Consider the following 128,059-nt stretch of genomic DNA (forward strand, 5'->3'; position numbering starts at 1 on the left):
GCTGCCTCTGAATAAACTTTTATACTTTACAGTAGTGTGAAAAACACTAGGCCACAAGATTGGAGCGTTCCATTTATCCTCAGAAGTGGGAAATTCCTCGTTCCCAGTAAGAACTTTGAACTGGAACTCCCCCTCAAGTTGAAAACTCGGGAGAAAAGCAACAACCCCAACTTCAGAATCCAATATGGCTGCTCAGAGCATCAACCATAGTGAAACAGTATATTTATTAGCACTTCTGTTTGTCTCAAAAACTCAGTGGTGCACACATATATCCAACATCTACTTGTGGACATGAATGATGCTTTTCTATACAGCATTTATGTGCAAAAAAAATGATGTGTTTGCATTCCAAAAGAGCAAGAACGACAAAGGTTTGCCTGGATGCATCCATCTTAGCTTTCTGACCTGTTTACTGGAAGGAAGTCAACTCAAGTGTGACATCATATCCAGCTCCAACATCCCTCTTCCGAGGTAAATGGAATGCAGCATATGTCCAAATTCATAGCATTCAAAAGCGAAAAGTACCCTGATGACGGCTCAAACAAGTCACTTTCATACCAAGCACCTTTCTTTTTGTCATTGCTTTGTGGCCAACTTGAACCCAGAGCAAAATCTTTCCTGAAAAATTCCTGATTGTGTGGATTCCTACTGAAATTACTGGATTTCATCCATGAAAATTCACCAAACAATAGCAAATGGTCCCAACCTTAACAATGTAGCCGCAAAGGGCCACTGAACAAATCAATAACTAATTTTAGTGAACTCTTTAATTATTTAAATCACTAGGATGAATCAAAATCCGCAATATAATTTTAGTTAATTAATAAAAAGTATCTCCTTTTTATTAAGTGTTACTTCAACAGTTCTAACACTGAAGAATTCAAAAATTTGCTTTAAAATGAACGAACGTGAACAACCTCTGCTGACAACCACCTGACTGGTGCTGACTCAGGATTATTCTCCTTGTAGACTATGAGTGTCTCCAGTTACAACACTGAAGGTTTGCAGTTCCAAACAACTATAACTTATATACTTTGTATATTTTAACTTAGTATAGTAAGCACTGGAGGCTTACCTTGACTGTAGGCCAAACGCTCCATACTTTCGCTATGGGTGATGCCCCATCGGTGAAGGCTCTGGGGGGAATACATGACTGGATCCACTGAACACAGACAACATACTTGGTTCTCATTGGGTGGTTAACATTTAAGCATCGCTTGTACATGTTTAACAGAACTAATAGCATTCCTTTTGTCATTTATCCATAACTGATTGAAATGTTGCAGAAAATAAAAGCTGATTGTCATACTGCTGTATACATTTGATGACCTACATCACAAACTCAACATGTTTCTGTTGTTTACTGCTGATCTGCTCTCAGGGTCTGGCTATCATATGACTCTGATTTCCTGCACCACTGTCCCGCCTCACATGGAAGGAAATGTATGCACATTCAGTCTAAACAGACAAAACACCTTAAGATTTCAGTGCACATAACATTTAGAGCGAATCACAACATGAAATCAAACACCTTATGCTTTGTCATCTTGGCATCTCTGACTACTGCTTTAAAATGTTACTGAATCACACATAGGTGCTGAGCAAAATAGTATACACTTACCCCTGTTAAACCTACACCCTTTGCTGGTGTTCTGCTGGTACTATTGGGTCGAGAGAGCTGACCTATGCCTGTTAGGTGAGGTGCAACCATTTGCTGCATTAGCAGGCAGTGGGGAGGAGATGTCTCTCGCTGGAACAGCACAGTGCAGGGGCAGAGGCGGTCAAACAAAGGGGGCGGGACATGTGAACACGCTGGTCAGCCAATAAGTGAGGAGCTGCAGGCTACTCAGGAAGTGGGATTCTGAATGATACTAACTACACTGCCAGGATATGAATGAGCACATGAATGTGACAGGCATGCCACAGGCTATTATGCATAATCCTTTTTAGCATATTGCAACTGCATTTTGTGTGATGATTTTATGTAAATGGATGCACAATTCACAGAAAGTAATGAATATATTCTACTATTCAAAGGTTTGGGAAAGAAATAATGCTTCTATTCAGCAAGGACGCATTAAACTGTGAAGCTTATTAGTAAAAGATGTTATTTTGAACATTATATTAATCAAATAATCCTGAGAAAAAGCATCATGGTTTTCAAAACGTTAGCAGCATTGATATTAATAGGAAATGCTTATTGAGCATCAAAATCAGCATATTAGTATGATTTCTGAAGGATCATATGACACTGAAGACTGGAGTAATGATGCTGAAAATTCAGCTTTGCCATCACAGGAATAAATTACATTTTCAAATATATTGAAACAGAATTTTAAATTGTAATAATATTTCACAATATTACTATTTTTACTTTTTGATTAAATAAATGTCTTGTCTTTGTGAGTATAAGAGACTTTTAATATAATATAAAGGCAGTATAGGCAGTGGAGGGTATTTCCAGGAGGGTAATGCCATCTGTGATCAGCATTTTCCCCCTCCCCCTTTCTGCTTTTGGCTGTTTAGATTTGTCAAGATAAAACTGCAAAATGGGGAAATTCTCAGGTTGGCCTTAAATGAACTAATCTGATCTTGAACCTATACAATCTTACTCTGTCTTTATTAAATAAATGCCATGACTTTATTAAAAGACTTCCATGAAATTCAGCACTAAAATCACTCTCCATCTATGCCTAATCTTTAACCAGAAGATGGCAGTGTCCTCCAAAAAGAGTAGAAATCTAACTTCTAGCAAATTAGATATCGCAATAATCCTTTACTATTTTTATTAAAGTGAAGTGGTATTTTCACACATTTTCACACTGAGTGTGTTTCTAAGACACATCTTACAATTTGTTATTCCTACCTTAAAGCGTGAAAGGTCACAGGCAGGCAGTATGAATTACTGGGTGAACCTTATATCTCAGTCTACAAAATTATTATTAATTAATCTAAATCACATCCTTACTTCTTCAATTTCTTCAATAACTTCTTCAAACTTTAAAATAAAGTTCCACTTCAGACTTGAGGGGTGTATTTAACACTTGCGATCCTCTTGACAGCATGAAGTAAAAGAAATATGTTGTGATGAGAGGGTAAGTGGTGGTAAAGAGCTTTCATCTGATCACTGTCTTGAAGTGCTTCACATTAAACTAGGACTCTGTGGGATTGAATGGATTCGTTCATACCTTTCACGCAAACAAACAAATCTTAAGCCTCCTAAGAGACTTATAAAGATGCTCACTATCCAAAAGATAGAAACAACCCCAAAATAATAGCCATTGTTCCAGGGCACTCACTCACTTTGTGATCTAAAATGGGTTTTAATCTTGGATGGTTTCCACCAATTCCAAAGACGTCAGCATCTCTAAACAATAAACTTAATCAAAGAATGACACAAAATGATGCATTCTTCACAATTCTACATATTTTTAATAAACAATGGGTATGTTCAGTTACCTGAATAACATTTTTATATTGTACAGTATACCAAGGTACACAATCACTCTTAAAAATTAAGGTTCTTTAATGGGATCTAGGTTCCATGAAGAACCTCCATGGAACCATTCCACTGGACAAAAGGTTCTTTATAGTATAAAAAGTTTCTTTAGATTATTAAAGTGTTCTTCACACTGAGAAAAAAAATGTTTCTTTTAAGAACTGTTCACTGAAATGGTTCTGCTATGGCATTGCTGTGGAAACCCCCTTTTGAAACCTTTATTTTTAGGAGTATATGAGCTTCAGCACAATTCATGGGACGTTTCAAGCATTAAAGCATAACAGAAATACAAAATGTACATTATGTAAAAATAGTCCTCACGGCCATAATTATGAAGGGTGAGGAGGGTTCTCATTATCACACAAGCCTGCAGCATTGGTGCCTTTCTGTAAAAATCACAAGAACCATCGAACTGTATTGTTCTGCTTTTGAACAGAAACTAGCCAATGGTCTTTTGATTCGGTTGCATCCTTCACGACACTCGACATTGGTTTAAAGCCGCCCAGTAACTCAACAGATGCCACAGGCACGGGAGCAAGAATCATCGGCAGCCCCATGAATAAGAAATCACATCTGATTGAGTTTGAAGGGTTCTTCAGATATTAAACCAGGCAACAACATTTGATTAACTGCTGGCTCCTCTACGCTCTCTTCAGACGATTCTCGCTAAAGGATTTTGTTTGGTTATAAATAGCATTGATCTTTCACAAAAAGGAACCATTAGTATAATGAGTGCATATTTTGTCCCTCCGTTTCTTTACCCTAGGGATTTGCCACACTTGACCAACACGGTGAAGCTTGAGAAATGGTGAAAATTTAAAGATGGTCTTGTTGTTTAATATTCGTAGCTGTGCACACACTACATGATGATAGACTGGTGTAACTTTGAAGTAAGAACTTATAGACATTTCATTGTGTGCGTTCAAAACCCCAGTGTTGACTTTTGAACTTAGACATCAGCCAAAATGACAATGAATGACTTGAAATTATTTCTCAAAAGGATTTGTGTGACTGCAGATGCTGATACTGAGAAATACTTTCATTCATCTGTCATGCTAATTGAGTCCAAGAAATCCTCTTTTAAATCTGCGAAGGGTGAAGATAACAAGACCTACAGTCCTCTTCTACTTCATTATTAACTGAGCCCAAGGAGGTAATTATGATCTTGTCTATTTTAAGAATCAAATGAGGAATGACCTCAGCTTATTAAATAAATAAAGACCTCCTGCAGGAGAACGCGGGCTGGCCTGCAATGCATATTGTCTTTTGGTCTTCAGACACTCTAGTTCAAAATTTGATCATAAATACTGTTAAGATCCATCTTAAAGATCTTGTATTTCATACATTCAGGAATAAAATAAGGAAATGAGATGAAACAAGATTCTGCTCTGTGGTGCTTTTTAAGGCAGAAACAAAATTGTGATGGATCCTATATTTTCAAAATCCCTGATCCTATAAGTGTACATTTTGTCGCGTAATGTATTCAGCACTGTTTGTGTTCTAATAATGTGCCTTATTAATTAATAAAGACAGTTAGGCTATTAATTAAAGACAGTTGTGCTACTATTCATTTGTAAGCCATGCAACTTTTAAAGTCGTGATGAAACGGAAGTAACAACAGATCTTTTCTTTTGTATTATGATTGTGTATTATTGAGTGTAAAGGATTACTGAAAAAGAAAATGTGTAGGGCGGGGACTTGGTTTTATGAATCTGCTGCAGATTTTGAGATGTGGGCGTAGCACACTGAAAAGTGGTGGCAGATGAAAGTGAGCTTGCATGGGCAGGGTTTAAGCGGACTAAATGATTGGAGAAATCCTGTATACATCAGCAAAGAGAAGAGAAGTATTGCATTAATTGTATTAATTACAGTAGTCTCAAGATGACAACATATATTTGGAGATGTTCACGTCCTCGGACTGGGAATTAGGTTATGCATTTCTATAGCACCACTATCAATGCCTATTTATGAGCTCTAGGAAGACATTGAAATCACATAATTGTGACATGACATGAATGCACCTTATGTCATTTTCACTGGAAGGTCCAGTTATGACTTGATTTAAAGGGTTAGTTCACCCAAAAATGAAAATTCTGTCATTTATTACTTACCCTCATGCCGTTCCACACCCGTAAGGCCTTTGTTAATCTTCAGAACACAAATTAAGATATATTTTAGTTCAAATCCGATGGCTCCATGAGGCCTTCATAGGGAGCAATGACATTTCCTCTTTCAAGATCCATAAAGGTACTAAAAACATATTTAAATCAGTTCATGTGAGTACAGTGGTTCAATATTAATATTACAAAGCGACGGGAATACTTTTGGAGCGCCAAAAAAACAAAATAACGACTTATTTAGTGATGGCCGATTTCAAAACACTGCTTCAGGAAGATTCGGAGCACAAATTAATCAGTATATCGAATCAAGATTCAGATCGCGTGTCAAACTGCCAACGGCTGAAATCACGTGATTTTGGCGCTCCGAACAGCAGATTCGACACACTGATCTTCATCTGTGCTCCGAATCTTCCTGAAGCAGTGTTTTGAAATCGGCCATCACTAAATAAGTCGTTATTTTGTTTTTGTTTTTTGGCACACCAAAAATATTGAACCACTCTACTCACATGAACCGACTTAAATATGTTTTTTAGTACCTTTATGGATCTTGAGAGTAGGCCTCACGGAGCCATCGGATTTCAACTAAACTATCTTAATTTGTGTTCCGAAGATTAACGAAGGTCTACGGGTGTGGAACGGCATGAGGGTAAGTAATAAATGACAGAATTTTCATTTTTGGGTGAACTAACGTTAACCCTTTAACAATACGAGATCACATGTTATTGCTATGTTTCAGATTGTACTTGCAAAATGTGAAAATTGTGAAATGTCTCAAGAACATGCTGTATTTTGTAATTTTTAAAATGTCAATAATAAAAAAGTGAGATAAATGGTGTCTGAGTGAGAGAAAAGGAGGGGGAGGCTAACTAGTCAAAAACTCTTGCAAAAAAAAAAAAAAAAAAAAACCCTTGGTGGAAAAGAAGAAGAAAAAAACCTAGCCAATGACCTCGATTTGAACAGAAGAAGCTAGCCTCCCTTTGTAAATGAATCGTTGAGACGCACATAAGTTTGAACTGCTCCCGCTAATTATCTAGCAACTAACATTACATTAATTATGGAGGGTAGAGTTAATTATGGAGGGGAGAGATATTGAATATTTAATCACCATTAAATATACCAAGCTATCATTCAAGCAGCAGCTACAAATTTAAAATCAAGGAACACACCACGCCTAAGCTAGCTAGGCTACATCAATCAACTTCACAAAACTGCAAACATGCACTTTTAAATATTCAAATGTTGTTGTTGTTGTTTTTTTTTTTTTCTTCAAATGATTTATATCGTCTTGCTTTATATGCGTAATGTCATTTTCTTAATGTTTTAATAGTGACAAAAAGTTTTAAAGCAAAAACAAACAGTCAAATAGGCTATCTTTGGGAGACTTTATAGCCAGACCTCTACAATTTAGTGTGCCTCCTCTATTTTAAAACCCACCAGACACCACTGCCTTAATGAAGTCACAAATGTTTCTTTAGCTTTTCTTAACTTTTTGAGCCACTGAACTGTATGTCGATAAACGTGTGGTTGATCATAGATAAAGATGCACGATATAGCTGTCCACTGACTAAGATCAATGGTTCGATGCCACTGTTTGTCTGTCATGACCTTAAGACACAGGAGGTGTGCTTTTTTCCTTCACTATATGTCACCCAGCAAGAATAATTAGGTCATGTACTTACATCCATTTTCCTGGCAGACATGTTCTCATCAAAGTGACTTACAACAGAGTGCAAACATTGTGTTTGTGATGATTGCATCAGCAAGTAGACAAGAAGAGCAGCTATCACACCCTTAATCAGTCATTTGTATTGTTTACTTCACTCATATCTTGAATATTTTATCAGCCTGAAGGGGTTTACTTTGCAATAACGACTGGCTAACTGTACATTATTCTGCCTATTAAATGGCTACTCATTAAATAAACAAATATATCTATCAGGATCAAGTATTCCAGAGAGTCATGTATAATTACCATAATCACGCGACTTTGGCAGTTTGTCAAAATGATTCGGAGCAAATGATTAAAGTTGATTAACAAATCATTAAGGTTGAACCACTAGTCACATGAACTGTTTTAAATACGTCTAAATTAATATGTTTAAATTGTTTTGCTGGCAATTCAGGCCTCTCTGAGCCATCGGATTTCATCAAAAATATCTTAATTTGTGTTCCGAAGATGAACGAAGGTCTTACGGGTGTGGAACGGCATGAGGGTGAGTAATTAATGACAGAAATTTCATTTTTGGGTGAACTAACCCTTTAAATACACAGTCTTATACCTTTGTCTCTTTTGTTTAAAGGTGCCCTCGAATGAAAAATTCAATTAGACAAGGGCAGAACGTCTGGATCTGCACAGGTGAATCAACAGACTAGGTAAGCAAGCAAGAACAATAGCGAAAAATGGCAGATGGAGCAATAATAACTGACATGATCCATGATATCATGATATTTTAAGTGATATTTGTAAATTGTCTTTCTAAATGTTTCATTAGCATGTTGCTAATGTACTGTTAAATGTGGTTAAAGTTACCATTGTTTCTTACTGTATTCACGGAGACAAGAGCCGTCGCTATTTTAATTTTTAAACACTTGCAGTCTGTATAATTCATAAACATAAACTTCATTCTTTATAAATCTTTCCAACAGTGTAGCATTAGCCACATAGCACAGTCTCATACTCATTCAGAATCAAATGTAAACAATAATAACAGTATACAATACTCACATAATCCGACGCATGCATGCCACATGCATGCCGAACATTTTGTAAAGATTCATTTGAGGGTAATATTAGCTGCGTAAACTTTGTTTATGCACTGTTTAAGGCAAACGCGATCTCCGTGGGTGGAGAGCACGAGATTTAAAGGGGCCGCACAGCATAAATCGGCTCATATTTAATGATGCCCCAAAATAGGCAGTTAAAAAAATTAATTAAAAAAAGATCTATGGGGTATTTTGAGCTGAAACTTCACAGACACATTCAGGGGACACCTTAGACTTATATTACATCTTATAAAAAACATTCGATGGCACCTTTAATTTTCAAATATGTTTTTGCTTCAAATCAACATAAGGGTCTCTCCCATTGCAATGTCATTCACAATTGCACTATAATGTCTGTGGTTGGTTTATTTAACAAATGTCAGCACAATAGTTCATTTGAACTTTTGCACTCTATTAATGTTCCTGAAACAAAAACAAGTGTATGGCTTTCTTTTGGTCTTCCTGGGGCACAGCATTATAGAGGGCACCTAATGAAAATGACAAATTGCTGAGGACCACAGACACCTAACAGAAGTAAATCGTGACATCTGCGAGGCATGATCATGTTTAGAAAGTCCCAGGGTGTTTCCACTAAAGATTGGCTATCATATACATACAGCACCTCTTAGGCTTTGCGGACAAACAACTGCTTGATATGTAGAGGTAGTCTCTCCATTAAACTCAGGGGGTTGATTCATATTTCCTCCATCATGGAGAGGCAGCTTAAAATTTATACTAATAAACAGTGGGGAGAGCTCAGAATGGACGAGCTCCTTGTCAATATGAAGCTGTCTTCAATTTAAAAAGGATGATGTGAAATTAGATGGCAGGTTGACAGTCCTAAATATGAGTCAACAGAGAGCTGAGAAGATGTTTTTTATTTAATAAGCATGAACTGCAAGCACACCAAGTGAAAAACAAACACACACACACACACACAAAACTGTCATAAATAAAGTGAGGTTCTTGTTAAAAAAGGGCACCTGGTGAAATTTTCTACTGGAAAGGTTACTGGACCATACATGGCCTGGTCATGTTTCTGCCATTGTGTCAAATGACTTTCATTGCCTCCTAATTATATTTGGAAGGGGAGGGAAAATAATAATAATAATATATATTGTATATGAAATACAATATATATAATATAAAGTATAATGATAAAAATTAGGTCACAGTGGTTCATATTCTGCATTCAAGTGTATAAAGATTGCACTACGAATTCTGGGAAATTACACATGAAATGACAAAAAAAAAAAAAAAAAAAATCATGCTTTCTCTGTATGAAGGTCACTTGACACCTGGAGGAGACTGGACCTCATAAAAGTCTTAATGGGAAAAAAAGGGGGGGTTTTGTATTTATTTTTAAAGAAATTCTCTTTCAGCCCCTACTATAAAAGAAATATGAAACTAACTTTTGAGTTCCAGGCTGTGGTCAAGAGTTTTCCTCTACTTTTTCCAAAGGCTTTTCCACTACAGAAGAACTTAAACACAAAATCAAAACAGACTCTATTTACTTTATAGTGCATGTTCCTGATCTTATTGTGAATGAGTTACGGTTCATGTTCCACTGAAGAAGAAAAAATGTTATCTTTACTCATATTTAATAAAAATTGTTTTAGACCACATTTGGTTGCATCCCCTTTTGACCATCCAGTCAATTCCCAATAGGTAGAATCAAGTCTTGGGCTACATTTTGTCTTGTTGAATACCCAATTAAACAGAAATATCACAGTATGTAAATAAAATGTGGAACTTTTTCATTGACTTTAAATAACTCTCTGTATCTCTGAAGTAGTGCAAAAGATTGTGAATTTGTCTCATTTGCTTCATTTGCATGCAGTAGAAGAAGCCGGCACTTGTTCGATGAAACGTAGGCAAGTCTGACTGATTTTAATGTACCTCCTCTCATTGATCAGAACTTCTACAATGGCTTGTGATTACAGCAATGGTTGAGGTCATGGCTCTTTTTTTTTTAATAACCCACAATCATACCATCATTTATGGTAAAAACGCTAGAGAACTCTACTTTTCTAACCTAAGCAAATTATATAGGGAGAACATGACTGAGAAAGCTGTAATCTAAGTTACATTATGAATGAGAGCTATAAAACATATTGTCTTCTACAAAATATAAAAACTCTAAATCATATGTATGAGTACTGAACTGCCTTTTCACCCTATAAAGCCTACTGTATCTACTTAATACACAAATTTTGAAGGCCTCTAAATTATCAACATGATCCAAACTTTGCTGAAAAACCTGTTGTACACAATCTTACATGCCTTCTGTTATCTGGTTTATAGTTTATATTTTTTTAGAAAGTAAAAGGCCTTTTAGTGCAGTTGTAAAAATGTAAAAGATATTTTTTTTTAGCATGTTAAAATGTGAGTATTAAATGATACATCAGGATTTAAGGAAAGTTTATTTCTGTTGTTTAGTCATTACAAAACTATGTGACAGTACTTTTATCTAATCTTAATCTCCTAATCTAAAGGAGTTAAAAGTAAAATTTAAATAAAAATGACATGGCACAAATAAGTTGGAGAAACAGACCATCATTATCCATGTCTAAAGTGCAATATTCAGAGTCATGCAGTCCCTTTGTAAAGTCAAACCAGCATGACAGAGAACAGATAAGAACATCCACTGAAGCAGCAGAACACAGCTCTGTAAACATCATTTATTCATTCATTCAGCAGGACACTCACTGTTCAGGGCAATACTCGAGCTTTAACAGTCAAGTCAATACATAGAGAAATCACACAAAAGACATCAGGTCAAGAAACAAAAAAAAAAGAATAGATGTTAAGGCTAGAGTAATGTTAAGGCTTAATGTTATTCACATCAACCTGTTTGTTTGCAATTATTTTTCATTGAATGACACTGAAACAAATGGAATATATGGTGCAAATTTACATAAAAACTGTAGAAACTTTAAATACGCCATCTGATGATTCCCCTGTCATTTAATGACAAGAAACAACCATCTTATGTATTTATCATAAAAACAGGACAAAATATAGAGTTTACTTGGATTTTATGTTTATACAAAAAAAAGAGACAGAATAGAGGATATAAAAGCTACTTTGGCACAGTAAAAAAAAAAAAAAATATACCCAAAGAAGTACACGTGATGCTCTGCCAGAACTATGTTGAACTTGAAAAAGAAAAAATATTATAAGCAGCACAACATATAAAAGATGGTAATGAAAACTCCCAGATTCGTAGATTACAAAATAATCAGATCATAATAAGTATCTTTATGAAACAAATGCTGTTTCAGGTAAACGCTCAATGTGAAGTAATATTTCATAATAATAGTAATACAAAAAATGTTATGGTCAAAATTTATACCGTTTCATTTTAAGACACAGTGTACAAAAAAAGATGCAGCATTTTTATTATGACGAATGTAGCTGTAGATTTATAGAAGTTCTCTTAAGGGAAGCACACTGTTGCACTGGAAAAAAGAAACCTTGCACTTTATCACCTGAGACTGACAGGCTGCCAATTGTCTAATCGGCTTCCCTGTTAAACAAAGCTAAACTGCATTAAAGTTGAAGGTATTCTGACTCAGTCAACCTGATGTAAATATAAGGCATCTTCTGTCTACGATTACGGTGTGATTTAGTAGAAAAAAAACTCTGACATGGAAGGTCAGTCCAAGCATTAGTTCATTTTGACACATAAACTACCCATTTTCAGCTGGCAGATAAAATAATGAATCCTGAGTGTAACTGTGAAAACAATATTGTGTACAAAAATGACTTGCATCAGTATCTGTGGCTGATATTACAACAGTAACAGCACAGTTGTGTTTTGCAGAGAGAAAGAGCTACAAATAGTTATTTTCATCCACAGCAGGTGACAGTACCTGCAGAAATCCTTTTATCTATGTAGTATCCAATATAAGACTTTCTTTTAGGAGTTTTCACTCAGTCAATCAAAGGCATGCATCTGCAGCATTTGGCCAGCTTGCTTTGGCGTTTCTTCTCCTGGGGTCCGTCGTCCAGCAGACCATCCATATAGTGACCATACTCCTCAATGGCATCTTCCACACGGGTGATATAAAGCCAGGTAAAGATCACTCCAAAAAACTACCAAAAAACAGAAATACTTTTGTTCAACACAAATGAAAAAAACAAATAATCTTTTACTATGTGATCTTTGAAGGGTTTATTGCATGTATTGCCCACTTCAAGTTCCCCACATCATTTCAACTGGACTGAGATCTGGACTTTGATTAGCCCTTTCAAAATCTCAACGGATGACCATTTAGCAAAATTTGTGCAGTCTGTTTCTAATGGTTGCCTGATGCACATTCTCATTAACTGTCACCAGAGACACTTGATGGGGCCCTGAACCATCTGCTTTTGGGGTGAATTTGGTTGGACGGCCTGGCCTGGACATATTGCCAGTGGTTGTACATTATTGTGTGTACAGAAATGGCTTTCCCTTTCAAACGGTATACTTTTGTACCTTATTTACTCCTAAAAGGTGATTAATAGTACCTTAAAGGTACATATTATTACCTTTTGAAAGGATAATACTCCTTTTTTTTTTATACCATTTTTTTTTCAAGCAGATGCAATTTTTTTCCACACACAAAATGGGCATTTCTGTTTATTGAAGCTGTACAAAAAGTGCAATTTGATTAGTTATATCACCTTTTATTCATTGACATTGGTGAAACGCCAACGCAATCTCTTTACTTGGGGTGTACTAACTTTTTCACAGCACTGTGCTAATCTGCACAATTCATTCTGCAGCTATAGCCCACTATTTGTGCAGTAATATAAATCATGTAATAAACATCTGGAATGGTTCACAGTGTGGGGAGACTGACTAATTACTTTGAATCAACTGTGGATCACCATTTACGGGAAAAAAAGTATGTAAATAATTATAGCTTCTCGGTTTCAAGACATTTCTTGTAAAAAAGAAAAAAGTCCCACAAAGTCACTGCTAGAAATTCTACAGTATATCCATGTCTTTCTCAACAATACCTGTGCTCATCACAGATAACACTATCTTCTGACATCATATCCTGTGAAACAGCCTACAGACTGGGACTTTCTGACCTAAAATAAACTTAGCCCTGTACCACTTCCAATGTCCTGGAGCCTTTGTAAGAGAAAAGAATAAATGTATACTTTTTGAGTGCATGATTTTTTTTTTCTGTACTGTTGGGTTATCAAAGTTGCAGCATTATTGAAATGACTACAAAATGGATTAAAAAATGTATGATAATCCACATCTGTGACTGTGGTGTTTTTCGATGCATCAAGGCACCTCTTTAAAACTGGTTAAAATGGGGGGACGCACAACAACAGCTGCACATTAGAGGCTGCTTTTGAAAGTGAGATGGATTTCCAGACTGCTAATTTGTTGAAAACCTGTCTACTCATGGTACTCTTTTGAGAAAAGTTTAAATTCATTCAAACCATGTCTCTAACCAACCTTCATCAGTGCGGAAAACACTTAACGAGGGGATATTATGTAAAGAGGGAATTTAATTACACTGAACTTATGAGTTGGCACAGATAATGATGAATGAAGATGAAATATCTCCAAGAAGCCAAATTCATGCTGTAATTGATAAACATGAATCGGTTTTATTTGAACATAAAAACAACAGGATGGGCCATTATTACACTGTTGATGTAAAATGCGAAAATGAAGAATGGTTTACCAGAAGTGCTAGCTTACACTATAGTAGTTTGACAATAAGCACTGTAGTTTTTGAAAATTAAATCGACAAAACAGAAATAACATTCTTATGGATGGATAGAGAAGAGTTTGTTTTTTTGTTGTAGGCTGTCCAATTAGTTTTTCTTTTCATTCAACAAAGAAAGAGAACAGGATCTCCAGAAAGATTTGATGGGTTTAAAAGTTGTTTTTTCCCCACACAACCCCAACACCCTTGTGAAAACCATTTAAAACTGCAATAATTACTGTCATAACTTCTTCTTCAAACACTTTGAAAGGTTCTTTCAATGAAAGAAAGATGTCATTTTTGTTCTTGACAAGCTTGCAAGGGATAAGAGCATGTATGTTTTAAGAAATTGCATCATTTGAAATATTACAATGAATTATGCAAGCAATCTAAACCTTCTTTTCTGATAAGCACGAGTCTTACCTGAGGTAATAGGATGCCAAGAAGAAGTCCAGCCATGATTGTATAGTTGTCCATGAACCAAATAAAGACTGCATCAGTGCAACCGCGGATGTAGATGGCATCTATATTTTCTAGCCTCTGTGGGCAAAGGTCAGGTCAGAGAAAGAGAGGTCATATTCAAAGGTCATCTTTTCATTATTCAATTCTAAGAGTCAAAAAACTGCCTTCTTTGCATCTCTTATAAACAAAACAATGTTGTGAAGTAATGGATGTGTTCAGAGATGCAAATGTATTGAGATAATTGGATGCTATTATAAGGCAGATTATCATTCATCTGTGCATGCTGCGTAACCTCACAGCCTGTTAAAATTCAGAAGGGGTTCTCATTGCTCTTCCCAGATGATATGATTACTGATCAGACCTTTGACCCCTCCAAATGACTGTATTTATACCAGGTCAATCGACACAGGACACAGAGCACTTTTCAAATATCAGAATGTACTTAAAAGCTTCTCTAACTTCTTTCGTTCACAAAAGCAGATCTAACCAAAACATCGTCAGACATAGAAATAGAGGTGATCAGGGAACATACCTCTTTACCCAGGGTCTGGTATCCACACATCGTATTAACAACTTCAGAAGGCTGTAATACACAAGCAAATGCAGTCTTACCATTTTCATAGAAGTAGCAAAATATTTCCTGCATGTCCCTTAAAAAGTAAGATTGCAAACAGATCTGGCAAACCTATGGTGGAAAAAAAACTTGATATTCTCAAGTCGGATCATAGATATGAAATTAGCCTACTCTCATCATAACAGTTTTCCATTTTACTAGTTTTGATCCCTGTTTTGTCATTGTAATTTACAGAGGTTTTAGTCAAACTAATGTAGTGCTAAGAATACTAAGCTTTATAAATGAAGCTGAAATCATTCTGCGAGTAACTGTACACATGCTGATTATTTAAATGGATAGTTCACCCAAGAATGAATATTCAGACATTAACTATTCATCCTAAGGTCATGCTTAATCCGACTTTTGGTTATTCTTTGGTTGAATCACCAATGAATTTAATTTTAATGATATCTGAGAGATTTCTGTTCCTCCATTGAAAGTTAAAGTAACTTTCAATCAATGTTCATCATATAAAAGAGATCAAGTCTCTTCAGAAGATGTGGATTAAACCACTTGATTAATATCCGTTTCTTTTACGAACTCCTTATGAACTTTGTAAAGAGTCAAAGTTTTGGTTGCATAGACTTTTAATGGAGAGACATAAATATCTCAGATTTCATTAAAAAGATTTTTATTTGTGCTTTAAAGATGAACCAAAGTCTTATGGGTTTGGAGCGAAATAAGGTTGAGTAAATGATAACAGAATTTTCATTTTTGGGTGAACTATCTCTTTAAAATCAGTGTGACATGAACTTATTAAAATGGAAAAGGTTCCCAATATAGATTTTCCAGACTACATGAAAATGTAGTTTGTTTGCCTGAAAGCCAGAAAGAGCTGATGACAGGACCAATTTACATTTAAAATGACAAGCACATCAGGAGACAACCCAAAAAGACAAACTGATAAGTGGATTGAGAATGTGACAATTTCATGCATCCTTGGAGCAACAAATTCAGCTCAAGGGAATGTAAAAAAACAGGAATATAAGGTTAGGTTAAGCTAAAAATTCCTTTAAATAATATGTGAGTTTTATTAACATGAGGTTCACAAACAAAGAGGCAGATAATTTAACAAGATTTTGTATCTTAGAAGATAAGCACACACTTGTAACCAAGACACCTTGAAGAAATGCAGCCAAAATGGCCTGACTGTGATATCAAGGCACCATGCCTTAAGATAATAAACTTAATAACTTAGGAAAAACATAGCAAATTAGATATTATTGCTTTCTTTATTCAGTTTGTTAGATGGTTAACAGTACATAAATATATTAAGAGAATCAGAGGTGAGAATCAAATGTTGTTGACTCTTTGATATCAATACATAAAAGCCTGCATTGTTTGATCAATATATATGCATTGGTATTTTTATATTTGGAAAATACATCTGCCATAATATTAATATATGTTCCTACTATACTTTGAGCTGCGGTATAAGGTTTTCTTATATTATAATCTGGTTAGAAGCAAAGAACCAACAATGAACAAACTGATCTCCATCAGTCTTAATTAAGTGGGATTAAAGATCATTTCTTTGGTAATGTCATCAAATTAGATTCTGATATTCCATTTCAGACAAAACATTCTGATGTAATCTTCACATATAGAAAGCATTTTGGTGCACTGCTTTGTCTTAGACTGAAGTAATGATGAGATAATGCTTGTCCACAGGTAATCTGCACACAGCTGGATGTTGGCAAACAAACTCTGTGCTAGTTTCAAAACTAATGAAAAATGAATGTCCTTTTGACTGCAAGACCTACTTTAGTATTGTATTTCAAAGGAGCTATTTTTCAACTGTCCTATGCAACTCCAAAAAATGAACTCTTTTAATATTCAGGTGAATCTAATATCAAACTGCTGGGTCATGTTACTAACGTTCTGGCCTAAGTTGGGAATGTTTGACAAGAAAATAAATATGCAAGATACAAACTAACAAAAATAGCAATCATCTTTATCGTCACATGGTGTAACAATGTCTGACTAAAAATCGTGCAAATAGGTCTTTACTGTTATGATTTTTCTTAATTTGTGGAATACAAAAAAAGATTTCTTGAAAAATTGCCTTTTTTTTCTATACAATGAAAGCGAATGGAATCTAATGGTGTTTGAAAACCAAAAATCATCAAATTATCTTCTTTTATGTTCCACAGAAGAAAGAAAAACATACAGGTTTGAAACGACATGAGGAAGAGTAAATTATGACAGAATAATCAACATTATTAGAACTATGTGAACTATCTCTTTAACTAACAAAAGTCAGGTCCCTTCCACCGGTAAGTGACATCATTTTTGGCACAACAATAGCAGCACAAACATTCCACCCTAAATTGACACTCATGTAAGCGAACTCTCAATCCCTCATTGAACTATGGTTAACTCAAGCCCTATATTTCCATTCTGTTAGACAGTTTGTTCATGTTATTGCCATTGTGGAAATAACCAAGCTATCAATCAGTGCTTCATCAGAGCATATTTTCGAAAGACGGGTACCCTTTTATAGAAATACTTCTTAAAATGCAACACAAGAATATTCACTTTTAGCAGTTACAGATTTCAAAAGATATACAAAACAGGAATGACCCAGATAACGCAGGATCATTATGAGCTCAACGTTTCCATAAATGAACAAAATGTAAAGCAAAGCAACTGGCTGTTATGGAAACTGGAAAACCTGAGAAGAAAGAAGAATTCTCAAATTTCTAAAATATGTCATGGACAAAGTTCCTTCCTAATTCACTGGATGTAGTGGCATTATTTTTGTACGTGTAAAACTCAGCATGTGACAGTTAATTGTGTAACTGAAAAAATGAGCAGAGCTTAAATGGGACAACAAAACTAGCTGAGGAATGCTGAAACACAAAGTGATCACTTCTTCCTTTTATGCGTTTCATCTTTGCCCTTTATGTCTCCTTTCAGGTAAGCAAACAGTAACCTCATGAAAGACTCAATTATAAAAGCAATAAATGCTTTTGGTTACCAAGTGAACCAGGGCTGGTCTAAATTTAAAATTTAATTTAATTACCCTAGGATTATATTTAGTTAACAGAAGAATGATTTATTTACGTTGTTCGACAAAGTGGTGCAGTTGGCATGTCCAGATTTTGCAGAGTTAGTTGCATTTCTGGGTCAACATATTTTGTTGATCCTGAAACTACATTCCTGTCTGAAAATGTAATCCTAACCATATCCCTACTCCTAACTAACACTACCAATAACTTATCCCTATAATCAGAGGGAAATGATAGGTGAATAACACTGATGTAGAAGCACCTAACCCTGGTTGTAACCCTAAACTTGACAAAAACTGTAAAATTGTCCCTCAAGTCTGATTAGAATGTTGATGCTGATCCAGGAACATGTTGCACTTGGTGAAAACAGGTTCTGTGTGCAGTTGACAGCAGCAGCTGTATTAAAGCATTAGTTCACCCCAAAGGCAGTCAATGGAGGGACAGATATCTCTCAGATTTCATCAAAAAGATACAAATTTGTGTTCTGAAGATGAACAAAAGTCTTAAATGTTTAGAACGATATGAGGGTGAGTAATTAAAGACAGAATTTTAATTTTAGGGTGAACTAACCACTTAAAGTTTACAGATATACCAACGCTATCTCATGACCAATTCGTACGTAATTTACGAGGTGGCTAATACACGAATTCGTACAACCTCACTCGTACGAATTCATACAATCTGTCTAAACCCCAGTGACGGGTAGGTTTAGGGGTGGGGTTTGGGGTAGGTCATTTGTACGAATTCATACGAATTTGGCAACTCGTACAATATGTACGAATTAGCAAAAAACGTATGAATTTGTACGAATTCGTATGATTTAGCCACCCCATAAAATATGTCATGAGATCGGGTTGGATATACAGCAGTATATGTGTATGAAACATCTGTAAAAAGATTCTGGAGATAATGGCATTGTGGGAAACATGCTTTAGCAATATTCTAACCTAATCATCTGTGAAATATTAATAGGATACCAAATGAATTCATGATTTTTTAACTAGCTTTAGACATACAGCTTGCCTACTTGATTAAATGTGTACACTATCATTCAAAAGTTTGGGAATTAGTTAAGATTTGTTTGAAAGCAGACTTCTCTTAAATGTTTTTGAAAGAAGTCTCTTATGCTCACTGAGTCTGCACAGTAAAACAATATTATTGAAATATTTTTACAAATTTAAAACAACTGTTTCCTATTTTAATATATTTTAAAATGTAATATATTCCTGTGATGACAAAGCTGCCATTACTCCAGTCTTCAATGTCACATGATCCTTCAGAATTCATTCTAATATGATGATTTGGTGCTAAAGAAACATTTATTATTATTATTATCAATGTTGAAAAAAATTCAATTTTCAAATTTTTGAATAAAAAATTCAAAAGAACAGTATTTATTTGAAATAGAAATCTTTACTAACAATTTTAAATACCAAACATTTGAAAGGTAAAGTGGAATGTGCTTTATGGACTCTTCTTGCAAGAGTTGTGTTAAACAGCAAACAAAACGTGTGTTATGTGTGTATAGGTTTACACTGCAAGAGGAATGAAAAAATATTCATTAGACAAACCTTGACAATACAGCAGGTGTATGGCACTCCACACGCTAGTGGACCAGGAGCAGAGCAATTATGATACATGTTCACCTGCCAGTCCGAGTACCCCTTTCCCCCACAACACTTGAACTGGAAAAACAAGAATCGAAGCAGTAAAACCACTTATCAATGGAAATGCCAGCATAGCTTCGGAGGAAGACCATTATTTTTGGTAAAGCTGGTTGTTTTCTCATCTAGCACTGCTAAAGATCTGTTGAGACTATGCTGTGGTAGAACACAGTGATACATAAGACCATTGGAAGAATATTTGTACATTGCATTTGTGCAAATGGTTGGATACTGGTTGAATTTTTTAGCATTTCATCTGCTAAATTGCACCTAGGTTGACAGGGCATGAAACATGAGAGGTTAATGAATATTCTGAGCTGCTCTGTATTCATTTATTGAGCCAACAGCTTTCAGAGAACAAGCATGAATAAATATAAGGCTCCTGTCTTCCCTCACTGAATGGCACAATTCATATTCTAGCCCCTTAGCTCATTTAAATGGCAGTGAATAACATTTGAGGAAATTACTGAAGCAATTGGTTGATTCCCTCAAAAGAAGCACATCTTTACTGATGTACAAGAATTATATGACAATCAGCAAAGAGCATAATTGTGTGATATCCAATAGCAGAAGGCAAACAGAAATTAATGCAGCGTGGGATGTCAGCCATAAAACAAATAAATGAGGAATGACCAGGACCCCTCTGGGAATGAAGCCACTCTCCACATCAGCCTGACAGAAAACACTGACTGTGTTCCGATTCACAGGCTCCTGTGCAGTGTTCACTGCTCAATACTGAGAATGGGAGATCTGCAGAAATTCACTTCACTTGACAAACTGAGCGGTCTTTAATTGATCAAAAATATATAAAATACAGCCAAGTGAATTTATATAAAATATGCATTATTTTAAAATCATTGTTCTTATATTTTATATTACTGTTGAAATGAAAATGTGATTCAGTAAATGTAATTAATGTTTCTTACATAATTTTTTTTATGTGACCTTATTTAATGTTACTGTAATAGTTTTTTTCAGGCAGTTTATAACCTTTGAACAACGTAGAAACTATCCCAAAGACAACTTAAACAAATGCTCTGGGTGTGGTTGTGTATTTGAAGATCTGGCAGACATTCTCATGCACTTGAATGCACTCAGAGCCACTGGGCTCTTAGAAACTGTTGCCATTAAAATGCCTATGCATTGAAAGTTTTGTAGATGTGTCTGCTAGGTGTCTAAAATTCCAAGTAGAGCTCTTTAAATGGACTGTTTCTACAAAGTCTAAATTCTCATAATTGATAGGGCTTTCAAAGGATCACAGTTTGTCTGTATATGGTGGAACGGCTTATTTACTCTAGGTCTTTATATAAATTTCCTTTTTTATCATTGTCCAGGTCTTTTTTTTATTTTCCACACATAAAAGTAAATACAAAGACATTTCTAAAGCAAATGGTTAATCTCATCAGGAATTGTTGTTACCTAATTTATGGTCATTAAAACCCACCCAACTACAGTATAAAAGGGACATCTGAATTATCACTACATTTGAGTTGGATTACAGGGCCCTATGATTTTCATGATAAAGCTGAATGTCAGGGAATTTAGACATTTTTGGATTAATAAGTCAAAAGTAATACTGTACACTTAATAAAATTCATAATCAACCAACATTTTTTTTAAAACAAAAGGTATTCACTACAAACCACCAAAATAATTTCACATTTATTTGAAAAATGCAATATTTGTTGCAAAAAGAAATGGTTGTATTTTCATTTTATTACATTTTTAAAAGATTTACTGAATTGTTAGGTTTTATGATTAATTTGAATTAAATCTTAAATTTGTATTAAATCATAAAATCCAGGAAAATTAAAAAACAATACAATGGAATTCAGGCAAAAACACCACCACCACAGATTTCATATGGCCATAGTATTGTTACAATTTTAATAATTATTAAATTCAATTGATTAGCTATGCCTTATGATGAAGAATCATCTTTTATTAAAAAGATTTATTAATTAAAAAATATTAATTAAAACCATTAAAATGGAATCCAGAAAAAAAATGGATTTAGTTTACCAGCTTCTTTTTAAAAATGAGTATAATAAATTAACTTATTAATGAATGCAGAGAGGTCTGGATCGTGCTCCATGATATAAATCTCTTACCGTACTCTGAACAAAGTCCATGATGTTTTTGAAATCAAGGTCATCATAGTAATTCACCATGCCTTTACGAATGTTTTTGTTGAGCAGGTCCACTGTCTATTGGACAAAGGAAGGTCGGTGTTATAACAGGAAGATGTTGCTTTTGCAACAAAATTTCATATGTACAATTTCTTATAAACATGGGAGGCCTTTGTTGTTCCTCTGATCTGTTTTTGAAGCACTTAGAAATAACAGTAGAATCTGAGGACTGGTACAATTAGGTTCTTAAGAAATAAGACTGAAATTAAGTTCACAATGATGGTAATGCTCTGGCAACAAAATTATTTTGTTAATGATTGCTGAAGTGTCAAGAAGCAAAACAAATTTCACTCCCAGCTGACGATGAAATACAACCTAATCGAATCTGAAAACAGTCATGACCCAGCGACCATGTAACAGTACTCACAATGATCTTTTTCACATTAGCATGGATATAGCATGAATAACAAAGAAACTGCCAACAATTACTGTCACACTGCATGGCTAAATAGTACTATTAGAACTGTATATATCTGTATAATCTGTATATACTAAAATTACTTTTTACAAGTACATAGAAAAACGTTTTTCTATAATTAACGAGTCTAATTATAAAGGCAGGAATCTCACACATTTGTCAAGAACATCATACAACAAACAAATAAGAAAAGAAAAAAATCAGTGATAAAAATGATTGTACCTGAGTCCTAAAGATCAGAGCAACAATCCCACCGACAAGCTCCAAAATGAGACAAAGAGCCAGCATGTAAAGAAACTGCAAGGCAAGAGTAAACAGTGGATCTCAAGTGAAACAGAGACAAGGGCAAATTACTCAGAATCAAATTAAACAACTGTCGCACACCTCAATTTCTGCCCTACTTGGGCAGTGTGTCCATCTGTGCGTGTACAGACATTTTCACAAGGCAGATGAAGCAGTGTATACAAATAGCTCATAACATGATTCAATTCCCATCATCTTGTTTCTTTGCTATTGTGTCCATCCTTACAACATTTCTTTCTTCTGTGGGATGCAAAAGATATTTTGAAAATGTTTTTGTCCATATAATGATGACAACACTGGACATTGACTTTCAATATATGGACAAAAACAAGACACGTTCTTTTGTGTCATAGAGATTTGGAATGTCATGAGGGTGAGTAAGTAATGACTGGATTTACATTCTTGGGTAAACTACCCCTTTAAGCTTATAATATTTTTCTGTTTGCCCCCTTCAAAAAGCATCATTATAAAGAATAAAATATGAAGTGTTTTGTGCAGCAAATCAATATGATTTACATAAGCGATATGCTGAAGTACAGCATTTGTGATGTAGAGGACACTACTATATGTCTAATGGAAAAAAGAAAACTTACCACTTTGAGAAGGCACAAGTTGTCTCTGAGAGACGCCAGAACCCCGATGAAGGAGACAATGAACATGATCACACCGAGCACAATGAGGATAATGGCGGGAGCCAGGAACACTCCTTCCAGCGTTTTGTACCGTTGCCTCTCCACCTCTGCATAGATGCCGATGGCCAAAATAAAGCCCCCTATCAACTGAAATGATGCATAATAATGGAATTAATGCAAAATTAGATTACAGATGGAATGATCAACACTATTTCAGTGACATTAGTACCTTTAAAAAGGCACATGTGTCAAAAACAATACAAAAGATTTAGTCAGGGCCTCAAGAAGTCTAAAAAGGATGGTCATTATTGAACCTAGGAGTATTTTAGTTTTTCATATTTAATGTATTATGATTAAAACAAGAGCAAAGTATAGCTATTTGAAACTGTGACTTCCTTGAATCTTAATGGCTCCCTGATGCACAGAGTGTGATTTCCATTTAAAGATATTCTAAATGATTATCATACTCTGTACTGATCCGAGCTGTAGTTGACTAATTAAAGAATTAAAGCATGTAGTTTTAACCCCAAAGCATTTCTGTGTCAGGATGAAGAGAAGTAGAAATTAGATGTAGGAGAAGCAGTGTTGAGGGTAACACATTACAAGTAATGCAAGTAATCAGATTACTTTTCTCAAGTAACTAGTAAAGTAACACATTACTTTTAAATTTAAGAGAGACAATATTGTATAGTATATATAGTCGTATAGTAAATATAGTTACTTTTTCAAATAAGTAATGCAAGTTACTTTTTCCCATTTATTGACTGACACCTCTCCTGTCCCCATCTTGAGAGAAATCAGGAGTAAGTGCAGAGGCATTGTGTGTGCTGTGCGAACATGATGGTTATTCCAGACTAGCTCTAATGTGAGAATGCATTGAACTCGTTTCGCTTGCACAAAAAAATATTCATTTTTCCTCAAAATCAATAAAAACAGTGAAATGCAACTCTGAATATTACACAAACCCACAATAATTAAATGTTAAATATACTTTATGTATTTAATCTCACTTTGTTAAATCAATGTCTTTGCTGCTTATCTTCTATGATCCAATTCAACCATACTAATAAGCGAAAATGACTAAAGATAAAAATCACATTTATGTTTCATTCTTTTGTGTTTATTATTAAGTAAGAGTTTTGAACTTTCTTCTCCTGCATCCTATTCTTCTGCAATCCAGAATGTCGGCACAGATGAAAGGTTTGTTTGAGCTGTGCCCTCTACTGTACAGGTGTGATTTTGCACTTCCTTCAGCCTGAGGCTTATTTATTTCACTTTTGGTGTGAAAGGGCCTTTACATCTGCCAAAAACAATATATATTTAAAAAACAAACAAACAGCCCAGAGTAAAAGTAACATAAAAGTAATGTAACACATTACTTTACATAAAAAATAACTAATTAGTTACCTTTTTAGGAAGTAATGTAATATTGTAAGGCATTAATTTGAAAAGTAACTTTCCCCAACACTGAGGAGAAACAGATAAGTTGTGCAAAAGTGACAAAGAACAGCAAATGCACTTTTGCAACCCAGAGAAATAAACACTGAGATCCAGTGACATGGCTTAATGGCATAATTAAATAATAACCATTATAATGCTAGCCTGGAAATTGCAGCAAAACCACTTCATGCCTGTTAACTCATTGTGTGTGTGAACATGTCTGCGTGCATATGGCCTTTACAACAAATTTGTTGTGCCAATGCATTCCTTCTGTTTCTGGACTTCCTTTTACACCAGGATATAGCCTTTATGGATAAGTAGTAGTAATCTTCTTCCTTAAATAGAGAGGCATAATCGGTATATACTAGGGACTAAAATCATTGCCAGTGCATCAATAATAATATATTAAAAATGGTGTATAAATCACTAATTGTTCTGAAATGATACTGTACTGTTCAACAGTACAGCGGATCAAATTTCAGTCGGAGGCTGCAGCTAAATTGTATGAATGTGAGGGGGTGTAAACAGGTCAAACTGGACTAATTACAAAGTAAACGACTCACCCACTCAGACCACTTTAATCGCATCCAAATTGAAATGAAATTGAAACACAAAATGGTCTGTGAGTAATCCAGTTTTTAGTAACAGTCCACTCAGGTTGGTTAAATTAAAGCTTTACCTCCACGTCTGACAACATCATTAGTTTAGGACTAATGGGTGCTAAAATAAGAAGGTGGCCATTGTTGAAGCAATATAAAAACATTATCTTAGTCTCTTATATGTGCTCAAAAGTTGCATTTTGATTGTTTATATTGCACTAATATTGGCTCTCATTCATGAAACATTCGTAAATATACGAGTAAACATGTGAGTGATTTGCGCGTAAAGAGACCTTCCCGAAAACTCTTCTCCTGATTCACAAATGCTTCGTAAACGTCAGATGTGATAGTGAAATGTGTGTGTGTGTGTGTGTGTGTGTTAATGAATTACAATCAGTCGTAAATGGGACGCGCGTGCACGCTCATTCTCAATTACCTTAAATCCCGCCCATTAAATCCGACTCTCAACTATATATGGGCATCATATTATGACACCAAATGAAGGATTTTGGCTATTTTATAGGAAACAATTTCCATAACAATTAATAGGACATTAGTTTGCCCACCCTATTGAAATCAATTAATTATTTGATTAAAGTGCTCCGTTTGCAGATGCTATTACTGGCTCTCACAATAAAAGTAAAAGGAAAAAACGTATGTAATTACTATATATAATATTTTTTCAAATTGCTGTGTAAATATGTACCTTATTAAGGTGAATTAAATGCAGCCTTATTAATGAGCAAAACGATGTTAAACGCACTATTTACCCGTGGCTGGGAGCAGGTGTAGATTTCTTTCGTACCAACTAACAATACAAACATTTTAATGAATCCGAAAATTTACGCCAGAACCACTTTACACACGATTTACACAAAAAATCATTCTGCTCGTGTTTCATGAATGAGACCCATTGTGAAATATTACTATAATTATGAGAATTACAAAATAACTCTTCAGTGTCACATGATCCTTCATAAATCATTTATAGTGCTGAACATTTCTTATTATCAACGTCGAAAACAGTTGTGCTGCGTAATATTTTTGTGGAAACCATGATACCTTTTTTGTCAGGATTCTTAGAAAGATCAAAAGAACAGCATCTATTTGAAACAGAAATCTTTTGAAATCTTGATACTGATAGACTGAAAGAGAAACAAAAAAATGCCTTTATGTTAAGGTCACTCAGTAAGGTTTCAAATGCCTCTTGGGAAATTCCAAGAACAGTTCGAGACCACCACCACCTCATTTCAACAGAAGCTTGTTCTATCTGGGTGGTCAGAGTTACTTATAATTAATTTATTTTCATGTACCTTTATTCCAAACTGCATTGCTTAAACATTTTTATTACTTAAAAAGGTATAAGAAAACAAAGATCATCTTTATAGCAATTTACAAAATATCTAGCACAGAGGTCTTCAACCCTGCTTGGTCCTCCAAAATTTATTCCCAACCTACTTCAGCACACCTGCCTGTGTGTTTTCAAGCGATCCTGAACAGCTCAATTCGCCGCTTCAGGTGTGTTTGATTAGGGTTGGATTAGGGTTGCTCATTTACATGACAATGGCGTTTTGGGGCCCTGAAATCATAAACTTTTGAAAAAGGGTTGTAAAGTGCAAGTTTTTGAAAACAATACTGTTATCATCTGTGTAAACTGTAAAAATGTGAATTTGTGAAAACAGTGACGTCATGCTCATGTGTATTACATGTTCAGTCTATAGGCACGTAGTGTTTCTTTACAAAGGGACATTACGAACTACTGGCTTGCTTTAATACAGATTTTTTAGGCATTTTCGCGGACATGTGTGAACGGGAATCATTTTGACAAAGTACGTGAAAAATGCAAAAGGAAAGCTTTTCCGTTTTTAGTACATCATTGTTGTGTAAACATACACTAAACTCTGCAGGGCAGTGAGTCACCAGGAGCAGTGTTGAAGACCTCTGGTCTACCACTTACATCTGCATTTCAGAACTGTTTCAGTAAAGTAAGCACCTTCAACCTCTTCAAGTCAAGCAAGTTGTATGCACAAAAAATAAAAGACCAATCAACATGAGTGCACAATATTCAACAGAGATGGTAAGAACAGATGTACGCCCTTGCCTTTGTGAGCAGAATAGCCATCCACACATAATAATTCACCCTTGCAGCCTTGTGTGAAGCACGTGCACCAGGTTTTTTGTGAAAGCCCTGATGAGAGCAGCACAAAGTGTGCGCAGGTCAGCCAGCACTGTAATACTGCTGCCAATGGGCCACCAAGAGGCTCGCCTGGTGGCATAATGGTCTGAAATAGCATCCTGTGGGGCCCATTGTTTATGCTGTCAGTGTGATGGATTCAACATGTGCAGTCCTGCTCTTGACAGAAAGCTATGAGAGAAGCACAATGGTGCAGCCCATAGCATTTCAAACCTCTGCTGCCACGAAGAGTGCCTTTGACACTAGCCCTTTTCTCACAATAATCTATTTTAAATACCAATAATGGATGAGAGTAAAGATAACAGAATGTTATGCCATGACAGTGGCTCAAACTTGAATAATACTACAATGAATAGGGTTAGGCATATGAAATAGCATATGAAACGGTATTATCAAAGCATTTGCATATCAAGCGGAATTAAAGCATAAATAACACATTATATATCAAATTAATGCCACGAATGTGAAATGCATAGAAAAGATTATTATAAACATGACACAAATGGATGACACCAAATAATATGATGCAAAAAAATAAAAATAAAGAACACCAAATGTGGAGAAGAGAAACAAAATTAAGCTGAACAATAGGAACAAACATAGTGACTGTAATTTGTAACTTAATTTATGCTAAGAATTTTAATCAGATCTGAGTCTGAACGGTTTTAAAATTTAAAACTGCAAATATAAGGGCTTATGTAACCCCAAATGACTCTCTAGTTTATTTTTAGTAAGTCACAGTTTGACAACAGTAAATAAGAGTATTACATAACTTGAGAACCAAAATACAACAAGCTTGATAAAGTTTTGCATTAAAAGCACTAGAATAGAATATTCACTAATGGCTTGTACACGTATCTGTATGGTTATATGTATCTAGACAATATATTAAAGGATCAACCATTCAGGACACATACAAACTATTTTTAAAACTTTCAACCGATTTAAAGTACAAGGCAATCCAGGACAAACCTTCACCACCCCTGCACTACTGGATAAGTAAAGGTATCACAACAGACTGTTATCTATAATCATTTTATATTGTTTATAATATAATAAGAGCTATAAGTTAGATTTTATAATCCTATAAAGCATACCCAGAGGATTTATCCTACTATTCAGTCTTATGGTGAACAAAACTGCTCTCTGACCATAAAAATAAAGGTCTTACATATCAAGCAAACACCATACTAAAGACATCAAAAAGGATACTGCTCATATAGGTGGGAAAGAGTCCTCAAGTGGTAAATTCTTAAAGAACTTACATTCAACAATGTATGTTGCTCAACTTGAGCTGAGTGACTATGTGCTATAATATGAAATATTAATGATGGCTTTCACAGTATGACTGCACAGTGCACAGTATTTTGGTCATGTGATTGCCATAATGCAATCAATAACAGAAGCAAGGGCACCACAAGCCACTAACATTACCCTGTTTCGGTTTCTATCTACTTCTCTCAAATGGAAATGTTATTTACTTGTTGTTTTGTGCCCAAAAGTACAAGAAAAGTGTTTAACTATTTAAATTATTTATCTACTTTAATTAGTCATTACTTATTATTTCCGCTTAGTGTTTTCTACAGCGGAAATATTTATTAATAAATGAATTAATAAACACATGCAACGTCGTAAAAACATTTGATGTTTTCAACAGCAAGTTACTCTACTAAAGAGATTATTCAGTAACAAACTCTTAATCCCACAGTACAGTAGGAGGGTGGGGTCAAGAGCACTGTAACAGGTTAATAGGTGTGATCTTAACATAATTAAAATATATAAACATGCTCAAATGTTACTTCTAGCAGACTTCTTATATCCAACTATAATGTTTGCCTTCTCTCTGTTCTTTCCGACTTTTTAAACCGCTCATTTGCTGACGTAGCCTAATGGATTTATCACACCGATCTATTTCATGAGAGAGAAAAACAATCAAACTCACCCAGAAAATTGTTGCATATACGATTAACGAGAACTTGAGAAAGATGTACGAGCACCTATCGCAATATCGGACTTCATTTGACATGTTAAAACCGTATTTAAAAAACGTATAAAACGTTCCCGTATACACTTCCTGATTTGTTTGTATCGTCTACCTGAGTGAGCAGAGCACGCGCTCCATTATCACTCACGCCGACTAGAATTACAATATTTTGATTGATGGGTGCTTTGTCCAATGGGAGAGCGGGATTTCACATAGCATAGAGTTTATTGTTTTGTAGTTCTCAATGACATGCTTACTTTTTTAACACTAGTTACAGTTAACATGAAAAAAAAGAAGAAAAAAAAAGTAACCCATTAAAGCAAATCACATTTAATTTATATATATATATATATATATATATATATATATATATATATATATATATATATATATATATATATATATATATATAGCTATACACACACTGCCAGGGGTGGTTTTGGACGATATCAGCATAAATCCTTATAATTTTTTTGGTGCAAATACATTTAAGTAACTTTACATTATATTTGAAGACTTTTCATTTTGATTACATAATAATGGCAATATATACATGCCTCTTTGCCAGCTGTGATGCCTGGTTACTGGTCAGGTTTGTAAAAGATTTTTGGGTCAGCACACCTTAATAGCTTCAACAATTGATTGCCAAATAAGTTTAGAATACAATGAACCAATCAGAACCCAGTTTTTGGTCAGACAGCTGCTAATGGTGGATATTTTGATGAATCGAAAATGTAAGTTTTTTCTATGTATAAACTGTTTATGTAATAAAATATGTTGTTTTCGTAGTTTGTGTTGTCCCTTATCAGTGCAAAATTATCACAAATTAAAAAGGATTCATGCCAATATTATCCAAACCTTTTTCTAAGGCATTTCCAAACTTTTGGAGGACAGTGTGTGTGTGTGTATATATATATATATATATATATATATATATATATATATATATATATATATATATATATATATATATATATTTTTTTTTTTTTTTTTTTTTTCCCACGAGAAAAACCTCAATAGACTGCGCTCGTAAAATAACTGGCAGAAATTCCTATTAAAAGTCTTTTTATAATTTGCACACTGAACGAAAAAGTCAGATCTGCTAAAAAACATACTGAAATAGCCTTTGGTGATTCGAAGTGTCCCAATAAGAGTAATGAGCACTATTCACTATCCACATCCTCCACCTGCTGCCCAGACATCTGTCCCACTCAGGCAAAATGAACAAATATCACCTCACACAATTGGAGAATATAATCAACGTCTCAGAAGAACAAGTAGTGCAGACTTCACACATGCTCTTAAACTGTGACACATTTCCATTAGTTTTCCCTGCAGGGGGTTTGCAATTATTAATGACAGCAAGCTGTCCACTGTTAACGCGTCAATTACATACCAATTACGTCTGTTTGGTATTGCCAGATTTTAGGAGAAGGAGCTCAGGATGCTGTGCGTCACAATGCGCGTTGGCAAAAATGTATTTAAATCAACGTCACTGCATCGGGACCGACACACCTCCACTTTGCACACATTCCTTCAGTTTCCCAGTGCTACGATCACTGCAGGCACAATAACGCTCTCCAGCAGGCAGTTTGGACATGAGGCGGCACGAGGCGCACTGACCGCTCACTGTTTAGAAAATGAACTGCCGCAAATGTCCAAAATACACAGGTTTACCATGTCGTAACGCGACAGAAGAGTAAGTCACTCACTGGAATAAGCATACAGACTGATTTATGCCCTGTGACTACGGACAACTACAATGGATATCACTTTGGACCCCCTTTCAACATCTGTTCTTTACGACGATGAAGACGGAAACGAAACCTCCACCAATCTGTTCGAGCAGCCGGACTGGCAGGTGGCATTATGGGCGATTGCATACTCTTTGATCGTAATTGTGTCCATCATTGGCAATGTCACTGTTATTTGGATAATTCTGGCACATAAACGCATGAGGACAGTGACCAACTACTTCATTGTAAACCTCGCCTTTTCTGATGCTTCTATGGCAACTTTTAACACTGTCTTCAATTTCGTGTATGCTTTGCACAATGACTGGTATTTTGGTTTAGGATACTGCAAATTTCAAAACTTCTTCCCAATAACAGCAATGTTCTCAAGCATTTATTCAATGGCGGCTATTGCTGTTGACAGGTAAGCAGACAACAAAGCATATATATATATATATATATATATATATATATATATATATATATATATATATATATATAGGTGCTCTCAGTAAATGTCAGTAAACGTTAACATTCTCTCATGATTTATGATAATTAATCACCATAATAGATAGCATAAACCATGCCATAAAACAGTTACAACCTGCAAGTTCATGAAAGCCTAATTGTAGCTGTAATATAACACATACATGAAGGTATATATGAAGAATTTCGTTGCAAAACGAGATAAATCCGTTTTTAACATTTTGTCAAAACATGTTTATTATTATGTTATCATGTTATTATTTTGTTTTATGGTGCTACTTAGCTGTATTTTTAAGTTATGAAGGTTTAAATCAAAACAAACCAACTGCAGTTGAATTGATATTAATTGGAATGCACAACCAAAAAACAAGATTTTTGAAAAATTAAAAAAATGGATTTATCTCGTTTTGCAACGAAACTCTTCATATGACCCTGGACCACAAAACCAGTCATACGAGTAGTTTTTTTGACATTGAAATGTATACATCATCTGAACACTGAATAAATAAGCTTTCCATTGATGTATGGTTTGTTATGATAAGACAATATTTGGCCGAGATACAACTATTTGAAAATCTGAATTCTGAGGGTGTGAAATCAAAATATTCAGAAAATCGCCTTTAAAGTTGTCCAAATGTAGTCCTTAGTAATGCATATCTACTCATAAAAATACATTTTTGATATATTTACGGTAGGAAATTTACAAAATATCTTCATGGAACATGATCTTTATTTAATATCCTAATTATTTTTGGCATAAAATGATCATTTTGACCCATATAATGTATTATTGGCTATTGCTACAAATATACCCGTCCGACTTATGACTGATTTTGTGGTCCAGGGTCACATATATGATGTGTTACTTTTCAGGTGGCAGCTGGTTTTATGTTTTTTGTTTTTTTTTGCTCGTATATGGTTAATAGCTGGTCCAAGCTGATCTAGATCAGAGCTTCTCAAACCTCCCCATTGTACATTTTAGACATCTCCTTTATCAGACATACCGAAATTCAAGTCTTGCAGTCTGTACTAGAGCAGATTAGTTGAATTAGGTGAGGGAGACATACAAAATTTGCAGTGGTGGGGGATCCCCAGGATAGGTTTGAAAAGCACTGATCTAGATGATTGGTCGGATGGACTGACATCCACCTTGTCGACCTTGATGAAGCAGGTTAGAGCTGTTTTTTTTTTACCAAATTTGCCACTGTACATAAAAATAGCTCTAAATGCATCAATTCAAAGGCTGAGAGGATAAAGCTTTTATCTGTGCTCCATCACTAATCTATGGTCAGAAGTAGTTAATGATGTAGGCTACTATTAAAAGATATCCCAGATGACTATTCATTTAGTTTATGCTAATGAAATAACACTTTTTATGTCATATACTAACTGTCTTTATTGTCATGGTTAGTTAAAGGCATAAAGCAAGCTCAGTCAAAATGGTGAGGTGATTAGGACTGACACTTCAGGCTTCGATAATTGGTCTAAAAGAGAACCTGTGCGCACATAGGCTACATCGCGGGCGCAATGTCAAATATGTAATTTGCCTGCTAGCCTACCTACTCAATCTCCCAGCGGCTTAAGAAATCAAAGTGCATTTTACAGTGTGCAAATTATGAATTTGTTATAGGCTATTCCTGGATAATCGTTTCTAGTTGACCTGGTTACTCATGTGCAATAAGCAAGGCTTCAATCTGTGTGGTCACTTTCCACATTGTGTTCTGATGACATGAATAAGAGTCTGATTTAGTGGCTAACAAGTAGATGATGACAATAATTAAGTGCGGAAAATAACGCAAGCAACCAATCAATTTACTGCATGCAGTAAATTCTGTCCAAAAAGCCCTGTAAAACACTGAATGCCCATAGAAAGGTGAGTCAAAAAAGTGGTTTTAGCAGCCTTTTCAATTTTGTTATATTTCAAATCTATAAAGGTAGTATATGCTGTTCACTTTCATTAAGATGTTGTTGGCTGAAATCCACAGATATATGGCTATAATCCATCCCCTGAAGCCCAGGCTCTCCTCCACTACTACTAAAGTTCTGATCGGGGTCATCTGGACCGTGGCTTTTTCACTGGCCTTCCCTCAGTGTTATTACGCCAGCACCAAGTTCTACTTCCCTCGGACTGTTTGTATGGTGGAATGGCCTGATGATTATGGAGGGAAACATCAGCTCTCGTAAGAAAAAAATAACTAGCTTTGTTCAGTTCTTACTGACAAGAAAAAATATACATATTGGTAAGGATATTTCAAACAGATTTGATTTATGAAGTGATGCTTGATCTCACTAGGTATCAGATTGCTGTGATTATCCTGATCTACTTGCTCCCTCTGCTGGTGATGTTGGTGACGTACAGCCTGGTGGGACAGAGGCTGTGGGGAGGTGAGATCCCTGGAGAAGCATCAGACCACTACCAGAACCAGATGCAGGCGAAACGGAAGGTCAGCGATGCTAGTATTTACTCATATACCTTTGTTAATGATATTAAGGCCTATTCCAGTTACTCTGTACATTTAGCTAACTAACGTACGTTACTCATATACGTTTTGTGACAATATGTGGCAAAATAAATGTAACGACTCGACGACAAATGCTAGTTTAGGACACTCTTCTCCGCTCCTCACATGCATAAAACATTAGCCTTATTATATAGTGTTTTTGAGTAAAGAAAACTCTGTACTTATTCAAAGAACCATCTTTATTTACCTTTGCAAACAAGCAGAGACGGTCCAAACTGCGTGCGGCACTTCATTCACGCTCGAGGTGGGTGGAGTTATGATGTTTGACCGACAGTTTGAGGATCCAATAGAGTTACAAGGTTTAGTCACAAGCTCTTTTCAATACTTTTCATTGGTTAAATATTTGCAAAACCCACAGACAGACATAAATATAGACCAATAGTAATTATTTATGACAAACAGAGCTAAAAATTATGAAATATGGCATACAAGCTTCTGCTCTACAGCAACAATATTATACATTTATTATATTATACATTTATTTTAATTTATTAAATAATTGAGCAATCAGATGATGTTTCTAAACCCCACACAGATGCATATATTTTATTTTATTTTATTTTATTTTAAGTAAAAATGCATTTTATTTTCACGTGTTTTTTATGTTTTTAATTTTAGTTAACTGTAATAACCCTAGCTACATCTGAAAAAAAGTGTATTATCGTGATAAAATGTAGTTAAGTTCCATAAGGTCTCAATGTTAAAACCTTCCCTGGGGACAGAACTCTTTTCTTCTGGCAGAAAAGGAAATGTGCTTTTTCATTTCTTTCACATTTTTCTTTCTTTTGTCAATAATAATAATAAGCCTCTTCAGTTGGACTTTTCATTGATGGCAGCAGCTCTTTATGGTTTTGGATTATAGTTCTTTGTGTAGAAGGCAAAAAAGTTTCAGGCCATTTTTGCAATTTAATAAAGGTTGTGAAGATGATGATAGTGGTGGTGACAACCTTTGCAATATGTTGGCTGCCCTACCACATCTACTTCATTCTGGGGAGCTTCAACAGGGACATATACAAGCAGCACTACATCCAGCAGGTCTATTTGGCCATCTTCTGGTTAGCCATGAGTTCCACTATGTACAACCCTATTATCTACTGCTGTCTAAACCAAAGGTAAATGCACATTACATCTACTGTAGAACAAGGAATTTTGATGTAAACACATTAACATAGATATTTAGTGCAGCGTTTGCAATTAAACTTTTACTGCAATACTATCAGCAGTATTTGCTCTTTATGATGTAAATTTTTAAAGCACAAGAAGTTTGCATATAGCATCTTCTGTCTTTCTGTAGATTCCGTTCAGGTTTTCGCAAAGCGTTCCAGTGGTGTCCCTTCGTCAAGATTTCTGAGGAGGACAACATGGAACTGCAGCACATGAGGACCTTTCACATGAGACGTAGTTATCGCACCGAGACCACCAGTGTGGTGGTCCGAAATCATGCCAGTGAACCAGAAGACACCACATTCAAACTAATCAAAGCCTGAGTCTACAATATTTCAGTGATGGGTAAACGGAGAGAGGTTGAAAAACACTCTTTTGTTTCCTATTCTTAAAATCAAGCACACCCACACGTTGCATTTAATACCTCACATTGTGCTCTATGGTGAATTCAGTGGGCTTTACAGGCAGGGTATTTTATCTACTCTTATGGCATAAGCACCAAGCCTTATTTGTTTCTGTGATGCTGCTTAAAGTACTAGTCAAATGCCTATATGTAGATCATTTTGTTCTGTATACTGTATACACTACTATTCAAATGTTTGGGGTTAGTAAGATTTAAAAAAAAAATAATAATAATACTTTTATTCAGAAAGGATTCAGTAGAACTAAAAGTAACAATACAGATATAAAATGTTACAAAAGAATCCTTACAAATATATCCTGATTTCCACAAAAATATTAAGCAGCACAACATTGAAATGTTTCTTGAGCAGCAAATCATCATGTTAGAATGATTTCTGAAGGGTCATGTGACCGACTGGGGTAATTATGTTGAAAGTTAAGCTTTAGCATAAATTTTAAAATTTATCAAAAACTGTTATTTTAAATTTGTATAATATTTTACTTTCTTCAAATTACTATTTTACTGTATTTTGATCAAATAAATGCAGTCTTGATTTTTATCAAAAACTTGGTTTCTCTAAAAATATTACCGAACCAAAACTTTTGAATGGTAATGTACCTTGTTTCATACACCACTCTATAGAAAAATGAATGTGTCAGACTGTAAATATTGTTAAGTGTCAAGTGGTGGCTGTAAATGTAAAAAAAAAAAAATTATATTCAGAGCTAAAAAAAAAAAAAAAAAAAAAAAAAAAAACCTTAAATTGGTCAAATTGGGCATCTGTACCTTAGGTCAAGAGTATGGATTGCTTGAGATATATACAGTCAAGTCTAAACAGGATGATGACTGTTGTTGAAATATTGACAGCAGTGGAAAAAGAGAGACAAAATGAGGAGGAAAAGATATGTATAGTGTTTGAAGACATTATGAATGATCACTATAAATTAAACCCAACAGACATTTCCATGTTGTAATTGTACTGTACAGCAAGCTCACATTTCAGTGGTACTCAATGTTTCAGCATGTATTATATTCAATATACATCTGCATGTACACCCATAGACTGATTAAATACAATTTGCCTTGGCTTTAGCCCTGAGCTAAAGAGATATTTCATTTTATTTCAATGCCAATAATATGTATTTGTTTTCTTTCTGGTACATCATTCAACAAATTTCAAATCTATAGATTCTGAAATATAGTTGATCATTAATAATTAAGCTGTATGTTTTCTATATAAAAAATATTTTGTGTTTGTAATGTGTCACATACAGTATAATAGCAGTGGTAATACACAATATATATTTTTGTTGGTAAAATCTTTGTTTTTCTTTTGTATCATTGTCTAAGATGTTTAATTGTATGATTGTTCTGTGTTAAAAATGAAGTAAAGGAAATAGTAAAGTAATCCGACTTTAAGTTCTTTACTATACCTTGCAGCTTCTAGTTGAAGGCTAGTTGAAGGCTTGGCTCCTTAAAAGTAAATTATTATTATTATTATTATCTGTGATTGGTTATCAGCAGCCTGTAAGAATACAGTAAGAAATGGAATATTTATCTTGTGTGATTGGAGAATATCTTCAACATTTAACATTTTTGTTCATGTGTACTTTTTAAACATCACCTGGCAAAGGAATTTCTTTTATTGCACATACAGTTATCACACAGGATGTAAATACTGGACAAAACAATGCTACATTGTCTGGGCAACAGCCGAAGGAAACCACAGAACACAAATTCAGTTGATCAAAATATTTTTATGGTTTTCTTCTATAGGTTTGTCCAGGAACATCTATTTATATAGTGCAACTATGAAATAGTACAAAATCAGTTGATGCTAGACCTCAGTTACCACATAAGGCATGCATTCATCAGGAGATCTCTGAGCCACTACACAGATTCACTCACATGAACTACACAGGATCACCCACAAATAACCAGCCAGGGCACACAGAAGGACATTTACTGGGAATCAGTACTGATAACCCGCATATTTGCACACACACACACATACACACACACACATCAAAAGCAATACTCGTGATACAATCCGCTAAAGTCTTTGAGTATGAGAAGATAAGACTATTTCAGAAGGGGTGGATATGCAAAGGCAATAGGCTTCTTGTCGTTCATTTGTATAGCGACAAGTATGAGGGGCTTGAATGATGCAGGAAGGCAGCTGTGACTGCAAGACTGAACTTGTGTGTCTTATTCATGACGATACCAACATGGAGGCTGTTATAGTAATGGTTAGCGAACGTTTCTCAGATGTTTCGCAATATTTACAACACAAACTGCCACACAGGCATATGACAATACATAAAGGTTTGGAATTAGCTTGGCATATTCGCAACAAAATACCTTCTTTCCCTCAGGTATCCATTCCTGTTGCGTCTTCCAGCAAATATAAAAATAAAATAAATAATATCTTCATATACTTGGTCAAATATCTTAACTTTAATGTTTGTAATGAGTTTACATTTCTTCCCTTTTTCCAATATACATCCATAAATACTTTAACAACAGTTTAACATCTTAAAGAACATCTTTATATAGTTTGGGTGCAGGACACAGATAGACCAACCCATAATAACACACTTAGACATACACAGAGAAAGGTTGACAGGGACATGTAGGAGTGAAATACAAAGAAACACAGCTCTGGGAATGAGTAAAAGGATGTGCCAGATCGTGGTGAATGAGAACTGAGTCACAGCTGCGAGTGGAAATGTATATGCTCCGAGAGAGCTACAGAATGGATTGAGGGCTTGTTCGATGAAGGGTTCAGCTTTTTTGTTCTTGCTGGCGGAGGCGGCACCCAACGGCGGTGATCAAGGCGGCGCCTTTCCCGCTTCCGTCTTCTGAGAGAAGGAAGGTGACGTTGCAGTTGGGGGCGAGCTCCTTCACAGTCTGATGCATTATCCGTGAGAAACTGAAGAAACGGAGAGGACAGGTCAGATTTCTGTACCGAAATCACAAAAGCAATCATAAATACAGCCTTTCTGCATGTACTTACTGTGGATGGAGCTTATACAGGGTGCCATCAACCCCAACTGTGATGTCCAGATGGTCCAGGCCACGGTTCTCCCGGATTTTGTCTACAACAGCAGCCATTCCTGCTCCACAGAGCTGGGCAGCCCGGCGGGAAACCGCTCCACACACTTCCTTGACGATAATACTGTCATCGCATGTGCTGTCCAAGCCCAGATGCTGCAGAATGGATCTGACCTGCAGTAGCGCCAAACGGTCACTAGAGGGAAGAAACAGCATTTTAGGCCATTAAGCAATTTGAAGTGAACAGTATGAAAATGTATCTAAACAGGATGTATTTTAGCATTCCAGTCTGTCTGTTTTTTTGTGATGAAACGTGGCAAAATAATCTAAGAAGCTGCTGCAATACCTCTCAATTTGGGAAAGGAACTTGGTTTCAAAGATACCCCTGGTTTTCAGGGTCTCAGAGATCTGTCCTCTGAAGAGGAAGCCACGCTTTGTCAAGTCAATCAAGATGTTCCGTACAATCTCACCCAGGTACATGCCACTGCACATCTTCTCATATCTAAAAGTGAGAAAACAAACATTTAATATTTAGATCTCAAATATGCCAAAACATTACAAAAATAAATATTGTAGACACTATACAGGTTTTTTTATGCTTACCAAGGCTGCATTTATTTGATAAAAATACAGAAATATTATAAACAAACATTAATATTGTGAAAGATTATTACAATTAAAAAGAAGGGTTTACAATTTTATTATATTTTAAGTTAAGTATTTTATATAAGTTATATTAATTCTTGTGATGGCAAAGCTGCTTTATAGCAGCCATTACTCTAGTCTTCAGTGTCACATGATCCTTCAGAAATCATTCTAATATGCTGCTATTTGGAAACATTTATTATTATCATAACAGTTGAAAACAGCTGTTTTTTTGTGGAAATCGTGATACGTTTTTTTCCCTCCCATGATTCTTTGATGAAGAGAAAGTTCAAAAGAATATCTATTTTCAGAATTTTATGGATTTATGATGAATCACAAATTTCAGCTATCTTATGTGTGCTGACACTATGAGTATTTATAGTATCTGCATTTACATTCTTAAATTACAGTAGCAATACAAACAGTAAGCACCTCATCTCATCAATTCTTAAAGACTAGCTTTCTTATGTTCAAATATTGCTCACTTTTGTTTGCCGGCATTGAGGGAGAGATCATCCACAGCATTATCATACTGAGTCCTGATGTCATCCAGGCAGCCATTATCTCCAAACGCTCCCCACTCCATGTTCACACACATCCTGCCATCCACTCCATCAACTGTTTCAATGTTTCGCATTTCCTCCATGTAGCAAGCATTGCTGCCCGTTCCTATAATCACAAATGCAAATATCTTAGAGCATGCTCTTCTGAGTCAAACCTGTTTATAACACTCTTTAAAATTAATTCATTTTATTAATTGTTGTAATACATAGTATAATACTAAATTTACCTGCGATTAGCCCAACCTCACATGTGGGTTCCTCATATGCACAGGTCATCATTGTACCCACTGTGTCATTCACTATGGCTACAACATCCAAATCGAACTCCTGTGCACAATATAGCATACAAAAAACATTAATCACATACAGACAATCTGTAATACACAGCAACAAGTATCAAAACTAGATTTAAAAATGAACTAATCCATCAAATCATGCATTGTTTTTTCACTTTTGTAACCGTATGTCATATCTAACCTCTCTCCTCTTGATCCCCTCTCTGAGAAGGCTGACAACATCTTCACCTTCACAGTCTGTGGCTTTAAAGCCCTTTGTCCAATTTACCAGGATTCCCTGTATCCGTCAAAGCATGAAAAAATCATCAGGATTTCATACAGAAGATGACAAAATAAAGTTAAAAGAAAAGGCAAACAGGCAGCTTACCGCATCCAGGCTAGTTTGCCTGCAGGGGAAAGAAAAGGTAAAGCCCAGTGGCAGACGGGCGTTCTTCATCCCCATATAGTCCAGGAAGTCAGATATGCAGTGCACAATGTGATCAAAGAGCTGCAGGTGGCAATTGAAATCATTTAGTGTTGCAATATTGTCTTTATTTAAAGATACAAATTATAGTCATCAACAATTAAAAAAAACTTTTCCCCAGTTTTTTAATACATTTTTTTAATATATCTGCGTATTTAATATATATATATATATATATGCTACCATGCAAAAGTTTTGGGTCGATAAGATTTAAAAAAAAAAAAAAAAAAAAAAAAAAAAACTTTTGAAATAAGTCTTTCATGCTCACCAAGCTGCATTTATTTTAACAAAAATACAGAAAAAACTGCAGTTAATATTATAAAATCTCATTACCATTTAAAATAGCCATTTTCTATTTTCTATTTCTATTTTATATAGCATTATTACACCCGTTTTCAGTTCAGTTTTAATTTTTGGGTGAACTATCCCTTCAATATTTTTGTGGAAAATATCAAAAAAGAGAGTTCAAAAGAATTTAATGCACTCTAGCTAAATAAAAGTATTAATCTTTCAAAATAAAAACATCTCACTGACCCCAAACTTTTGAATGAACTTTAAAACTATTAAAGAGTTTTGTTTGTTATTGTTGTTTAAGTCTAGTCTTTTAACTAGGTGTAAATATGCCAGTGACTACACACCTCCTCTCCAGTTCCTTGCATTACTTCTATGGGAATGGCATATATTTTATTATGCATCTCCACAGTTCGTCTCTTGCCACTGCGAATCTTTACCAAAAGCACCCTGAAGTTTGTACCTCCCAGATCCAGAGCCAAAAAGTCACCATTTTCTGTATAAAAGAAAACATACAGAAATAAAAAGAAGTCATGAATCCTGCTGCATATAGAAATGTATTAAAATAATGATGGAAGCTGAAAGATAGATACAAATGAGAGGAATAAAGGCAGTTCCTGTGCCATTCTTTCATTTTATTGTTATAATTGTGAATACAGAAGGGTGTGAATTTCCTGCACATTTGCTCGGTGTTGATATCTGAACACATCTGCATGCACTATTCTTAACTGGGCTGCATTTTAAAACACTTCAGCTTAAATCACCATAATACAATGTCATGTGCCTGTATTGAGTAAGCTAGGGATTATACTATGATGCTATTCAACAGGGATAAAGAGAATTTAATTTGGTCATAGCAGGAGAGCAGGTGGTTTTCAAAGATGAAGCATGAATGCATTTTGCTGAATGTGATTATGACATTACATTTTTTCAGTGAGGAAAAGACAGATTATATCTGGGGATCACTGCATATGTTGGATTCCAGTTGTCTGTTGTCTGTCCTATTTTTAGGAAAATACACCATATATCTGTAGATTTCTTACCTGATCCATCTGGGGTACTCCGCACATAAGTGGGCAGCATCTTGACAGTGGCTGTGTTTTGAGTGTTCTTGCTCAGTCCATTCTGGATCTCAATTCTCATCCTCTTTTTCACCTCCAGCAGTTGGTCTTTGGTCAAGCGGAACTCTGCCAGCGTCTCTGCAATTTGACGTGTCTGATCGGCCAACCTGTAAGCCCAGGCTGTCACCAGTGCAGCTCCTTTGCCACTTCCACTTTCAGAGAGCAAGAAGCGAACATCAGTCTCTGGAATCAGACGACGCACAGTTTTGTGCAACCGCCGGGAATACCTGGAATAAACAGAGGGACGTGGGTTCAAATGATGAGATATCACTGCACATTCTAGACATGATAGGGGCTTTCAGTCTCAGTGGTGAGGATTTTTTACCAACTCATACTGTAGGTTACATTACACCAGTGGATGGCATGTGAATGTCATGTGAGTGAGTCACTGAACTATAAATTCAACTGATTCATTCATTTTTTCTAATTCATTCAGGAAAGCAACAAGTTTTTTATCTGAGTTTTTTATGTGAGGGTCAATCAGTCAGTTACTCAACAGATTCAAAACACTGATTCGTTTACTAACGAAACAAGTTTCTGTCTGAGGAGCTGTTTACATGACACTGTTTTCAACTAAAAACGGTTTATAAGTTTTGGCTGTTCATATATACAATAATGCTGTTTTGGGGGGCTGAAAACACAAGCTTTTGAAAACAGGTTTCATAGTGCAAGTTTTTGAAAACTTAACTGTTATTGTCTCTGTGTAAACTACAAAAATGTGAATCCAGAGGCTATGATTGAGTATATTTAGAATATTAAATATATTTGTGATATTCACTTTTCAGATGTACACTGAGGGATGTTAATTTTACAATCTTACCAAGAACAAAAAAAAAGAAAAAGAAAAAAAAGACTCAAATAGGCATTACAACTCTACAGTTTATAGGGCAATGTCAGATAAAACAGGAACTAGAAAGAGAGATTTGGATTTTTTTTGGTCACCAAAGCTACAGGTCATCATAGTTCCAACAGTGACATATATGTGTGTGTGTGTGTGTGTGATATATATATATATATATATATATATATATATAAAATATTATATACACACACACAACTTTCAAAAGTTTGAGGTCAATTTTTAAAACATTTTTTTAATGAAGCCACCTACTGACCTGGCATGCATAATACAGTGTTTTAGTAATTTTCGTGGATCCGTGTGAACAGAATTGTTTTGACAATGTTGTCGTCTATACGCAAAAAACATAAAACTTTTCCATTTTTAGTACACTGCTTTTCTATTTTTTTATGTACATGTGTCAAACTCTGCTGCTGGAGGGCCACTATCCTGCAGAGTGTAGCTCCAACCAGCTACAAAACACCTGCCTAGAAGTTTCTAGTCATCCTAAAGACCTTAATTAGTTGGTTCAGGTCTGTTTAAAGGGTAGTTAACACGCACAGTTTCTACCAACCTCATGTTAACCTTGAGTACCTGTAGAGTACTTCTGCATCCTTCATATCTCTATAAAGTCTTTAGTTTTATCATATTTATAAAAGATAGATACGCTTTGTATCATAAACTTTGGCCATGTTTAGCATGAGAATCCAGCTCTTTAAAGGGTTAGTTCACCCAAAAATGAAAATTCTGTCATTTATTACTTACCCTCATGCCGTTCCACACCCGTAAGACCTTCATTAATCTTCGGAACACAAATTAAGATATTTTAGTTGAAATCCGATGGCTCCGTGAGGCCTTTATAGGGATAGGGAGTAATGTCACTTCCTCTGTCAAGATCCATAAAGTTACTAAAAACACATCTAAATCAGTTTATGTGAGTACAGTTGTTCAATATTAATATTATAAACCAACGAGAATATTTTTGGTGCGCCCAAAAAACAAAAAAACGACTTATTTAGTGATGACCGATTTCAAAACACTGCTTCAGGAAGCATCGAAGCGTTATGAATCAGTGTATCGAATCATGAATCGGATCGCGGTTCTAACCCGCCAAACGGCTGAAATCATGGCTGCGTCCGAAAACCTAGGTAGCTGTATTGCTGCCTCGCTATCTTATAAGAGAATGACTTGTACGGCAGCGTTTGTGCATGAAGGCACCTCACGAAACTGATTTCGGACAGACTTCTGAGGCAGCGTAACAGTTTAATGATCTACAGCAATATAGCGCGAGCTTTGGTGAGAACTAAACAAATATTTAATTACTACAGTAGTAAATTCTCGATGGAAATTATATAAAAACTGAAATATGTTGATCAAAATTTATACATTTATACACAAACTGAGCAGCAAACGCAACCTTCGGACGCCATCTTTATTTTTCTAGCTCAACTGTCACAGAATGGAAAGCACAGGATTGTGGGATATCAAAGGCAGCTAAGGATACATCTACGCTTCCTTCAAAAATCGATCTGAGGAAGGTATCTCATGAGAGAGGAAGTGAAGCTAACATTGGATTCGGACGTGCCTTGATGCCTTCTTACCTTGAAATGTGTCCTCAGAAGGCAGCATTTTTCAGTTTTTGGACGCAGCCCATGTGACTTTGGCGCTCCGAACTGCAGATTCGATACACAGATTCACTGTGCTCCGATGCTTCATGAAGAATATTGTTTTGAAATCGGCCATCACTAAATAAGTCGTTATTTTTTTTTTTTTTTGGCGCACCAAAAATATTCTCGTCGCTTTATAATATTAATATTAAACGACTGTACGCAGATGAACCGATTTAAATGTGTTTTTTGTACCTTTATGGATCTTGACAGAGGAAGTGACGTTACTCCCTATGAAGGCCTCACGGAGCCATTGGATTTCAACTAAAATATCTTAATTTGTGTTCCGAAGATTAATGAAGGTCTTACGGGTGTGGAACGTCATGAGGGTGAGTAATAAATGACAGAATTTTCATTTTTGGGTGAACTAACCCTTTAACAGAGTAAATAAGTCAGAATGCAGAATGCCCTGCAATAGACAGACATGTGTGACTGCTTTTTGGAGCATGACATGGGTCACGCAGCATTCTAAAGACGCTGTGCTAACTAAGAGAAACAAAGCTTTTCAAAACTCAAAAAAAAGAAAAAAAGAAATCTGTTTCACTGATCCACTGTTTTAAGCACTTGAAACATCACACGCTGGTGACACCTGCTGGTCAAAACTATGTAAATGCAAGGAAAATTCAGCCCAAACATGTATTAAAAATACCTTTTCCAAACCAATTGCAAATGTTTTCTTGAAAGTGTCTGTATAATCTGTGTTCTTTTATTAATTTGTTTGTTTTATGTGTTTTATGGAGGATGTGGCTAGTCAGGCCAATAAGAGACAATTAACTATAAGCTACTCTTCTTTATTATTATACAAATGTGTCATCTACAACTTTATAAAGTTGATCCGAGATCAGGTAAACACCATATAGACACAGGGTCATGGGTTCACTGAGATCACCCCTAAGGTGAACCACTGACATTTTAAAACTTTTCGAAAAAGTTATGATGTAACAAAGGCTCATTTACTGAAATCACGTGGCTTTTGGCAGTTTGATACGTGCTCTGAACCACTGATTCAAAACCGCCCATTACTAGTGCCAAGTTCAGCTTTTAAAAGTGCATGTTTACATAGAAAAACAATGGAAAAGCAGTGCAGTATAATGCTAAAATGAAAAATGTCAAGCAAAGAAATATTTAACAGTTAAATGTTTTAAGGCCTTTGTATCCAAGATAATTTCACTAATGTCCATTTTATGACCATTATTGTTAAAGGCAGTTGAAGGACAGTGTTCTTGTGCAACACAATGTCCTGTAGCCATATCTCATTTGCTCTCTTATTTAAGTTTCACTAAGTATAGAACACTGCTATGTCTTTCAGGTTTTCTATTTAAAGACTATTCTGACATTTTAAAAGGCTGTGAATTGTTGTGAATAGGTGCCATAGAAATTCATATGGTGTCAGCCTTAATTTAACCATCCACTTCTCTAATCTTTCAACTAATCTCTCTGTGACCTTTTAACATCCAGTTTAGTGTCCAGATAAGGTCAATGAGTATGTCCAGAGAGTCACAACAAATAAAGGCACAGCTGCTCCTATGGAAACCTACTCAATGTATATTAATAGAACTCGTCTTTGTCTCTGGAGCCCTCAGGAGGGTTCAGTGCTTGCTCAGAGTGTCACATGCACCTGCAGATTTTTTCCCAAGACTCTCTATAATGACTTACTAAGCATGCTGGGTACATATTATTACTACTAATAAGTCATGTTTTAGTCTGATTTTAACCTGATGATCTGAATGTAATACTCACTGTGGGTGCATCTTGTATAGGGATCCATCGATGCCCACTGTGGTGCGGAGGCGCGGGGCGCCCTTATTGTCCTTGAGACGTGTGAGGATTGCCCCCAGAGTGGCAGCAATTAGATTAGCAGAGCGAAAAGAGACAATAGCGCAGACATGCTGTACGGCAATGCAGTCGTCTTCAGATGGCTCCACACCCAAGCGTGTCAAAATTTCCTTGGCTTTGTTAAGTCCCTCTTTGCTCCTAGAGAAAAAGTGGTATTGTTGTAAGGTCACTAATATCATGATGTTCAAAGTCCACTTGAATTAACTTTAATTTTAGTCCACTAGTGAATGATCTTTCATTTTAAAAATTAAGTAATTTTTTAAGTAAAATTGTAAAAATGTACATGAATTTTATTTTAATATATCTTAAAACATTTTATAAACCTTTTATAATTGATAATGCCACTAATGACCATTTAAAAAATAAAAATGAATCGTATTTATGGTCATTATTGAACAAATTAAAAAAAGACTGGTAATGAAACGAATGACGACTCACTTCTCAATGGCAGAAACATGCTTTGTTTCAATTTTTCCTTTTGTAAGCAGCTCCGGAGTGATGCGGCCCTCAAACAGCAGGCCTTCTTTAGCCATCTTGACCAGGATCAGCCTCACCAGCTCACCCATGTACATCCCACTGACCATCTTCTCAAACCTGAGAACAGCCAACACTCACCTTTACCTCCTCAAAAGTTATGAAAAACTGAGCTTTCATGAGAGCTTTTGAAGTTTTGTGGCTTACAATTGCTTGCCAGGGTTGAGGGACCCACGGTCGATCTCCCTGTCAAACTCAGTTCGGATATCCTCCAATGTGCCGTCGTCTCCAAATGCCCCCCATTCGGTATTAATACACATCCTGCCTTCATCTCCCTCCACCAGGTCAATGTGTCTGAGCTCCTCCATGTAACATGCATTAGTGCCGGTACCTGAAGGGATCACAGCAGATTATGCCATTCGCAGATGTTAATGAATCCAGAAGCTTTGAATGAGCATATTTAAAATATATTTGTGGAATTCACTTTCCAGCTGTACACTGAGGGATGTTAATTTTACAGTCTTCAAATAGGCATTACAACTCTACAGTCCTGCATTTGAAACTCATCTAACTTCTATTTAAGAGTCTATATGTCAGATAAAATTTTACCAATAATAATGCCGACTTCACAGCGTTGGTCATCAAAGCCACAGGTCATCATAGTTCCAACAGTGTCATTGACAACAGCCATGATATCTGCCTCATAGTCCTGTAATTGAATCATTACACCATTGAATCCCTTATAAAAAGCCTAAAATTAATATCCACATGTATACCATTCCACATGGTAAAAAATAAAAATAAAGGTTGATAAGAACTCACTCCACGTTTTTTGATTGCTTTATTTAGAAGCTTTACAACATCCATTCCCTCCACCCCACTGGCCTTGAAGCGTTTCGTCCATGTCAGCAAAACAGCCTGTATAAATACAATAGTACAAAATAAGTTGTCATAATTTTGTAGGTGGGATTAAAAAAACTAAATCTCAGTTGTGTAAATTGGATCTGTGACACACACAGTAGAACTATATAAAATGGAAATAACTCCTTGGTAAACCGAGTTTAATTCTGCATTACCTCATCCAGCTTGCTTTGGGCACAAGGGAATGAGAACGTGAAACCCACAGGAAGCTTCTTGTCCTTAATTTTTTGTTTCTCCATGAAGTCTCCAAGACATTCTGCAACATGGTCAAACATCTGCAAGAAATAATAAGTGGAGAAAAGTAAGATCATAGACAAAAAAAGCATTTAAGCTGTCTAATTTAGACCATATGACATTACACTCAAAAGGGCTTTTCACACTTGAAATAGTTAGCCCTAGGTCATTCTAAACCCCGGGCAACGTTTCACATTGCTCATAAATTAACCGGGGTTAACGATTAATCCTGGCTGGGTGTTCATAAACTGGCGTTTCACACTGGACATTCCTAAACCATGGGTTCTTATTTGCATATTTAATGTGTCAGTGTTATTTCATTGGATGAACACAGCACGCGCAGCTCTCTAGCATTACCGACTAGCAAGAACTGACATTTCGGACTATAAAGGTAAGAATGAAACGGCCTGTTCTTCATTCAAATTATCGCGGTTTCTGTCAGCATTTGACCTTTTTCCCTCTCAAACGCTGAATTTACTGTTTATGTACAGTACCAAGTGTTTCCGTGACTTTCCAAAGCGTGCAAATATGAGTATGCGATCGGTTCTCTAGCTACCTGTAACATGCTAACTCCGAAATAAGGGCTGCGTCCGAAAACCTAGGTAAAGTTAGCGGTCTTGCTGCCTCGCTGTCTTGTAAGAGAATGACTTGTATGGCAGCGTTTGTGCATGAAGGCACCTCACGAAACTGATTTCGGACCGACTTCTGAGGCAGCGTAACAGTTTAATGATCTACAGCAATATAGCGCGAGCTTTGGTGAGAACTAAACAAATATTTAATTACTACAGTAGTAATTTCTCGATAGAAATGATATCAAAATTGAAATATGTTTATCAAAATCGTACATTTATACACAAACTGAGCAGCAAACGCAACCTTCGGACGCCATCTTTATTTTTCTAGCTCAACTGTCACAGAATGGAAAGCACAGGATTGTGGGATATCAAAAGCAGCTAAGGATACATCTATGCTTCCTTCAAAAAACGATCTGAGGAAGGTATCTCATGAGAGAGGAAGTGAAGCTAACATTGGATTCGGACGTGCCTTGATGCCTTCTTACCTTGAAATGTGTCCTCAGAAGGCAGCATTTTTCAGTTTTCGGACGCAGCCATGGTTTCATAACCCCGGGTAAAAGCGGTGCTAATCCCACCTCTAAATTACAAGTGTGAAACGTTCCTTTACCCAGGGTTAAAAGCGGTATTAGAACAACGATAACCCGGGGTTTAGCACCGTGTGAAAAACCCTAAAATGTTTGTAAATTCTTCATCTCCCAGACCACAAATATATTGGCTGTTAAAGAAGACTAATGTAGTTCAGTTTTCATGTATATACTTAATTCCACACATATTTTCAACATTTGCTAATTGCTATAGTCACAAAAATGGGTTGTTTATTGTTTCGGGTGGATGAAGAACTGGTCATGTACCCGTGTTCCACTGCCATGGATGATGTCCTCTGGAGTCTCATATATCTGACTTTCCATCTGCACAGTTTGTTTCTTCTCATGAGACACTTTCACCCGCAGAATACGGAAATTAGAGCCGCCCAGATCCAAGGCAATGAAATCTCCTTTTTCTGTAAGTGAATTAAAGAAATCATCAAAATTGCTTTTATTATCAAGAGTTCACAAATTAAAGGATTAGTCCACTTATAAATAAAATTTTGAAGCAAATGGTTGAAGGTCAAAATGACAGTTTCAGTGCAGCTTCAAAGGGCTTTAAACGATACCAGATGAGGAATAAGGGTCTTATCTAGTGAAACGATCGGTCATTTTCTAAAAAAATACAACTGTAAATGCTTTATAAACACAAATGATCATTTCGCTAGATAAGACCCTTATTCCTCGTCTGGTATCCTTTAAAACCCTTTGAAGCTGCACTAAAACTAATTTTGACCTTCAACTGTCTGTAGGCCATTGAAGTCCACTATAAGGATAATAATCCTGGAATGTTTTCATCAAAAACCTTAATTTCTTTTCAATTGAAGAAAGAAAGACATGAACATCTTGGATGACATGGGGGTGAGTAAATTATCAGGAAAATTTTATTCAGAAGTGAACTAATCCTTTAACTTAAAGGGATAGTTAAGCCAAAACGACACAAGGGTGAGTAAATTATGACAAAATTTTCATTTTAAAATGTTCCCCTTCTGGAAATTGCTTTATTAAGCTACCTTAAATGACACTGCCGCTGTTATCCATATGACACCATGGCAGAAACTTGACTGGGTATAGTGTACCAGTCTTGTGATGGTGAGACTGCGCATCAGCATTTATTTTAGTCGTGACCAAGGGGGCTTAATCAGGAATGCTTTACTAAGCTAGCCAAAGACATAGACAAATCAACTCAGGCAGCACTCTCACAGCGAGAAAACCCACTTATCCTTGGATTCTTAGTAACATATTCTTCACTAAATATTTGTAAGATTAAGTTTGTTTATGCCTTAGATTAAACAAAGAAAGAGTAATGGCAAGAGATGTTTGCATTAGGTTAAAAATGCTCTCTATAACGTCTTTCTTGGTTTCTCGAGGCTCCTCGACGTGTCCAGATTGTCGATATTATGTGCAGCGCTTGTTGCCAAGCAACACTGAAAATCAATTGACTTCCTTTTCTTTTTTTTCTGGCTGTCTTCTGTTTCTAGGTTGGATAAGGTGTCTGAGAGTGTGAAGATTTGTAATACTGTAAATTCAGCATCAAAAAAGGTCAGTTAACTGGTGTACTACAGTAAAATGTTAATCGTATGAAAGGGATACATAAAACGGTTTCAGCAACCTAAATATATTCTTTTTGACTTAGTAAAAAAAAAAAAGAAAAAAAAAAGAATGTCGTTTAACAACATATTAACCATTCCTAGAAAACTTTATAGATTAAATGACACTTGAGTACAAATATAAAAGGTTACATACAGTAAAGTGAGACTGAAACTATTTTATACTCTGATAATTTTCACTAGAATCATATTAAATCTCAGATATTATATATTTCATAACATGTAAAAATAGCAGCAAACCACAAGAAATTAAATCACAATCACAAAAATTCTTTCAAATGCAGGTGAGTGTTTGGTGGGCTTTTTTCAACATAGTACAGACATGCTGTAAACACTTAGGCATTTTATCATTGAGATGTTAATATGTCAGAATCTATATTTAGAATTTTTTATACTGTACTGTCCAGTACTTTATGACTAGGGAGCTGCTCGTGACAAGATATTCTGGACTTGATATATGTATGCTATATACAACTCTATGCTACATATTGCAGTGATGGATTATTGATGTGGGCACAAAATCGATCGATCAGAGGTCCATGTTGTAATAATTGACCTTTCGCCGGGAGTTAGATTGACAAGCGATCTAACCAATCAGAACGCCGCATCCGCCATTTTGTCCGTCAAAGCAGACAGTAGTTAAAAGATTAACCTCGGTGGAGTAAAACTTGAAAAATGGTGTATATTGACGTCTTTCCGTGTTTGAAACAACATTCATTCTCATGTTCATGGACTATTAGGAAGAGATGATCGGTTTTTACGAGCGGTTGACCTGAGGATCTACAGCAATCTGTCACGACCATGGTCACGACACATTAAAGAGCAACAAAACGGTTTTTATTGTTTGAATTTCTTTAATAACTACACGGTTTGAAAGCTGGGACTTTGTTTAATATCATAAGTAACCTACTCTGTCTTGTCTGTCGATGTGTGTTCAGTATCCTCTTTGTTCCGCGATGTATTATTCCCTGCGTGTGGAGTGACAGCGCCACGGCTTGTCGGACAAAGCAACAGTAACTAAGGGGGGCGGGGCTCGGCGAAAGGCTAATTGCATTGAATTACTTTGTTGGTACAGGGGAAATGAATCTGCCATCCTTAACTAGAATAAAACTGCCTTGCAAAACATATCGTAGTATGCTAACAAATTGCACTGAAGTCAACTTTCACATTCCAATCTGACTGGGATTACAGCTCATATAATCTGTGATGTAACCCAATTCAGTTGATTGGATGCTGCAGGTCATGAAAAGCATGAGCACATGTCGATGCAGCTCTGAATGTGTTGTGGCACAGGGAATTTTGGTTCAATATGTGACCACTCAGTAGTAGATTCACCCCATTCTGTGCTATAGTAAAGTTGACATAATAAATGCATTTGGTGCTGAGCAAATGTTATTCATTCAAAGGCTATTTAAAAGAATGTAACCAGATTGTGACTTTAAAATGTAACCATTACTTAGCCTTTATGCAAATTATTGGGGGAATGAGAAAAAATATGCAGTACTGAATATGCATGTTAAAAAAGGGTCAAATGGTCACTAGCTTTTTGTGATGAATGAAATTTGCACTTGCAGCAATACTTAAACAAGTTTTCTGGACAACTTACAAACAGCATGTAATGAATATCCTCTGAGGTTGAAAGTACTTTTCAAGTAAGATTCAAAAACCAATATTTTGGTCAAATTAATTGTTCTTTCTCTTGTCAAAGCATTTAAAAGAAGTTTAAAGAAGGAAGCTGAAGCTTCTTTTTGAGACTGATTTGCCCTGACGGACAGAACTGCAGATTTAGCCAAGCCAAGGTAGATTCTTATTTCATGCTATATTTTCACTGTTCCTTTTATATTAAATTCCAACGCAAGCATTTGGACTTATTTAAAGACTCTGTGATCAGATAAAAGTGTGCTTTCAGTGTGCATTTATATGGAAAAAAAAAGATTTGCGACCATAAAAATGATAAGCTCACCTGAACCATCAGGAATGGACCTTACAAAGGTGGGCAGCATCTTGACAGTAGCTGTCGGGTTGGTGTCTCGTCCCAGTCCATTTTCCATTTCCCTTCGGAAGCGGGCCATGATGTCACGCAGCGTCTCATCCGAGAACCGCATGGCATATAAGTATTTGTCAATCTACACAAATGAACACACAATTAAAAAAATTATATTAAATTGATAAAGACTTTATATATATATATATATATATTTAAAATAAAGGCTTTTCTTTTGAACTTTCTATTTAGCAAAGAATCCTAAAAATGTATCGCGGTCTCCACAAAAATATTAAGCAGTACGACTCTTTTCAAAATTGATATGTTGAAATGATTTGTGAAATGATTACAATGATTTCTGAAGGATCATGTGACACTGAAGACTGGAGTAATGACTGCTTAAAATTCAGCTTTGCCATCACAGGAATAAATTACATTTTAAAATAAAAAGTAGGTACATTTTAAATTTTGTAATATTATTTTACAATATTACTGTTAGTCTGTATTTTAGATCAAATAAATACAGCATTAGTGAGCATGAGAGACTTTTAAAGACATTAAAAATCTTACTGACCCTCAATTTTTGAATGGTAATTATTCAAAAGACCCTAAACAATGACCTTTGGGTGTTTGTTAGTAATCAGCACGATCAATGTGGTCAAGTCATTGCCTGTCACTTGTTAGGTCAGTGTGTCCTTGAAATATATAATATGCCCTATGTCCTAGACTATGCAGACATACCAGAAATCTATGGGAAGGACAGTTTATAAACACAGATGATATTTATCATGAAAACGGCTAGTGGAAGATGTTTCACTGAAGTCTAATGGAACGAGTGAAATAAAACTGTAAACATGAGCACCTGCTCTAATGCTGCTTCATGATTAAGTCTTTAACTCTAGTGTGAGCACAGGCTTTGAGAGATTTAGGCTGGTCTCCGTGTGTGATGCCATTGCTGGAAAAATTATTTACATTAGCATACAAAGTGCTGTTCTTTACGTGCTGTAGTTGGGGGAAACACCTGTTGCTTTTAAAGGTTTAGTTCACCCAAAAATGAAAATTCTGTCATGAATTATTCACCCTCATGTCATCCCAAACCCATAAGACCTTTGTTCATCTTCAGAACACGAATGAAGATATTTCTGATGAAATCCAAGAGCTCTCTGACTGCTCCATGAACAGCAATTTAACCACCACTGTCAAGTCCCAGAAAGATACTAAAAACATTGTTGAAATGTCATCAAAATATCTTAATTTGTGCTCCGTATGATGAAAATGTACAATATACAGATTAATAATAAGTTTGGAAGAGAATGTACTTGAATAGGAATATCACAGGGTACTTTAGGTCTTATGTGGCCCATATAATTAAGGGTTTAGTAATAGTAGTTTTGATGCTGCTGCTTCTGATGGTATATATGTTTTTTTGAGATCATGTCATCTACCATGACTTTTATGTAATTAAATAAATGAATGAATCCATTACAAATATCACATATTTAAGGAACATCCCTATGACATTTCTGCATAACAATTACCACAATCTCTTTCAAGTTCTTGAATTTGGTTTGTTAAAACACTCTTAAGAGAGTGTGCAAAATGGGTCATTGCGTAACTGCACGAATAACATCCAACTTCCTCGTAAAAACGTCAGAGCAGCGGCAAAGCTGCCAAAACATGTGGGTGAGGTGAATGGTGGCTTTATATATGCTAAGAGCACGGACACTGTCTGCATATTCACAAACTTCTGTTATAGTCAAATTACAGTACGTGTATGACATCCATGGTCATAAAACTCTTATCAAGAGAGAGCAGCGCCCAGGTGCACAACTGAGTCACAATAGGATGGATTTCATTTCAGCTTGTCATACCTTATATGTTGATGTAGTAACCATACACAATACAACTGTTGCCTCTTATTCTGAACTCTAAATGTGCTTCTGTGGAATAGTGTTATTGTTAACTAAAACTATTAAAATCATTTTCATTAATTGAAAAAAAGCTAAAATAAAATAAAAAAATAAAATAGAAATATTAAAAAACTAATAAAAATGACAAAAGCACATAAATATTATTATAGGTCTATAAAATATGTTACTTGTATCCAAACTTTGAAGCACACTGGCAGAGAAAGTGTCATATAGGAAACTGTAAATTTAAAAGATTTAAATTTAAAATAAAAAAAGACAAAAGTAAATATCTGGTTAATTAATTTTGTGCAGAGATTTTCAAAATCATACCAAATAAAGAATGCAGCACAATATAAAGTAATAAAGACAGCAGAATGTAGACTATGTATTATTTATTGATTGTAGGTTATTTGTTTATTAAAAGCTGGGAATTTATTCTTTCTTTAAAAATATTAGTATCTGATCATATTAATACATAATCATAATCATTTTTAGAAAAATATTAATACTGAATATACTGTATTAACTAATTACGTATAAATATCTGACTCCATGAGTATTTCTCAAATATTTCTCAGTCTTTCAGTTAAGTTAAAACTATCTAACCATATTTAAAATGGTATTTTAAAAAGCATCACGGTTTTCTTTGTGCGTGTGTTTTTGTTTTTTTACCAACCGAGTTCAAATATAAAGACTGCATATCCTCAAAGTGAGACACAGACATGTGCTTACACGCAGTCCCGTTCTGTTTACACATCTTTCCCTCCCTCCACAATTGCATTCAAACTGTCAGAACTCTGGTAAAGGCATGCTGTCAGTCAGCTGTTGTAACCCGACACTCTCCTTCGGGGGAGGGGGGCTTTAGATGCTCACCACCACCTTCCCCCACACAGAGACGTACTCTACAATGAGCACGTTCACATAGAGACACAAAAAAATTGTTCCCCTCCTCATGGCAGCTCTCTGTCACCCCACATCCTGCTTTCAAGGACACTGCAGCATAGACCCGACGGCCTGTGTGGCGTCACTCGCAAGGGTATACCTCGTCCTCTCATCCTCGCCGTCGCACGACGAGTGACGTAGAAGCTGCAGCCGGAGAGACGTGAGACGAGGCGCATCTCACGACTCTCTGATCTAAACTGCAGGCCTGTGTCACCTGTTGTCATACGCCTTGAAGAGCTCACAAACGCTCGCAAGGGCAAATGAGGACGCACATGAGCAGCACTGGTTAAAACAAATGATGAAACTCACCTTTTTGACCTGATCATCCTTCAGTTCAGTGAAGTAGTAGGCCAGAAGCTGTGCCGCTATCATTCTGCTTCACCTCTTTGGTGAAAAAGCAACCGAAGAAAGAAGAAAAAATCTTACGATCCTTTCCAGTGAGGCAGGAAAAGCAATTTGAGCACAGAAGCAACGTGGGTTAACTGTAAAACGAGAAGCCGGCACGTAGGGGTGTTCCCTCCCAGCGCTTCGGCAATGTCTGACTCTCCTCGGCCTAGGAAGTCAAGCTGCATATAATGAGCTTGCATGTGATGCAGCAGAGGCTAGGATGGGGAACGGCTAAAGCCCCACCTACTCACTCTGCTCCTATTGGCTGAGCTTTATGGGAAGGCTTGTGAGGCAGAGCACAGCTGACGACTGGCCCCCTCCTCTGGCTCTTCTTCTTGCTTCTGTTCCTCAGATTTCACCTCTAGCTTCCATTCTATCCGTTCAGTCCTTTTCAGTCTTCCTTATTCCTTGTTCTCAGCCTCTTTGAATGAAAGAGAAAGGGGATTCACCTAAGAGGCTTGTAGAGCACGTCCCCAATGCGTCACATACTCGGGGCCTCACAGCCCTTCAAAATAATTAGATTTGGGTGGAAAAGCAAAAATGCTGAGTAATGCTACAGCCCAAGTTATATCAGCATAGACATGCATGTTTCCTGCTTCTACAGTTCAGTGGCAGAACCGTTTAACGGTTACCGTTATGAAGACTGGATGTGTGAAGCTTGAGGAAATAAGGAGACGCGTGATTTGTAATTTCGGGGGAAGTCGGCAGGAGGAACAATTAAATGGATGACAACAAAAAACATCAGGGGGTCAAACATGAAATGCCTGCCCAGAAACGTGTGAACAGCTGGGGATGATTACATATTTACAATAGAAAACAAGAGAGGATATGCATAGCATGTTGATCTTAAAATACACATAATGGCACAATGCAAAGTAAATGAACTACTTGTCTTACAATTTCCATGTCATTATGTGATTTAATTGTCATTTAAAATTGTAAAACGAGGATCTAAATTGTCATTTTGTGCTACATTGTTTTGAATATTCTTCACAAAATCTTGTGGTCACGTGCATTTGTTGATTTTTTTTTTTTTTTTTTTTTTTTTTTCTGAAAAGGACACAAACACTTAAATCTTTAAGCTTTAGGCATAAATGGTAGTAGGCTATGTCAAAATAACTTAATAATAAATTCATTGTAATAAATAAACTTAATACAAATAAAATAAAACAGTTGGTACCCTTTTATATGTGCTGGATATTAAAAATGGTATTAAAAAATAAAACAACTGGTACCGTATATACTAGGCATAGCGAATGCGGATGTAATAATAAAATAAATTGGTACCCTATGATATACACTGGACATTTTAAATGATGATGTGATAAAATAAATAAAAATGATACCCTTTGATATATGTTGTATATATTAAATGCATTTGTAATAATAATAGAAAAGATACCCTTTGATATATGGCGGATATTAAATACTTGTGTATTAATAAAATAAAATATGTGGTGCCCTGTAATATAAACTGGACATTAAATGCTGATGTAATAATAAAATACATTTCAAAACTTGAAAAACAATCAATACTCTTTGATATATGCTTAACATTAAATGCTGATGTAAGAAAGTAGTGTGATTTGTGTTTTAAATGTGATTTTAGCCATTGTGGAGCTGTTGCATTTACATTATTTTACGCTTATTTTACGGTATCTCAGGGGAATGTCACAGTGGGAATTCATGGTAACTGGAAAATCCATGGAAGCGGCTGAGGTGATGGTAACACAGGCCATATGAGCTTATTGTGGGTCGTGCTCCAAGGCACGCGGCCATCCTCCCCCCTCTCAGAAGCACGTGATTGTGAGAGCTCAACATCCTCTTTTTGAGCAGAGCCAATCAGATCAGAGTTTCACTGATATACGTCAGAGGAGCAATGCAAATTACAGATTTTGCCACCTTCACATATTTTAGCACATATTTGTCCATTAGTGTACCGAAATGTTGTGTTACATTGTACACCAAACAGTTAAATAAAAATTATGACTTTTTAGCTAATTTTGATATCACACATTGACTATATTCAATCATAAGTATTCTAGGAGACATTTCAATTAACTTGCTACTCCAATATTATGATTTCTTAATGATCTTGATTTCTTTTATGATTTTTTTTTTTAGTGATAGAAATAGTGGTCCCCAGTGGCAGTAAAGAAACATTTACAGCAGATAAAAGACATCAAAGTCCTTCATGACAATAAGTTTTCCTGGAACAGAGCTGTTCATATTTTACAGGATATGCATCATACTGGCAAAAAATGTCACTGAATGGCACCCATTCCCATTCATTATAATTAATTTACAAGGGAACAATGTCCAGCCAGTAAAGTACTTTGCATACTGGAGCAATGACATCACTTCCTGGCAGATTTACTCATTGTGCTGGGAGTGTTTGTGTTTACTTAGTGTCTGTTTCAGCGGAAATATAATAAATAATGTCTGATATACAGAAATGACCTACCCCTTGGGAACAACACCCTTTGATGGCTGAATATTCATGCATGAATGAGCAAAGTCATAAAGGCACCACCACCAGAGCTCAGATTTGTTTAAAGTGAGAGATCTTAACCAATATAACAGAACTTTAGAGCCATTTTAATATATGTTCTTTAATATTTGTAGACAATTCCTCATAATGAGGAATGGTTGATCTAGATCAGTAAAAGAAGTGTTTCGTATAAGTCAGTTCATCTCATTTTCAAAATTATTTTCTTTGTTTTAAGGCATGGACAAACCAGTATCTAAAATATAAGATATACATTATTTTCATAGTATTTTTATTTTGAGTTATGACTATCCTTTCAGAATGCATTATACTTTTGTTTATAATAAGATGATGATTTGTCCTAAAATATGACATGAAGTACTATGATAGGAGGTACTCATAAATGTATATTGACTGCTGAGATTTGCTAAAAATGATTAAAGAATCAGCACAAAGTGTGATTAGCTTTTTTTTTAGACAGTCCTGTGGAGCTATAATGGTGAAGTAAGATGCATCATAGTGACATTTTAGTGAAAAAACATTAATTAACAGCTTCTTTCTAAAATGCTTTTAGAAGTGGGATAATTATACCATGTCATCAACAGAAAATGCAGTTGAACAGGAATAAACTGATTGTTTGTCTTGTTCTACCTGCACTTTTTTTCTTTTTTTTTTACTGAAGAGAAGCAAAACACATCCTCTGGGGTCCAAGGGTCAAAGAAATGATCATGGTTTACACTAACATAAAAAGCATTAGGCTTAGAAATAATTGTCATTAATCTGTCTGGAATTTGCTCTGTGGACCTGGATAAATGATTTGTTATTTTACTGTATATACATATATATGTCAGGAATGACAAATAAACAATTTATATAATGTACAACTCAATATATTAACATAGGGCTTTTGCTTAAATTTACAGGGCCTGGGAGAACATTGTTAAGAAAACAAACAGAACAAAATGTTCTCTAAATACAGTTATTTTACCTTCATAGATGCAGGACGTAGAACGTTTCAGTCACCTTATCACTTTCCATATCTGAAGGCAGGTAGGTTACTCTATAAAGTGTGAGAGAGAATCTCTGTCAGCTGAACTAGTTGGCTTCTTGAGATCAAATTGGATTAAATATATGCTCTTACATAACCCAACAATGCCACCGCACTGAGAAGGGTCCAGTTGTAAGGACTGTTTCTCAACTTGTCCTTTTGATATTTTACTTACTAATATGGAATATATATATATATTTATTTTTTCTTACATCAAGTTAATGTACAGAGGTCAACTATGCATATTTCTTGAGAGAGAATATGCCACAGCATGTAATTATTTTATCAAGAGTGTAATTAATGTTATCAGAGAATTGTCTCTTTCATTATTATTATGCTAAATTTACCATTTTACCCTTAGGTGACTTAAATTGTGCTTAGACAACTTAGCTAATCTAAGAAGTGTATACACTTACAACATGTAAAGCTTGCATGTGAACGTGTGCACGCATGCTAGTTTGTGCAGGTATATGGTGACGTGCTGGTGTGCATGGCTACTAGCGCCAGCATACTGTTGTTCAGCAGAGAAGCTAATTAGCATTAGCGGGAAGGATTACGATGAGTAAACTTTTCCCTTCCTGCTCCATGAGGATTTGTGATGAGGAGCTGGCCTGATTTAACTGCTTTGTTAAATCCCTTGAAGCTTAAATTAGTGAACACAAAAGAGAAATGTGCTAATGTTACCCCACATGGATCTATTAAATCACTTTTTGAAAATGTCAAAAAATATTTTAATCTTACATAGTGATATATATAGACATGTAGCATTTTTACAACTTTGCTGTTGTCAACATAGATAGAATTTGTTAAAATAACATATACTTAAAGGGATAGTTCACCCCAAAATTTAAATTCTGTCATTTACTCAACCTCATGTTCCAAAACTATATGAATTTATTTCTTTTTGCAACACAAAAGAAATTTTGAAGAACTAACTTTCAAAAGTTTGGGGTCAGTAGGATTTTGTTTAAAAATGTGTTTGAAAAAAATCTTTTTTGATCATTACATTTATTTGATCAAAAATCCAAAACCATAATATTATGAATTACTACTACAATTTAAAATTCTCTTAATTTATGTCGATATATTTTTAAAATTGTGATGGCAATCACAAGATCCTTCAGAAATCATTGTGATATGCTGATTTGCTGCTCAAGAAACATTTCTTCTTATTATTAATGTTGATAAAAGTTGTGCTGCTTAATATTTTTGTGGAACCTGTGCTACATTTTTTTTTTCAGGATTATTTGATGAATAGAAAGTTCGAAAAGAACAGACTTTATTTGAAACAGAAATCTTTTGCAACATCACAAATGTCACTTTTGATCAATTTAATGCATCGTTTTGGAATAAAAGTATTAATTTCTAAAATCTAATTCACAATCTAAAAAAAAAATCTTTACTCTAATTTGGCTCTACTAGTCAAATAAAAACATTGCTTTTCAAAGTACAGTATCAGCTCCTGATTTAATATAGGTGTTTGGTCTCCAAGCTTCTCAAACAGCATCACAGAGCACTAGAGCAACATTCTGTCGTGACATTCCATTGCACACAGCCACCGCCCCCTTTAGTTTGGCCTCTGTGAGTCTTTCACTCTGACTGCCCATGCAAACCGCTCACTGAGTCTGAACAAAAGGACAACAAGAAAAAAGGCCTTCAAAGAGCCAATGTACAGTGAGAGTGAAACGATGCTGAACACAGTGATCGTAAAAGCAATATTTATTGCACTAATCAATACATTAAAAACAATAATAATAAAAAAGTAATAAATGAACATCTCTGTCGATGTCCCTGAATGCACTTATTTTATATGCAAAAAAAAAAAAAAAAAAAAGCAAATATAATTTTATATGCAATCTGCAAACAAGTGAGATTTCATTAAAGCCATAATTTGATAAATCTATATAATTACTTATAGAAACCCTGTACTCTTAAAACACCAAAAGCAGCACTCAGAGAAACCCAGTCTGAGCATCTATTGAGGTTCTTGTTTCTCTATATGATGCTGTCGTGCTACAGCTGTGATCAGGGCCGCCCCTTTCCCACTGCCGTCCTCTGATAGGATGAAATCCACCTTACAATTGGGAGCAAGTTCTCTGACAGTGTCCTTTAAGATCGTGGAGAAGCTGTCACGAAAAGCAACATGTCAAGTTTAGGATATGAATCCAACACTGATCCAATATAAGTAAATGTTCCGCTAATCTTTACTTACTGTGGATGTAACTTGTAAAGGGTGCCGTCCACTCCCACAGTAATCTCCAAATGCTCTAGTCCACGGTTCTCTCGGATTTTGTCTACAACAGCAGCCATTCCTGCACCACAGAGCTGAGCTGCTCGGCGGGAAATGACTCCACACACTTCCTTCACAATAATACTGTCATCACATGTGCCATCCAAGCCTAGACTCTGCAGAATGCACCTCACTTGCAATAGTGCCAAACGGTCACTAAGTAAATGGATGAAGACAAAGCAATGGTCAAATTAAGTACATTATGTTACATTATTATATTTTTATATATATGTACAGTATATGTATATGTATACATGTATGAATAAGCTCATGAATAAGTTACTTTAATATGAGATAATAAGTACGCCTCTAATATAAGATTTTTGTAAAGGTAAAAATGACAGTAGATGCCAAAATATTTGGGAAGCTGAGCTCAGTCATGTGACCAATATATTCTATGTCAGAGACGGTTAATATACCTCTCAATCTGTGAGAGAAACTTGGTCTCAAAGATGCCTTTGGTCTTCAGTCTCTCTGTAATGCGACCACGAAACAGAAGACCGCGTTTTGTGAGATCAATGAGAATCTGCCTTACAATCTCTCCCAAATACATCCCACTGGTCATCTTTTCAAACCTGTAAATGAGAGGATAACATTAGATTATATTTGGAAAACCTGACACATTCTCAAGGCCTAATATATATTATATATTACTCTTTTTCTTCTTAATAATAATAATTTATTATTAAATTAATGTTAAATTAATTTAAAATAAATAAAATATAGTCACAAAAAAATTTAATTTTTAATTATTTAAATGCCATTACAACAGTTTGCTAAAACTTCCTCTGCTTTAAGGAAATCTTGATAGTATACTGCCTCCATGTGGACAAATGGAGAAAATCTGCATTGCATTTGTCTAGCACAACTGTTCAGACAACAATCGTAAAATAATATCACTGTCTAAATTGTCTAAAAATGGTAATCTTTACCTTTGTTTTCCTGCATTAAGTGAGCCTCCGTCCACCTCTCGGTCATATCTGGTCCGGATGTCCTCAATATTATCATTTTCTCCAAATCCTCCCCACTCAGTGTTTATACACATCTGCCCTTCATCACCCTCCACAAACTCGATGTTCTTCATCTCCTCCATGTAACACACATTACTGCCCGTTCCTGCAGAGTTGAGAAGCATACGTGTTGACATGTTGCATACTGTAATGTTTTTTTTTTTCTGTGTGTTGGTTTATAATCAGCAGTGAGGTTGTTACCTCACAGCTTACCATACCTCACGGCTTTCAGTTACCATACAGCTTCTCTGAAATACCACAGAAATACCTTGGAAATACATTAATACTTACCAGCAATAAGACCAATCTGACATTTAGGGTCCTCATATGCACATGTCATCATTGTGCCAACTGTGTCATTCACTATAGCAACGATATCAAGGTCAAATTCCTGAAACAAACAAATTAAAACCATAACAAATTAAATCATAACCACACCAATTACAAACATCAGTAGCACAAAATACCTGTAGTTTCATTCAAATAAGATAATTATAAGCTACAATATAATTATTTATGAAAAAATATAAGCATTGTCTTATTATATGACAATGGAACATTAACATGATGGTGCTTCTCTATAAGTGAATGAGTATGTCATGTGCAAAAGTGATTTAATGTTTGCTTTCCCCTTACATTTCTTCTTTTGATGGCCTCTCTCAGCATATCCACAACATCATAGCCCTCACAATCTGTCGCTTTGAAGCCTTTCGTCCAGCAGACCAGATCTCCCTAAACAAATAGATGATACAAATGGCAAGGATGATCAGTTGAGATTTGTCTATGTGCTGTAACAGATTGTTTTAAGGTGTTTAAACCTTTTTATGATAATTATATTGAAAATTGAAGTGACCTCTGATAACCCAAGGAGGATGTTTTTTTTTTTTTTTTACCTTATCAATACCTGTCTGACTGCATGGGAAAGAGAAGGTGAAGCCAAGAGGCAAACGAGTGTTCTTCATCCCCATATAGTCCAAGAAATCCGAGATACACTGAGCTATGTGGTCAAACAACTAGAAAAAAAAAAAATGAAAAAATTAAGTCAGCTTAAAATAGTATTATTATACTTGTGAATGTTGTACTGATACATTTCTGGACCCTATATAGTACAATGATGTTAAATATGCGTTACTAATGTATTAATTTGTCACCAAAATGATTGTTTTTTTGTTCATAGTGTTTCACCTCCTCTCCTGTGCCCTGCATGATCTCCAGTGGGATGGCATAAATCTTGTTGTACATCCGGACTGAATTCCGCATACCGGTACGAATCTTAACCACCAACACACGGAAATTGGTTCCACCAAGATCCAAGGCAAGGTACTTTCCTCTTTCTGTGAAAGTAACAACAATCAGTGGCATAAAAAAAATGTCTTAATGTGTCAATTATAATCATGTTCAGACTTAAGATTTATCTTTCCTACTGAATATACAAAAAAAAATCTAAATAATTATAATAATAAAAAAAATGTATGGTCTCCAGCATTCCATCAACCCTACATAGGACAAGCAGTTTGAAGAATGAATTATATTATATTATATTATATTATATTATATTATATTATATTATATTATATTATATTATATTATATTATATTATATTATATTATATTATATAACAGTGCTAAAAATAACAATAGTGCTAACAATAAATAATAACTCCCCAAAGATGTATGGTTTACACCATGATTGCTGTAAGTAGGCAGTTTCCCTTTACCTGTCCCATCTGGAGTCCTGTAAACATATGTGGGCAGCATTTTGACTGATGCAGTGGGATGGGAGTCTTTCTTCAAGCCTCGTTCCATCTCCATGCGCATCTTCTCCTTCACTTTCTGGAGCTGTGTGGAGTTCAATGCGAAGGTCGCAAGGGTATCATCAATCTCCTTACGTTGTGAAGCTAACCGCTGAGCCACTGCAGTCACCATGGCGGCACCTTTTGCACTGCCACTTTCAGACAGCACAAAACGAACATGACAGTCGGGCACCAGATGGCGGACCACCTTGTGGAGCCTCTTGGGGTACCTTAAAAATACAGATACAAGTTTTAATTATGCATTTTAAACATATTTCTTTAATCCAATTTCATACTAAAAACCTCCTTGGGTTTTACGTGTGAAGGTGAATTGACGTACTGTGGATGTGTTCGGTAGACCGTCCCATCCACTCCTACAGTGGTCCGAAGAGTCTTCAGCTTCTTGTTTTCTCTGATCCGTGTCAAGATGGCAGCTAAAGCGGCAGCAACCAGATTAGCTGACCTGAAGGACACAATGGTGCAGACATGCTGGACAGCGATGCAGTCATCTTCATTGGGATTAAGTCCCAGGTCTTCCAGGATCTCCTTGGTGTTCTCCAAACCACCTTTATACCTGGAAACATTCTCAGTTAGAATATGTACATTTAAACCCCATCTAGACCTGCACCAGATTATCACAAAACACCAAAATCCAGATTAAGCCAGCATGGAAATTCATGCTGAATTGTAATCTTTTTAGCAGGGAAAATTCCTAATATTCTCAAATAATCACTAAAACATGAAGATTCAGAACTTACAGAAATTCCTCGTAGCTAGAAAAATATATTGCTTATTTTAACCCATCTAATATCAGTTTATATGTGTATATGTAATCTTACTGTTCAATCAAGCAGATATGGTTGGTCTGGAATGTTCCCTTTGTCCTGAGAGCATCGCTGACTTGGCCACGAAACAGTAGACCCTTTTTGGCCATCTTCAGCAGGATGAGTCTCACAAGCTCTCCCATGTACATCCCACTCACCATCTTTTCAAAACTGGTTACATATTTACAGAGTTACAAAGTTAATACTTAGACTACAAAACTTGGAAGAAAAAAAAAAAAAGATATGTGCAAACATCATTTCGAATAACTTTCAGTAAGTGTGGAGGTGCCCAAACTTTATACTACAAAGGGTCAAAAACAAAACTTGATAGAGGGCTGAAAGTAAATGTTGCCGTAATACAAATACATTATATTAAAATGTATTTTCAATCAAATTCATTTAAATTCTCTACAACAAAAATGTTAAAGCAAAAATTATAAATGAAGATATGCTTCAATGGCATGTTTCCCATATTTCCCCCCTCCTCTTGTGATATGGCATGATGGGCCAAATCAAACTTTGGTTCATAGGCCCTGATTTGGATATCCCTGTGTTAAAGCAATCTAATCCTATCAATAAGGACTTACAGCTGTTTTCCTGGATTAATTGAGGCGGCATCAATTTCACGGTCAAAACTTGTGATGTAATCATCAAGCACACCATCATCTCCGAATGCCCCCCATTCAGTGTTAATACACATCCTGCCTTCATCTCCTTCTACGAGATCAATGTGTCGCATTTCCTCCATGTAACACGCATTAGTGCCAGTACCTGAGGAAACAGATTGCGGCAATAAATCAAGCCTTCTCACTTTTGCAGGAGTTTTAGAGGTCTTCTACCTTTTGAAGCAACACATTTTTTTTGTGTTTATAATTCATTTTAAGTCTACTGAGGGAAAATTGTCCAGTCCAAAAGTATCCAGGGAGGTCTTACCTATAATAACCCCCACCTCACAGTTCTGGTCATCATATCCACAGGTCATCATGGCCCCCACCGTGTCATTGACCATAGCCAGGACATCCACATCAAGATCCTTCACACACACACAACAGAAAATGGAGACTGTGGATTCTTAAGAGGCAGTCACACTACACTTTTAATTCCATTGACTTCCATTTTTACGCAAAGCTCAAATAAAGAAATTTGGTGCAGGATTCCTACGCAGTTTGAAAAAGTAAAGTTACAGAAGTTACAGAATCCATCTGATTTGTCAGAGGTCAATGTATGCAGGTTATAAAGTGTTTTAGGTTCTTCTCATCGTGTAAGTACATGTTATCACTTTGATAAAACCAAATATTATATATATATATATATATATATATATATATATCACTATTTATAATTTATAATAGACAATGGGAGTTTTTTGCCTGTGAAATTTTGCAAACGTGACCGTATCATTTAGAAGTCATGAACATTAATCACCAATACCAGCTGACCACTGTGTTATGACTTCTATTTGGAGTAGCACCAGTTGGTTTCTACTTTATTTTGTTCATTGGAAATGATGAGCAAAGAAAATGGTATTCATACCCCAACTTTTCGAATGGCTTTCCGTAATGACTGCACAACATTGGTCCCTTGGACACCTCTAACCTTGAAATTCTTTGACCATGACAGTAAGACACCCTGTGTCAACACAAACAAAATGTGTCAGTGAGATCAGCTGATATGAATGTCTTATTCTTCCATTTCACTGGTTTATTAACAAGAACATCCACTCAATTTCTCAATGACTTGAGAACCAATTAAAACTTTATTTTATATAAATTTTATATAAACATGTCCGAGTTCAGTTGTACCTCATCTATTTTGGACTGCGCACATGGGAAAGAGAAGGTGAAGCCGAGAGGTTTTCTTTTGTGATTAATGTGGCGTTTCTGTAGAAAAGACTTCAAAGATTCTGCCACATGCTCAAAAAGCTGCAAGAAAAGAGAGACATTAAAAACATTTAATAAAGCGGTTTTAAAAATGACAATAGAATAATCTGCCCCTTATTCATGTTATTATCTATGGTGACTTAGATCAAGATTAGCTGACATTGTATAATGCACATGAACAATGCGTGAATAAATATGTAATTACAATATTTGCATTTGTAGTAATTCCATAAACAGTTACCTAAGAGAACTGACAACAAAGTTTATTCAGTGTTTAATACTCTGGAAACAACTTATCTGCAATGGATTCCTTATTGTTATAACTCATATTTGTGAAACATTAATCACCTCTGTTCCTCTGCCATTAAGGATCTCTTCAGGGATGGGAAAAGTTTCACTTTCCATCTGGACTTTCCCCTTTCCATCTTCTGAAACCTTCACCTGTAATACTTTAAATTTTGAACCCCCCAGATCCAGTGCCAGAAACTCACCCTTCTCTGCAGGGGAGCCATATGAAACAGAACAGATGTAAATCTATCTTAAACATTAGCAGATTTTAATTTATTTACTATTTGTTACAAAATGGTTATAGTAGTAACCATGAAATAGCCAATAGTCACGTGTCATGTCAATGTACCTGAGCCATCGGGTGTTGAATAAACGTGCGTTGGGAGCATCTTCACTGCAGCCGCAGCATTGCTCTCATTTGACAGTCCTTTCTCCATCTCCAGCCGAAACCGAGATGATATGTCCGCCAGCTGATCATCTGACAGGCGCATGGCATACAGAAATCGGTCTACCTGTTGAGACACACAATTATTTCAAACACTGCAAGCTTTGAGCTCTCTTCTGTTGCCTAACGTAAGGTTTACTTTACCCTTTCTTATTACATACATTCAATGAAACAAAATACTGGGGAATAAGTTCTGGGAATAAGTAATGTAGACATGCGTTTTCTATAAAGCTGCTTTGAAATTATATGTATTATGAAAAGTGCTATACAAATAAATTTGAATTGAATTGAATAAGTGACTGAATAAATGGGTAAACAAAAGATAAATAGTCAAAATACTGAGAAATCAAAAATATGATATTTACTTCAACACATTCTGAAGGAATGACAACATAAAATGACCAAGCAAAAAATAATACTAATACTATCAGTGATAAGTGCAATTATATGACATAGTGAAAGATAATTTAGGCGTGTTTCTGGAGATAAAACTTATACTGCTATAAAATGAGTCTCAAGTACTAGTCATTTTGAACATTTAGAAAACAATTAGAAATAACAATTTCATTATTTAATGGGAATGTTAACAAAATGTTCTTTGAACACGTTTTTGTTAGCTGGAAAGGAACTCTTTTACTCCATCCTTTACTGCTTAAAAAGCATCCCAGGATGTACCTTTGCTCCCTATAATTCCTATCCTTCCATTTGTTATTTTATCGCTTTGATGACTTAGTAAAGAGTAATAATAAAGAGCAGGTTTAAGAGCAGTAAAGAGTAGGTGTGTCCAACCCTTAACTGGCAATGTATAATAGATAGTTCATACATAAACTATTGAAAGAATGGGGGATTACATACAAAACAAAACGTAAAAAAAATATTTGTAAAAAAAAAAAAAAAAGTCCAATCACCAATAAGCTACAACAAAATAGTCATTATTTAAATTACGGCTCACAAGGTGTGAAATTTAATGGAGATGAAAATCAGTTCAATAAATGCAGATGAGGAGGTCAAGGTCCTTTCTCCTCATGCGGTCTGCTATCTGCCCACAAAAGGCATGTGTGAGAGGAGTTAATGATTCCACAGGCCACGGTGAAATCACATTCATCATCAACACCAGGCTACATCTGACAATACACTGACAGAGTTAGACTCATACCGTCAGTTCAGAAAATCACAAAACAGAAAACATCACAGACACATTAACAAAGAGAAGTGAATAAAAACAGATACTTTATCAAGACATACAGGGAATTATTTTGTAGAAACTATCATTATAATAATCTTCTGAGGGGAAGTTTGTCTAAAGACACATTTTAACAAGTATAGAGGTTTATGAACAATTACCTTCTTGATCTGATCCTCCTGGAGCTTTGAGAAGTAAAAGGACAACAAATGGACTGCAAACATCTTGACTTCCTGAAGCAGGTGTTGACTTCAGATAAAATGTGATTTGCTTAATGAAAAGAGTTATTTGATGTTCTCAGGAGTGACTCTAGTATGACTGAGAGAAACTTTTCTTCTGAGCTTGTATTTCACTAATCCAGAGTTGTGCACTTGCTTTTCCCTCCCCTTTCACGGCTAAATAATTAATGGATAAGCCTCGTCCAGCCCCTCTGCTCTCCAGTCTCTCCAAGCAATATGTTTGGATTCACTCCAAACAGCAGGAGCACCTTAAAACAATCATGAGCGAAACAATAGATCAAAAAGATCCTTTCTATTCAGTTCGAGTTCAGTATGTAAACATCCTTCATAAGAAAGTGAAAGATAGAGTGAGAATAAACATGTTAAATGCCTTATCTGCAGTCACCAGGACAGCGCTGACAAGATCAATGAGAGGGTATTTCTGCCCAGATGATATCAGGACTTCTGGGTTTGTAACTGTAAGGTATTAAACATAACCTAAATGTGCTGATGATTATAGCAACACATTCACAAACAATATTACAGGCTCTAAAACCAAAGGAAAATGTTCAAAGATTAAGATGTTGCCGAGGCGTTCAGCTAATGCGGTTACCATAGTAACAGACTGAGATTAACTGGGGCCTTTAGCAAACACTGAGCAAGTTGATCTACCAAACATTTTTAACACTTCACTTCTTCGCTGAATCATTCATCCCGAAAAAAAAATTACCCAGCATTACCTGGAAAATCATGGTATCAGCTGTTCCATTTTAGTGGTTACAATTGTGTAAAATAATTGATCAATTTTGTAGACAAAACTGTCCTAATTGCCATAAGGTAATTTTCACAAATAGGGCACCAACGATAGTCCCATACTTGAAATAATAAAAATAATATTAAAATTGCATGTTCTTTAGGAAGAGAACAATTAGATATTGTTTTGTTCACAATTACATTGCATGAAAGCTAGTTTTAAACAAACCAAAATTTGGAGGCAAATCAGCTCCTACTGATTTATTTGGATAAAATCCACAGCCAAAAAATTTTACAACCTTGAATTTCATCAATATGTTATTATTAGTGGAAGTTTAATTTTTATTAAATGTTTATTGCTATAAAAAAAAAACACAGGAGTTTTAACCCTTAAATGCATGACTGTTTCCCCAATCATTCTTACATATTCGGGTCTTTATCGACCCGGATCTATATCTAACACAATAACACAATCTACCGGTCACAATAATATAAAACTCCTCTGATATTAGATTAACAATTACAGAAGAATAAAATAAATCGTATTTTGTTACCTTTTGGAGCTTGAAAGGGCTCCGTTTGAGCAGATGTTTTATGCCATCATCACTGTCCTCATCAGAGCTCATTTCCCAGTAAATTCAGCAAATAATGGGTTAGTTTTATGTTTGAGGTCACGAATATGAGCCCATTCGCGATCTCAAACATATTCTCAAAACTATATAATTTTCAACATCTTCAAAATCAATATTTCGATCGCTAACAGCTTCCCCAGATCCATCCAGTCATATTTGATTGCGTTCAGTACTTGCTCTGCAGTAAATCGCTGAGCCATTTCATGTTTTCCTTATTATTTTGTTTTCTGTCTAAATGAGTTGTCAATTCAGCATTGTGTATAAGACATTGCCATCCTTGTGGAATAAAGGTGAATTGCACTTATTCTGTCATCTAAGATTCAATTATTGTTGTGCAGAAAAAATATACGTACACTCATACACACCTCGGGTCGTTTGCAACCCTATACAATTTTTACAAAAAATGAATACAAAAATAGGCATTCTTTTATGATTTTTTTCTTGTTATATTCTTTATAATGAATTGACTAAGGAATACCAAGAAGGTTTATGACTAACTTTAAAAAATGAACGAGGAGACCCGAGGTATGAATTTAAGGGTTAAACCATATTCAGACATGTCCCAAAATACGGTAAAGGTGTTGCCAAAAAAAAAAAAAAAAAACTTATAAAAAGGTAATAAAAACATCATGCATGATCCTTAGCTTGACCTGAGTAATTTTCTGAGAATATAGATACATTTTTGTTCTTTTTCAAAAGATTGAGGTCAGTTTAACTTTTCCCTATCGGTAGAAGGAAATTACTATTAAACCTTTTAACATATACCTGTAACATATGACAATTTTATTTGCTCTGATTTTTTTTTTAAGCTGACCCTTACACTACCCTCAACTGTACAAGGCTGTTGCAGTAAGGTGTATAATGATGAAATCACTCCATGTTTCAACTTTAGTATTTCATTGGTTGTGTAGTTTTCCTAAAATAACATCAGACTACTTAACCGTGCTAAAAATAGAAGAGGGTAAATACAAATTATTGGTTTTTCAACTACAGGTTCAATGGACTGAGGTCTCTAGGTCATATGCAACTTTACTTTTTTTTTGGGTCATGGGAACCTGAAATTATCTATTTTTCTGCATTTTTAAAATAACATTCTGCAGGCGAAGTAACATTTTTCTGTGGTTAAGCAACAGAAAGCCATTAAAAATATCAGTATAATTTTATTGTAACATCTAAAAGTGGGTGGTACACTCTTCTTTTTGACACTCGATTTTACATTACTATGAAAATTGCAAAGTTTTATAGTAAGACAGATGTCATGCACTCCATAAATGGAAACCATTACATCCAGTTCAGAGCATCAGCAATATTGTTCTCGATCTTCTAAAAGTCCAGAAAAGTCCGTTTTACACCGTGTAGGCGTTCACTTTTTCTTTCTTTTCCCTTTATTTGTTGAAACGGAGTCATCTCCGTTTTGGCTCTGCTCTCGGACCCATTCTCTCTGCAGCTGCTCTAACAGCTCTTTTGTCAGTAGTCCATCCCGCAACAACCTTGAGCTCAGTGAAGAATCCGTCGGCCTGAGCTCTTTTCTTTGATTATGAGCCTTTAGCGCCCGTCCCCTCCTCAGTGGCAGTGTGTTTGAATCAGAAAGTCTTACGGAAGCTGTGGTTTCTGCAGCGGCGGACTGATTCTCTGTGGCACGGATAAGCCGCGTGATGTTACGCACACCAACCTGGATGATTCCGTCCAGTTCCTTTTGAATCTCACGGATGAGGTTAGCATCTGGGAACATGTCCATGAAGCGATAGCTGCAAGAGGAAAGCAGTCCAAGAGGATTCAAATTATAGAACTTTTATTTATTGATCTCTGATTTAATACTAGAATTTGAATATATACAGATGGTTTGTGTTCATCTTTAGGCGAAAAAAAATACCTGAGCCAAAGGTAAAGATCTAGTACATCATGGACAGCTTCCAGGTGAACCAGGTCCTTGATGTTTTTGGGAGGGGCCAGGGGCCAATTCATATGTCGACACACCCAGTCGAATGTCAGAGGCTCGTCTCTGCTGAACTGTCTGGCAAACTACAGAGATCAGATTTTACAGCGTTTATTAGACTATGGTAATGTTCACTTATAAATATACTTTTATACCATTAATATTATACAGTGTTGCTATAGTTAACTAAAACTACAACTATTAAATATAATTTACAGAAATTGAAATAAAGCTCAAATAAAATATAAATATTAGATTAAAAACTTGAGAAATATTGCTGTGGCAACTAACTGAAATAAGTTTAAGTTTAAGTAAAACTGAAAAATGAAGGCTATATAGAAATAAAAAGGGGGAACATTTTGCAATAAGGTTCCATTTGTTAACATTACTTAACTATTTATTTATTAGTTATTTGAAGTTAACTTCAACATTTACTAATACATTATTAAAATCAAAAGTTGTATCAGTTAATATTTAATGGATCTGAGCTAACATGAAAGTTTTTTTATTAACTAATGTAAACAAAGATTAATAAATACTGTAAAAAATGTATTTTTTTTAACCTTATTGTAAAGTGTTACAAAAAGAACTGACATAAAAAATAAATACCACAATAGAACATAAATAATACCTAAATAATGCTGCTACTATATTACTATACTACTGCTATTACTATTGTTAATTTCTGAAACTTTAACACATTTTATTAGTATTTGCACTTGAAAATGTTAGAAATAAACTGCTATACAAATATTGTGCATTGTTATTTTCATATTAGCTACTGCTATAATATAGAACTAATAACTTGTAGAATCTTACTGTAAAGTGTTACCACCTTATTAGATCATCTACATTTTTTATACACTTCAACCAAATATGATATTTACACTGTATTATAAAGTAATTTCAAATTAAAATAAATCAAATGACTAAATATTCAAGGACAAATGGCTACATTTTATATTTATCCTCAGTAATCCATTTTCCACTGTCAATTATTGAGGTTTCAAGTTCTGTAAGGTGGTTCGCTCAGATTATTACGCTCACCTTGAGAAAGGATGTACAAACGAAGGGCTGCTTCTTATTGATGGGGGCCGTGCAGAACACGTAACGGGAACGCAGATTCAGCGGGATATGCTGAATCATATCCGCCAAGAATTTGAAGTCATCGATGTTGCAGACAAAGTAAAGTCCATCCACTTGTGCGAGACTCACAAATATATCCTGTCCAGAGGAGCAGAATGGAAACGGAGTGTTTTAAATGATGATCATTACTAGTCAGTAAAATTATTATGTAAAAATGTTGAATATTTAGACCTACAATGAGGTTTGAGAGAGTCGCATGAGGAAGATGGTAGGCAAACATCTCTATCTGCTCCGCTGTGGGGTGTAATCCTGCCATCTAAGATGACAAATTAACAAATGATAAAACCTTTTTCCAAACAAACATATTGTTTACTTTTATAATAGACAAAACTAGCCGTACCGCAATGGGGTCAACAGGCTTCCCCAAGATCTCCTTTAAAACAGTCAAGTCGTCCCTTAACATAGTCGTGACCTCGCCCTCTTTATACACAGAGCTGAAGCGTCCCGCTCGACCAGCGATCTGCAACGCCTGTGACGTGGAAATAGTGTCCAGCTCCTTCTCCCCCTTCTCATTCACACTGGGTTTTACCAGAGAATTAAAGATGATTCTCCTAATACTCCTAAAAGGAAGTACAAAACCATTATTTTCTTTTAGTCAAAAAGTTTGAGAAAAAAAAAGATAAGGTTACTGGTATGACGTTACTCACAAGTTCAAACCCATTCCGATTGCATCCGTGGCAACAAGGATTTTGCAAGGGTCATCTGGATCATTAAACTTTTTTGCTTGAGCCAACTTGGTGCCTGTTGACCAATAAAAATTTTAGCTTAGTTTCCAGATAAAATGAAACACCAATTATTGTGAAATTATTGTTATGTAATGACAGGACGGCAATATGATATTAACTCTTTCATTGACGGAAATGTATGTAATTTATGAGACAACGCTTCCCAGCCACTGACAAAATTTTCTGGCTTTCCATGTTTTCAGCATTATACTGTAAGGGGCGCTATTACACAACTTCTGAAAGAGTAGAGAATCTCTGGATCAAAACACAGGCAAAAAGGAGCAGAAACAAGCGATAAAAGCATTGCTGATGCACATTGTAGTCTTAAAAAAACAACAACTGAAAAACACGCTTTTTGTTCAAAATGTTGCTTTTTTTAATTAAACTTACCCACATTCAAGTAAGAAAGCATGAAGCTAGAATAAAACCTTTTTTTGTTTAAAAGTAGAGGCTCTGTTTTTTCTGGTGGAGAAAGTTAATACTGACAGTTCAATAAACTAAAACCAGATTGTAAATGTATCATATGGACCTTACCAGGGGGCAAGCTGCCATAAATGACGGCACATTCCAGGCCACGGATTTCTATCTGTCGGCTGATTGAGTAGATGTCATTTTTGCTGAAGCACACGATGCAGTCGCCAGGCTTCAGGTTATCTAATGATTCCACTGCATGATTTGAGATTGAAAAGGGGGTCAGCCTCTTATAATTATGAACCTTAAAGACAACAACAACAAAAAAAGAGCATTTATGTCAAATCACACTAATGGGCTCAATATCTCACACCATTAGGCAAACATTTTTAACTTCAAGACAAATAGACAAAATTAAGCATTAACTGAATTTTACACAGGCAAAATAAATAGTAACTTGCATTTACTTAGCATTAACCAAGCAGTCAGTAGTCTTTCCAACAATACTGTATCTCCCAGACTCACCTCAACCTCTTCACCAGTGGTGAACATGAGTTCAGTGACAAATTCAACTGCTGCAGCTTCTCCACACACATGGATCTCCTCAGCACACAAACCTATTCAGAAAGAGAAACTTCAGATTTAACATACCTCATTCAAAACATTTATATGGAACTATTTGACCACCCAGGTGAAAATTAGCATAGTCTGTGAGTTTAATATTTGTAAAGTACCAGGCATTTAAAGTTGAAACTAAAGATTAATGAGTAGACACAATCCAACTGAGAAAATAAAGAGATAAATAGGCTACAATGGGGTTCAAAAGTCTAAAACAAGACCACGAATGAAAATGCTTCCAATTCTCATTGTTTACTCATTTAATACATTCATTTTCATTACAAATTATATTATCAATATATAGTGATTTGGGTGAAAAGAACCAATTTTTTTTTTTTTTTTTTTTTTTTTTGATGAATTTCAGTATTTCTTGGTCAAGGTCATGAATTTGCATAAATATAATTAGTGACTTAGAATATAATACATTTATTTATTTTTTCATAACCAAGTAAAAAAAACAAAACAAAAAAAAAAAACTTAAACTTTTTTTCCATGCTTACAAACATCCCACATGATTAATATGCTCCCAGACTTTTGAGACCCCACTGTATGTGTAAATAAATAGTGTTTCTGCTGATTTGCCAAAGTCAACTCACCAAGAAGAGCTCTGGTCCAAGCCCACCCTCTGGAGGGATCTTTAATCATTTGAATCTCATCAATGACAGCCACTTCATCTAAACAAAACATTCAAACAATAATATGTTTTATTTATACAGTAATTTTCAAAAGCTTAAGTTAGCTTTACAGTCAATGTATGATTAATGAACAGTCAAGTTAAACAAAAAAATATTTTTTTTTCATATTTATTTATATTTAATATTTATTTGACATTTTGATATTTGTATATTTGATTGCTTAAAGAGGCTACATGTAATAACTTTCATGTATTAATCGCTTTTTTTATTGTCAATGTGTGAACAGGTTGTATCGAAACTTAAAAAAACGAGACCTTCCCTGATTTTTATGTGAAGGACTCGGGACGTATTCGTCGGGAAAATCAAAAGATGTGACGTTTACATGCATTCCCAAGAGCCTCTCTTCCTATGACACATGAAACAACTACTTACAATGTTCAGGATATAATGTCAAAAGAGCCATTCTGTACTGTAATGTATATGTGTCATGTAAAAAAAGGGATTAGTTCAAACTAAAGTCTTACATAGCCAGATCCATATAGTCTATAGTCTATCATAACTGTGTAATTTTAATTACCTTATCTATCAACATGATGCCGGTGAAATGCAGAGCTGGTGCAAACACATCCACATTGCTATGATCAGATGCTTTCTTAACTGCTGCTTTCTCACTGTGGTCATTTTTGTGGTGTGTTTATTTTGTTATTGAGAGGAAAGCACAGCACATATTAACATTATTTTAAACGTAGCTCTCAGCAGCATGGGTGGTGTCTGGATTTTCGTTTACAGTATATCGCTGCAAAGGTATTTCACACTTCTTTTAACTTCTAAGCAAAGAATGAAAAAGAACCTTGTTGTGAGTGTATCAGGGCCTTAAATCACATTCAGTCTCTTGTATGTTATGTCCGCACGAGTGCAAGCACAAGCAAGTTGCTGGCTGTAGTTCACTTAATGGCCATCATTGTTACTAATAACAAGGGTTTTTGAATTCTACATATAGCCCTTTAAAGGGTTAGTTCAACCAAAAATGAAAATTCTGTCATTAATTACTCACTCTCATGTCGTTACACACACGTAAGACCTTCGTAAGATCTTCGGAACACAAATGAAGATATTTTTGATAGCTTTACAAATCATTTGTTTCGAATCAGTGGTTCAGAGCGCCAAAAATCACATGACTCGTAAGTCACCTGGGACCCCTAAGTCACTGATCATGTGTAAATCGTCTTTACAATCCATCATGGGAAAAATCTGTTTGGCATGTCTCATAAAGTAAGGGAAAATGTCATCTATGTGTCCTGAAATGAAGGAAAGGAAGATTATGTAGGCGAGTTTTCAATGAGAAACTTGAATAAATCTAAAAGGACATTTCGTGTAATGTTACAGTAAAATATGGTTAATTTTCTTAGGTACATTAGGGTTTTGTGTGACATCTTATGTTGTTAAAATTAATGTTTATTGTGTTATTTTAGTGTTGTGTGTTACTATGAAGGTGTTTTGTATTTGTAAGACACTGTGTGCACCTCCATTTTATATAACTTGGGTAAAGTTGGTTTTATATTCGCACATTCAGACATCCGTATTCAATAGCCTTGTTAATCACACTACACTGGACATTCACAAGTAAATATGCCATTAAAACAATACTTGCCTATTTTGATCGACTGTGAAAAATGTTGTAAGTTGACAATCGTTGGTTGTCAATATCATGTCGCTGCTTAAAATTCGCAAACATTAATTTATTGCACATTTATTGGAAAGTCTGAATTTATCAGAAGTCCGAATGTGCGAATATAAAACCAACTTTTTATACAGTATATACCTCAGCTTGTAGAAAAGCTACATTTGATGAACTTAAGAATCATCATGTAGCTTTTTCAGTGTTTTTGGTAGTTGTTAATGTACAAAACAGATTTTAGTACTTCAGTAGGTTGGTATATTTACATTATCATTTTTTTTTTTTACTGTAAATGTAAGTTCAATACATAAAACCTAAATTGATGCTACCATATTTTTTAAGGTAAAGTACTGGCAAACCACAGCTGCTGTTTTTTTTGTTGTTGTTTTTTTTTACTATAAATTTCACAGATTTATTTGTTTTGTTTTACAGTATATGAACATTGTCAATTCAATGTCCGAAGTAAATACTCACCAGCTACACAGCAGAAAATGAGGCTTTCAGTAAATGAGGCTTTGTTACGTCATAAGTATTTTGAAACTTCAATAGTTCACGTGACTTTGGCAGTTTGATACATTCTCCAAACCACTGATTCGAAACAAATGATTCGTAAGGCTTTGAAGCTTCATGAAGCAGTGTTTTGAAATAACCCATTACTAGATATTGTTGAATAAAGTCGCTATTTTGTCATTTTTGCCGCACAAAAAGTATTCTCGTCACTTTATAATATTAAAGTTGAACCACTGTAGTCACATGGAACTGTTTTAAATACGTCTTCAGTAGCTTTCTGGGCATTGAAAAGGGGAGTGTTATTGCTGGCGATGCAAGCCTTACTGAGCCATCTGATTATATCAAAAATATCTTAATTTGTGTTCCGAAGATGAACGAAGGTCTTATGGGCGTGGAACGACATGAAGGTGAGTAATTAAAGACAATTTGCATTTTTGGGTGAACTAACCCTTTAAGAATACTATTAACACTCAACAAGTGTTCTTAAATTCAAATGATCATGTTCTCCATACTCACATGGAGTTGTGACGCTGCACATCTCTATTGTAGAGGCGATGTGGCCAGACGGTCTTCCTTCTGGATCAACAAATATTCTCTCTTCTCCTGTCACCAGATCACATGGCACTCCCTAATGGGAAACCATACATAGTGGCTCTAACATCCACAACTAATGTGTAATTGCATTAAAAAGTCGAAAGAATGAAACTCACTGCATCATTACTCTTCTCATAGATTTCATGGGCCAGTAGCTTTAGTGGTCCACAGTAAACTCCAGACTTGGCTGCAAGGTATCTCTGGATAGCATGATATGTCTTACCACTGTTGGTGGGTCCTGCATGAAAAACAATCTTTCTTTGAATAGCTCTGGCCTCGGGATACCTGTAACGCACATTGAGAATGCTCAAAAGACTGCATTGGTAAAAATACTATTGCACTATGAATGTTTCACAGTAGTGCGTCAGAAAGCTTAAGTAAGTGCAGATGAGAAAAATCAGTGGATGAAACTCATTACCAGTTTGCTGGGACCCGTAAGTCACTGATCTTGCGTAAATCGTCTATACAATCCAACATGGGAAAAATCTGTTTGGCATGTCTCATAAAGTAAGGGAAAATGTCATCTATGTGTCCTGAAATGAAGGAAAGGAAGATTATGTAGGTGAGTTTTCAATGAGAAACTTGAATAAATCTAACAGGACATTTCGTGTAATGTTACAGTAAAATATGGTTAATTTTCTTAGGTACATTAGGGTTTTGTGTGACATCTTATGTTGTTAAAATTAATGTTTATTGTGTTATTTTAGTGTTGTGTGTTACTATGAAGGTGTTTTGTATTTGTATGACACTGTGTGCACCTCCATTTTATATAACTTGGGTAAAGTTGGTTTTATATTCGCACATTCAGACATCCGTATTCAATAGCCTTGTTAATCACACTACACTGGACATTCACAAGTAAATATGCCATTAAAACAATACTTGCCTATTTTGATCGACTGTGAAAAATGTTGTAAGTTGACAATCGTTGGTTGTCAATATCATGTCGCTGCTTAAAATTCGCAAATATTAATTTATTGCACATTTATTGGAAAGTCTGAATTTATCAGAAGTCCGAATGTGCGAATATAAAACCAACTTTTTATATATACCTCAGCTTATAGAAAAGCTACTTTTGATGAACTTAAGAATCATCATGTAGCTTTTTCAGTGTTTTTGGTAGTTGTTAATGTACAAAACAGATTTTAGTACTTCAGTAGGTTGGTATATTAACATTATCAATTTTTTTTTTTTTTTACTGTAAATGTAAGTTCAATACATAAAACCTAAATTGATGCTACCATATTTTTTAAGGTAAAGTTCTGGCAAACCGCTGTTTTTTTTGTTTTTTTACTATGAATTTCACAGATTTATTTGTTTTGTTTTACAGTGTATGAATATTGTCAGCTCAATGTCCGAAGTAAATACTCACCAGCTCCACAGCAGATGTCATTAAGAATGATGTGCAAGTCAGCATTTATTGAGTTCATTTCCAGCACATATTTCCTAAAACTGACAAACGCTTGATGAAAGAGACGAGCTGTTGAAGAAGAAATAGACCGTGATGCTTTGATGATGCAACAAACAAAAATGCTTTGTAACAAACAAAACACAATAGTATCCCTTACAAACTGCTATGTATATAGTTTTTAGATGGGCACAGCGTGTTTGACCAATGTTAATTAAGTAAGATCATGTAATAATCATGATGGGTCCATGATTCTTACCATCAAGTCCTTGGTCAGCAGCCAGTTTTTGCATCTCTTTCCTTTTGTAGAATCTATTCAGTACTTTGAGAATTTCACCTGTTAAAAAAGGTAGATAAACAAAGATCAAATTGTATTTCTGTTGCAATAGTTCACCAAAAATGTCTAGCAGTACTTTAAGTGAGTCATCTATAAAAACACCAATACAAAACATAGTGGCTTCTCACTAGATATGTAACCCGTTAATGCAATTATAAAATATACTAATAACATACCTTTGTCCAGCGGTTGCGTGAGCTCAGCGCCGATTGCCCCGTCCCAGGCTTCATCACTTTTGACAGTGAGCGGTACAAACAGTGATGTGTCCAGGGGTTTGGATGAGCTGTCTGAAGATGAATGTCTCCTGGAGAATTTTTCAGACGTCCTTCTTGTTGGAAGCGTTGTTGAAGTGTTGTTTGCTGCTGCAGCAGTAGTTGAGAAGCTTGTGCTAGCACATACCCGGTATCGGATATGGCAACGCGACAACAAGTAAACACAGCGATTTACTGACATTTTTAGCTTCCGTTAATCAAGTGCAGCTGGCTGAACAGAATAACAAAAACTGACAGTAGCACAATTCATATTATAAACTTAGTGTTGATAACTTCATTTTATCTACAGCAACAATCCCAGAAACTATGATGACAAGGAGGTCAAGTTTCTCTGTGACAACGTGCAGAAGGACCCAAGAATTTGTGGTGCCCGAAGTAATGCCTGTTTTTTCTCAACATTTATTTAAGTGAAAAAAATAAACATTAGACACATTTAAAAGGAAATGGATCAACATGTATGTTATAGACTACAATATCATGAGAATATGTTCGCTATGATGGACAATCTTGAAGGATAATCATTTTTGTAATGTGGCACAATTCACGGGGAATTACAGTAGGCGTACTACAAATAAGGACTGTGACTTCCGCAGTGCAACCGAAACGGAGTCGTTGTAATGTTTATTTCTTACAGCTCACAACAGCAATAAAATAACTGATGACAACATGGTAGCAAAAACTGAGCACTTGCAGTCCTTTAGTATGTTATGTGATGATGACGTGATCCTTTTCTCAAGGGGGAAAAGGTCCCAAATATGGTGTTCAAAGTTATTGTGACCAAATTCATTCATAAATCATTCCGATCGATTTGTAAACCGATTCAAACTTTACTAAGTTTTGCAAGATGGACGCTACACAATACCATTGATCTAGTCGATGAAATGTTTTTACAGCAGAGCATAACCGGGAAAATAGATTCAGTAATTTCCATTGGAATTTATTGGAATGGATTTGACGTAACACGCTCAGTCGAACGGCTTATGTATGCAATTTCCCGCCAAATCCGTCCCGATAGCTAAAAAAAAAAAAACACCTATATACTGTATGTATGATCAAAATGTATTTCGGTAAAGACATGGTTTGGAAAACATTTTTAATAATAGTAATAATAAAAAGATAAATATACCTTTAAGTATAAACTGGCATTTTTATTTGACATGATGGCAGATAAACAAACTATGGCTGGATATGTACAATTTTCAAGAGGTACAAATGACTCAGTTGCCATAGCACAACTATTTCATTTGTTCTTCAAATCATTATGTTATCATTGGGGCACTCTATAGTTTTATACACAGACATTTCCATTTGTAATGTAGTGTGAAATTTAAAATCAAAGCAGTAGGGAAAAAAAGAATATGTTTTAAGAGTGAAATCAAAGAGTTTTGAAATAGAGTCCAAATAAACACATTTACTCCACAAACCGCATAAAATATGCAAAAGTACATTTGCGACAGTGAAAAATTGTCAACGTCCTTTTGTTAGAAAGCCTTAAAGCAGGATGACATGCAAAAGATACAACAAAACAATCCCGTCATTTCTCTAGGGTGTCTAACAATTTAGACAATATGAAACGTAATTGCAGCAGAGATGATATTTAGCAGTTAATAGCGATGAATCATCCCAGAAAGCTCTTAAGGAAGTTCAAGTGACCCTCTTTTACTACCAAGCCAGTGTGTTCAAAACTGGGCTAACAAGTTGAATATATGTGCCCAATATAATTACACACACTGCCCTGGTTTTACAAAGCTTCTAGTCCAAAGCCTCTTTAAATATTTTATATATAGACATATACTTTTTTTTTTTTTTTTAATTTCAAGGAATATTTAAGAAACAAACTAACAAAAAAGAGAAGATGCTAAATAAGTTAAATAGAAATGTTTAAGTGGATTGCAAATACAGTGTGGCCTGGGTGCCATTCCATTTACTGACCTTTTTTTAAATGACCCCATAGCCTTTATTAACGGTTACTATGAACTCAGATTCACCAGCTAGCATGCATGAGATGAGGAAGCTCTTTAAAATGTGTTTAGGTCTATATGTTTCTGCTCTATTATTTGGAACAGAGGATACCAGTGAGTGCACTTTTAAAAACATTTCTTCATCTAGGGAGGCGTGCAACCTTGAAGATGTGCTATATGACTGATGACCATTTCCAGTGCTTTCTAAAAAGTGTCTTTGTATTCTAACAGATTGCTTGCTGTGGACAGCAGGGAGGGCAGAGCCAATTCAGGCAGAGTTTATCACCATAAGCAGTGAAGGGTGACCATGTGAGCAGCGATCTGCATGTATGTTCAGTGAAGTTGTTCTCCTCTCCTGCGACTGGTCACTGAGAGGTATGTGTGTCCCTGGCTGGATGTTCTCCAAACCCCACTCACATTTCCGGCTGCTCAGCAGAGAGACTCGGCCGAGGCTCAGGTGATTCGTAGCGCTGATGGAAGTTCCGTTTCCGCAGTTTCTCTGGTGCCTTCCTCCACAAAACTATTTCCTACAAAAAAGGACAAATATTTAAGTCATACTGTTTATTTATTTTATTCATTCATCTTGCACGACAAATGATACACTGAAAGTAAAATATTTATATAACAAGCATTGCGACAATCAAAAGGAACAATTATTTATAACTGTACATTTTATAACAAATGCATTTTCATACACACTGTACCTGCTGTTTGAAGTATCTCCTATCTTCCTCATCCACAAGCACCAAGTTTAAAAAGTACCTCACAGAGAACTTCTTGTTTACATCTCTCATTGTGGGTGTAAGGTCATAACCAGCTAGGAAAAGGCGAATGGGAATGGATTCACCTGGAAATAAATTGTCAGCCCAGTAGGGGAACAAAAATCAGCTTAGGGATAATGAATAAGGCGACATCAACAGCATACCATCTTCAATACAACCAGCCCCACAATATCAACTGCTCTAAATACTTATAGCACATCAAATTAAGTGTGAGCAGTCTTTTTCAGAAACACTTTGGGCTTTACAAATGGAAGTGTCTATACCAGGGCTCCAGACTAACATTTGAAAGCAGTGGCACTGATGCCACTAAGTTCTACAGATGGTTGCACCAGCACCTGATTTGCAGTTACTAATAACATGTAATATTATTAGTAACTGCACTTATTAATGCAAAACTATAGTAATATGATGATTTTATAGGGAAAATGTAAATGTTTTACACTGACTGACAGCTTCAGTGATTATAAAGGGAGCACTCTTTAGTTGCTTTGTGTAATTCAGTCACAATTTGAAGAAGTTTTTGTTTTTCATGAGACTTGATGACTTTTTCCATTTATTAGAGAGTGGGAATGGCTAATACACCAATAAGTGCTCCTCTACTTCCATCTACTGGTTATAGTGGTTATTTCATGTCTTTTTTTAAAAAATGAAAGTTTGTTTCACACAAAGTGTTAGTTTTCCTTCATCTTTTAACTTTTAGTTTTACATATCACATTAAAAATAACATAAAAATTAAAGCTTTGAAGTGTTGGAAAAAGTGTGAAGCACTTTAAAACGTCAACCATTTCTGTGACCATGGTTACAGTTAACATTACTACATTAAACTGGAACGTATTCACAGTGCTTAATTTTTTTTTTCACATTTTATGTTATGTTACAGCCTTATTCCAAAAGGGATTAAATTAATTATTTTCCTCAAAATTCGACAAACATTACCCCATAATGACAGTGTGAAAGAAGTTTGTTTGAAATCTTGAAAAAAAAATTTAAGTTCATAAAGTGTGAAAAGGTTGAATCAAATTGCAAGGGTGTTTGCAGTGGGCCGTTTACATTAATCTCGCATCATAAAAGCATTCAACTATGTACTTGCGCCTCTTCTTTGTCAGCATTTGAGTGTGCGGTTAAAAACTAGCCTAGAGCGCCATCTGCTGTTAAAAACTAACCTCAGAATTGATTCAAGAGAGAATTGTGATGCATTCGGAAAATCTCAGAATTGATCCACAAATCGGGATTAATCGATCTATTGTCCCAGTAACAGTATCGCATGATCGAGATCAGCGCTCGAGAGCCTGTTTTGAGTTTGTGCTGCGTTGCCAAGTAGGGCTCGCTGCAGAATGCGATGGACCTCCAATCCTGCCCACATCCAAGAGTGACATCAGAAGTCACGCCTGTGCCCATCACCTCGTGACTCCCCACTAAACCACTTAACCAGAAATCCCGCCCTGCAGGTAATTTCATTGGTTACAGTGACAGGTAGGTTTAGGGATTATTGTTGGGTGTTGGCAAATCAGTATTGTGATTGACATGACCAATTAAATCTTAAGAATCGGCTGCAGGGCAGCATTGGCCTGGCTTCTGACATCACACTTGGATATGGGCCGGGTTGGATGTCCACCGCAGGCTGCAGCGAGACGCTTCTCCTGCATTGTGCTATTTGTTATTGTCCGAGCTGATAAACGATCAGTTTTTTTGCAGCTCAAACGAGTAACGCAGTTTCGTTACGCTTTCGTTTGCCTTTTGATGTTTCTCATATGCATTATGTGCATCAGAAATGGCAGCTTTCATCAGTTAGGCAAGGTGGTGGTCGCACCAGTGCGACCTCAAACAAAATTAGGAGCCTGTAGCCCTTTATACATATAATTTATAAATCAAAGTAAACTAGTATCTAGATTTTATTAATATTTTTAATTTGTTTTTATTCTTATAATTTCAATTTCTGAATTTTAGTACATCAATTTAAACTAAATGAAAATTAGAAATATTTCCTTGGCAACTAGCAGAAATGTTTTTAATTTATATTTTAAGATACCATTTAACATTTATTTAAAATAACAATTGTTATAGTTTTAGTTATCTATAATAACCCTGCAATGAACTGAATGTGACAATTTATGCATGGTTAAATTAATGGTTAACATATTTGTTCTGCGTGTTTCATGATTGAGGCCTTTTTTAAAAGACTCATTTACACTCATAACATAAATGGATACAGAAAATGATGTGAAGCAGCTGCTCACCCTTGACTGGTGCTCCATCCATAATCTCATATTTGGCCACAGTCTCTGTCTCAGTAGTTGTGCTCGGCCCTAGAGAGGCATGTCACATGACGCACTTCATAATAAATAAATAAAATGCAAATGAAACTGGACTACAGTAAATGTTCTTTAATGATTAATAACTTTGGTTTTTGTGAATCATAATTTATATTCTTTCAAAAGAATAATTCATGAATCATATACATGTATAAAATCGAACATAAAAGGAGATCTTACCAATTCCTGTCATTTCTTTCTTGATCAACTGAAGCTCCATGTGTTGGATTTTAATTCGTACAAGTAAGAAGTAGATTTTACCCACAATTACGTCTTTGAGGTGATACCTGAAGGCAAGAAGACTTCAGTTAGCTCAAGATCAGTTAGACTGATAAGTTTCAGCCACTAAATCCATCCATACATACTTAGAATTACTCAGCAGCTCAAAAACTAGGATTAAATCAGCAGAGTTTTAAGTGCACTTACTTGGACTTATTGTATTCAAACTCTATATGCAGACAGTCTTCAATGCCCACTTCCATTTTGATAGAGTTGTTGACGTCAGGGTAGGTGGCCAGCTGATGGACAATGAGGTCATACTCCTTTACCAAATCAGACAGCCTCCTCACAATTGTAACTTTAAGGAAATACCTGCAGAAACATTAAAAGCACATTGAAGATAAAGATTAAATTAATATCAGGGCAATTTTAAAAAGATAAGCAGCAGTCATAAGAGAAGTATTGGCATTTTTAACACCTCAGTGTTTGGCCAAACCTACTCATAATGCTGCCAAACAAAAAAAAACCTTCCACAAAGTGTTCACTAACCTCAGTCGCACATTTGCTCCGACATAGGACTCGTATGGCTTTTCCACCTGCATGAACTCAAAGTCATAGCTGCGGTTCTGTGTCAACTCCCCAGGCAGAGCGAGCTCCTTCACAAGGTTTACAAACTCATGAGTATTGCTTTTATCACTGAAGAGCTCTGCATGAGGGGAAAAAAATACAAGCTCTTATGTGGTTTCTGGACAAAAAACTTTTTGTGTGCATTTCAAGCAACAATCTTGTGTTTTTGAGATATTAGAATCACTAATAATACCTAAAAATTAATAAAATAACTAGGGCACCATAACAGATTGCCTCCTACACAGAAAATGTGTAGAGCAGTCAAGCTCCCTTTCCATGTGACAACCACATGCTCTCCTAAGCTCTCAGCATACTAGAACAGCCATACTGAAGCCAGTTTACTGCATGAATGCCTTGAGAAAGAGAATAACTAAATGCGTTGTGTTAACTTACCGATTTGTCCAACAAACTCAATGCGAATTCCCTGATGTTCAAGCCTTTTGCCCGTTTGTTTCACATTGATATTTACCTTGACAGAAGACAACACGCGTCAATTTTCTTTCAAAATAAGAAACGTGAAGAAATTACTCAGTCACACAAGTGATGTTTACTCACTCACCTTTCCTGAAACTGATTCCCCATCATAAAACAGATAATGCTTCTCCAATTTCCCATCCTCAGTCTTCAGCTCTGCTGTTTTTCTGCTTTCAGCATCGTTCAGAATGACATCAATTTCACACACAGGACCAAAAAGACCTCCAAGGAAACTCTGAAAGAGCGACAATCTCATTTTATTTTTTCAATTCACCATTATCCAGTTAGTGACGGAAATCCAAGTAAAACAAATTATCGGAAAAACATTGTAGGATGGGGACTCAATTTATAATTTTTTTTTTTTTTTTTTTTCATGGAATATTTAATTTTCATAAATAAAAAATATGCTAGCATCTTTACATTCCCAAATCAGGATTTTAAACTGTATTTTGCCAATTTTTGCTAACAGGTTGCAAAAAAATGTATCAATTTCAGGCATTTGTACCCTATTTGTGTGAAGTGTCTGATGTGAAAGGAAAAAACCTGCTCATCAGCAGTAGTTTGATAAGAAACAGTCAAATGATCATCTTTCACATGAAAGATTTGACAGCTGGTGGAGCTAACACTTTTTTTAATTGGGTGAAGACAACATAATCTTAATGCATAGCCATTTTACACTTCAATTCAAAATTGGCTTGTCGTTTAAATCTGTTTTAATACAAATATGATTACATCGATAGAAAAGCAACACTCCCAATACATGGGAATGCTGACTCAGTGCGAAACATTTAACTGTCATGTGAATTGCATTGCTCAATATCCATGTGGAGTCAGGAGGTTGTAGAAACTTTTTAACAGCGTGTACGAAACTGAAAACTTACAAACGGCTTAATTTTAGTGAAAACCAAAATGAACTCGGTATCTAGTTTGAATTCAACCTTCAGCTTTACAGCTGTTTTTAAAGGTCCTGCAGGATTTGCGTTGGTGTAAGTTTCTTAAACAAGACCAACACGTACAGATTCTCCATGAGAACCAATTTGTAAGGACACAAGAGTCTATTTGTTGTGTTTTATCAGTGATTAATCGCTTACTGATAATGACCAGCCTCCCCACCCAATACTCACGACTTCCATGGCCTACTTTAGGCTGGATAAACTGCAAACGTGTTTGCCAGGATTGAGGGCTTTTAATCCAGAGGGAATAAGGCAAGTGTGCACTGAGTTCAAGAATTTTACCCACTAAATGCAGTCTGATTTAACGCTCACCATTTCAGCTCCGTAGCCTTAGCTTGAACACAATCCTCCTCAGTACAACTTCCGTTGCTTCCCTGTTCCTCTGAGCTAAAAGGAATGGGAACGACAGGAACACACAGCGAGTGAGCGCTGAAACATTAAGACAACGCGACTATTGAATTTCAAAATAAAAGTTTTTTTTAAATTATGTTTTTTGCTTATAATTTTTTTGTCATGCTATATTAATTTACGTTTATAATTATTTGTGTAATAGCTGTTGAGTAAGCGAATAATAAAACCACACTAGCATGCATTCAAACAAGAATCAGCTGTAAAATGGGTAGAGGTAGATTTTAAATATAAAATTGAGTATTTTTCCTATATTATTATTATTATTATTATTATTATTATTTAATGTAAAATACTTTGTACATTTATTTAGATATTTATTGTTAGAATATTAAAATGCTAGAACTGGTTTTAAAATACCAAAATCAGGGTTTTAAAAAAACAAAATCAGGGTTTTAAAAAATCTTTTGACATGTCACATTCTGGTAATAGGTTGCAAAAATGACAAACTTTATATAAAATGGAGAAAAAAAAAAAAAAAGGTTTATTTTTTAAGGGTTTGAGGGATTATTTGTACCCTATTTTTGTCAAGTGTCTGGTGGGATTATTTGAATTACAATTAATTACATTTTCTGCTGGCCAAAACAATTATTTGACATTGTTTAAATTGTAACTGAATAGACTGTTCAGTATAAATAGACTGTTGAATGGGAGGTAGCCTTGTGGCAATGCTCCGTCACAAATGTTTAAGGTATGTTTGTTTGTCACAGGGAAAAAAAAAAACGAAAAAAAGAATTTGTCTATACAGAAAAAAAACCTACTCTGAGAAACCTATTTTCTCAGACTATGTTGCAAAGTAATATTTAAAAACATGATTTTCTTTCTTTTATATAAGTTATGTTAACTTAAATGAAATATATAAGAATTGTAATAATACAAAAATTTAAAATTAATTTTAGAGAAATGTTCACCCTAACTGAGTGAGATTTGAATTTTCCTGCAATGCTAAAGCGGATGAAACGTTGCACAACACAGACTTGGCCTACTGATATCAGGCCATCTATTCAAATTCAATCATGGTCAGAGGTGAACAAAAGGCCAGCACTTACAGAACTTTTTGGCTGAAATTGGAAACTGTGGAGATATTGATCTCTTTTTGAGAGAGTGGCTACCGCTTTTTTGATGAAGTCTCATATTAAGTCACATCTGGAGTTTGCTAGAAGCCATATGAAGATTAATTTTCTGAAATGGCCTTTTAAAAGTCAAGACTTGAATGAATCAAATTGAAAATCGCACATACACATTCTCAATACGACATTTCTGATAAAAAAAAAAACTATATTCAATGTGGGTGTAAATGCTTTTTTTTTTTTTTTTTTTTGCAGTTAATGAAAAAAATGACATTAATATTCTTGAAAAACTATTATTTAGTGTTGAACCAAAAAGGAGAAAAATATATTTTAATGTGTTGAACTGGAGGTGTAACAGGAACAAATGCGGGGGTGTAAATTGTTTCTGAAGGCAGTGTGTGTCATCTTAACCGCATGGCATGCTTTTGAATTTGCACAATTGCACCTTTTGCATTGTTTCATTTTCTCTTTGTTTCCATCTTTTTAATGTTGCTCTAAATACGGAATTATTATAAACTGTATGTCTGTACACTTGACATTGAGAAACAGGTCATGAGATGCGAGTCCGGAAACGCACAAGATCAACCAAAGTGTGATAATAGGCTTCTGGTAAAACAGGAAGCCTGAATGGCTGACCTCATCTCATATCTAGAGCATTTGTTGAATACAGTTTATTACTTTCTTTACAGGTTTGAGGTGTTCAAAATAAGAGACAAATGCATATAGTAAAGTTGTTGTTTTTTAATATATAAGTTGTTTTTTGAAATGTTCAAAATATTATACAAATAAAATAATGCCAAATAGATATTTCAATGTTTACAAAATGTACTCCTTGCTACCAAAACATTTTATTTAATTTTGTAATATTTCCATTTTCTATCCGAATTAATTAAAAATATATTTTAATAGTCTATTCAGATCATATGTCATACTCTGGACATTAAGAGGAAATAAAATAATAATATAAAAGTTTCAAAGATGAAGAGCAAATAAAATAGATCCTTACAATGCAAACTGGAATACTATAGATTTTTGCAGAGCATGTAACAGTTTATGAATATATATTAATTAGATCTGCGACCAAAAAAGCAGCATCCCGTATGTTTCAGGTTGTACAAAAGGAGACAGAAAAAGCACATGAGATGTACAGTAATGCAGCCCTTTACACCGACTTTATTTTCTGAGGTTGGACATAATCTGAGTAATCAACTTCAGCTCCACTGGACTCCATCCAAGTCGATGCTTCCTCTTCATTCTTGTTGACTTCCTGCTCTGGATCGTCTCTCATCAACTGCTGATCCGTGCTGAGAAAAGGGGCGAAGATGTCTGAGTTACCTGAACCTTCTCCTGACTGCTCCTCAGTCTCAGGAGTGGTTTCCTCTATGCTAACTGGGACTCTGTTGAAAACAAAAGCACAAAGTCGTTCAAGAGTGCTCCAACATCCTCTCAGCCCTTCCTGTAATTTTGTTGAGAACATAAGGAGCCAGTTTCTTAAAGAAGACCTATTATGCTTTTTTACATTTTCAGCTTTCTTTAGTGTGTAATGTTGCTGTTTGAGCATAAAAACAAAATGTCTGCAAAGTGCAAGTCCACTCCAAAGGGAGATATTCTCTATATCAGTAAAAGCACTGTTTCTGAACTCCCTGAAACGTTTATCCGTTTGACGTACATCCAAATGAAATGGCTTCTTCTCAAACAAGAAAAAACGTACAGCGTGACTTAATTTTGTTGATCGGGAATTGTTTGGATGGTTGTGGTTTGCCATTGCTTTGATCTCATGTGAGTGATAGATTGTCCCGCCCTCGCGCCAGTAACTATAGTGAATAAACTGTAATAATAAATGAAATTGAATAAATTTTTGGTTTGACTGTATTTTGATTTTTAGTCTCAAAGTGACTTCTTTTTTCTACTAAGTATGAGTAAGGAAGATATTGTGAACTATAACAATTAAACCCAACAGTGAGTGAATAACATTAATTTACTAAAAAAAATATGCAGTATTTTTTCAACATTCTAGTTATCTCATCGATTACAGTTTCTGTGAAAAATCATAAGGAGATACAGCTGCCGTGACGTCAATATGATTGATGCGTGGAAGGAAGTGATTCAGCATGATAAGTGCTGAGTAGAAAAAGATACAATCTAAGGACAAATTTGATCAAAGTAATTCAATAAAAAAAACATTGACATTACATTGATAACAATAAGACCTTATTAGCATATTAATTGGCAGAATCAGAAGACACAAAAACATTTGAGTACTTTATCTAGTGCCTTATCCGGTTATATAACACACAACCATTATGGCATAATGAGCACTAAAAATGTGCATTGACATCGACCAAACCTTACAGAAAACATCTCTAAACACTTATGAATATATATTTCCGTTAAAAGACACAGTCTAAACTACTTTCAGCAGAAATAATTTGCACTGCCAGGAAAACGATAACAGAGATTTGAATCATGTGGTAAAGCTTCACATTCAAAGTTTTACAATATATGAGTAACTCTGGAAATGCCCCTGAACTTCAGCATATTTTGGTGAAAATGTTTCTTTCGTTTCTTATCCCCATTTTCTATATGATACATCATATCTGAGGAAGCAGTCAGTACTTAAAAATGTCTCTCATAACACTTTGTTTTACAGATCCCTTTGTTTAAATTCTTTATATTAAAACATTGCTGGTTGTTACTTCAGCATCCTTATAGGGTCCCTGAAAGGCTAACTGTAAAAACTGCAGCTTCCTCTTGCAGATAGTATTGAAATGATTAATGGATGATTAAGATGTAACATGACTCCAGTGGTCCCATTCTTAATCATGATTATTGGTTGTGGAGATGCTATTTTACATAATGTTTCCAAGAAAATATCCTGGGATTCAGATATGACAGGAGGGAATGTGATTTATGAGTGGCAATATGATTTACTGAAAACACAACAAACTAAACGTAATCAATTGCGCATACTATCCATTCTAAATAGTATGATGACATTGGTAATATTCCATACTATTTAGGGCGGATAGGGTGGATATATGCACATTGGGACGCAGGAAGTTTCTACAGTTTTTAGTAGTGTTATGCATCCTGTTACAATACAATACTTTTCCTAAACTGACTCTTTTTAGTTTTCATGAATCTAGACATAAACAAATAAAGGCAAAGAAGTAACGAAACAGAAGTAAATAAACAGGAAACTTACATGTTTCTTGCAGCAGAAGGTGGAAGGCGAGCGCTTTGCCCTGAAAGGGGCACCAAAGGCCCCTTATGTGTGGCACAGTTTGCGTTCTTATTATCCGGCTTGCATTTCACATACATATACCTGCCTTTGGGAGGGGCTCCTGTGTTCAGAGATAATACAGAAATTAACACCAGATTATTCATATATTTTAACCAGATTATTAAAATATTTTATTATAAATTTTGTCATCAATTTGTGAGCACAAATTGTATTTAATCATTAAATAGATGTTGTGTTTTAAGTATTTTGTTTTTATGTATTATCTTACGTATTTTATTATTATTATTATCATGAAGGCTATTTATTTATTATGTTTATATATATATATATATATATATATATATATATATATATATATATATATATATATGTATGTATATATATATATATATATATATATATATATATATATATATATATATATATATATATATATATTGTATAATGAATTCCACAGAAGAATATCGCATAATATGGCACCATTTCTCTATAAAAACAATTTCTTATCCAGCGGCGTTGTTCTTTTTAGTGAATCAACCAATCTGCGCGTTTAATGTAGCCCACTATCCGAACGAGTGATTCTAATGAGCCGGTTCTTTTTAGTGAATCAACCAACCTGCGCGTTTAATGTAGCCCACTATCCGAACGAGTGATTCTAATGAGCCGGTTCTTTTTAGTGAATCAACCAACCTGCGCGTTTAATGTAGCCCACTATCCGAACGAGTGATTCCAATGAGCCGGTTCTTTTTAGTGAATCAACCAACCTGCGCGTTTAATGTAGCCCACTATCCGAACGAGTGATTCAAATGAGCCGGTTCTTTTTAGTGAATCAACCAACCTGCGCGTTTAATGTAGCCCACTATCCGAACGAGAGATTCTAATGAGCCGGTTCTTTTTAGTGAATCAAAACCACATCGCGACCAGTGTCTGTTCTGTTGAAATCTGAAATGGGTTTCATTGGTTTTCATTGGCAACAGGCTGTTGATGGCAGTATATGCAAAAAGATTGTTTTTTTTCCAAATATTTCTTACTAAAAGGTTCACTGATAGAACCGTTAAGCAACCAGAATCGTTAACGGGATCGAAGAATAAGTAAATTCATTTCTATAGGTCTACTTATTTAAAAGATTTTATTAGGCTACTAACTTTAGGCATTTTAACGGCAGTATGAGCAAAGTCAATATTAGCATGAAAACTGTTTATACTCAAAGTGAATTAAATTAAATTAAACAAGTCTTTTTTTTTCAATTGGCACATTTCCTAATGTAAAAGACCTAACGGTACGCAGAAACAGCGGAACGTAAAATACCATTAGCAGCTTAATTGTGTAAGAGCTGGATGTAGCCTTTAGATATTTTTCAGTAGGCTACAACGACGGATGATTTGACAGTCAACAAGTTAGTAGGCTATTTGTTTATTAGCCTATTATTGTTTATAACAATATCTTGTGAACTTGTTATGAAGATACGCAGTTTTTAAAACTCAGTATATCATCTACTTCAAAATCTGATTTTAGAATGCTTAAATAATAAACTTACCTAGTCCACTCTGCCCAAAAAGGCATATTATTGCGAGTGCCAAAGTTATTATGTGGTAAAATCCCATCCTATTCATGTAAAGCAGAAGATGCGAAAGAAAATGTCTTCAAATGAACTTCAGACGAAAACTTCTCGCAGTTCAATAGTAGTCTATGTAAAAGACCCTGCCCCTGTGTACGTCATTATTTCCTGAAATCAGCCCACAGCAACTCGGTTTGGCAACCTTTCCTAATCTTAACTATTACTAATACACAAACCGAATTAAACCGTCGTTTTAAATATACACAATAGGAATGGCAAAACAAGTCAGATTAAAACTAAACAAAAATATGAAAGCCAGTTCCAATGAGAGAACTATAAACTCTCTGTTTTTGATTTACAGCCAGAAAAACTATTTTAGAGCAGGCTAGCCAACTTGACAATTACAATTCATTTTTTAAAGTTTGTCCAAGTCCAAGTGATATCAGGGCATGTTCCTATGACAGTTGCCAAACATTTGAGGTCCTATATCTGTGTTCAGCAAAAGTGGGACATCAGCTGAAGTGAGAAAAAATACAATTCAGGATTTAACAATTTAATTTAAAACTGCTATTAATTAAACAGTGTGGTACTGTCACACTTTTGTTACTCTTTGTTTCGTATGTCGCATTGTGACATATCTGAGATGTTGAGCAATATTAACTCACAGACTGTGATTAATGAAGGTTAAATTCTGCAAAATCACCCTGTAAGCTGATGGCTTATTTCCAACTAAGAACTAACCTTTCTATGGGAATGGGTCGGTGAAGTCATTCCCATGAGATTATTTAAAATATCATGAATGTTAAATTATACAATACTAATAACACACAATGACAGCATTAAAAAAAGTAAAGTGACTGTGCGTGCAGACATGTTTTGTAATGTGTTTTTACTCATAATGTGTATTGCTATCCACATGGTGATAAATGAACCATGAAGAACTGCTATCTAACAAAAAATTATTTTGTTATTTTTTTAATTAAGTGGGATGGATATGTAATGTTACCATGAACATCGGAAAATAATATTTAAGCTACGTGAAACAGTTAAAAAACACTATAGAGGAGTAGTGTTGTGCACAGCCTGAATGTGTCAACAGAGTTGATACAAAGCTGTCATAGTTTGCAGGAAGTGGTTTTGCTCACACAGGAAATGACAAAGGTTTCTCCTTTTATTATCACACAATATGGCAAGACAGAGAGGAGTTTTCCATTACATGCATAAGCAAAAGGAAAGTGTGGGAAATTCTGTCTTGTATTACTAAGAATATTCAAAGTACTGTCTGGGGAGTTGGTTAGATTTCTCTTAACATGGCTAATTTGGCCATTCTGTAGCAGTCAGACGGATAACCTTTATTTTTTAAGTATGATTATTTTAAGAACGCTGATTAAAAAAGTAATTTAGGGCTTGATGACTAATTCATTCAGTGTTCCATCTAATATATGGAAATAACATGACATCGGATTCAGGCAATAAAGGAGTCACAGGTAAAACTTCAAAGAAGCAATGGTTGATGAAGGTGTTTCATAACAACCTTCACAGTTTAAACGTCACTGAGATGGAATGTTCATTAAGTTTGGTGTCAGTCAAACTATATACTTAACACATGGCTAAGCTCAGAGTCTGAAGTTTGTTTGTCTCTCAGACCGAAGATGACCGAGAGAGTGTCTCAAACACAGTCATAGGTCATTTACTCATATTTCAAATATAATGATAAGATGCAGATGATCTCTAGAACAAAAGAGCGTGTAATTTTGGCTTGGTAGAGCTTTCTTGGATTGTGTAATATTTGCTCCATGCAGAGACTTGAATAAAACATGTAATGATGATGGTTACATTCTATTTCCTTTGGGAAAAACTTGCACCCTCTGCATTTTCTCTTCTTTATGGTTACTCAGAGATGAAACTATGAAGAAATACAAGTATTTCTTGTCATATAGCAAGCAGGCAAGGTTTCTTTGATTTAACTTAACTCAAACCTTTATTTTAATTAAACACACTAACTGAAATGATTATTATAGACACAAAAACAATGGATATACAATTTATAAAACTGAAAATGACAAAGACTTAGATAAGCCAGGCTTTAATTGTTGATATCAAATTGTATTATCAGAGTAACTGCATAGTCGGTTATAGATGTACAACAACTATCTGGGTATTTATTTGGTATTGGTTATTTGTTATTATTACACAATAGATGGGATACAAAGAAAGAGAAGCACCAGAATGGTATTACTGAAATATTTAGAGAAGGAAATGCAATACGCTTGGGTTATACTTTGCGGGTCAACCGTTCGTTACATATTCTATTAGTTAAACTGTCAGTTGAAAACAACCGTTAATTGCACAAATTAAAACAGCATATATTATGAACGCTCTTCTAAATTGTGATTTCATCTCTCTACAGTATGATTATCACCAAACAAGAACCACATCCTTGATTGAAAAGAAGTTAGATGTAAATCAAGCTTGACTGCAAAAAATTTCACCATCCCATTTCCGCTGCACAAACTCAATTAAACGTTATTAATATGGTACTGAACTTTCTGGTACTTTCCTCTTTGCATTCAACCGGATTATAATTGCACAATGTTGGCTGCTACTAAATTGAGCCAGTTTGTGTGTGTTTGTGTAAATGGATATAAATCAATATACTGTGAATAAGATTTTGACTGAATAAGACAAACTGAAGAATGGCAATTATGTTTTTTAGCTTTTTTATTGGCATAAAATGCTTTAATATTAGTACAGTTATATTTTTCGTATTGGTCTTTTTAAACATACCAATCATAATATTTGAAATTTAACATCACATGGCATAAAATAAAATTGTACATTGTCCTTTGAAAATAAATTAATGACTGTAAATCATGCAGTTACATCAGTTCACATCAATGTTTCAAAAGCTGAATGAGTTTCTTACAAGGTGGTCCTGTGAAGGCTCATTAGATACATTTAGGTGTGGCATGAAACAAGGGGTAGTGTGTAGTAGTCAGTTGTTCATATTTATGTGAGGGGCCACAATACAGTGTTTTCAACAGCGTGTTAGTTGGAGGAGGCCATTTTGGATCTAATTCTATTGATCTTCAGAGGAAGCAAGGAGGCCATCTCCACACTCAGCTCTAGCTCGGTTTCAACTGCGTTCTTGGCTTCTGGATTCTCCTCGCAGTATTTCACTAAGAAGTTGTACGACTCCAGCGAGAGGCTGAGATTCTCCAGTTGAGAAGCCAGGTTACTGGAAATAAGCTTGGACTGTAATCTGGCGACACGGAATTTGGCCACCAACGCCGGCCTCAGCAGGTCATCCTCGAGCTTTTCAGGAAACTTGCCCTCTGGTGAGCGGATAGAGTCAAGGAACATCTGATAATACTTCGTAGAGGAGGAACACAAGTGGTTAAACTTTTTTATAGTGTGCACGTCTGGCTGATCCTGCTTGTCGGCCACAGCCAACTTCAGGTCCATCATCTCATAATAGGTTTCTGCAAGTTCAAACTGTAGTTGCCGGCAGATTAACAAGTAGTACTGAGCATTCAAATCCTTGCAGATTGGCTCCAGCAAGTCGACGCGACGTTTGTGCATCTTACAGCGCCGTTCCAGATCCTGTTCGAAGAAGGCCAGGACCTTGAAGAGAGCGCTATGGTCCTGCAAGATCTCAATGTGATCTGTCACGTGACCATCCATTGCGAAATATTCTTTGGCCTGGGCTACGTAGCCTTGACCCACCAGGAAGATGCCACGGGCTTCTTCAAAGTCCAGTGGAAGCATGCTGCTTACTTTCTCTTCCAGGCTGCAAATAGAGTCGAAAGTATCGCTTGAACCAAAAAGGATGGCGCTCTTTCTTCCCTTTTCTTTTTCCTCCTCTTCATTCCGACGTGCCCTCTTCAGTTCGTCCTGCCGATCTAAGTCCAGTTCTCCAACATTATCCTTTGCGGCAATAGAAATTGCTCATATAAGTAAAAATAATAACTGTAAATGTGTGTACATAAACTCTTTAAAACGTAAAAGAAAAAAGGATGGCTACCTCAAGAAGTTTTTTCGCATCTTGCAGAAGATTAAGGCAATATTTGATCCAGCATCTGGCAATTTCGGCTCGCTTCTGCAGCAGCTCTTCACGTTTTTCACATTCAGCCTCACCTTTAGGAAGATCAATAATAATTTATTGTATTTCATCATATACTTTAATTTAGACATACATGTAGGGTTGCCAACTGTCCCATATTAGCCGGGACGTTGCTTATATTGGGCCTAAATGATTAGTCCCATACGTGTCCCATTTTTTGACAGGTATGCTGATCTAATGGCCACTTACTTTTATGTATTTCAGGAGAAGTGGAGGAATTGTCGTGTTGTAAATCCGCCAGATACGATTCTCTGAAGTGCGGTGCAAACATGGCGGCACCCATCGCGCATTATAGATCAGCTAACATGATCATTATAAAGGCTTTTAAACGACAAAACACATTTTACGTACAAGTATTTGAGAAATGGAATATCAGGTAGTTGATGACATAGCTAACAAGTTTGTGAATATTTTGAATGAAAGTAAAAACGTAATAAAAGCGATACTGACACTATTGTGGCTGCGGTGTCACATGACAAATATGATGCGTCGCCATGGAAATAATAAGGTGAAACGTCGCCTTAGGCCTCATTTACACTAGTGTGTTTTTGTTTTAAAACGATCCTCGTCTACACTAAACGATTAAAATGCATGTCACATGACCGTTCATGCGTGCACAAGTGTAAACAGTTGCCTCTTGCGCATGTAGGTAGCTGCAGCGTGTTTGAAAGTCTCCATTTTTAAGGTTCGAAAGCGCCAGCGTAGTGTAAACACCAGGCGTAACTGTAGCAAAACTTATCCATTTTAAAACAAAAATGCACTAGTGTAAACGGGACCTTAAAAAAAACTCATGCTGGGGGTCAACTATAATATTTTAAACTAATGTGTGAAAAGGTTAATATTTTGACATTCTTCGTTTATGTTTGTCTTTCTTCATAAAAATATTAATACAATCAAAAATTCCTGAAAGTTGGGAAAGTTCCTGAAATTTGGTTGAGAACCTTTACATCTTTTATACACATACTTAACTGCAGATACTGAAGTGGTACAGTACAAATATTTTGAGTGTGTTGCCTTATTCTGTCACTTATTTTCCTATAAAGAACCACAATTGTCCCTTATTTCCCTTTCCTGAAGTTGGCAACCCTACCTACATGTATACATTTTAAATAAATACAAAGTTCTGTCATGAAACTCTAGATGGTGCAGGCTGATACCGTAGGTTCTTAACTCAATCTTCTTGAAGTCACTTCATTCTCTATAGGGCACAGCTGATTGGCTACTGATACAGCGGGAACCAATGAGCTTGCTGCTCAACCTTAAACCTTAAAATTACTTTTCAATATATTTTAAAATGTAATTTATTCCTGTGGTGGCAAAGCTGAATTTTCAGCAGCCATTATACCAGGCTTCAGTGTCACATGATCATTCAGAAATCATTCTAATATGTAGGGCTGCAACGATTAATCGCGATTAATCGTTTGCAAAATAAAAGTCTGTGTTTACGTAATATATATGTATGTGTTCTGTGTATAATAATTATGTATATATAAATACACACACATATAGGTATAAAGTTTAGAAATATATGCATGTATTATAAATATATATATTTATATATATTTTATATTACATATAAACACAAATATTTTATATATAAATATAACATTTTTCTTAAATATATACATGAATGTGTGTGTATTTATATATAAATAATTATTATACACAGAACACACATATATATATTACGTAAACACAGACTTTTATTTTGCAAACGATTAATCGCGATTAATCGTTGCAGCCCTACTAATATGCTGATTTTCTGCTCAAGAAACATTTCTCATTATTATCAGTGTTGAAAATAGTTGTGCTGCTTAACAGTTTTGAGGACACAGTGAAACTTTTTTCCAGAATTGTCTGATGAACAATGTTCAAAAGAACAGAACTTGTGAAATAGGAATATTTTGTAACATTATAAATGTCTTTACTGTCACGTTTGATCAATTTAATGCATATTTACTGAAAAAAAAACTATTAATTTCTTTTTAAAAAAACTGTACGGACTCCAAACTGGTAGGTTACATAATACATTGGCTCAGTGTTTGTAAACACCATTAGTCTCATGCTTCAAATGCAACATTTTAACACTTTTTATCTTCAACTTTCAAAGAGGTTTAGTAGATATAACCTTTTTAATTCCATGTTGTCTCTGGCCAAAGTGCTATCTCTATAAGTTAGAGTATAGTTGGTCAAAGACTCTCTTGCTAAATATCAGCGTGTAGGTTTGTACAACCTCAGGATCTGAAGCAATGTAAACATCAACCGACAGGCATGAGTGTTACAATAACAGACAGATTGTGTTAAATACCATAGTTTCAGTTGTATTACGAGTGAAACTAAATACAAAATACAGTGAAACAAAAAAAAAGCCACCTGTGAACTGCCTAAAATTAGGGAGTTTTTTTTTTCTTTTTTCATTAATCAACCACAAAATTGCATTCAGCAAAGCAATGGGAATGCAGGGAAATACACAATTTCAAACAATATACAAGATTGAACAGTCAAACACCATACAGAAACCCACTTTCTTTGGCAGCTGCCTCTGAGGGGATTTCTCCAGCAAGGTTAGCAATGACACTAGCCGCAGCCAAACAGTGACGAGCCTCCATGTACCGTGTCTGTGATACAGTGACAGGACAGACATACAGTACAGTGAATTCCTCGGGCCTTGATCACAGTGTCAACATAATACATGCACATTAAAGGGATTAAGGGATGGTTCACCCAAAAATGAAAATTATCCCATGATTTTCTCACCCTCAAGCCAACCTACGTGTACTATATGACTTCTTTTTATCTTCTTTCAGACGAACAGAATCGGAGTTGTATTAAAAAAATATTCTGGCTCTTCCAATCTTTATAAATGGTAGTGAATTGTGCTCGAAGCCCAAAAAAAGCGCATCCATCCATCATAAAAGTAATCCACAAAGCTCCAGGGGGTTAATAAAGTCCTGCTGAAGTGAAGCGATGGGTTTTAGTAAGAAAAATATCCATATTTAAAACTTTATAAACTATAATAACTGCCTTTCAGCAACAGCCGTATGCAAGTCGAATTCTGGGGGAAGAGTGACCTCTGACCTAATGTAGGATGTAGGAGTAGCGTAAGCATAGGTAAGAATATACGCCCCTTGTGGTTCAAATGAATAAGGCTGGGCAACAAACTCAAGCTCATCATTTTCTTATATCCTCTGACATTTTTCATTGAAAATTCTCATTTTAGACTTCTAATTCGTGACTGGTGATTTATTTTGCTCTATCCTCTGAGCTTCCTTGTTTGTCAATACGTCATGCGTCGGGTCAGAGGTCACTCTTCCGCCGAAACTAGACTCGCATACGACCGTTGCCCGGAAGCCAGTTATTATAGTTTATTTTTAAATATGGATATTTTTCTTACAAAACCCATCAATTCATTTCAGCAGGACTTTATTAACCCCCTGGAGCCGTGTGGAATACTTTTATGATGCCCTTTTTTTGGTCTTCAAAATCTCAAGTGTCAATCACTATCATTATAAAGCTTGGAAGAGCCAGGATATTTTTAATATAATTTTGATTGTGTTTGTCTGAAAGAAGATAGTCATATACACCTAGGATAGCTTGAGGGTGAGTAAATCAAGGGACAATTTTCATTTTTGGGTGAACTAACCCTTTTAGGTTGAAAGATTAACACACAAAGAAAAAATATCCTCTGACACACTGTATCGTGTACTTGTCAATTACTTGTACCTTGGTGATGTAGTATTGTGACAGTGTGGCTGCATTAATAGCCCACTCGAGTGGCACAAACTGCTTGTACTCCAGCTGCCTCTGTAGTGTACTGTGACAGTACTGTCCAGCTCTCTCATACTGCTGCAGATTCTTGTAGACTTGAGCCAAGTAATAAAGTGTGTGCGTATAAGCCATTTCAAACCTGTTGGCATATAACAGGATAAAAAACATTTCTGGAACCATAATAATATTTTATAAAGCAGAATGGGGGAGGGATATTACCTTCTTATCTTCTCTTGTTGAGAGAATTCTTCTCCCTCTGGCACAAAAAAGTCTTCAAGATCCAGTGGTGGCTGACCATCCTAATATGCATAAGGGGAACAAATGTCAGCACAAAACATCAACATGTATTTATTAGTAGTTTGTAGAGACTGCAGAGAGACAACATGCAACTATGTAGAAAACAAGTTTACCAGATAAGTGGTCAATTATACAGTGTTGTCATAGTCAACAGCCCTTACTGATAAATTAATGACTCTTGAATACAGCAAATGACCAATCAGAATTAAGTATTCCAGAGAGCCATAAAAAAAAATTGTAAAATATAATACACAATGAGGCTAAAAGAGATCAAGTGGCTACTTGAGAAAAGTTTAGTTAGCCATAAAGCTACGATAATGCTACTGCTTGAGTGAACCACACACAGTAGAAATAATTCATAATTTGTATACATGGAAACCTCCAAAATATGAAATATATTAATATGACTATTAAAGTCACCATGAAATCAATAAATGAATTTATGGAATAGTATTTATTAAAAATTATTTATATGGCATGCACATATTTATTATTATGTGCATTGTTTTTTGTAACTCATGTGCCTTTGTAATCTTTAATAAAAAAAAATTCCCCTCCCGCTTGCAATAACATCTCTTTTCTGATGACATGTTTTTTTTCAGTTTAAGGGTGGGACAACCTGTCACTTTACATGAGATATCAAACAACAATAATCCAATCATATCCTAATTGACAAAATCAAGTCCCGTTCTATATGTTTTTTTGCTCGTTCGAGAAGCCATTTCACTAAGATATATGAATCTATATAATAGGAGAAAAAAACTATTGCAACTTCTGTTCATGCCGACTTTAATGTTGATAAATGGTGTTTTTTTTTTATAAAGAAATCAGTAGGAGCATCTCACTTCGCAGACTTCGGCACTATTCTATGCCATTTTTGGAATAAATAAACAGTATGAGTCATAGGTATGAGTAGAGTGTTCACACTGAAAACCCACTCGTTAAGTCTAACGTCATGCATCACCAGCATCAGCGTGCTAATATGCACTCACAGTGTGCTGTAAAACTCGATCCTAACCTTTATCTCCATACCAAAATCCCAGATGGCCAGACAGTGATTAATCTTTTATGAATTGTAAAAATATTGGTGTCCAGGACGCCTTGTTACCAGAGACTGTAGTATACACACTGTGAAGGAAATGTTTATTTAATCATAACTGAACAATTAACCTTGCACACCTTCGGGTAACAGATTGGTGTGTAGGGCAAAGACTAAGAGACAGACAAAAATTAATAAAAAAAACAAGACAAATATAATTACCAAAAATTGATGCACCTCTTGATGGAAATAACTTCATTATAATTAACTAACATTTATTTCCATCAAGAGGTGCTTCATTTTTTGGTCAAGATCTTGTATTGACAATGCAAGAGGTGAGCACTCTGTAAAGTCTCCTTCAGCACATCCCAAAAACTTACACTAAGGTCAGTGCCAATTCATGTGTGAAAATCATTCTTCATGCTCCCTCCCAACAATTCTTTCACAAATTGAGCCTGATGAATCTTGACATTGTCATTCTGGAATATGGCCATGATACATCTTAATACATGGTTGTTGACTTGAGCAACAAGCTGAAGTAAATCCAATTTGCTTTGCCCAGAATCAGAGGAGGGGGTTTGCTGACTTGCACATTTGAAGAACCAGTCATATTATAAAACAACTGGGCAGACCAGTTGAAGATGAGTCGAATAGAAAATGTGTCAAACACCTGTTTATGAGGTCACTGGTTGAGAATGTTAGATGTTCTGCAGGCATCTGGGCTTTGTTGTCTCAAGCCAATGAAGTCTAAGATTTGGTATCTGAAAAACGCAATGACTTGAGTGATTTTTTTGCAAAGAGGAGAAGACTTTTTTCCAGAAAAACAATAGGGTACACAGTGCGTGCATAGTGCAAGGTTGGGCAACTCTGGTCCCCGAGATCCACTTTTCTTGCAGATTTTTGCTCTAACCTTAATTAAACACACTTGTACAAGCTAGCCAAGAGCTGCATCCGAAAGCCTAAAAATGCTGCCTTTGGAGGATGCATTCCAATGTAGGAAGGTATAAAGGCACGTCTGATTAAAATCTTAGCTTCACTTCCTGTCTCATGAGATACCTTAAACTGATCGCCTTCACTGCCTTTGATATCCCACAATCCTGTGCGTTCCATTCTGTGACAGTTAAGCTAAAAAATAAAGATGCTGTCTGAAAGTTGTGGTTGGTGGTCAGTTGTGTATAAATCAGGGATGGACAACTTTGGTCCTGTTTAGCTGCAACCCTAATCAAACACACTTGAACAAGCTAATCAATGTCTTGAGGATTATTTGAAAGTTATAGGCAGGTGAGTTTTTATCAGTGTTGGAGCTAAACTCTGCAGGACAGTGGCTCTCCAGGACTGAAGTTGAAGTTGCCCATCCCTGGTGTAAATGTATGTTTTTGAACAATATTTTCCACTTTTGATGTCATTTCTAGCAATACATTTTTTGCTTAATAATATGTGCTTAGTTATCACCAAAGCTTTCTCAATTTTGTTGTAGATCATTAAACCGTTATGCTACCTCAGAAGCATGTCTGAAAATTAGTTTCATGAGGTACCCTTCATGCACAAACGCTGCCTACAAAGTCACTGTCTGATAGAACAGCGAGGCAACAAGTCAGCTGGCAAAGCTTTTGGATGCAACAAAAGTATTAAAGGTGCCCTAGAACGCTTTTTCACAAGATGTAATATAAGTCTAAGGTGTCCCCTGAATGTGTCTGAAGTTTCAGCTCAAAATACTCCATAGATTATTTTTATTCATTTTTTTTAACTGCCTATTTTGGGGCATAATTAAATATGCGCCGATTCAGCGTGCTTCCCCTTTAAATCCTCGCGCTCCCCGCCCCCGAGCTCGCAACTCTGTAATACATAGCGTAAACAAAGATCACACAGCTAATATAACCATCAAAATGGATCTTTACAAAGTGATCGTCATGCAGCATACCCAATTATGTAAGTATGGTATTTATTTGGATGTTTACATTTGATTCTGAATGAGTTTGAGGTTATGCTCCGTGGCTAACGGGCTAAAGCTAACATTACACACTGTTGGAGAGATTTATAAAGAACGAAGTTGTGTTTATGAATTATACAGATTGCAAGTGTTTAAAAATGAAAATAACGACATGACTCTTGTCTCCGTGAATACAGTAAGAAACGATGGTAACTTTAACCACATTTATCAGTACATTAGCAACATGCTAACGAAACATTTAGAAAGACCATTTACAAATATCACTAAAAATATCATGTTATCATGGATCATGTCAGTTATTATCGCTCGCTCCATCTGCCATTTTTCGCTATTGTCCTTGCTTACCTGCATAAAGTCTGACGATTCAGCTGTGCTGCTCCAATGTTAATACTGGCTTGTCTAATGCTTTGAACATGGGCTGGCATATGCAAATATTGGGGTAATACATATTAAAGATCGCGACTGTTGCGTCACAGTTGGTGTTATGCTGAGATTCGCCTGTTCTTCGAAGGTCTTTTAAACAAATGAGATTTACACAAGACGCAGGAAACAATGGTGTTTGAGACTCACTGTATGTCATTTCCATGTACTGAACTCTTGTTATTCAACTATGCCAAGATAAATTCAAATTCTATGGCACCTTAAAGGATTACTAAAAGCTACAAGCATGTGAGTTTGATAAAGGTTGGGGCTAAACTTTGCAGGAAATTGGATTTCAAGGGCCCAGCCCTGGCATAGCGTCTAGTGCGTCATTTGGGACACAACTCAGATGAGTCACAATTTGCATTCTTGTACACTATTCCATGCAGTTTTGCTGTATAGTGCGAGTAGCCTGTTCATACTGAAAATTCAAAAAAACATTTCACAAGTACATTTCAAATACCTGAAATATGCATTAATTAACTGGACAAAGAAAAAAAGTGTGAAGTGTTGAATGTTGTCGCAGCCCTCATAATCGAGGGGCTATCAGACTGCTATTGAATAACAAAAATAATCTTATAAAATTCATACATTCATGTTTATATGTATGTCATTTTGGACACAACTCTCATGTTTATATGCATGTACATAAAACTAACGGACAATGCTAAAATGACACGTCACAGTGACGTCAAGCGGAAATCACGTATGATGCACAAAAATGCACAGTTAAAAACAAAAATGCAGACAGTTGGTTGAGAAAAATCGTACCACACACACCTCTTTCATGTAGAGCAAATACATTGATTCAGCAGTCTCCAGAAACCCTTGTGCTTTTTCAATCTCATCTCTTCCCGCCCACAAAATGCCGAGCTGATTCTGTCAAAAACACAACACGTCATACACCATGGCGCAGAAGCTAAAAAGTAAGCTACACTGCACATTTATTCAAATATATGAAACTTTTAGAAGGATATGCAGTGTATATTTACCCGGGCCTGTATGAATAGCGAGACGTTCTCCCGTGTTGTTGTGCACTTGTCAATGAGTTTCATGCAGTTCATCAGATGCTGCTCTCCAGCTGAGAGCTCCTCGGTCTCTATGTGGTTCACGCCGAGATAGTACTGCACCACCGCGAGCCTCGCTGCTCGCAGACCGGCTGGAGAGTCTCCAACATACGCTTTCCCAAAATCATTCTCCGGTTCTCCATCCACCATCTGCCTGGACTCATCCGCTTCATTGTCAGCCTCGCCCACCTCCTCGATTTTTTTCAAAGAACAGAGGATTTCCTTCAACAGATCTCTAGCTTTGTATTTCGATCGGAAAGGGTTATTCTCAGGGTCTTTTCTCGACTCTATTTCGGAGAGTTCCTGGGCCAGGCGAAATTTCTCGCACACCACCTTCCACTCAGAGCTCTGGTTGGCAGCCATGTTTTCCCCGAGCAATGACAAGTGTTCACCAGCAGAGGTCAGTGATGAAGCGTGATTACGAGGCTGCGAAAGTGGACTAGTGAGTAGATGAGTTTACCTCTTCGGCTCATGACGTTTAATGACCCAACAACAACCTCTGTAGTCTCATTTATCCACTTGTTAGCAACTGCATTTTACAAGACAATGTAAAAAAATCACAAGAAGGTGTTAATGATGTATTCTGTGGAACCGGAAGTGCTAAAATGCTAATTCGTTTCTGGGTTATGTCCTACAAAAATACATCATCCCTGCACCACTCTATTTTATTCTTGTCATTGATTCTTGATGTGCATTCCTGGGTTCACTATCGCTCTCTCCCTTCCAGATACTGTGGCGCTATCTATAGGTCAGTGTATGTCACAGTCAAGCAGGCTTCTTGTACTTCCTCTGAGTTGGCGGATATGACAGGTGAATTGTTTATTCATAGGGCCTATCCCAACACCCATACTTGTGGTCTTTGCTCTTGACCACTGACCTGTTTACAACATGACGCATTTTCCGTTAGTGGCCAAACTATTTAAGTGTGCATGAAGACCTCAAGTGTGTGTAGAACTTTTGGTTAACTGGTGGGACACACTGCAAGTACTGATTTTACAGAGCTTTGTTTACGCATTTGATATTTGATTAGTAGCTAACAGATGGCAATTTAATTGTTTTGCTTCTAACTTGAGTGATAAAAAGCTGCAAACATTTTGCAAAATACACATACAGGTGCTGGTCATATAATTAGAATATCGTGAAAAAGTTCATTTTTTCATTGTAAATTATTTAAAAAAATGAAACTCTCATTTATACTAGATTCCCTACATGTAAAGTAAAACATATCAAAAGTTTATTTTTTTTTTAATTTGTTGATTAGAGCGTACAGCTAATGAAAGTCCAAAATCCAGTATCTCAAAATATTAGAATATTTACATTTGAGTTTCATTAAATGACCATCCCCTACAATATAAATATTGGGTATCTCTTGTTCTTTGAAACCACACTAATGGGGAAGAATGTTGACTTGGCAATGATCCAGGAGACAATCATTGACACCCTCCACAAAGATAAGTCACAGATGTTCATTACTGAATGTGGTGGCTGTTTACAGAGTGATATATCAAAGCATATTAAATGCAAAGTTGACTAGAAGGAAGAAATTGGGTAGGCAAAGGTGCACAAGCAACAGGGATGACCACAAGCTTAAGAATACAGTCAAGTAAAGCCGATTCAGACACTTGGGAGAGCTTCACAATGAGTCAAATGAAGCCGGAGTCAGAGCATCAAGAGTCACCACATTCAGACATCTTCAGGAAAAGGACTACCAAGCCACTTCTGAAACAGAAACAACATCAGAAGCATCTTACCAGGGCTAAGGAGAAAAAGAACTGGACAGTGAACAGTGGTCGAAAGTCCTCTGTTCAGATAAAAGTACATTTTGCATTTCATGTTGAAATCATGGTCCCAGTGTCTGAAGGAAGACTGGAGAGGCACAGAATCCAAGCTGCTTGAAGTCTAGTGGGAAGTTTCTGAAGTTAGTAATGATTTGGGGGGCCGTTACATCTGCTGGTGTTGGTCCATTGTGTTTTATCAAGTGCAAAGTCAATGCAGCCATCTTCCAGGAGATTTTGGAGCACTTTATGCTTCCATCTGCTGACAAGCTTTATGGAGATGCTGATTTCCTTTTCCAGCAGGACTTTAGCTCCTGCCCACAGTGCAAAAACCACTTCCAAGTGGTTTGCTGACCATGATATTACTGTTTTATTGGCCAGCCAACATGCCTCTAAATGAATCTATGGGATATTTTCAAGAGAAAGATGAGAAACAGTCGATCCAACAATATACAGATGATCTGAAGGCTCAATAGTGCCTCAGCAGTGCCACAGGCTGATCACTTCCATGCCACACTTCACTGATGCTGTAATATGTGCTAGAGCAAGTCATTTGCTGTAATATGTGCTGCCGACCAAGTATTGAGTGTACAAATGAACGTACTTTAAAGAACTTGAACTTTTCTGTTTTGAAAATCCATTTTTTGATTGATCTTAGGAAATATTCTAATATTTTGAGATACTGGATTTTGGACTTTCATGAGCTGTACGCTCTAATCATCAAAATAAAAAAAAAATAAAAAAACTTTTAAAATGTTTTACTTTACATGTAGGGAATCTAGAATATATGAAAGTTTAATTTTAAAAAATAATTTACAATAAAAAAATGAACTTTTTCACGATATTCTAATTATATGACCAGCACCTGTACTCATCTCTGAAAGCATTATTAGAGATAGTGTGGATTTAGTGTGTGTTAAGGACACTGAGCTTTGGCACTTATTTGGTGCAGTCTTGTGTGGGGGTATTGGGACAGACCTTGTTTGCATCACTTTGACATGGGAAAAAACTGAAAGCATGAGCTGTTACAATATACAATAATACATGAACACAGTGAGATAATGCAAGACATTATACAGGTGAATAGGGTAAAAATAACTAATAGATATCACAATATATAAAAAATTATTTACATTGGAACAATTGTTCTGTATTACAAGTTTTCTGAAATGTATGTTTAAAGACACAAATGAGGCATTATCTAATTACATATGCACTAATTTGCATAAATTTTTTTAGATATATCATTATCACTCTATAAATAAGCTAATACTGTCAACAGCCAGAAAAAAAAAAAAAAATTATATATATATATATATATATATATATATATATATATATATATAATATATATAAATCAGGCAATAAACCCCTCTTAATACGTGCAGAATAATAATCCTGGAAAGTTTGGAATATGTAAGAGCTACTGAATTTTTGGCTTACATGAGAAAAAAAAAACTCACTCTGAGAAAACGGCCTTTAAAGGTATTGTAAATTAAATCTACAGATGCAAATTGCTAACGTGTAACATAAACACTTAAATGTGTATTTTAGATGTTTTTTTCCCCCAGTGGTCTGAAAGAAGATGTTATAGAAGCAAAATAGCACAAACTGTCAAAACTGACCAGTGAATGAAAAAACAATGGTTTTATCTGTATAATGTCTTGCCTTAAAATCCTTGCCGTAAAATCCTTGCCGTAAAAGGCCAAACTGGCCTGAAGGTGGTTTAGCTTACGCTCTTTGTGTCTGTTATACTATTGACATGTTTACATGTCATCAGATATGTTCAGATCAACATCAGATATGTTAAAGGGGACCTATAATTCCCTTTTTACAAGATGTAATATAAGTCTCTGGTGTCCCCAGAATGTGTCTGTAAAGTTTCACCTCAAAATACCCCACTGATCATTTATTATAGCTTGTCAAATTTGCCCCTATTTGGATGTGAGAAAAAAGCCATTTTTGTGTGTGTCCCTTTAAATGCAAATGAGCTGCTGCTCCCGGTCCACTTTCCAGAAAAGGGTGGAGCTTTAACAGCTTGTGCTTCGGTTGCTCAACAACAGCAAAGCTGGAGAATCTCACGCAGCCAAAATGATGATTATCAGTAACGGTGTTCAGCCTCACATTGTTTAAACTGGAGTCGGACACTGATGGAGAGACTCAGGAAGAAGTTACATCTTATAGAATGGATCTGGACATTTCTGAATGGTTAGTGGATAAATTTATATAGCTGCTGTGGAGTTGATTCAACTCGTCGACTAGCATGTGCTGTCATGTTAATCTTTTGCGCAAATCCAGCGTTGAATTGACCCTCGATTGTGAAGCAGTCCGACATAAAATGATGGCATGGCAAAAACACTCTACTACAACAACTCTTCCACTTCTCTAAAGCAGCCCAACATGGCCTCACCCCCTTTGTTGCATGTTCTCGGGGAAGGGTTTATGTAAATTTTAGGATTAGTAATGTCACTGACCTGGGAAGAAGCTCGTTGGCTTGTCCCTACCAGCCGTTTGTTGTAATCCTTAAACAGAATTCTTTAAAAGAAAATATCTCCCTTTGCACTGAACTTTAAGTGTCGTAACTTTGCAGATGTTGTTTATGCTCTAACAATATTACACACTAATGTTAAAAAAGTGAAATCATAATCAACCACCCCTTTAATTTAAATGTGCCCTATGAACATCCTTCCCATGCAGTCCCTACAAGGTGGTACTTTCTTCTAACTCCTACCATTCTAGTTTTACATCACTAAACTAAAGAAGTTCACAATTTCGAGAATACAACAGAGCAAAGAAGACATCCTGTTATAACCTCTCATGGGGTCAGTGACACTTGCAAGGGTTTCTGGTCACTGACCTATCAGATCTCATCGAAATGTTTCCTGTAGATATAAACGTAGAAATGTTGCCTATATTGCTTATTTGGGAATGTTCATTTAATGAATTTTGATGTTGTAAGTGTGGTTACTGCTTGTGTCTTAATTTATCTCCACTTTAGTCTCATAATGTATGTTTCACTTCAACATTTGGCTGTAACCTGACTCAAATGTACCTGGAACACAGCAGAAACTGCAGTGTTTTGTTTCCTCCTTTTAGTCAATAATAGGCTGAAAAATAGCACTGGCAAGCTTTTAATAGGAACTTTACAGTGGTTTTGCATTGTTTCTGTATTTGACCATACATAGTTAAACTATTAAATGCCAGTTACAGTAGAATTGCAGTGCACTCATACTATCATTAACAGCTTGGGCTCCAAATCATGAAATAAGGATAAACTTTACAATAAGGTTTCATTTGTTAACTACATTAGTAAACATGAACTAAGATTCTACAGCATTTGTTAATCTTTGGTCATGTAAATTTGTATCTGTTAACATACGTCAATACAATGTGAACTAACATGAACATGAAAAAAATGAAAATTTGTGTTTTTATTCAGTAACATTACAAAAAGATTATGCTATAAAAATATACTGCTAATTGATATTTCATTTTAGCTAACATCCTAAATGTATCTACTGTGAACAAATGAGACCTTATTTTAAAGTGTTATCGAAATAATAAAATAAAACAGGTGGTTTAAACTGGGGTTAATTTCAGTCAAAATAAAAAAAAAGACATTGAAATGAAACATTATTGAGATGTAATCAAGATATTTTGTGTGAATGTCATTCTTGAGAATCTCAAGTGGCAACTTAAAAATGTATACTGTGGATACTATACTGTGCACATGTTTTATGAATGGTCTGGCTGTTTTATAGGCCATACAGTGATGTTTTAGTGAACTTCTGCATTTAAGTTGTCTGGAATTTTTCTTACTGTTTTATAGAGTCACAGCGGCCTACAGCAGCTCTGTCTGTGTGAATTTAGGCACTTGCAGAGTATTTTAGGAAGTGACGCTACCGCCCACCATCAGGAAATGGACTGTTTCTTTTAGTAGATGTAAGTCATGGGCTGAAGGCAAATCGGTCATGTACCACAGTCAAATACGATACTTATTTTGATCAGAAGCTATAGACAGAGAAAGTAGAACAGTGGAAAGCCACAGTGGGAAGGTGCAGCCACTTTACAGTCCCTGAAACAAGGCACTGTTTATTACAACCCTGGAGTCTTATCACAAGAATCAAGGTGAGCCAATTTTAAATGAAGATCTCGTTTATTGTCTTTAAAATGTTACGACTGAACAATTAACCTTAAGACCAAACTAAGAAGATATAAGAATTGGAGTTTTGAATTAGTTTTTAAATTTGAATTGATTATTTGAATAGATTGTCGCCAGAAGTTTTTTTTTGAAAATGTTAAAGATGACATGTAAGCAGTGTTGATGCAAAATAATAGTTTTGGTGAAAGCAACAAGGAAGTTGAATAAGAAATCTTCCTGTGGTTGTGCTTTAACATTCAATGTTAGGAAAAAGCTTTGTGGGAAATAATAATAATAAAAAAAACTAATAAAAAAAACTAAATTTTTTAAATAAATTCGGCATGTAACATAAAGTAGCTCAATCGCATTTCCTTTGAAGTGTGTGCTCTAAAAAGTCGACTGTGTCCAGAGGAGTACTGTATACAGTAATGATGTGGAAATCCTAAAGTAGTTTCCAGAGAAAGTCTATGAAAATGAATTGATCTTAGATTACATTACAAGCAAGACAGACACACAGATCTGTAAAGACAGTTTCACATTTTTATGCTATTTGTTGATCATTTGATCACCTCAGTAGTGTTGATGTGGGTCATAGTAGACGGTCCTCCTGACTTTGCTGTTATTTAATTGTCAGCAAGCCCGATTCATAAAGTTCCACTGGGAAAATCTGCATTCATATCATGTGTTTTTAAAACTTCACATTCATTTGTACACAGACACTATGTCAGAGTGTTATTTATAAAGCATTTTTAGGAGACTAAAGATGACTAATTTTAAGGTCGATATATTTTTGATTGACAAAACCAACTTATTTCTCAATCATCGTATGACAAAGTGTCTAGCTCAACATTTAGCATCTGCAACATGCCAGGAGTCACTAATTCATTAATCAGCAAAGAAACCAGTTGTTTGCAGTGTGCTTTGTTTCACTGCTAACTAATTATATTTTAGCACTGAAATAATGACGAATTAATGAATTCTAGTGACAGGTTTAGATTTGAATGCAAACATAAATGAGTTTCTTTCACATTTCCATAGCTTTTATTTGTAGTTGATTAAGCATTAAATTATCTTGTGAATTTGTCTTTTATTAATATTAAAAGCATTCATGTACATTTATTATCCATTGTTTTGCAGAAAATCCTGGATACTCCACAATGTGTGAGGTGTTAATTGTTCATACCAGTGAGGCCAGTGAATGGGCCGAGTATCTACAGCAAATCTTGGCCACATCATGTAACTTTCTGGAGGGCTCCGTCATTCTGTGTGATGTGAATGAACAGATTTGGCTGAAAAATCATGAGCTGTTTGGCTCCAGCAAGTGCATCATACTTTTGCTGACTACTGCGTTCTTGGACATGCAGCATGAACCAGACGTGCAGAACACTTTCCGGGATCTTCTTCAGCCTCCTCACAAAGTCGTTGCCTTTTTGTGTGGTATATCAGAAAGGCAAGTGTCAGCGGACTATTTTGAACACTGGGAACATTGGAGAAAGCTCAATTCAGAAGATGAACCATCAGTATATGTGTCTGCTGTCCTCGAGTGCATTGATGATGGTATGTATTCTTTGTACTGTATGCTCTGGCAGTATATGTCTCATTCAGCATAAGAACATATGAATACTTGCACTTTTGTTCACCTCTAACAACAACAACAGCAAAGGAATGCACATGAATGAAATTTGAAGGATTATGTGTTGTATTCAGCTATATACAGTAGTCAACATTTGAAGCGGATCAAAAAAATTCATCAAAGTTGTCCTAAGAAGAAGGTTTTAGGACAACTTTAATGAAAGGTTTTGATCCACTTCAATTGTTGACTACTGTATTTTTAAAAATACTAATTTATATTTTGATATCTTTATTTCTTTCTATTTTATTATGATCCTCCATGCAAAATCATACTTAGAGAGGTTGGCCTAAATTAACGTTTAGTCTGTGATCAGTATGGAAGCTTGTTTCCGCCACAGAATAAAAAATAGTTTATCTGACAATTCAGACTAACTTGCGAGATATAAACTCGTAATTGTGAGAAAAAAAGCAGGAATTATAAGATAAATCTCAATTAGCTTTTTTTAAATTCCGTTGCCGAAACAAGCTTCCGTAGATCTTACATTTTATTTTTATTTAATTTAATTTAATTTAATTTAATTTAATTTAATTTAATTTAATTTTATTTTATTTTATTTTATTTTATTTTATTTTATTTTATTTTATTTTATTTTATTTTATTTGCATGGCGGTTCATAGTTAATTTTACAAAACACGAAGAGGTTGATCTGAAGGAAAGTTTAATATATAATTTTTCATCCTAGGATCCGTTAGTGAACGTCATTGCCAGAATCCATATGAAATTGAACTTGAAGAACGCATGGATGAGTTCACAATATCTGAAATTCCTGAGACTGTAACTTTACCCGATGAGACGGAACAGCATCAGATGAACGGGGATGATGTTTGTCCCTTTGAGCAGACATGTTCAAATGACATTGAGCCACAAGATGACCAAACCTGCCTCACCGTCCAACCAGACAGAATACTATGTGGGGTAAGTACATGGCACATGATGCATGCGGAGCCTAAATATAAGCCTTTTTCTAAGAATATTTAGTTGTTAATGTCAGCATGTAGCTTACATGGTTTGAGATCACACTTTTTTGCGCTTTCAATCGAGAAAGGAAGTCAGTGCGAAGTGGGCCCTGTCTAAGAAGCTTGATTTAGATCATTTAAGCCATTCTTAGTTCAGTGACATGATGAAATAAGGATGATGTAGCACACATGAGTGATAATATGACACAAACTACAGCTGCCCATGCTGTTCTTTTTAAATCGCATTTTATTTTCCAGTGAATGAAGTTCACCTACAAAGTTGGGCCGTTGGGTGTTTTTAGTAATCACTTAAATATTCAGTTTAAATCAATCAATTTGATTATGTGAGAACACAAAGAATCAAATTATGCCTAATTTAATTTAATTGAATGGCTGAAGAGACATTTTTATACAGTATGCCTAATGGAGTGGACATTTCGACATTTTAGTGTATTTATGGCTTGATCGAAATGGTGTCATTGTTGTTCATATTTTTAAAACTATATTTTGACTCACTATCCTCGACATTGTAAACTGTTGTTACTTTTAAAAAATTGTGAAATCCAAGTAGTTTAAACTATAGTTTCAGCATTTCATTCAAAAGCATTTGCTGACATTTGCGAAATTCTGATCATCAGATTGCTTTACACTGTCATTTACTGTATTAACGTGGTCTCATGACTTTCTCACCATTTGTTTGTTCCCATAAAGAATCGTGTGAATATTTATATAATCATGGTAAAGAAATTTGTGGATGAGGGCAGCCTGGAGGTGGAGTTTCACTCTCAGCACTCGACACCGCAGCGGATGCCTGGGACTCTTGTAAACGAGTGTATTGTTACTGTACAGTCACCTGGTAAGACAAAAGCACAGAAAGAGGAACTTTTCATATCAGTTCCTCCAAGCTTTTTCACTTTCAGCTGAATTTACATATTGTTTCCTGGTAATGTGCTCATTTATTATAAGAGAAGCTTTGTCTTTGAGGCAAAAGTTGTTTTTGTAACTTTTTTTTTTTTTTTCTCTAAGAAATGCCAGCTGGGAAAGTCTCATTGACTCTTTATAATAATGAGTCTGTGGTCTGTTCAACAACAGTAACATATTTCACAGAAATGGAGGAAATTTGCAGGTATCTAGAGAACGCAACGGATCCAATGCAGTTCATGTGTCAGGTAATGATGGAACTGAAAATCAATCAGTTAAAACAGAAAAAGGTGTTATACCAGTAAAAGAGATCACGTAAACTGAAATGACTTGTGAATGAATGTGATAAGAGTTAAGTCATGTCATGTTTATATCTATAGCGCTTTTCACAATATGTATAATTTCAAAGTAGCATCATAAACATGTATATCTCATATATATAATTATATATAAAAAGGATTTGTATTGTCAAAAGTGCTATACAAATAAACACGTCTTCACTTGATATTTTTAATCCTTTTATGATACATTATGGTATTATGAAAAATGTAATATCTTATAATTATTTAATATCACAATCTCTCTCTCTCTTTATTCCTTATATGACCTTCTAAGTGATAGGGCTAGAGCCTATCCAAGTTTCCTAGGCCAGAGGCAGGGGAAATATATTATATTATTTAATATATGAAATATTACATTTTGTAGTAATTTAAAAAAAATATCAAATATATGTGACAGTGTTTCAGCCCCGAAAGTGGCCTGATATCATACAGATGCCTGAATAGCAGCCCACAAGCCTGAAATCAGTAATGCAAGATGCTTTATGTAACTTGTTGATCAGTCAATAAGACACAAAAAGTCCATTTTAGACATTTTAGTTTGTGTGAGGAGCAGTAAATATTTTAAATCAACATTTAATTTTCATTCACTAATTCTAAACATGCAGACTGTAATGCTTTATACTTTTAAAAAGTATAGTTACAGAAAAGAACCTTTCATTTAAAGACTAACATTGAGCTGATTTTTTTATTTTTTATTACATTTTCAGGCATTTGACATCACATCAGAGGTGCCCGAGTCACTGGATAATCTGCTTGCGGACTCTCTGGAAGAACACATGCCTCTTAATGGATTACAAGTATTTGGAATTAGTCAAATTGCAGATAACACAGATGCAAGTACGTGGTTTCATTCAAAAGTACTTGCTTGCGACATAGTTTATAAAAGTCTAGCTTATGATTTATATCTTTTATGGTGGTAGATAACATAACACCAAGTGGTGTGGATGGTTAATTTTCTCAAAGACAGGAATCATTGACATTCTATCGAACAACAATAAGAAGAGATCTCTTTGTTTTCAGATCACCGTGATGTGGAACTCCCAACACTGCTTCACTTCTCGGCCAAATATGGCTTAAAAAAATTAACGTCTTTGTTAATGCGTTGCCCCGGAGCCATGCAGGCCTACAGTGTGATGAACAAAGATGGGGATTACCCTAACAAACTGGCCGAGAAGAGTGGCTTCTCTGATTTAAGACAGTTTATGGATGAATATGTTGTGAGTTCATTGCGTAAATGTTCTTGATGATTTTTGTAACTGAGTGTAGTGAATAAAGCCAGCCATCATTTCCTGAAATGCTGTGGGCACACATAGATTTATTAATACATGTGAAACTAAATATCATTGCATTGCAAAAATGATATGGGCAGTTTCATTGCGCAGAACATTGGTAATGCAAATGCAATGATGTTATTTAGGCTCTGTTAATGATCAGCTTACATTTGTACAGCAGTATTTCTTATTGCCTTCATTTCAGTATAGCAGTGATGCTAATTATTTCTGTAAACATTCTTTGTTTCATAAAACCAAACAGGAGACGGTAGATTTAGTGAAGACCCACATGGAGGAATCTCAGAACAGCCCTGGCAATGAAGATATCTATGAGGATATGTTGACAGCTTCCCAAAATTTCATCACAAATTTCGACAATGAGGACATTTACGAGTCTATGATGAAACTAAATCCTGAAATGGGTTAGTATATGGCATTTTCTTTAAAAACTCTATTTTTACTGTATTCTGTAAGCATTTCTATTATTTTTATTGGTATATTTTTTACTATGGCTAACCTATACATTTTATGAAAATTAAGTTACAAATGTAAACATTAAAGGGATAGTTCACCCAAAAATGAAAATTCTGTCATCATTTACTCACGCTCATGTCCAAACCTGTATGAGTTTCTTTTTATCTGTTAAACACTAAATAAGATATTTTGAAGAATGTTGGTAACCAGACGGTTGACAGTTTCCTTAGATGGAAGTCAATGGCTACCGTCAACTGTTTGGTTACCAACATTCTTAAAAAATATCTTATTTTGTGTTCAACAGAAGAAAACTCATACAGGTTTGGATGTGAGGGTGAGTAAATGATGACAGAATTTTCATTTTGGGTTGAACTATCCCTTTAAAAGACATGTTTTATTGCCTTATTGCCAGATATGTTTTGTAAAATATGTACACAAAATCTATGTTTCTACAGATGATGACTTGGAAAGTGATTTGGAGGACTCTAGCACGGAGACAATGCTGAGAAAGTTTTTTGAAGGTACATCAATGAGAAACGATGGGCATAAAATAACAGTTATTTATGTGACTTTTGACTAATGTGGCTTTTGTCACTTTTTTTTTTCCTATGTGATAACGACACCCTTCAGCTGTCTGTCTTTAAGTCTGAAAACATATTATTTGGAAATATCACCAAACGTACAACATTTTTGTAAAGGCTTGCAATGTTATCCTCATATTTGCAATGCAACACACATGGAAATAGATAAATTAGCTAAGCCCGCTTATCTCATTCTGCTGGTATGCATATTCGAACCTGCGATCTCTTCTACAGGATGTAGCATGTTTGCTTACTGTGAAAACAGAGCAGCTTGTTAATATATGATGTTTATAAAAATGTAAGCTAGTGTACAAGTGTTGTATATTTTGCAGTTGTCAAATAATATGAATCTTTAAACTCTCATGGTTTTCGTTTAGCACAACCTGACAAGCGTTTACAACCCTTGCCACATGATTCAACCAATGGTGGATTCCCTGACATGGATGATGAAGACTATCATGACATGGGCATTAATGCGGAAATCTATGGTGATGTAGAAGAGGAGGACCCGTATAACCCGTGCTGCCCTGAGCAAATTTATGACACAGTAGAGGAACATTCCAGCCCTGAAGTGATCAACCGCCCACCTGCACCGATTCCACGACCAGCCAACCTGCCAGAGCCCGAAGAGAACACAACCTACATTTCCAAAGGTGTGAACCAAAAGTTATGAACATTCTTCAAAATATCTTCTTTTGTGTTCAGCAGAAGAAACAAATGCATACATACAGGTTTGGAATGCATAAGGATGAGTAAATGATGACTCAGTTTTCATTTTTGAGTGAACTATACCTTTAACTATAATGCATATCTTAACAGTCCCATTAGAACGCCAGTTTAATTTGACCTGTTTTACAGTGTTTTGTCTCAAGGAACCTGTATACTCACTCAGCCAACGGCCAGAAAGGGATTCCTCTTTAGGTACAGAGTGACAGTGTCTTTCTTTAGCTTAATTGCGAACCATTGGTATATATGAACAGAATATGGATACAAATTATTGCCATTCTCAAATTATCCATTCTTACAGCACCTGTACGGCTGGTGAGAGACAGAAACATGAGCAGTCACCATGACCCCTTTGCAGGCATGAAGACACCTGGACAGAGGCAGCTCATCTCTCTGCAGGAGAGGGTGAAGGTGGGAGAGCTGACTGTGGAAGAGGCAGTGCAGGAGTTCAAGGCTTGGCAGTTTGATCAAGATAAAAGATGGCGCTCTCTCCGCTTTCAGCAAGTAAGTTCCGCCATGATAATTGTCAGAACTGAATGTTAACAAATGATATTAGCATCTCTCAGGTTTCTGTAACCACCTCTCCATTTACTTCAAGGAAAATTTACAGAGATTAAGAGACAGCATCACCCGACGCTGTAGAGGCAAAGGGAATGCTGGTAAGGAAACACCTTTCATTCCACAATATAATTATAAATGGTTAAAATGGCATGCTATTAGAGTGTACAAGAAAAATTTCAGTATTCGTAAAAACTAATGATCTGTGGAAAGTGTAAAAAGTTTCACGCCCCATCAGTCCAGTGTTGTATGAAAGTTACTGATAATAATAATGCAAATAATAATGCAAAAGAGAGAATTTATTTGTTCATTAATTTTATTATATTTAACTTAACATTACAAACAAATATATTTTATAAATCAAATCTATTTTAAATATAAATATATTTTATAAGTAATATATTTTTGTTTTTGGCACATATAATACATTTATGGTGGGGCCATTTAAAGGTATTGTTACATTTTGTGACATTTAGCATGAAACAACTTTTTTTTTTCTTCTTCTTCTTTTTTTTTTCATTAGAGCTTATGATTACAGCACCAATGCAAACAAACGTTCAGTGGGGTTCTCAAATGAACGTGAATTGCTCAGTGTACGAACCCACACCTCGTTCGATTGCCCAACCCCCTCCTGTTAGTAGACCGCTGCAGAGAGGAAGCTGGCAGACAGGAAGCACCTCCAGCACTTCTAGTATGTTAAAAAAAAAATAACTTCTTTAATCTCATGCAATAACATCTTCTGAAAAAAAATACTGACTGTAATAGATTAACCCTGCTCCACAGCGCTTTCAAAACACTTATTTTGGTAGGATGTTTTTTTTTTTTTTTTTTTTTTTTTTTTTTTTGTAGAAAGTTCAAAAAGGTGCTCAAAGGTTCCATGGTACTACCATGTTTTTTGGACATGTACCATCAGTGCAATGGTATTTTTTAAAAGTGTGTTGGAGTGTGATACCATGGTACATTAATTTCAGTACCATAGTGTATATATAAAAATTTTATTGTATTACCATCTCAAAAGCTCATTGTGCTAAGGAACTGCCAAAGTACGTTTTTGGGAAATGTTAGCACATGAGGACTTCATATAACTTAAACAGTCTTTTTGGGGTGAGCCCACCCCACTAAACTGAAGTAGTTATTGAACTATGTTTACAAGTATGGTGTGTTTCAACAATGGAATTGTAAATGTTTGACTTGTGCAGGTAGTAGCAGTCACAGATTGAGCATTCAGAGCACTGTCAGCAACAGCAGTGGGATGGATGGTGAATGTGAGGTCAGTTTTCTTTCTTAAATAATTTATTAATTTGGATTATAATCATAGTTTGATGCTTTGCAAGTACATGTCAACTTATTTTACTAACCCCTAACAGTCTACTAATACTCAGCTAATACTCTAATGAGAAATGCAACGTTACTTATAGTCAACAGACTGTCTAAAGGGGACCATCAAAATAAAGTGTAACCAAGATTTCTATTTCAAATAAATGCTGCTCTTTAGAACTTTCCATTCATCAAAGAATCCTGAAAACAGTGTCACGGTTTCTACAAAAATATTAAGCAGAACGACATTTTCAACATTGACATTAAGAAGAAATGTGACCCTGGACCACTAAACCAGTCATATAGGTCAATTTTTTGAAATTGACATTTATACATCATCTGAAAGGTGAATAAATAAGCTTTCCGTTGATGTATGGTTTGTTAGGATAGGACCAAGATACAACTATTTGAAAAACATGAATCTGAGGGTGTGAAAAAATCAGAATTTTGAGAAAATTGCCTTTAAAGTTGTCCGAATGAAGTCCTTAGCAATGTATATCTACTGACAAAAATATTTTTTTTTTAGATATTTACGGTAAAAAATTTACAAAATATCCTCATGGAACATGATCTTTACTTAATATTCTAATGATTTTTGGCATAAAAGAAAAATCGAAAATTTTGACCCATACAATGATTTGTTGGCTGTTGCTCCAAATTTGCTCCCGACTTATGACTGGTTTTGTGGTCCAGGGTCACAAATGTTTCTTGAGCACCAAAATCAGAATATTACAATGATTTATGAAGCATAATGGGACATTGGAAGACTGCTGGAATAAGTTACATTTTAAAATACAAGAAAATTATTTTAAACTTTTATGATATTACTGTTTTAACTGTATTTTTGATCAAAGCTATTTTTGGTATTTTTGGTGAGCTAGAAACTTAAAAAAATTAAAAAAATGACAGACCTCAAACTTAGATTGTATGATAGTAGAGACTTTTACATAATAGTATAGTAGAGATTTTGCATAAGAATATTTTATTTAAATGAATATAATAGAACCATGTAAGAAATGATTACACCTTCATTTTTTTAAATGTTCATATGTCTTTACTTTCATGATTAAGGAGCCTCCGGACATTCCGCTTCCTCCACGGCCTCTCCGGCCCGTAGTGAACACTCCACCAGTACTCCCTCCACCCCGGATCCCACCACGTGTAACGGAGAGGTACGTGTTTAAAATGCCTTCCACAATACCTGGTAAAACCAACTGCGTTTTGATCAGAAAAGACAGGCATGTTTTATCATAGATCTATTGTGAAATACATTTGAAACTCTAAGTAAAAAATAAATTTAACAGAGTTATTTTACACAGCGAGACTGGAAGGTGTACAGAGAGAACATGTACATATTAGGTTTGTGGCTTTGGCTAGTTTTATTTTCGAAAGGTTTCACTGCAAAAATGTACCAGATGACTGGATAAAAGTTTGTATAGGTGAAGGTTTGTAGGTGGTTCATGTATGAAACTCTACGCCTCCCCATGTGACAAACCACAGCATCAATCGCAAAACTCTCTTAACCACAGTGCCGGAGTTTGTGAAGCTTAACTTTCCATCAGTAATGTTATCATATGTAGAAGTTTGTATCAACCTTTAAATCTTGTAAAGATGGAGTGTGGGTTTAGAATGCACTACTTCTTCACCAGCTAGTATACACAAACACCAGATCGTGTCAGAGAGAGGTTGAAGAACATCTGCACTCTGATGTGGGCTTCACATATCCTCTGCTAATTCTCAACTTATGGGCACTATGTTAAATTTGGAAAAAAATTAGAGAGGTGTGCACATCCGACCCAAATTAAGAACTAGATTTGCATTTTTCTGGAACAAAATGCCAGTGTTTGCAAATCAGCAAAGATTTATACAAAAACATTTTCGGTTTCGTGTCATTTTTTAATTTCAACTTAATTTCAGCTGTCAGCACATAGTCATTGCGCAGTTTAAGGCAGCTGTAAATGGTGAAATATACAGTATGCAAGGAAGACAAAACCAATCATGATTCAGTATGCAAATGTTACAGTGTTATTTCTGGCAGTTACATTTTGAATGCTAAACATTCTATCAGTGTACGTCAATGGGAGATTTTCAAAGGTTTCATTTTAAATTTATTAAAACGTGAAAAACAAACAAAATATTTAATTTTTTATTAATTTTATTAATATTAATATTATTTTTAATGTAATTTATCACATAAATTACATTAAAAATATATTAAAATATATTCTAAATTGTAATAATATTTCACAATATTACTGTTTTTTTTTTTTTTTTGATCATATAAATGCATTTGAGACCTTTTTCATGAGCATTAAAGAAATCTTACAGACATCAAACAGTAGTGTGGAACAGTTTAGACTTTACTGTTTAATATTAAGGGTTTGTAGTTTAGGAAAAAATAAAATGTTTAAGCAGTATCAATACAATGATGCCTTGTAAAAACACTTTTTTGCAATAGCATGAGTATGTAGATATTTAGTTTAACAGCTCTAAGCATTTCCCTAGCTGGTTTGTTTCGGAGCTCAGTGTGAAAATTATGCATTTTAAATTGAACCTGCTCTCTTTTAGGAATCCAGAGGTACTAAATGAGCGATATGTATCAAGTCCATCCCGTCCTGTTTCTCAGGCGCAAAGGCCCATTCCACCTCCACCTATACCGAGACGGACATGGTGATGGTCTGCTTCAACATGGCTGGCTTTCATTCTGTTTGACTGTGCACTTTTCTTGTTGAGCCTTTGAGATCTATAAATCTCTTCAAGATGGAGCAAAAGATACTGGCTGTGTCTGAAACGGAAGACAGCTGCTAAGCTGTCCTGTCGGTCAGTGATCTTACAGAGGTTTGTATGAAGGCATCTCTTAAGGAAGATGATTTGCCATTTAGCCTATATTATTTTTACCGACTTCTAAATCTGCACAGAATTGTGCAGCATATGCTGCAAAAATATATCTATGCTCAAACTGTCCAGGTAGCACACTGAATAATATCTAAACATCAGATTCAGAAGTCTTGAAGCTAACTTACCTTTCATTTATTGCCTGTGAATACAGTAATTTTAAGTTTCTGTCACAGCTAATGGATCAGTAATCCTGCATTCTTTGCATTTGAATTGATCTAGACTCAACTTGCTGTGCAATCTATCACCTTAATTTATAGGTTTTTAATATAAATCTTCAGCTGAAGATATGCAATATGTTTGAAGGGTCTTCTTATGATCACTTGTTTGCAATTTAGCTATTTGGTTTGTACAGCCTGAGTGCTGTTAGTTATAGCAAATAACAAGCTCAAGAACTTCCCTACTTTTTTAATTAGAACTTTTTTTTCTATTTAAAACTGCAATATAGTTTGTGTTGGCTGTGATCAGTGCACATGAGATTTAAAGTAGCGTATGTTTCTGTATTTTCAAAATATTTATTCACTTTTCACTGCTGGCTATGATGTACATCACCCAAAGAGAAGCAGAAAAATGGAAACAGTGTATTTAAGTGTGAATGCACAGTGTGAAGAAGGCAGAGATGTGTTTTGTATGTGTGTGTGTTTATATGTGTGACAATATTGATTAAAGTCGCAATGAAACGGAAGTAACGAGACATATTTTCATGCATATTAAATTATTATTGTGGTGTACAGTAATGTAATGGGTTATTGAAAAAGAAAAAAAATGTAGGGTGGGAGATTTGCACTCAAAAGTGGAGGCAGATGAGTGTGCGCTTGCATATGCTACATTCACGCCATGTCACAATTATTGGAATTGCAAGATGACAACCCACGGTGTTCTACTTGGAGCTGGCAACATCAATAGCAATATGAATCTGCAGTGGTCATGTGGTACAAAGTCGGAACTCTCCGAAAATTCAGAGTTTACAAGTTGTAATTACGAGTTCTACAAGGATATGAATGTGGTATATATATTGCCTGGAGTGGAGAATGAATGAACTTAAACTTTTGAAAGATTGATATAACAAAAAATAAAAATAATAATAAATAAATGTTGATCAGAGGTTAGCACCTCAGGACGACAAGGTCCTCTTTCCTGCAGAGTTTAGCTCCAACCCTAATCAAACACACCTAAACAAAGTTTTAGGCAGGTGAGTTTGATCAGGGTTGGAGTTCAACGCTGCAGGAAAGTGGACCTCGAGGACCAGATGTAATGAATCCCTGCTAGCTCCATATATAAGGTTCCATTGGTAAACACTGGCCTCTAGCGGAGGTGTTTGGCAAGTGCACATATTACCTGCTGGGAGTAAGTATTTAGGGAGTTTTTTTCGATACATGGATAAATCCTGACGATGATTTCGGTCAGTAATCGATTTAAAATGCTAAGAACCGAAAGAATAGCGATTCTATGTTTTAAAATAAGCATTAAATTACTATGCGCAAATTAATGGAGATGTTGTACGGCGTCGTTCGCGCCCCTCACAGCTCCTTCACAGATATGTGCTGCACTCTACCGCCTTTTTTATTTTTTTTCGTACTCTGTCGTAGCCATAGACTGTAAAAGGTCGTAGCTCACACATGTTTGAGCAGCTAATGTTTAATCTCTCCTCAGGACGACCACTGCATCACATGATATGAGACCGCTCAAACAAAGTTGATAAATTAACTCAGCCACTACTGCTGAAATGAGACGTCAACGTTACTTCCTATGAGATAAAATAGTTTATTTTATAATTTATTTTTTAAATTCATTTTAAATTAAAATAAGGTACCGCATGTCACGCAGAGTTGTGTTATAATGTAAAGAGATTAGTTAGGAAAATGCATGATAGGCCTATTCTAGGGTAGTCTATCCATTCTTTGCATTGTGTGTTTAATGTACATAGCACACTGTAATAAGGTCCTACACAATAGTTAACATGAACTAACAATGCTTTTAAAGTCTAAATTTTGGCTTATTACATTTTTACATATGCCAATTTTATAGGCTATTAATGTAGTATTAGAACTAACAATCGACAAATAAGTCGACTATAAGACATTAGGAGAGTCATTTAAATAATCCTATGAATGCACTTAAAAAATGCAGAATCACATCGTTAATCGAATCGCATCGAATTTTATTGTGAATCGTCTCGAATCTAATTAACAAAAACCGATTTGTTGTCTAACCAAAGATTTACAGCCCTATCCTACCTGATACACATGAAACGTTAATCTTTTGGCTTTGATAATATGCTGAAAATTCCAGTAGCAGTATTATTAAATATCACTCCAGTAGCTATAAGCTATAAGCTAGCCTATCACTGTCATTTGCTACTTGCTTAATTAGGCTCATGCCAGTGTTAAAGGGTTAGTTCACCCAAAAATGAAAATTCTGTCATTTATTACTTACCCTCGATCATGCCACTCCACACCCGTAAGACCATCGTTAATCTTCGGAACACAAATTAAGATATTTATGTTGAAATCTGATGGCTCAGTGAGGCCTGCTCAGAGCATTCAGAGCTTTATAATGCTTCAGAGCATTATGAATCAGCGTGTCGAATCAGCGGTTCGGAGCGCCAAAGTCACGTGATTTCAGCAGTTTGGCGGTTTGACACGTGATCTGAATCATGATTGACACAGAAGAATCATAACACTGAGATTCTTCCTGAAGCAGTGTTTTGAAACTGGCCATTACTAAATAAGTCATTATTTTGTTTTTTTGGTGCACCAAATATA

At 35.5% G+C, this 128,059-nt stretch overlaps 9 protein-coding genes across 10 annotated transcripts; 2 read left to right on the forward strand and 7 right to left on the reverse strand.

The window, feature by feature from the left end:
- Positions 1-11,276: 11,276 nt before the first annotated feature.
- On the reverse strand, positions 11,277-29,748 carry tspan15 (tetraspanin 15). The gene is made up of 8 exons (XM_067386188.1): positions 29,567-29,748; positions 23,353-23,538; positions 22,679-22,753; positions 21,961-22,056; positions 19,757-19,870; positions 15,094-15,144; positions 14,523-14,639; positions 11,277-12,480 (listed from the first exon to the last, which is right to left on the reverse strand). Exons 1-8 carry the CDS (start codon positions 29,648-29,650, stop codon positions 12,319-12,321), a joined length of 885 nt encoding a protein of 294 aa, XP_067242289.1. The 5' UTR covers positions 29,651-29,748; the 3' UTR covers positions 11,277-12,318.
- A 1,622-nt stretch (positions 29,749-31,370) lies between these two features.
- On the forward strand, positions 31,371-35,836 carry tacr2 (tachykinin receptor 2). The gene is made up of 5 exons (XM_067386187.1): positions 31,371-31,765; positions 33,813-34,007; positions 34,121-34,271; positions 35,265-35,461; positions 35,644-35,836. Exons 1-5 carry the CDS (start codon positions 31,371-31,373, stop codon positions 35,834-35,836), a joined length of 1,131 nt encoding a protein of 376 aa, XP_067242288.1.
- A 1,785-nt stretch (positions 35,837-37,621) lies between these two features.
- On the reverse strand, positions 37,622-56,508 carry hk1 (hexokinase 1). The gene is made up of 18 exons (XM_067386185.1): positions 56,234-56,508; positions 53,052-53,214; positions 49,746-49,894; positions 48,241-48,360; positions 47,987-48,082; positions 47,774-47,873; positions 47,372-47,555; positions 47,129-47,284; positions 46,595-46,828; positions 42,272-42,576; positions 41,576-41,724; positions 40,842-40,961; positions 40,656-40,751; positions 40,406-40,505; positions 40,101-40,284; positions 39,317-39,472; positions 38,933-39,166; positions 37,622-38,848 (listed from the first exon to the last, which is right to left on the reverse strand). The coding sequence occupies exons 1-18, from the start codon at positions 56,294-56,296 to the stop codon at positions 38,701-38,703; spliced, it is 2,757 nt and encodes a 918-aa protein (XP_067242286.1). The 5' UTR covers positions 56,297-56,508; the 3' UTR covers positions 37,622-38,700.
- Positions 56,509-61,191: 4,683 nt separating this feature from the next.
- hkdc1 (hexokinase domain containing 1) lies at positions 61,192-69,886 on the reverse strand. The gene is made up of 18 exons (XM_067386184.1): positions 69,721-69,886; positions 68,281-68,443; positions 67,992-68,140; positions 67,566-67,685; positions 67,297-67,392; positions 66,697-66,796; positions 66,351-66,534; positions 65,779-65,934; positions 65,280-65,513; positions 64,865-65,169; positions 64,333-64,481; positions 64,041-64,160; positions 63,784-63,879; positions 63,439-63,538; positions 63,070-63,253; positions 62,557-62,712; positions 62,060-62,293; positions 61,192-61,973 (listed from the first exon to the last, which is right to left on the reverse strand). Exons 1-18 carry the CDS (start codon positions 69,781-69,783, stop codon positions 61,823-61,825), a joined length of 2,760 nt encoding a protein of 919 aa, XP_067242285.1. The 5' UTR covers positions 69,784-69,886; the 3' UTR covers positions 61,192-61,822.
- Positions 69,887-72,315: 2,429 nt separating this feature from the next.
- Positions 72,316-81,758, reverse strand: supv3l1 (SUV3-like helicase). Its single transcript, XM_067385236.1, has 15 exons — positions 81,337-81,758; positions 81,083-81,160; positions 80,788-80,895; positions 79,834-79,948; positions 79,532-79,700; positions 79,338-79,449; positions 76,595-76,672; positions 75,906-75,997; positions 75,504-75,684; positions 74,892-74,985; positions 74,585-74,804; positions 74,420-74,500; positions 74,146-74,322; positions 73,036-73,184; positions 72,316-72,910 (listed from the first exon to the last, which is right to left on the reverse strand). Exons 1-15 carry the CDS (start codon positions 81,611-81,613, stop codon positions 72,526-72,528), a joined length of 2,316 nt encoding a protein of 771 aa, XP_067241337.1. The 5' UTR covers positions 81,614-81,758; the 3' UTR covers positions 72,316-72,525.
- An 819-nt stretch (positions 81,759-82,577) lies between these two features.
- On the reverse strand, positions 82,578-89,192 carry vps26a (VPS26, retromer complex component A). 2 transcript variants are annotated; one of them, XM_067385239.1, is made up of 9 exons: positions 89,073-89,192; positions 87,893-88,042; positions 87,727-87,802; positions 87,256-87,412; positions 86,914-87,078; positions 86,668-86,774; positions 86,413-86,481; positions 84,098-84,240; positions 82,578-83,920 (listed from the first exon to the last, which is right to left on the reverse strand). In XM_067385239.1, the coding sequence occupies exons 1-9, from the start codon at positions 89,073-89,075 to the stop codon at positions 83,807-83,809; spliced, it is 984 nt and encodes a 327-aa protein (XP_067241340.1). In that variant the 5' UTR covers positions 89,076-89,192; the 3' UTR covers positions 82,578-83,806. The 2 variants fall into 2 exon arrangements, with proteins under 2 accessions (XP_067241340.1, XP_067241338.1); XM_067385237.1 differs by lacking the exon at positions 89,073-89,192 and adding an exon at positions 88,932-89,059.
- Positions 89,193-90,964: 1,772 nt separating this feature from the next.
- srgn (serglycin) lies at positions 90,965-95,176 on the reverse strand. The gene is made up of 3 exons (XM_067385240.1): positions 95,020-95,176; positions 93,444-93,582; positions 90,965-91,635 (listed from the first exon to the last, which is right to left on the reverse strand). The coding sequence occupies exons 1-3, from the start codon at positions 95,093-95,095 to the stop codon at positions 91,401-91,403; spliced, it is 450 nt and encodes a 149-aa protein (XP_067241341.1). The 5' UTR covers positions 95,096-95,176; the 3' UTR covers positions 90,965-91,400.
- Positions 95,177-97,762: 2,586 nt separating this feature from the next.
- Positions 97,763-108,263, reverse strand: kifbp (kinesin family binding protein). Its single transcript, XM_067386190.1, has 7 exons — positions 107,631-108,263; positions 107,419-107,517; positions 103,151-103,230; positions 102,887-103,070; positions 101,688-101,781; positions 99,065-99,177; positions 97,763-98,967 (listed from the first exon to the last, which is right to left on the reverse strand). Exons 1-7 carry the CDS (start codon positions 108,066-108,068, stop codon positions 98,089-98,091), a joined length of 1,887 nt encoding a protein of 628 aa, XP_067242291.1. The 5' UTR covers positions 108,069-108,263; the 3' UTR covers positions 97,763-98,088.
- A 5,083-nt stretch (positions 108,264-113,346) lies between these two features.
- Positions 113,347-126,002, forward strand: pik3ap1 (phosphoinositide-3-kinase adaptor protein 1). Its single transcript, XM_067386189.1, has 17 exons — positions 113,347-113,608; positions 114,759-115,178; positions 115,937-116,169; positions 116,922-117,066; positions 117,237-117,379; positions 118,180-118,309; positions 118,493-118,689; positions 119,006-119,165; positions 119,673-119,738; positions 120,176-120,451; positions 120,657-120,719; positions 120,826-121,028; positions 121,123-121,183; positions 121,606-121,773; positions 122,282-122,352; positions 123,471-123,571; positions 124,968-126,002. The coding sequence occupies exons 2-17, from the start codon at positions 114,779-114,781 to the stop codon at positions 125,071-125,073; spliced, it is 2,523 nt and encodes an 840-aa protein (XP_067242290.1). The 5' UTR covers positions 113,347-113,608; positions 114,759-114,778; the 3' UTR covers positions 125,074-126,002.
- Positions 126,003-128,059: the final 2,057 nt, after the last annotated feature.

The sequence above is a fragment of the Chanodichthys erythropterus genome, chromosome 5 (genome assembly GCF_024489055.1).
Source record: "Chanodichthys erythropterus isolate Z2021 chromosome 5, ASM2448905v1, whole genome shotgun sequence".
Taxonomy (NCBI): domain Eukaryota; kingdom Metazoa; phylum Chordata; class Actinopteri; order Cypriniformes; family Xenocyprididae; genus Chanodichthys; species Chanodichthys erythropterus.

Coding starts and splice junctions, on each gene's coding strand:
- vps26a (XM_067385237.1), bottom strand. Junction 87,803..87,892: donor GGGAATCAGTTTCAGGAAAG/GTGAGTGAGTAA, acceptor TCTTCTGTCAAG/GTAAATATCAATGTGAAACA. Junction 83,921..84,097: donor GGAGATACTTCAAACAGCAG/GTACAGTGTGTA, acceptor CCTTTTTTGTAG/GAAATAGTTTTGTGGAGGAA.
- hkdc1 (XM_067386184.1), bottom strand. CDS start 69,783: ATGTTTGCAGTCCATTTGTTGTCCTTTTACTTCTCAAAGCTCCAGGAG. Junction 68,444..69,720: donor AGGAGGATCAGATCAAGAAG/GTAATTGTTCAT, acceptor GTGTCTCAACAG/GTAGACCGATTTCTGTATGC. Junction 67,686..67,991: donor TTAATGGCAGAGGAACAGAG/GTGATTAATGTT, acceptor CTTTTCTTGCAG/CTTTTTGAGCATGTGGCAGA.
- hk1 (XM_067386185.1), bottom strand. CDS start 56,296: ATGATAGCGGCACAGCTTCTGGCCTACTACTTCACTGAACTGAAGGAT. Junction 48,361..49,745: donor TCCATGGCAGTGGAACACGG/GTACATGACCAG, acceptor TATTTCTTGCAG/ATGTTTGACCATGTTGCAGA. Junction 39,473..40,100: donor CTCAATGCCGGCAAACAAAA/GTGAGCAATATT, acceptor TCTCACTTTTAG/ATATGAGAAGATGTGCAGTG.
- supv3l1 (XM_067385236.1), bottom strand. CDS start 81,613: ATGTCAGTAAATCGCTGTGTTTACTTGTTGTCGCGTTGCCATATCCGA. Junction 76,673..79,337: donor GTGCAGCGTCACAACTCCAT/GTGAGTATGGAG, acceptor TGTTTTGTTTAG/ATGAAGTGGCTGTCATTGAT. Junction 72,911..73,035: donor GATCTTTACCTTTGGCTCAG/GTATTTTTTTTC, acceptor TTCCTCTTGCAG/CTATCGCTTCATGGACATGT.
- tacr2 (XM_067386187.1), top strand. CDS start 31,371: ATGGATATCACTTTGGACCCCCTTTCAACATCTGTTCTTTACGACGAT. Junction 31,766..33,812: donor GCGGCTATTGCTGTTGACAG/GTAAGCAGACAA, acceptor TGAAATCCACAG/ATATATGGCTATAATCCATC. Junction 34,008..34,120: donor GGAGGGAAACATCAGCTCTC/GTAAGAAAAAAA, acceptor TGATCTCACTAG/GTATCAGATTGCTGTGATTA.
- tspan15 (XM_067386188.1), bottom strand. CDS start 29,650: ATGTCAAATGAAGTCCGATATTGCGATAGGTGCTCGTACATCTTTCTC. Junction 22,057..22,678: donor CTCTGATCTTTAGGACTCAG/GTACAATCATTT, acceptor TTTGTCCAATAG/ACAGTGGACCTGCTCAACAA. Junction 19,871..21,960: donor TGGACTTTGTTCAGAGTACG/GTAAGAGATTTA, acceptor TTGTTTTTCCAG/TTCAAGTGTTGTGGGGGAAA.
- srgn (XM_067385240.1), bottom strand. CDS start 95,095: ATGAATAGGATGGGATTTTACCACATAATAACTTTGGCACTCGCAATA. Junction 93,583..95,019: donor TTTTGGGCAGAGTGGACTAG/GTAAGTTTATTA, acceptor CTCTGAACACAG/GAGCCCCTCCCAAAGGCAGG. Junction 91,636..93,443: donor CCTTCTGCTGCAAGAAACAT/GTAAGTTTCCTG, acceptor TGTTTTCAACAG/AGTCCCAGTTAGCATAGAGG.
- kifbp (XM_067386190.1), bottom strand. CDS start 108,068: ATGGCTGCCAACCAGAGCTCTGAGTGGAAGGTGGTGTGCGAGAAATTT. Junction 107,518..107,630: donor CGCTATTCATACAGGCCCGG/GTAAATATACAC, acceptor TGTTTTTGACAG/AATCAGCTCGGCATTTTGTG. Junction 103,071..103,150: donor CAACAAGAGAAGATAAGAAG/GTAATATCCCTC, acceptor ATATGCCAACAG/GTTTGAAATGGCTTATACGC.
- pik3ap1 (XM_067386189.1), top strand. CDS start 114,779: ATGTGTGAGGTGTTAATTGTTCATACCAGTGAGGCCAGTGAATGGGCC. Junction 119,739..120,175: donor GCTGAGAAAGTTTTTTGAAG/GTACATCAATGA, acceptor GTTTTCGTTTAG/CACAACCTGACAAGCGTTTA. Junction 123,572..124,967: donor CCACCACGTGTAACGGAGAG/GTACGTGTTTAA, acceptor GCTCTCTTTTAG/GAATCCAGAGGTACTAAATG.